Source organism: Bufo gargarizans, chromosome 2 (genome assembly GCF_014858855.1).
Source record: "Bufo gargarizans isolate SCDJY-AF-19 chromosome 2, ASM1485885v1, whole genome shotgun sequence".
Taxonomy (NCBI): domain Eukaryota; kingdom Metazoa; phylum Chordata; class Amphibia; order Anura; family Bufonidae; genus Bufo; species Bufo gargarizans.
The window spans coordinates 727139675-727270232 of NC_058081.1; the positions used below are offsets into that span (position 1 = coordinate 727139675).

The window sequence follows — 130558 nt, forward strand, 5'->3', positions numbered from 1 at the left end:
CGCCTGTCTGCGCTACAGCGTAACTTCGGCCTTCCCGCTCACCGCCTCATATGCGACGTGCCCACCAGGTGGAACTCCACCTTGCACATGCTGGACAGACTGTGCGAGCAGCAGCAGGCCATAGTGGAGTTTCAGCTGCAGCACGCACGGGTCAGTGGCACTACAGAACAGCACCACTTCACCACCAATGACTGGGCCTCCATGCGAGACCTGTGTGCCCTGTTGCGCTGTTTTGAGTACTCCACCAACATGGCCAGTGGCGATGACGCCGCTATCAGCGTTACAATACCACTTCTATGTCTCCTTGAGAAAACACTTAGGGCGATGATGGAAGAGGATGTGGCCCAGGAGGAGGACGAGGAGGAGGAAGAGGGGTCATTTCTAACACTTTCAGGCCAGTCTTTTAGAAGTGGCTCAGAAAGAGGATTTTTGCAACAGCAGAGGCCAGGTACATATTTGGCCAGTCAGGGCCCACTACTGGAGGACGAGGACGAGGATGAGGAGGAGGATGAGGAGGAGGTGGAGGAGGATGAGGATGAAGCATAGTCATAGCGGGGTGGCATCCAACACAGCTCAGGCCCATCACTGGTGCGTGGCTGGGGGAAAACAGAGGACGCAGACGATACGCCTCCCACAGAGGACAGCTTGTCCTTACCTCTGGGCAGCCTGGCACACATGAGCGACTACATGCTGCAGTGCCTGCGCAACGACAGCAGAGTTGCCCACATTTTAATGTGTGCAGACTACTCGCAGGGCCGGCCTTAGGTGCGAGCTAACCTTGTGGCGCCCCCACACTTACACTAGTGCTGAATAATGTGGTAGTGTTACCTGCAGTCCTATGTAAAACCACAGATAACATTAGTGTAGATCATGTGGAAGTGTTACCTTCGTCCTTAGTGTGCCTCCCTGTGTCTATCGCACGGACTCCATGCTGGCGCTGCCTCCTCTTCCATCTTCTTCTTCTTGCCCCGCACAGAACGTTCTGAAGCAGCTGCGTCAAGACATAGGAACACTGTGGGCATGGACACACAGACACACACAAACAGGGATGGACACACACACACAGGGACGGACACACATACATACACTAAATATGATCACGGAGCGTGATCGGAAGACGCTGGTAGACGCGCTCCTGAGAGCATTCCCGACTGACGCCGGAGGACAAGTGGAAGCACAAGGCGAAGGCAGGGTTGGAGGAAGAGGTCACCAACGCAGCTGTGTCAGCGCCAGCACCTCAGTAGGCAGGGTTAGCATGGCCGACATGTGGAAAAGCTTTGTCACCTCGCCTCAACAACCGTCCCCGACTGCTGATATGGAGCATGTTAGCAGGAGGCAACATTTGAACAACATGGTGGAACAGTACCTGTGCACACCCCTACACGTACTGACTGATGGTTCTGCCCCATTCAACTTTTGGGTCTCCAAATTGTCCACATGGCCAGAGCTTGCCCTGTATGCCTTGGAGGTGCTGGCCTGCCTTGCAGCCAGTGTACTCTCTGAACGTGTATTCAGCACGGCAGGAGGTGACATTACAGACAGACGCAGCCGCCTGTCTACAGCCAATGTGGACAAGCTCACGTTCATTAAAATGAACCAGGCATGGATCCCACAAGACTTGTCCGTACCTTGTGCAGAATAGACATTTATACCAGTGTTTCCCCATCAGTGTGCCTCCAGCTGTTGCAAAACTACAACTCCCAGCATGCCCCGCACAGCCAAAGGCTGTCCAGGCATGCTGGGAGTTGTAATTTTGCAACAGCTGGAGGCACACTGGTTGGGAAACACTGATTTATACCACCATCAAACATACATTCTTGTACTCGTCAAGTGCAATGATTCTTTGTTTTCTTTTTTTTATTTGTCACAATATTTTGGGGGCTATCTGCCCCAATAAAAAATAAACATTGTTGGCTACCTCCTCCTCCATTGCTGCCTCCACCTACATTCATCGCCTCCTCAACCTCCGACTCCATATCCACCTCCTTCTCTGAGTTTCAGGTCAATAATTTGAAATTTTTTGTTATTTTATTTTATTTTAAGTTATTTCCCCATACACATTTGTTTGCAGAGCAGTTGCCGCTCTTAAGCACATTTTACTGCCCTTTACATCCCTCTAGCCTTTTCAAGGACTATTTTATAGCCATTTTAATTCAAAAAAGGATAGTGCCCTAAATTGAAAAAATTCTTATTTTCAATTGTCAGTTGACATTTTACCATTTTTGGCGCATACAAACCCCTGCTGTGCCAGGGTGACAGGGGCCTAAATCTCTCAAAATCCTCTGTTCTATTGCTGGGTGACATGAACCCCCTTTTGCCGTGACTGAACCCCTGCTGAGCCTGGGTGACAGGGGCCTAAATTTAGTGAAAACATCTGTTACTGATCGGAAGATGCGCGACTACAAGCGCACGTTGATGGCATTCCCACCTGACAGCGGGGGCACGGTGGAAGCACAAAGCGAAGGCAGAGGAGGAGGAAGAGGTCGCCAAGGCAGCTGGGGCACCGCCAGCACCTGAGAAGGCAGGGTTAGCATGGCCCAAATGTGGAAAAGCTTTGTCAGCCTTGGAGGTGCTGACCTGCCCTGCAGCCGGTGTATAGTGTGAACGTGTGTTTAGCCGGCAGAGAGCATTATCACAGGCCGCAGCCAATGTGGACAAGCTCACGTTTATTAAAATGAACCAGGCATGGATCCCACAGGACTTGTCCGTACCTTGTGCAGAATAGACATTTATACCGGCCTCAACCATCCATTCTTGTACTCAAGCGCACGTATTCTTTGTTTTATCTTGTTATATGTCCCAATATATTATACCCCAATTTAAAAATAAAAAATAACACAAATCAGTGTTGGCTACCTATTCCTCCTTCACCGCCGCTTCTACCTACACCGCACGTCAACCTACACCGCCACATCCACCCCTCCACCGCCTCGTCAACCTCCTACTCCTAGATACAGATTGTTTTTGTTTTTTTTTCTGTATTTTATGAAGTTTTAAGGTATTTCCCTATCCACATTTGTTTGCAGAACACTTGCCATGCTCTTAAGCACATTTTAATGCCTTTGCAGCCCTCTAGCTCTTTCCAGGACTATTTTAGAGCCATTTTAGTGCCCAAAAGTTTGGGTCCCCATTGACTTTAATAGGGTTCGGGGTCAAGTTCGGGTCCCGAACCCAAACTTTTTTTTCAAGTTCGGCCGAACCTGCCGAACCCGAACATCCAGGTGTCCGCTCAACTCTAATCATCAGCCATTCCGTGCATTGGGGACCACAAATTGCAATATCCGTGCGGATTCCGCAGATGGATCCAGACCCACTCAACTTGAATGAGTTTATGATCCATCCATTCAGCAAAAAAATAGAACATGTTCTACTTTTTTTGCGGTGCGGAGGCACGAATAGAAACCTCACGGAAGCACTGAAGTGAATGGGTCCGCATCCGTGATGCAGTGAGTACACGACCGGTGCCTACATATGTAACGCCCCAGAGTGGCATTACCACCTTTTACGCCTCTCTACTATCCCCTATGGTTGACTAATGTCATCTATGCGCTTATTCTCTGATCCTGCAAAATGTGCATATTCTTTTCCATGTAAATGTTCTGTTATAATGTAATGTGCCTGGTTCACCAGCAGATGGCAGCAATTATGGCAGTGCTAGTTTGCCTAGGATGGAACCTTTCTTTCCATTCTAGCCCTCTCTAAAGAGTGAGGAGTTTAGTCAGTGAAAGTCAGTCTAGTCTATCCCCTGCAAAGGGAGGGTGTGCAGCAGGGAGCTCTGCCCTGTTGGGCGAGCCCTGCCTAAGCCAGCAGAGCACCATCCGCTCTGTTGGACCTGGAGGTTTAAGCTTCCAGCCTCAGGAGCCAGGAGTAAAGTTTCCCTGGATAAAATCAGAGTCAGACTACAGAGTTAGGTTGCAGCATACAGCAGAAGAAAGGAAAACTTCCTATTTAATCCTGCCAATACAGCAGAGCCTAAGAGAGTACAGATGTAGCAGAGCTTAATGTGTTTGCCTGACAGAAGTTCATGCCAAAACCTGCTGATAACCAAGATAAAGTTGAAAGATTGTTTCTCTGATGATGAGAATGCTCGGACTGGGAGAAAACGTCTGTATGTGGGTAAGTAACTGGCTCAATGATAGAAAACAGAGGGTGGTTATTAATGGTAAATACTCAGATTGGGTCACTGTCACTAGTGGGGTACCGCAGGGGTCAGTATTGGGCCCTATTCTCTTCAATATATTTATTAATGATCTTGTAGAAGGCTTGCATAGTAAAATATCTATTTTCGCAGATGACACTAAACTGTGTAAAGTAATTAACACTGATGAGGACAGTATACTGTATATATACTACAGAGGACAGTATACTGTATATATATAGACTACAGAGGACAGTATACTGTATATATACTACAGAGGACAGTATACTGTATATATATGTACTACAGAGGACAGTATACTGTATATACACTACAGAGGACAGTATACTGTATATATACTACAGAGGACAGTATACTGTATATACACTACAGAGGACAGTATACTGCATATATACTACAGAGGACAGTATACTGCATATATACTACAGAGGACAGTATACTGTATATACACTACAGAGGACAGTATACTGTATATATACTACATAAGACTTTATACTACTACAGAGGACAGTATACTGTATATATATATATATATATATATACTACAGAGGACAGTATACTGTATATATACTACAAAGGACAGTATACTGTATATATATATATATACTACAGAGGACAGTATACTATATATATATACTACAGAGGACAGTATACTGTATATATACACTACAGAGGACAGTATACGGCTACAGATGGATCTGGATAGATTGGAGGCTTGGGAAGATAAGTGGCAGATGAGGTTTAACACTGACAAATGTAAAGTTATGCGCATGGGAAGGAATAATGCAAGTCACCCGTACATACTAAATGGTAAAACACTCGGTAACACTGACATGGAAAAAGATCTAGGAATTTTAATAAACAGCAAACTAGGCTGCAAAAACAGTGTCAGGCAGCTGCTGCCAAGGCCAATAAGATAATGGGTTGCATCAAAAGGGGCATAGATGTCGGTGATGAGAACATAGTCCTACCACTTTACAAATCACTAGTCAGACCACACATGGAGTACTGTGTACAGTTCTGGGCTCCAGTGAACAAAGCAGACATAGCAGAGCTGGAGAGGGTCCAGAGGAGGGCAACTAAAGTAATAACTGGAATGGAGCAACTACAGTACCCAGAAAGATTATCAAAATTAGGGTTATTCACTTTAGAAAAAAGACGACTGAGGGGAGATCTAATTAATATGTATAAATCTATCAGGGGTCAGTACAGAGATCACTCCCATCATCTATTTATCCCCAGGACGGTGACTGTGACGAGGGGACATCCTCTGCGTCTGGAGGAAAGAAGGTTTGTACACAAACATAGAAGAGGATTCTTTACGGTAAGAGCAGTGAGACTATGGACTCTTTACGGTAAGAGCAGTGAGACTATGGACTCTATACTGTAAGATCAGTGAGACTATGGACTCTTTACTGTAAGAGCAGTGAGACTATGGATTCTTTACTGTAAGAGCAGTGAGACTATGGACTCTGTACTGTAAGAGCAGTGAGACTATGGACTCTTTACTGTAAGAGCAGTGAGACTATGGACTCTATACTGTAAGAGCAGTGAGACTATGGACCCTTTACTGTAAGAGCAGTGAGACTATGGACTCTTTACTGTAAGAGCAGTGAGACTATGGACTCTATACTGTAAGAGCAGTGAGACTATGGACTCTTTACTATAAGAGCAGTGAGACTATGGACTCTTTACGGTAAGAGCAGTGAGACTATGGACTCTTTACTGTAAGAGCAGTGAGACTATGGACCCTTTACTGTAAGAGCAGTGAGACTATGGACTCTTTACTGTAAGAGCAGTGAGACTATGGACCCTTTACTGTAAGAGCAGTGAGACTATGGACTCTTTACTGTAAGAGCAGTGAGACTATGGACTCTTTACTGTAAGAGCAGTGAGACTATGGACCCTTTACTGTAAGAGCAGTGAGACTATGGACTCTTTACTGTAAGAGCAGTGAGACTATGGACTCTATACTGTAAGAGCAGTGAGACTATGGACTCTTTACTATAAGAGCAGTGAGACTATGGACTCTTTACTGTAAGAGCGGTGAGACTATGGGCTCTTTACTATAAGAGCAGTGAGACTATGGACTCTTTACTGTAAGAGCAGTGAGACTATGGACTCTTTACTGTAAGAGCAGTGAGACTATGGACTCTTTACGGTAAGAGCAGTGAGACTATGGACTCTTTACGGTAAGAGCAGTGAGACTATGGACTCTATACTGTAAGAGCAGTGAGACTATGGACTCTATACTGTAAGAGCAGTGAGACTATGGACTCTATACTGTAAGAGCAGTGAGACTATGGACTCTACTGTAAGAGCAGTGAGACTATGGACTCTTTACGGTAAGAGCAGTGAGACTATGGACTCTTTACTGTAAGAGCAGTGAGACTATGGACTCTTTACGGTAAGAGCAGTGAGACTATGGACTCTTTACGGTAAGAGCAGTGAGACTATGGACTCTTTACGGTAAGAGCAGTGAGACTATGGAGCTCTCTGCCTGAGGAGGTGGTGATGGGGAGTACAATAAAGGAGTTCAGGAGGGGCCTGGATGTATTTCTGGAGTGTAATAATATTACAGGCTATAGCTACTAGAGAGGGGTCGCTGGTCCAGGGAGTTATTCTGATGCCTGATTGGAGTCGGGAAGGAATTTTTATTCCCCTAAAGTGAGGAAAATTGGCTTCTACCTCACAGGGTTTTTTTTTTGCCTTCCTCTGGACCAACTTGCAGGATGACAGGCCGAACTGGATGGACAAATGTCTTTTTTCGGCCTTATGTACTATGTTACTATGTAAAGTTTATTGAAGTAAAGCTGTTGTTCACTGTTACACCAAGTCTGGACTCCAATTTATTCCTTCATTCCACCATTCAACTACCCCCTTTCACTGCAGCAGACGGGCACACTTACGGTTTCCAGGATAACCAGGTAGGAGCACCGTGGAAAGTGTTACACCCCTAAGGGACATTAGGCCCCCTACACCACTCTGGCATTCCTACCCAGGGTACCCAATATAACATCACTAAAAAGGGGATCCGTCCCCGTTGCTGCAATGCAACTGGCATCACGACAAAAACTTTTGTACCATCTCAAAGGGACCCTAAGTAGTTACCACCCCCGCCAGCCCGCTGCATAAACTGGCGTCACAAACAGGATTCGGACGCAATAAATCTGTGTGCCTACCAACTGTCTAGCCTATTGGATTTACAGAACTGCCTTTAAAAATGACTTTAATGTGTTTATTGTGGAGCGGCAAGCACAAAACCATGCGCACCGGCATCCGAAGAGTTAATCAGCCATCTTTGACTTTGATGGTGCAGCTTCTTCATGCCCATACAGGGCGGGAAAATGCAGGAACACCCACAGTTAGAGCGGGAAAGTGTAGCCCTGCCCACCAGGAGCGATGTTACTGTGTGAAGATAGGAAGTGAAGCTCCACCCTGATAGCTCCTCCTCCTCCTTCACTAGTTCGTTGTGATGAAGGAGAAAGAAAGATGGCGCGCCGGCGACAGCCGCACTGGGGAGGCATCGTGTTGGGTGGTGAAGACCCTGAGGCAACTGAGGAGATTTATCTTTCCCAGGTCCAGCGACCCCCCACCAGAGGTAGACAGGCAGCGGTTTGGTGTCCGCCTCCCGGGCGGAATGGTGACTGAACGGAGGCAAACTAATGCATTCTGAGCGGATCCTTATCCATTCAGAATGCATTAGGGCAAAACTGATCCGTTTTGGACCGCTGAGCCCTGAACGGATCTCACAAATGGAAAGCCAGAACGTGAGTGTGAACGTAGCCTTAGAAGATTATAGGGAGGGAATATGTGATATGGAGGGACAATATAAGAAGATTATAGGCAGAGGATAGGACATATATTTGGGAATTTGGGGTATATTATGAGGTAGAATCAGGCAGAGGGAGTGAGAACTGGTCACTATCAGGTCTGTCTGTGTACCAAACCAGTGATTTTTCATTTATAGGCCTCATAATAAAATGTCTTAAAAATGGAATAGGGCAAAATGAAAGACCCAAGCCTTGTCCTCTCAGAATCAAATTGTGGGTAGTAGCACCAGCCATCCATACAGTAGTAATAGTAGTAGAAGGCCACAGTTCTCCCTGGCTTCCTAAAGGTGCACCCTTATTATTGAGGACAAGGAGGATCAGATTGTGGACTGGATCGCTCACTCCTCCTCTCAGTCAAAGCCGGATTTGGAGGTCACGTCTGAGTCTGATACTGTGCCTTGGAGCTAGGTGTTACAGCATTCCTCCCACTCCTGCTCTTTACAACCCCGGAGAAGCATTTCAGTTTCATCCTCTCTGTCGTCACCGCTCACTCCTAGTGTGGGGCCTTCTTTTTATCTAAGAAGAGGGATCAAAACCCCTCAATGCACTACATTAAATAGTCAACAGAGTCTCCATCTCCCAAAAACTTATTTCAGTAAAGGAGTAGTTGAGAGTTAAATACGCAAATCTGTTCATAGCCAAGCTTGAAAGTGACTTTCTGTCCTCCTGCCCCATCAAACCTTTTGCTTATTACCATTATATTGATGACATCATAATCATCAGGGCTGGATCTGAACAACAGCTAAAAATATTCTATGAACACTTCAATCAGTTTCATTCCACCATCAATTTAACTCTCGACTACTCGATCATCTACAATCAAGCTATCAGATACAACCGCATATGTTCAAACTCTGCAGGCAGGGATGATCATCTTGGAAACTTCAAAAAGACATTTTCGAGTCAGTGATACCATCCAACTTGCCACAGCCACCAGATTACCAAGGAGTGAGCTCCTAAAATACAAAACAAAACCAGAAAATCATCAGGTATCTCTAGTAGTCACCTACAACCCAACTCTGGAAATTCTAAGAAGGGTTGCTCGGAGACTTAATCCAATACTACAAAAAGATGACCGCTTGAAATCCATATTTCTGGGCCCCCCACTCCCGTGCTACAGACAGCCCCCTAATCTCAAAAACATCATTGTCAGAAGCTCACTGTCCTCTCCAACAACAGGAACAAACCCCTGCAAACAGCCAAATGTTAGACCTGATCAGTTAGCCATTAAAAGGTATCAACCACTGAGTTATCTCAATCTTTTTTCATCAGATATACCTATGTATAACAAAAACTTAAATGCCCTAAAATGTGCAGTGCCAAGCCCCAATTTCACCCCTGAAACTAGAATAAATGGATGTACTTATATATACAGTCATGTGAAAAAATTAGGACACCCTTTGAAAGCATGTGGTTTTTTGTAACATTTTTAATAAAAGATTATTTCATCTCCGTTTCAACAATACAGAGAGATTAAAGTAATCCAACTAAACAAAGAAAACTGAAGAAAAGTCTTTTCAAGATCTTCTGTAAATGTCATTCTACAAAAATGCCTATTCTAACTGAGGAAAAAGATAGGACACCCTCACATGTATTCCCTCTTAAATTGGCTCAGATCTCACACAGGTATATCACACCAGGTGCACATAATTAGTAGATCGTTACTCTGCATGTTGAATGAGGCTTGCCCTATTTAAACCTCAGACATTTAGTTTGGTGTGCTCCTGACTGTTGAAGTGAGAGTGAGCACCATGGTGAGAGCAAAAGAGCTGTCAGAGGACTTCAGAAAAAAGATTGTAGCAGCCTATGAGTCTGGGAAGGGATTTAAAAAGATCTCAAAAGATTTTGAAATCAGCCATTCCACTGTCCGGAAGATAGTCTACAAGTGGAGGGCTTTCAAAACAACTGCCAACATGCCCAGGACTGGTCGCCCCAGCAAGTTCCCCCCAAGAGCAGACCGCAAGATGCTAAAAGAGGTCTCCAAAAACCCTAAAGTGTCATCTCGAGAACTACAGCAGGCTCTGGCTACTGTTGATGTAGAAGTACATGCCTCTACAATCAGAAAGAGACTGTACAAGTTTAACTTGCATGGGAGGTGTGCAAGGAGGAAACCTTTGCTTTCCAAGAGAAACATCGAGGCCAGACTGACATTTGCCAGAGATAAAGTTGACAAAGACCAGGACTTCTGGAATAATGTTCTTTGGACAGATGAGTCCAAAATTGAATTATTTGGACACAACAGCAGAGGACATGTTTGGCGTAAACCAAACACAGCATTCCAAGAAAAGAACCTCATACCAACTGTGAAGCATGGAGGTGGAAGTGTCATGGTTTGGGGCTGCTTTGCTGCAGCAGGACCTGGTCAGCTCACCATCATAGAATCCACGATGAATTCTACTGTGTATCAGAAGGTGCTTGAAGAACATGTGAGACCATCAGTTAGAAAATTAAAGCTGAAGCGGAACTGGACCATGCAACATGACAATGACCCAAAACATACTAGTAAATCAACCAAAGATTGGCTGAAAAAGAAGAAATGGAGAGTCCTGGAATGGCCAAGTCAAAGTCCAGATTTGAATCCCATTGAGATGCTGTGGGGTGACTTGAAAAGGGCTGTACGTGCAAGAAACCCCTCAAACATCTCACAGCTGAAAAAGTTCTGCATTGAGGAGTGGGGTAAAATTTCCTCAGACCGATGTCGAAGACTGGTAGATGGCTACAAGAACCGTCTCACTGCAGTTATTTCAGCCAAAGGAGGTAACACTCGCTATTAGGGGCAAGGGTGTCCTATCTTTTTCCTCAGTTAGAATAGGCATTTTTGTAGAATGACATTTACAGAAGATCTTGAAAAGACTTTTCTTCAGTTTTCTTTGTTTAGTCGGATTACTTTAATCTCTCTGTATTGTTGAAACGGAGATGAAATAACCTTTTATTAAAAATGTTACAAAAAACCAGATGCTTTCAAAGGGTGTCCTAATTTTTTCACATGACTGTAAGAGAACGTGAGCACCCTAAAATCTGTAGTATTAGACGGCGATTTCACCCCAATTACACAATCAGGGATTAACGGATTGAATCATATATAAAAGAATATGAACCCCCCAAATTCTGTAGTATCAGACAGCAATTTCACCCAAATAACAGACTCAAGAATTACTGGAATTACTGATGTATCAAAGAATGCAAACAACCTAAAATCAGCGGTATTACAATACCAGAATATCAGGCTTTACACTGTTCATTTGGCCCCTGCACTCTCCGTATAGTGTGGATATTGCCCCCATATTATATCCCTATACCAGCTCTAAGCTGTCCCTGCACTCTCCCTATAGTATGGATAAAGCCTCCCTATTATATCCCTACACTATCTCTAAGCTGTCCCTGCTCTCTCCCTATAGCATGGATAAAGCCTCCCTATTATATCCCTACACTATCTCTAAGATGTCTCTGCTCTCTCCCAATAGTGTGGATGATGCCCCTATATTATATCCCTACACTATCACTAAGCTGTCCCTACTCTCTCCCTATAGTGTGGATAAAGCCTCCCTATTATATCACTACACTATATCTAAGCTGTTCCTGCTCTCTCCCTATAGTGTGGATAAAGCCTCCCTATTATATCACTACACTATCTCTAAGCTGCCCCTGCTCTCTCCCTATAGTGTGGATAAAGCCTCCCTATTATATCACTACACTATCTCTAAGCTGGCCCTGTTCTCTCCCTATAGTGTGGATAAAGCCTCCCTATTATATCCTTACACTATCTCTAAGATGTCCCTGCACTCTCCCTATAGTGTGTATAAAGCCTCCCTATTATATCCCTCCACTATTTTGAAGCTGTCCCTGCACTCTCCCTATAGTGTGGATAAAGCCTCCCTATTATATCCCTCCACCATCTCTAAGCTGTCCCTGCTCTCTCCCTATAGTGTGTATAAAGCCTCCCTATTATATCACTACACTATTAATATTCTGTCCCTGAACTGCTCAATAGTAGTGTTGATCATGAATATTCGAATATTTCGAATATAGTTATATATATTCGTAATTTCGAATATTCGATTTTTTTTTATTGATTTTTTTTCCATTCGATTTTATTTTTATTTTTTTAATCAGTACACATGATCCCTCCCTGCTTCTAGCTTGTGGGCCAATAAGAAGGCTGCAATATACTTGACTTTAGGAGTAGTATGTCTGTGAATAGACATATTGCAACACATTTTGGGGGGAAAACCCTTAAACTTGTCTCACAGACATATTGCAACACATTTTGGGGGGAAAACCCTTAAACTTGTGCGAGAATATGACTATAGAAACCACCTGCGCTTCAACCTCAGATGCCGAAAACAGGGGCTGGTACCATGCAGCATCAGTTTGGACTCCACAGTGAAGGGTCACAGAGCTGAGATGATTCTACAGAAAGCCCAGAAGCAACTACTAAATGAACGGGTACGACAGTCCCATTTCACAGTTGAAGCTTTGAAACAAACTATCAGTCACCTGGAAGAGGACCTGATTTTTCAGCTACCTGCTGAAATGTGGAGGAAAGTAGCAGATTTCACAGTACATGCACAGCTAGCTCAGTACACTAAGAGCAAGGAGAGGCAGAAGAACAAGTTCTGCATTTTGTTATCCCGAACTGCAAACAGCCATACCAGTGAGGAACTGACATGGAGGCGAAAGGAGGAAACAAGGACAGTGCAAAACAAAGAGAAATGGGTGCAGAATCTTTCAGACCGGGTTCTCACCCAGCCTGAGATGGATGTCCTTGCGAAAGGGTTGAATTTCGCAATCACACCAAGAACCATACCAATAGTTGATATTATTTCAGCCACTGAAACCTCAATCCACAGCAACAAAGTACCCCAGGGTGAGGCTGAACAACTTCGCCTTAAAGTGTCTGCAGCTCTGGCCAGTGCCAAACCTTATCCTTCAAACTTGACTAGAGAAGAAAGGAAGGCGGTTACATCCCTGAAGAAAGGCACAAACATCACCATCCTGCCTGCGGATAAAGGAAGATGCACAGTTTTACTTAATACGTCTGACTACGATGCCAAGGTGACCACACTCCTGGATGATAACAACACATATGAGGCCCTAAGACGAGACCCAACCAGCGGCTACAAGAAGAAGGTTATAGAACTACTACAACAACTAGAAAAGGACAAAATCATTGATCGGGCCATGTATCATCGCCTCTACCCTGGGGAAGCCCATCCATGTATTTATGGACTTCCTAAGATACATAAGGACGGGACCCCTCTCAGGCCAATTGTCAGCAGCATCAACTCTGTGACCTACAATGTGGCCAAATACTTAGCCAGAATCCTAGCGCCCTTGGTTGGAAACACACAACATCACATACAGAACTCTCAAGATTTCACCACCAAAATCCAGAACTTGGTATTGGGCACAGAAGAAACAATGGTCTCCTATGATGTTACATCCCTCTTCACCTCCATACCCACTACAGAGGCAATTGAAACAGTCAGGAAACAGTTGCTATTAGACAACACCTTAGGATGCAGAACAGAACTTAGCCCAGACCAAGTGTGTGCCTTACTGGACCTTTGTCTGAGTTCCACCTACTGCAAGTATAAGGACAAGTTCTACAAGCAAAAACATGGCTGTGCTATGGGATCGCCAGTCTCGCCAATTGTAGCGAACCTGTATATGGAGGAAGTAGAAAGGAAAGCCCTGACCACTTTCAAGGGAATTACACTGAGTCATTGGTTCAGATATGTGGATGACACTTGGGTTAAAATTCATAAACAAGAGTTACAGGCTTTCACCGACCACATCAACTCAGTGGATCACAACATCAATTTCACGCGGGAAGATATACAGAACAACAAACTGGCGTTTCTGGACTGTCTTATAACAGTGGAAGAGGGAAGGAATAGAGGGAGGGAATAGAGGTCTATTGAAAACCAACACACACAGACCAGTACCTGCTATTTGATTCCCACCATCCTCTAGACCACAAACTGGGAGTCATCCAGACTCTACACCACCGGGCAGAGAAAATCCCCACCAGCACAGAGGCCAAGGCGAAGGAACTCAAACACCTCAGAGGGGCACTTAAAACTTGTGGGTATCCAGTTTGGGCCTTTGTCAAAACAGAAGGAAGGAGAAGAAAGACCACCAAGACTACAAGTGAGGGCGAGAAGCATGACAGACGCAAGAATATGGTTATCCCATATGTAGCTGGGGTGTCTGAGAAACTCAAAAGGATTTTTAATAAACATCACATTCCTGTTTGCTTTAAACCCAGCAACACACTGAGGCAACAACTGGTTCACCCCAAAGACCCAACGCCTAAACACAAGATGGACAACATTGTGTACGCAGTGCAGTGCAATGAGGAATGCTCAGAACTGTATATCGGCGAAGCAAAACAACAACTACATCAGCGTATGGCCCAGCATAGAAGAGCCAAAACCTCTGGTCAAGATTCAGCCGTGTACTTACATCTAAAAGGAACAGGTCACACCTTTGAAGACAGTCAAGTACGTGTTTTGGATAAGGAGGCCGATTTGTACAAACGAGGCATGAAGGAGGCCATCTACGTAAAAATGGAGAAGCCAAGCTTGAATAGAGGTGGGGGGGTTAGACATCTATTGTCTGCCACATACGATGCTGTCTTGACACCTTTTTCTGGGAAGTCTTTATCACCTACTGACTCCAATTAGGATAATGGAATCAACACCTTTGACCCAATGCTGGGTATAATTACCAGATGTGGATTCAGTTACATATTTATTCCCAGAGAATTCTTGTACAGTCACTCAGAATTGAGAAAGCTCGTTGGAAGAACGAGTGAAACGTTTTCAAGAAATCTACAGTACGTCCAGTTGCCTTGATTTATTCTTTTCAGATATTTAGGAGTAGTAGTGTTTGCGAATTTTGCTCTATATTAGTTTTTTCGAATATTCGCTATATTGCTATATATTCTCGTTTTAGAATATTACATATATTCAAAAACACAAAGTTATAGCAATATAGCGAATATTCGAAAAAAAACGAATATAGAGAAATTTAGCTAATATAGTGCTATAATCTTCTTTGTCTAATAGTTGTAATTTTTTTCTCATCTGAAGTTCAGATTGGAAAAAAATTACAACTATAAAAAAAAAAGATTATAGCACTATATTAGCTAAATTGCTCTATATTAGTTTTTTTCGAATATTCGCTATATTGCTATATATTCTTGTTTTAGAAGATTACGAATATTCAAAAAAACTAAGTTATAGCAATATAGCGAATATTCTAAAAAAATTGAATTTTTCTTTTTCCTTTTTTTTTTTTTCATTCGATTATTTTTTTATTTATTTTTTTATTAGTACACATGATCCCTCCTTGCTTCTAGCTTGTGGGCCAATAAGAAGGCTGCAATATACCTGACTTTAGGAGTAGTAGTGTTTGCGAATTTTGCTTTATATTCGTTTTTTCGAATATTCGCTATATTGCTATATATTCTTGTTTTAGAATATTACTAGGGATGAGCGAACCCGAACTGTATAGTTCGGATTCGTACCGAATTTTGGGGTGTCTGTGACATGGACCCGAACCCGAACATTTTCGTAAAAGTCTGGGTTCGGGTTCGGTGTTCGTCGCTTTCTTGGAGCTTTTTGAAAGGCTGCAAAGCAGCCAATCAACAAGCGTCGTACTACTTGCCCCAAGAGGCCGTCACAGCCATGCCTACTATTGGCATGGCTGTGATTGGCCAGAGCACCATGTGACCCAGCCTCTATTTAAGCTGGAGTCACATAGCGTCGCACGTCACTCTGCTCTGATCAGTGTAGGGAGAGGATGCAGCTGTTGCTGTTAGGGCGAGATTAGGCACTAGACAGGGATTTACTCAGCAAAAACACTTAATAAAGTGATCGATCTACAGCTGTGAATCATTCATCTTCTGCTATTCAATTGCTCACTGTTTTTAGGCTGCCCAGAGCGCTTTTCAGTCACTTTTTTCTGGGATGATCGGCGGACATTTTGTGTCTTGTGGTGCGCCAGCACAAGCCGCCACCAAGTCCATTTAACCATCAATAGTGTGTTTTGTTTTTTTGCTATATCCTACATCAGGGGCTTGGCTGTTTGCTATTTAATTGAGGGGTGAAATACAATTGCCAAAATAGCAGTACCCTAAATCTGGTGTTTCAGCTGTGGCCAGCCAATAGTAATACGGTCTGCTGTCTGGCAAAGGATATATTTTTGTTCTGGGTTGAAATACAATTCCCAACTTAGCAATTCCCTAAATCAGTGGTTTCTGCTGTATCCGGCCAAGTTTAAATCGATCCATAAAAGGGTATATTAGATTGAAGGTGCGGATAGGGTCATTCTGAATAACTTCACACGCTACTGTGCATATCCAAGTCTAATTCTGTCCGTAAACGTATACCTGTCATCCAGCGCCTAAATACTAGGCCTAAAATTTATATTCAGCTAAATCTGTTGTTACTGCTGTGGCTGGTCAAGTTATTTGGTGTCTGTCAAAGCGCAGTTTTTGTTCTGGGTTGAAATACAATTCCCAACTTAGCAATTCCCTAAATCAGTTGTTTCTGCTGTATCAGGCCAAGTTTAAATCTATCCATAAAAGAGTATATTAGATTGAAGGTGCGGATTGTGTCATCCTCAATAACTTCACACGCTACCGTGCATTTCCAAGTCTAATTCTGTCAGTAAACCTATACCTGTCACCCAGCGCCTAAATAATAGGCCTACCCAATTTATATTCAGCTAAATCTGTCGTTACTGCTGTGCCTGTATTAGTGTAATACGGTACCTAAATAGATAGCCAGATAGTGTTAGGTGTCTGTAAAAAAAGGCCTGAATTTGAATTCAATTCATTGGGCCAAATAATATTTTTGTTGTTGTGGTGAACAATGAGGAAAACATCTAGTAAGGGACGCGGACATGGTCGTGGTGGTGTTAGTGGACCCTCTGGTGCTGGGAGAGGACGTGGCCGTTCTGCCACAGCCACACGTCCTAGCGAACCAACTACCTCAGGTCCCAGTAGCCGCCAGAATTTACAGCGATATTTGGTGGGGCCCAATGCCGTTCTAAGGATGGTAAGGCCTGAGCAGGTACAGGCATTAGTCAATTGGGTGGCCGACAGTGGATCCAGCACGTTCACATTATCTCCCATCCAGTCTTCTGCAGAAAGCGCACAGATGGCGCCTCAAAACCAACCCCATCAGTCTGTCACATCACCCCCATGCATACCAGGGAAACTGTCTCAGCCTCAAGTTATGCAGCAGTCTCTTATGCTGTTTGAAGACTCCGCTGGCAGGGTTTCCCAAGGGCATCCACCCAGCCCTTCCCCAGCGGTGGAAGACATAGAATGCACTGATGCGCAACCACTTATGTTTCCCGATGATGAGGACATGGGAATACCACCTCAGCACGTCTCTGATGATGACGAAACACAGGTGCCAACTGCTGCGTCTTTCTGCAGTGTGCAGACTGAACAGGAGGTCAGGGATCAAGACTGGGTGGAAGACGATGCAGGGGACGATGAGGTCCTAGACCCCACATGGAATGAAGGTCGTGCCACTGACTTTCACAGTTCGGAGGAAGAGGTAGTGGTGAGACCGAGCCAACAGCGTAGCAAAAGAGGGAGCAGTGGGCAAAAGCAGAACACCCGCCGCCAAGAGACTCCGCCTGCTACTGACCGCCGCCATCTGGGACCGAGCACCCCAAAGGCAGCTTCAAGGAGTTCCCTGGCATGGCACTTCTTCAAACAATGTGCTGACGACAAGACCCGAGTGGTTTGCACGCTGTGCCATCAGAGCCTGAAGCGAGGCATTAACGTTCTGAACCTTAGCACAACCTGCATGACCAGGCACCTGCATGCAAAGCATGAACTGCAGTGGAGTAAACACCTTAAAACCAAGGAAGTCACTCAGGCTCCCCTGCTACCTCTTCTGCTGCTGCCGCCTCGGCCTCTTCTGCTGCTGCCGCCTCGGCCTCTTCTGCTGCTTCCGCCTCTGGAGGAACGTTGGCATCTGCCGCCCAGCAAACAGGGGATGTACCACCAACACCACCACCTCCGTCACCAAGCATCTCAACCATGTCACACGGCAGCGTTCAGCTCTCCATCTCACAAACATTTGAGAGAAAGCGTAAATTCCCACCTAGCCACCCTCGATCCCTGGCCCTGAATGCCAGCATTTCTAAACTACTGGCCTATGAAATGCTGTCATTCAGGCTGGTGGACACCGACAGCTTCAAACAGCTCATGTCGCTTGCTGTCCCACAGTATGTTGTTCCCAGCCGCCACTACTTCTCCAAGAGAGCCGTGCCTTCCCTGCACAACCAAGTATCCGATAAAATCAAGTGTGCACTGCGCAACACCATCTGTGGCAAGGTCCACCTAACCACAGATACGTGGACCAGTAAGCACGGCCAGGGACGCTATATCTCCCTAACTGCACACTGGGTAAATGTAGTGGCAGCTGGGCCCCAGGCGAAGAGCTGTTTGGCGCACGTCCTTCCGCCGCCAAGGATCGCAGGGCAACATTCTTTGCCTCCTGTTGCCTCCTCCTCCTACTTAGCTTCCTCCTCCTCTTCTTCCACCTGCTCATCCAGTCAGCCACACACCTTCACCACCAACTTCAGCACAGCCCGGGGTAAACGTCAGCAGGCCATTCTGAAACTCATATGTTAGGGGGACAGGCCCCATACCGCACAGGAGTTGTGGCGGGGTATAGAACAACAGACCGACGAGTGGTTGCTGCCGGTGAGCCTCAAGCCTGGCCTGGTGGTGTGCGATAATGGGCGAAATATCGTTGCAGCTCTGGGACTTCGCGCTTCCGGCATTCACATCCTGCCGCTGCTCGCCTGTCTGCGCTACATCGTAACTTCGGCCTTCCAGCTCACCGCCTCATATGCGACATGCCCACCAGGTGGAACTCCACCTTGCACATGCTGGACAGACTGTACGAGCAGCAGCAGGCCATAGTGGAGTTTCAGCTGCAGCACGCACGGGTTAGTCGCACTGCGGAACAGCACCACTTCACCAGCAACGACTGGGCCTCCATGCGAGACCTGTGTGCCCTGTTGCGCTGTTTTGAGTACTCCACCAACATGGCCAGTGGCGATGACGCCGTTATCAGCGTTACAATACCACTTCTATGTCTCCTTGAGAAAACACTTAGGGCGATGATGGAAGAGGAGGTGGCCCAGGAGGAGGAGGAGGAGGAGGAAGAGGGGTCATTTTTAGCACTTTCAGGCTAGTCTCTTCGAAGTGACTCAGAGGGAGTTTTTTTGCAACAGCAGAGGCCAGGAACAAATGTGGCCAGCCAGGGCCCACTACTGGAGGATGAGGAGGATGAGGATGAGGAGGAGGGAGAGGAGGATGAGGATAAAGAGGAGGATGAGGATAAAGCATGTTCACAGCGGGGTGGCACCCAACGCACCTCAGGCCCATCACTGGGGGCTGGGGGTAAACGCAGGATGATGACGATACGCCTCCCACAGAGGACAGCTTGTCCTTACCTCTGGGCAGCCTGGCACACATGAGCGACTACATGCTGCAGTGCCTGCGCAACGACAGCAGAGTTGCCCACATTTTAACGTGTGCGGACTACTGGGTTGCCACCCTGCTGGATCCACGGTACAAAGACAATGTGCCCACCTTACTTCCTGCACTGGAGCGTGATAGGAAGATGCGCGAGTACAAGCGCACATTGGTAGACGCGCTACTGAGAGCATTCCCAAATGTCACAGGGGAACAAGTGGAAGCCCAAGGCGAAGGTAGAGGAGGAGCAAGAGGTCGCCAAGGCAGCTGTGTCTCGGCCAGCTCCTCTGAGGGCAGGGTTAGCATGGCAGAGATGTGGAAAAGTTTTGTCAACACGCCACAGCTAACTGCACCACCACCTGATACGGAACGTGTTAGCAGGAGGCAACATTTCACTAACATGGTGGAACAGTACGTGTGCACACCCCTCCACATACTGACTGATAGTTCGGCCCCATTCAACTTCTGGGTCTCCAAATTGTCCACGTGGCCAGAGCTTGCCTTTTATGCCTTGGAGGTGCTGGCCTGCCCGGCGGCCAGCGTTTTGTCTGAACGTGTATTCAGCACGGCAGGGGGCGTCATTACAGACAAACGCAGCCGCCTGTCTACAGCCAATGTGGACAAACTGACGTTCATAAAAATGAACCAGGCATGGATCCCACAGGACCTGTCCGTCCCTTGTGCAGATTAGACATTAACTGCCTCCCCTTAACCATATATTATTGTACTCCAGGGCACTTCCTCATTCAATCATATTTTTATTTTCATTTTACCATTATATTGCGGGGCAACCCAAAGTTGAATGAACCTCTCCTCTGTCTGGGTGCCGGGGCCTAAAAATATCTGACAGTGGCCTGTTCCAGTGTTGGGTAACGTGAAGCATGATTCTCTGCTATGACATGAAGACTGATTCTTTGCTGACATGAAGCCTGAATCTCTGTTATGGGACCTCTCTACTCTGCCTGGGTGCCGGGGCCTAAATTATATGACAATGAACTGTTCCAGTGTTGGGTGACGTGAAGCATTATTCTTTGCTATGACATGAAGCCTGAATCTCTGCTATGGGACCTCTCTCCTCTGTCTGGGTGCCGGGGCCTAAAAATATCTGACAGTGGCCTGTTCCAGTGTTGGGTGACATGAAGCCTGATTCTCTGCTATGACATGAAGCCTGATTCTCTGCTATGGGACCTCTCTCCTCTGTCTGGGTGCCGGGGCCTAAAAATATCTGACAATGGCCTATTCCAGTGGTGGGTGACATGAAGCCTGATTCTCTGCTATGACATGAAGCCTGATTCTCTGCTATGGGACCTCTCTCCTCTGTCTGGGTGCTGGGGCCTAAAAATATCTGACAGTGGCCTGTTCCAGTGTTGGGTGACATGACGCCTGATTCTCTGCTATGACATGAAGCCTGATTCTCTGCTATGACATGAAGCCTGATTCTCTGCTATGGGACCTCTCTCCTCTGTCTGGGTGCCGGAGCCTAAAAATATCTGACAATGGCCTGTTCTAGTGGTGGGTGACATGATGCCTGATTCTCTTCTATGACATGAAGCCTGATTCTCTGCTATGGGACCTCTCTCCTCTGTCTGGGTGCCGGGGCCTAAAAATATCTGACACTGGCCTGTTCCAGTGTTGGGTGACATGAAGCCTGATTCTCTGCTATGACATGAAGCCTGATTCTCTGCTATGGGACCTCTCTCCTCTGTCTGGGTGCCGGGGCCTAAATATCTGACAATGGACTGTTCCAGTTTTGGGTGACGTGAAGCCTGATTCTCTGCTATGACATGAAGCCTGATTCTCTGCTGACATGAAGCCTGAATCTCTGCTATGGGACCTCTCTCCTCTGTCTGGGTGCCGGGGCCTATATATCTGACAATGGACTGTTCCAGTTTTGGCTGACGTGAAGCCTGATTCTCTGCTATGACATGAAGCCTGATTTTCTGCTGACATGAAGCCTGAATCTCTGGTATGGGACCTCTCTCCTCTGTCTGGGTGCCTGGGCCTAAATATCTGACAATGGCCTGTTCCAGTGGTGGGTGACATGAAGCCTGATTCTCTGCTATGACATGAAGCCTGATTCTCTGCTATGGGACCTCTCTCCTCTGTCTGGGTGCCGGGGCCTAAAAATATCTGACGGTGGCCTGTTCCAGTGGTGGGTGACATGAAGCCTGATTCTCTGCTATGACATGAAGCCTGATTCTCTGCTATGGGACCTCTCTCCTCTGTCTGGGTGCCGGGACCTAAAAATATCTGACAATGGCCTGTTCCAGTGGTGGGTGACATGAAGCCTGATTCTCTGCTATGACATGAAGCCTGATTCTCTGCTATGGGACCTCTCTCCTCTGTCTGGGTGCCGGGGCCTAAATATCTGACAATGGACTGTTCCAGTTTTGGCTGACGTGAAGCCTGATTCTCTGCTATGACATGAAGCCTGAATCTCTGCTATGGGACCTCTCTCCTCTGTCTGGGTGATGGGGCCTAAATATCTGACAATGAACTGTTCCAGTTTTGGCTGACGTGAAGCCTGATTCTCTGCTATGACATGAAGCCTGATTCTCTGCTATGGGACCTCTCTCCTCTGTCTGGGTGCCGGGGCCTAAATATCCGACAATGGCCTGTTCCTGTGGTGGGTGACGTGAAGCCTGATTCTCTGCTATGACATGAAGCCTGATTCTCTGCTATGGGACCTCTCTCCTCTGTCTGGGCCTAAAAATATCTGACAGTGGCCTGTTCCAATGTTGGGTGACATGAAGCCTTATTCTCTGCTATGACATGAAGCCTGATTCTCTGCTATGGCATGAAGCCTGATTCTCTGCTATGACATGAAGCCTCATTCTCTGCTATGACATGAAGCCTTATTCTCTGCTATGGGACCTCTCTCGTCTGTCTGGGTGCCGGGGTCTAAATATCTGACAGTGGCCTGTTCCAGTGGTGGGTGACATGAAGCCTGATTCTCTGCTATGGGACCTCTGTCCAATTGATATTGGTTAATTTTTATTTATTTTATTTTTATTCATTTCCCTATCCACATTTGTTTGCAGGGGATTTATCTACATGTTGCTGCTTTTTGCAGCCCTCTAGCCCTTTCCGGGGCTGTTTTACAGCCTTTTTAGTGCCGAAAAGTTTGGGTCCCCATTGACTTCAATGGGGTTCGGGTTCGGGACGAAGTTCGGGTTGGGTTCGGATCCCGAACCCGAACATTTCCGGGAAGTTCGGCCGAACTTCTTGAACCCGAACATCCAGGTGTTCGCTCAACTCATATTACGAATATTCGAAAAAACAAAGTTATAGCAATATAGCGAAAATTCGAAAAAAACTAATAAAGAGCAATTTAGCTAATATAGTGCTATAATCTTTTTTTTTATAGTTGTAATTTTTTTCCAATCTGAACTTCAGATGAGAAAAAAATTACAACTATTAGACAAAGATTATAGCAATATATTAGCTAAATTGCTCTATATTCGTTTTTATCGAATATTCGCTATATTGATATATATTCTTGTTTTCGAATATTACAAATATTCGAAAAAACGAAGTTATAGCAATATAGCGAATATTCAAAAAAAATCTTTGTCTAATAGTTGTAAGTTGAAAATTTCACAATAAATATTCGAATCCGAAAATTCAAATTACGAAAATTTGCATATTACACAATCATTACTTTGCCGATTTTTCGAGAAAAAAAAATCTGGAATTTTCGAATATTCGACGAATATTCAAAAAAATTTGAATATGACCCCTGCCGCTCATCACTATTCAATAGTAATATTGTATATATAAAGTCTTTCCTAATCACTGTTCCTAGTGCCTCTAATAAATGACTATAAATGACCTACTTTGAATAATAAAGTATATTTATTAAAGCAATTACACGTCTACAGTGTATTATTGCTATATTTATATATATTTATATCAATGGACATTTAAATATATATACTTATTGTCGCACACAGTAATACATTAACACTATAACACAGCAATCCTAACTACACTAGCAAACACACAGTTCCAATTCCACCCCACAAACTAGCTATACATTACACTTAAATACTCACACATTATTAGCAGCAGCTCCCACCCACCTGGCTACACTCTGTCCCTATGGGGTAATATGGCACTGCAAGGGTTAATAGGACGATACAGGCCAGGGATACAGTTGGTGGATTGCAGGGAGATGCAGTACACCAGTGAAGGGGTTACTGCATGGGTTTATAGGGATTGGAACACAATAGCAGGGAAGGGGGTAATATTGGTGGTAATGGCGTTGGTCTAGGGGGGTAATGGGTTACTCAGCCATCTCCAGGGGCACGTGGGGCTGCTCTGCCTCTCTTCCTTCATGGCTCTGCTCGGTTCATCCTCCTTCCATGGAGCTGCTCGGTTCATCTCTTTTCTGTGTGAAGTCCTTCCCAAAAGAGCGAACCTTTATCCTGGCTTAGGCTAATATAAGCCCATACAGCCCACCCCCCCCCCCCCCTCCTCAACCTAAGGTGCAGGGATATGACATCATGTGTGTGTGACGGAATGCATGCACTCATATTGTAACAGATAGCTGCCAACTGGCCCTCTGAGGCTCAGGATCTGTACAGACAAAGATTCAAAGGAATCCCCTTACAATGTGTAAATGAGAGTTTCCCCCCATATACACCATGGCACCAGCACGCCCATGTCATAAACAATCCCTAAACAGAAGGTGGGGGAGAGCATAATAGCTAGGCCAATAGGTATACAGTCAGGTCCATAAATATTGGGACATGGACACAATTCTAACATTTTTGGCTCTTTACACCACCACAATTGATTTGAAATAAAACGAACAAGATGTGCTTTACCTGCAGACTGCCAGCTTTACCTGCAGACTGTCAGCTTTACCTGCAGACTGTCAGCTCTACCTGCAGACTGTCAGCTCTACCTGCAGACTGTCAGCTCTACCTGCAGACTGTCAGCTTTACCTGCAGACTGCCAGCTTTACCTGCAGACTGTCAGCTTTACCTGCCGACTGTCAGCTTTACCTGCAGACTGTCAGCTTTACCTGCAGACTGTCAGCTTTACCTGCCGACTGTCAGCTTTAATTTGAGGGTATTTACATCCAGATCAGGTGACCGGTGCAGGAATTACAGCAGTTACATCTGTGCCTCCCACTTGTTAAGGGACCAAAAGTAATGGGACAGAATAATAATCATAAATCAAACTTTCACTTTTTAATACTTGGTTGCAAATCCTTTGCAGTCAATTACAGCCTGAAGTCTGGAACGCATAGACATCACCAGACGCTGGTCTCATCCCTGGTGATGCTCTGCCAGGCCTCTACTGCAACTGTCTTCAGTTCCTGCTTGTTCTTGGGGCATTTTCCCTTCAGTTTTGTCTTCAGCAAGTGAAATGCTCAATCGGATTCAGGTTCGGAGATTGACTCGGCCATTGCAGAACATTCCACTTCTTTCCCTTAATAAACTCTTTGGTTGCTTTTGCAGTATGCTTTGAGTCATTGTCCATCTTCACTGTGAAGCGCCGTCCAATGAGTTCTGAAGCATTTGGCTGAATATGAGCAGATAATATTGCCTGAAACACTTCAGAATTTATCCTGCTGCTTTTGTCAAGTCACATCATCAATAAATACAAGAGAACCAGTTCCATTGGCAGCCATACATGCCACGCCATGACACTACCACCACCATGCTTCACTGATGAGGTGGTATGCTTAGGATCATGAGCAGCTCCTTTCCTTCTCCATACTCTTCTCTTCCTATCACTCTGGTACAAGTTGATCTTGGTCTCATCTGTCCATAGGATGTTGTTCCGGGACTGTGAAGGCTTTTTTAGATGTTGTTTGGCAAACTCTAATCTGGCCTTCCTGTTTTTGAGGCTCACCAATGGTTTACATCTTGTGGTGAACCCTCTGTATTCACTCTGGTGAAGTCTTCTCCTGATTGTTGACTTTGACACATATACACCTACCTCCTGGAGAGTGTTCTTGATCTGGCCAACTGTTGTGAAGGGTGTTTTCTTCACCAGGGAAAGAATTCTTCGCTCATCCACCACAGTGGTTTTCCGTGGTCTTCCGGGTCTTTTGGTGTTGCTGAGCTCACCGGTGCATTCCTTCTTTTTAAGACTGTTCCAAACCGTTGTTTTGGCCGCGCCTAATGTTTTTGCCATCTCTCTGATGGGTTTGTTGTGTTTTTCAGCCTAATGATGGCTTCACTGATAGTGACAGCTCTTTGGATCTCATCTTCAGAGTTGACAGCAACAGATTCCAAATGTAAATAGCAGACTGGAAATGACCTCTGGGCCTTTTATCTGCTCATTGTAATTGGGATAATGAGGGAATAACACACACCGGCCATGGAACAGCCGAGAAGCCAATTGTCCCATTACTTCTGGTCCCTTAACAAGTGGGAGGCACAGATGCAACTGCTGTAATTCCTGCACCGTTCACCTGAGTTGGATGTAAATACCCTCAAATTATAGCTGACAGTCTGCAGGTAAAGCTGACAGTGTGCAGGTAAAGCTGACAGTGTGCAGGTAAAGCTGACAGTCTGCAGGTAAAGCTGACAGTCTGCGGGTACAGCTGACAGTCTGCAGGTAATCCATACATTCAGGACCTGACCTGGGCAAGGTTAAATCACAACTTTATTTACAAATGCCTATGAGGGCAATAGAAACCTATCTTGGCCCAAGTGCAAACTAATACTTCACTTTTATTATATTAATCATTAAAAAGTGTCACTAATGAGTGTGATTCACATGTGATAGAACACAGACAAACAAACAGAATGACCTACTAGGGTGTTAAAAACACAGTCTACAATCCACTGTGAGATATGGTGGATATAACCGGTTGGAGGCGATGTGCTCAATCGCTCACTCCAAAAGACGTGAGAGCAACAACTTGTGCTACCACATCCTGCAAGTGTTGTTTTAACTAATTTTCAGCTGGGATTATCAATTTTATTGTCCAATATCAATAGTGGGAGACTGATACCTTCATCCCACTATATGGCTTGAGAAGCTGTTTCGCAGCCAACAGTTTTCCAACACAAAATGCAACTGCCATATGTACAACAGACTGGAGTGTGTGGCCTACTGGTGGTACCACTCAGGTGACAGTGAACCAGCCTAACCCCTGTTTATCACTACCAGGGTAATTAGTGCAAAAGCCTATGAGGTCAGCCTCTTGCCATGCCACGTCTGTAAATGCTAGTGCCTGCTCAAGCTGATCATCAGCAAGAAATTGATTTACAGGTTGTTGTCCTTTATTTGTAAGAGGGGATTTGTTACATCAACCCTCTACACAACTTAGAATGCTATTTAGCAACTAGCATTAGATACAGACGGTGGCTACACTGTTAACCACCTGAATGTGCAGCCCGCTGGTGGTGCCAGACAGGTCACAATAATGCATCCGGGACTGGCAACACTGCTATCCTCCTAAGTGTGCAGCCTGCTGGTGGTGCCAGACAGGTCACAGTAATCCATCCGGAATACTATTTCTCTCTAACAGTGGGAAACATGACTGCTAATTAAAACTTAAGTCTGCCCCCCGACATGTTTCGCCAGTATCTCTGGCTTCCTCAGGGGTAACGGGCAGCGATGAATGGCCTACGATACCGGAAGTAAAAATAGTGTTTCAATGGTTGACAAGTGCTACCGCCCTATCGGTGACAGGGGCGGAACCTGCCACCAACCAACTGCCGTGATGGAGGAGGCTGACATCATCACTCTGTGTCAGCCCTCTCTGTCACCTCCCGAATGACGTCATGGCGGTGTCTCTGCCCTCAGTGCGCATGCGCCGACACTCCGACATCGGCCCTCTGGCAGGGCAGCTCATTACGCATGGGCTGCGCACCAACTCTAAGCAAACCAGATGCCACCGAGAAAAATGAAAAACCAGGTTTATACTCACACCAAGAAGGGGAGGTGGATGACTGTCATTATGGGAAGGTGCAGTTAAATCATAGATGTCATTGCGGCTGCTAGGTATTCACATGAAGCCATGCTGATAGTTGACAGTAAAGCAACCCTATTAATCAAGAAAATATATTTTTTGAAATGCTGCTGCATTATAAAACGGGGCAGAAAAGACCACCGTATTACCAGTGCATACGCTCACAAGCATGTGTTTATGTTCATCAAATGGCATGGCAGCAGTTGTTTATGGTTGAACAGTAAATGCATCTTATCAATCATGAACCTAAAGTAATACCTTGTTTTGATAATAGAACATTCAACATGTATAGAGTGATAATACATATAATACCATGGTCATCCACATCATTATTGGAATTTCCATGTACTTATTTTGGTATAAATTCTTTGATCCGGTAACGAGGATCCAAAACCTATTCTGGCTCTGTGTCTGTGTTTGAATATAGATTCTACTGACACTCCAACCACTATATAAGTGGATGGGTGAAATGTTCGGATCACTGATCAATTCCAAGAATACCTCCCTAATTATAAAAAAGCAGTGAAGCAAACCCTTCATTAAGTCCCTTTGGGTTTAGACTGTCAAGTTTCTTCTTGTAGAAGAATAACATCCAGGTCGCCTTTTCTTGCCCCTAAAGTTTTTTTGCAAATGCCCCAGAATTTCAATACCCTATGGTCTCCCCCATGATGACTTCTAACATGTCTGGAGATGGATGTATCTGCAAGGGTATTAATGCTGCTAATGTGTTGGCAAATCCTTCTCCTAAATTCTTGGGATGTCTTCCCAACATAGATCTTGAGACAAGGACATTGAATGGCATAAACTATACCTTTGGTCTTGCAGTTGATGTATTGCCTAATCTGATATTCTCTTTTGTCAACAGGGTTTACAAAAGACCGACATTTCCTCACAAGAGGACAGTAAACACAGTTTCCACACGGGTAAGTACCCACTACATTTGATTTCAACCAAGTTGTTTTCGGTGGTATTGGACGAAAAAAACTATGGACTAATACATCCTTTAGATTTCTGCCTCGGCGATAGGTCACGCTGGGATTAGATGTAATGACTGTCCTCAAATCATTATCGGCCCACAGAACATGCTAATGCTTCCTAAGGATCCCAAAAACCTTATTATTTTGAGCATCAAAAGTGCCAATACATCTAACCATGAGCATCTTAGAGTCCTTAGGTGGATTGGTCAGAAGTTCCGTCCTACTGATCCTACTTGCCCTAGCATAGGCCTGATGTAGAACCTTTTTAGGATAGCCCCTAGCTCGGAATCGATCATATATACGATTTTGCTTTCTTTTTCAAAACTTGCTTCGTCCGAGCAATTTCTGCGGGCCCTGATATACTGCCCGATAGGTATTCCTTTCCTAAGGGGTCTGGGATGGAAACTATTCCATTCCAGTAGGCTGTTCGTCGCTGTAGGTTTACGGTAAACTTCTGACCGGATGTGGCCGTCAGGGTCCAAGGACAATTTAAGATCCAGGAAAGTGATAGTGCTGTCATTTATCTCTGATGTGAATGCCATTCCAATGGCGTTAGTGTTTAGTGCTGTAACAAAACGGTGAAAATTATCTGTAGTGCCTTCCCAAAGGATTAGCACATCATCGATGTACCTACCCCAAAATAAAATGTGCTGGGTGAATAAAAAAAAATCGGACGTGAAAACTATAGTATCCTCCCACCACCCCAAAAATAAATTGGCATAATTAGGTGCACATTTACTTCCCATTGCGGTCCCAACAGATTGTAAATAATATTGGCCGTCAAAAAGGAAATAATTGTGTGTGAGTAAGTAACGGAGGAGAGTTAAAAGAAACTCATTATGTGCGTGAAACTGAATGCTTTTTGTTGAAAGAAACGTGGAAACCACCTTAATCCCTAAATTGTGCCTGATATTTGTATATAGGGCCTCAACGTCGAAGCTGGCTAGTTTCGTTGTCTGAGTGACCTGGATGTCCTGGAGCCTGATGACCACATCCTTAGTGTCCTTAATGAATGATGGTAGACTGGGCACAAAAGGTGCTATAAATTCATCAATATATTGACTGATATTTTCGGTCAGACTGTTGTTACCAGACACTATTGGCCTGCCTGGTACCGGTCGTCTCTGTTTGTGCACCTTAGGGATCGCATAGATGGTAGCGATCGTCGGATGCATCTTGAGGAGATATTTATATTCCTCTTTCGATATTAGTTTGTCAGCTTTGGCTGTAGTCAGAATTGCTTTCAATTCTGCTAAAAACCTATCTGTCGGGTTACAGTCCAGCTTCTGATATGTATCACTTTGTTTAACCAGATCCTTAACCATTTTTTTGTAGTCCTGTTTGTCCATAAGGACAACATTTCCCCCTTATCCAAAGATTTTATTACCAGATCTTCATTCTGGCTAAGTTCCTCTAAGGCCCGTTGTTCCTCAACCCCAAGATTAAGTTGTACAGATGGTATTTTAGTACTCAAGGTTTTTAGATCCCTTGTTACTAGTTGTACAAAAGTATCAATGTTGCCATACTGAGAAAAAGGGGGGGTGTACTTGGATTTTAATCCTGAGAGTGGTGCCTCAACTATATCTTGGGCATTTTCATCAAAGGTATCTAGTGATTCCAGGATGGCCAAAGCCTGTCTTTCATTGGCCTGTGTCCGCTGGAATTCTCTAGACTGTTGATTAAACGTTTTATGGAGGGCAAGCTTCCTGGCAAACAGGTTAATGTCTTTAACCAAGTTGAAACATTGAAAAGAGGGAGTTGGTGTGAAAGACAATCCTTTATTGAGTATTTTGATGTGCTCTGGTCCCAGAGTAAAGCTAGAAAGATTGATCACCCTAAGTGAGTCATTTACGTCCTGGCGTTGTATGCCCACTTCTCCCTGTCCCTCAGGGCTGGGCCTTGGCCTAAAAAAAAAGGCAGGTTTGTGGTTGGTGTTGTAGATGACATATACGTTGAAGGGGCACAAAATACCCCAGATGATAAAAAGGGTAAAAAATGTGCTTGTTGTTGAGAGCTGACTGCAGGGGCCGGAGTGGATATTGCCATAGTTGCATTTGACACTGGGACGAATCCCTGTGTTCCTTGCCATGTTTGACCAGATGGTATCACCCCACCTGTTTGGGGGATAGGCGCCCTACTCTGGTGTGGTTGTCCACGACCTCTGTATTTGCGCCTAGGCGCCGCAGGTGGCCTTAATGGGCGACCTTCTGATTCTGACCAGTCAGACTCCGAAAAATCAGACTGAGACGCACTTTGTCTATTGGTGTTAAACCTCTTCGGTTGGGTGTTACCAGTATTGGGTCTGTATATTTGACCAGTGTCAAAATCCCTTTTGTCCCTAATATATTTATTATGTTTTCTTTCTTTAATTTCAATTTGAAAGGACTCAATGTGCTTCTGTAACCTCAACTCTTGTGCAGTAAAATCAGGATTAGACCTAAGGTGTTGTATCTGGTAGATTTCTTGCTCTAGTTGTCTAGCAGTACTCGTCAATGACAGTCTTTCAAAGTCCAGCAGGTATTGCTGCATACGCAGTGAGTTCTCTGTTAATAATTGCTGCCAACCCTTGATGAAGTTGGCATCGTCTTGGTGTGAATGGGGCACATTATTGATTCTCATCCCCCTAAACACCAAACCTTGCTGTTGGTATGTGTCTAAGCTTGCTACTTCCCATTGGGCTCTCACGTACTGCTTATATGTCTTTTGTATTTCTTTAAATGCTGCTTGTAAATCAGTAGTGTTGATAGGGAGGCAGCCTGTGGAGAACACCTGTGCTGCCTCTATACTATTAAAGTCTGCTGGAGGTGCATTCGTGAGAAACCCCGCCATGTATCCGCAGACACTAACACAATGCTGGGGAGGTAGTGGAATATTTATTACATAAAGTGGGTCCCCACAAACGAAGGCTGCTGAGCCTATTACAAACTAATCCATAAATTCAGGACCTGACCTGGGCAAGGTTAATCACAACTGTATTTACAAATGCCTATGAGGGCAATAGAAACCTATCTTGGCCCAAGTGCAAACTAATACTTCACTTTTATTATATTAATCATTAAAAAGTGTCACTAATGAGTGTGATTCACTTGTGATAGAACACAGACAAACAAACAGAATGACCTACTAGGGTGTTAAAAACTCCGACATCGGCCCAGATAGGGCCAAGATAGGTTTCTATTGCCCTCATAGGCATTTGTAAATAAAGTCTGAAGGTAAAGCACATCTTGTTAGTTTCATTTCAAATCCATTGTGGTGGTGTATAGAGCCAAACATGTTAGAATCTCATCCATGTCCCAATATTTATGGACCTGACTGTGTGTGTATATATATATATATATACAAACTGGATTCCCAAAAAGTTGGGACACTAAACAAATTGTGAATAAAAACTGAATGCAATGATGTGGAGATGGCAAATGTCAATATTTTATCTGTAATAGAACGTAGATGACGGATCAAACGTTTAATCCGAGTAAATGTATCATTTTAAAGGAAAAATACGTTGATTCAAATTTTCATGGTGTCAACAAATCCCCAAAAAGTTGGGACAAGTAGCAATAAGAGGCTGGAAAAAGTAAATTTGAGCATAACGAAGAGCTGGAAGACCAATTAACACTAATTAGGTCAATTGGCAACATGTTTGGGTATAAAAAGAGCTTCTCAGAGTGGCAGTGTCTCTCAGAAGCCAAGATGGGTAGAGGATCACCAATTCCCACAATGTTGCGCAGAAAGATAGTAGAGCAATATCAGAAAGGTGTTACCCAGCGAAACATTGCAAAGACTTTGCATCTATCATCATCAACTGTGCAGAACATCATCCGAAGATTCAGAGAATCTGGAACAATCTCTGTGCGTAAGGGTCAAGGCTGTAAAACCATACTGGATGCCCGTGATCTCCGGGCCCTTAAACGACACTGCACCACAAACAGGAATGCTACTGTAAAGGAAATCACAGAATGGGCTCAGGAATACTTCCAGAAACCATTGTCAGTGAACACAATCCACCGTGCCATCCGCCGCTGCCAGCTGAAACTCTACAGTGCAAAGAAGAAGCCATTTCTAAGCGAGATCCACAAGCTCAGGCGTTTTCACTGGGCCAGGGATCATTTAAAATGGAGTGTGGCAAAATGGAAGACTGTTCTGTGGTCAGACGAGTCACAAATCACGATTCAAAGTTCTTTTTGGAAATCTGGGACGCCATGTCATCCGGACCAAAGAGGACAAGGACAACCCAAGTTGTTATCAACGCTCAGTTCAGAAGCCTGCATCTCTGATGGTATGAGGTTGCATGAGTGCGCATGGGTGGCTTGTGGCATGGGCAGCTTGCATGTCTGGAAAGGCACCATCAATGCAGAAAAATATATTCAGGTTCTAGAACAACATCTGCTCCCATCCAGACGTCATCTCTTTCAGGGAAGACCCTGCATTTTTCAACAAGATAATGCCAGACCACATTCTGCATCAATCACAACATCATGGCTGCGTAGGAGAAGGATCCGGGGACTGAAATGGCCGGTCTGCATTCCAGATCTTTCACCTATAGAGAACATTTGGCGCATCATAAAGAGGAAGGTGCAACAAAGAAGGCCCAAGACGATGGAACAGTTAGAGGCCTGTATTAGACAAGAATGGGAGAGCATTCCTATTTCTAAACTTGAGAAACTGGTCTCCTCGGTCCCCAGACGTCTGTTGAGTGTTGTAAGAAGAAGGGGAGATGCCACACAGCGGTGAAAATGGCCTTGTCCCAACTTTTTTGGGATTTTTGACACCATGAAATTCTGATTCAACATATCTTTCCCTTAAAATGGTACATTTTCTCAGTTTAAACTTTTGTTCCGTGATTCATGTTCTATTCTGATTAAAATATTAGAAGTTGGCACCTCCACATCATTGCATTCATGATTTGTATAGTGTCCCAACTTTTTTGGAATCCGGTTTGTATATATATACAGGGAGTGCAGAATTATTAGGCAATGAGTATTTTGACCACATCCTCCTCTTTCTGCATGTTGTCTTACTCCAAGCTGTATAGGCTCGAAAGCCTACTACCAATTAAGCATATTAGGTGATGTGCATCTCTGTAATGAGAAGGGGTGTGGTCTAATGACATCAACACCCTATATCAGGTGTGCATAATTATTAGGCAACTTCCTTTTCTTTGGCAAAATGGGTCAAAAGAAGGACTTGACAGGCTCAGAAAAGTCAAAAATAGTGAGATATCTTGCAGAGGGATGCAGCACTCTTAAAATTGCAAAGCTTCTGAAGCGTGACCATCGAACAATCAAGCGTTTCATTCAAAATAGTCAACAGGGTCGCAAGAAGAGTGTGGAAAAACCAAGGCGCAAAATAACTGCCCATGAACTGAGAAAAGTCAAGCGTGCAGCTGCCAAGATGCCACTTGCCACCAGTTTGGCCACATTTCAGAGCTGCAACATCACTGGAGTGCCCAAAAGCACAAGGTGTGCAATACTCAGAGACATGGCCAAGGTAAGAAAGGCTGAAAGACGACCACCACTGAACAAGACACACAAGCTGAAACGTCAAGACTGGGCCAAGAAATATCTCAAGACTGATTTTTCTAAGGTTTTATGGACTGATGAAATGAGAGTGAGTCTTGATGGGCCAGATGGCTATATTGGTAAAGGGCAGAGAGCTCCAGTCCGACTCAGACGCCAGCAAGGTGGAGGTGGAGTACTGGTTTGGGCTGGTATCATCAAAGATGAGCTTGTGGGGCCTTTTCGGGTTGAGGATGGAGTCAAGCTCAACTCCCAGTCCTACTGCCAGTTTCTGGAAGACACCTTCTTCAAGCAGTGGTACAGGAAGAAGTCTGCATCCTTCAAGAAAAACATGATTTTCATGCAGGACAATGCTCCATCACACGCGTCCAAGTACTCCACAGCGTGGCTGGCAAGAAAGGGTATAAAAGAAGAAAATCTGATGACATGGCCTCCTTGTTCACCTGATCTGAACCCCATTGAGAACCTGTGGTCCATCATCAAATGTGAGATTTACAAGGAGGGAAAACAGTCCACCTCTCTGAACAGTGTCTGGGAGGCTGTGGTTGCTGCTGCACGCAATGTTGATGGTGAACAGATCAAAACACTGACAGAATCCATGGATGGCGGCTTTTGAGTGTCCTTGCAAAGAAAGGTGGCTATATTGGTCACTGATTTGTTTTTGTTTTGTTTTTGAATGTCAGAAATGTATATTTGTGAATGTTGAGATGTTATATTGGTTTCACTGGTAAAAATAAATAATTGAAATGGGTATATATTTGTTTTTCGTTAAGTTGCCTAATAATTATGCACAGTAATTGTCACCTGCACACACAGATATCCCCCTAAAATAGCTAAAACTAAAAACAAACTAAAAACTACTTCCAAAAATATTCAGCTTTGATATTAATGAGTTTTTTGGGTTCATTGAGAACATGGTTGTTGTTCAATAATAAAATTAATCCTCAAAAATACAACTTGCCTAATAATTCTGCACTCCCTGTATATATATATATATATATACCCCCAATATATACACTTCCCTCTACATGATCTATCCTGAGGATAGGTCATCAGCATCCAAATCCTGGAAAACCCCTTTAATAACGCGAATATAATGCACTGAAATTTTTTTTCTCAGCAACAGAATGCTATTAGGGTGCTGTGCTGGCAATAAGCCTACATAGAAACATGCGGTTTTGAAAGAAAAAAAAACACAACAAAAACGAAGCTGTTCAAATAAAAAAAAAAAAACATTTCCAGGTGGTTGGTTTTTCAATGCAGCACTGCTAGACTGAGGTGCAGCCTCTCACTCCCTCAAAGCTTTCCCTGCTTAAAGTTCCTAAAATCTACCTAAGAATTATCTATTTATGTTCTTTCTCTAGACTGTTCCTGTAACACTAGAATAGTTACTTGTGCCCCTGTAGACTCAAAAATCATTTTTTGGCAGTCAGTGTTACACCCATCCGCCATCATTAGCAGCACAACACAGCATGGAGTTTGCTCTTTCTGCTTTCCCACTGATGAGGCTATATGTCAGCCTGTAAGCCAATCAGGGCAAGCCCTTCCCTGCACTTCTTGATCCTCCCTTATAGTTTTTAGAATTATTTTATCAATTTTACAAAGATTTTAACAAATAACAGTTTGCGTATTATGGAGGTTTGGAGCTCTGTGTCAGCAAAATAAAGCTGGTTGACATGGACTGGGGAAAAGGGGCCTGGAAGCAGAGAACCTGCTGCTCTGTTCTATCTATGGCTGGAGACTGGTGGGTGAGGCTTAGCTGAAGTAGGAAGGCTTAACATTATTTTGTGGGTACTGCACACAGGATATATGAGAGAGGCTTCTCTTACTGCCACACTCTCATTGTTTCACTTTTGCTTATCAAGAAGCAGAAGGTTTTGATAATCAGGAGACGCATTTGAAATACACAAAGCACAAAAGGTCGGCACGTTACACCAACAGGTAAGTACATGCACTTATTTAAGACGTGTCTGTCACTGAGCAACAAAAAATAGTATTATCACCCTGTACGGGGGAGATGAGGTAGTGATGGGGGTACTGCAGCTGTGAGGAGTGGCTATGATTGTATTATGTACTGTGTCAGTGATCAGAATGCTGTGGCCATAAACAGGATACTGTGACAGTGACCAGAGCACTGAGGTGTTGATCAGGATACTGTTACAGAGATCAGGGCACTGAGAAAGTGATCAGGATACTGTGGCAGTAATAAGGGCACTGTGGCCATAGACAGGGTACTGTGACAGTGATCAGGGTACTGTTACAGACATCAGGGCACTGATAAAGTGATCAGGGCATTGTGGCAGTGATCAGAATACTGTGGCAGTGATCAGAATACTGTGGCAGTGATATCAGGGTACTCTGGCAGTAATAAAGGCAATGTTAGAGTGGTCAGGAAATTTTGGCAGTGATCAACTGTTGCAGTGATCAGGGTAATGTGGCAGTGTTTATGGTACTGTGGAAGTGATCAAAATACAGTGGCAGTGATCAGAGCACTGTGGCAGCGATTAGGATATTTTAGCAGTGATGAGGCAGCAATTAGGGTATTGTGGCAATGATCAGTGTACTGTGGCAGTGAGGCAGTGATCAGGATACTGTTTCAGTGATCAGGAGACTGTGGCAGCGATTAGGGTACTGTGGCACTGATCAGGGTACTATGGCAGTGATCAAGGGACTGTGGAAGTGATCAGGATATTGTGGCAGTGATTAGGGTACTGTGGCAGTGAGGCAGTGATCAGGGTACTGTGGCAGTGAGGCAGTGATCAGGGGACTGTGGCAGTGATCAGGGGACTGTGGCAGTGATCAGGGGAATGTGGCAGTGATCAGCGATGACGGATTGGCAATGTAACCCACAATAAGAATTCCCGGTGGGCCGATGGCCTTTGCTGCACAGGGGGCACCCTCTATGTAAAACACATGGCAAGCCACTGGCGACGCTGTGCTGTCATCACCATACACAGTAGTAATAGTACAGCAGGGCTAGCGACCTGCAATGGGTATCACATACTGTAACACACATCGCAGGCAGGCGTGGGATCCAGTCGGTTCTATCTGCGTCTGTGGAGTAAGATGTTACAATTACAGCAGTGCTGCCGACATCATACTGCATTTTGTAAACCACTCCGGCAAAGCTGCTGCAATGTCCTACTGACGGGATCCTGAACGTCCCCAGAGCAGCGGCACAGCCTTTACTGACAGCTCCAGCTCTGCTGTCAGCTAACTTCTGCTGCTGCCAAAAGTTCTTGCCCTCAGTGAGGATGAGGAGGATGAGCCGTCTCCTCGCTCCTCTATGGCTGCTCTAGCGCCTCGCTCCGCCAGTACTGCCTCCTCTTTTTAATTGACTCAATCTGCCCCCCACACATACTCCGTTCAAACTGTGATGATGTCTGAGAGGCTGGAGTGCCCCGCAGAGGACTGGGCAGAAGCCAGCAGGAGAAAGACACTGAGGCAAACAGAGAGAAGGAGCATACCTCCCAACTTGTAAAAAGCACAAAGAGGCACAATATGTGCGGAGAACGTACCAGGCCACGCCCCCAACTGCGCTCAAAACATATACACACCCAATCCCACCCAGTCCCTTTAATGTCCCACATAGTAATTATTCCCCGTGTATGTCACCACACAGTAGCAATGCCTACGTTGTGTCCCCTCACAGTAGTTATGTCCACATTGTGCCCCTCACAGTAGTTATGTCCACATTGTGCCCCTCACAGTAGTTATGTCCACATTGTGCCCCTCACAGAACTTATGCCCTCATGTGCACCCCTCACAGTAGTAATGTCCCCATTGTGCCCCCTCACAGTAGTAATGCCCCCATTGTGCCCCCTCACAGTAGTTATGCCCACATTTGCACCCTTAACAGTAGTTATGCTCAGATATGTGCCCCCTCACAGTAGTTATGCCCACATTTAGGCCCCTAAAAGTAGTAATGCCCACATGTGCACACCTCACAGTAGTAATGCCCCCATTGTGCCCCTTCACAGTAGGTCTGCCCACATTTGCACCCTTAAAGGGCTTAGGTCACCCCACTAAACGCATTTTTTTTCCAGTCTACTTATAATCCCTATCCTGCCATATTGCCATACATTATGTAATTACTTATTTTCGTTCAGTAGATTTAGCCAAAAACGTACTTTTATGATATGCTAATTACCTGTCTACCAGCAAGTAGGGCGTCTAGTTGCTGGTAGCAGCTGCAGAAAACCGACCCCTCCTTGTGTAGATTGACAGGGCCAGCCGCGATCTCCTCCTCTGGCCAGCCCTGTCAGCATTTCAAAAATAGCCCGCCTGTGTTGATTCGGCGCAGGCGCTCTGAGATAAGGGGGCTTGCCTCCTCAGCACTCCTTCAGTGCGCCTGCCCCAATGATGTCACCGAAAGAGAAGAAAAATGGTGAGAAAAATATCTTGGTCAAATGCCAACTTTGTATAAAAAAATGGGAAAAGTTGTCTTTTGACCAAGATATTTCTCTCACCCAGCATGGGTATATGTAAAATGACACCCCAAAACACATTCCCCGCTTCTCCTGAGTACGGCGATACCAGATGTGTGACACTTTTTTGCAGCCAAGGTGGGCAAAGGGGCACACATTCCAAAGTGCACCTTTCGGATTTCACCGGTCATTTTTTACACATTTTGATTGCAAAGTACTTCTCACACATTTGGGCCCCTAAATTGCCAGGGCAGTATAACTACGCCACAAGTGACCCCATTTTGGAAAGAAGACACCCCAAGGTATTCCGTGAGGGGCATGGCGAGTTCCTAGAATTTTTTTTTTTTTGTCGCAAGTTAGTGGAATATGAGACTTTGTAAGAAAAAAATAAATAAAAAAAATCATCATTTTCCACTAACTTGTGACAAAAAATAAAAAGTTCTATGAACTCAATATGCCCATCAGCGAATACCTTAGGGTGTCTACTTTCCGAAATGGGGTCATTTGTGGGGTTTTTCTACTGTTTGGGCATTGTAGAACCCCAGGAAACATGACAGGTGCTCAGAAAGTCAGAGCTGCTTCAAAAAGCGGAAATTCACATTTTTGTACCATAGTTTGTAAACGCTATAACTTTTGCCCAAACATTTTTTTTTATCAAAGACATGTAGAACTTTGAATTTGCCGAAAAATTTATATATGGATGTGTTTTTTTTTTGCAAAATTTTACAGCTGAAAGTGAAAAATGACATTTTTTTGCAAAAAAATCGTTACATTTTGATTAATAACAAAAAAAGTAAAAATGTCAGCAGCAATGAAATACCACCCAATGAAAGCTCTATTAGTGAGAAGAAAAGGAGGTAAAATTCATTTAGGTGGTAAGTTGCATGACCGAGCGATAAACGGTGAAAGTAGTGTAGTGCAGAAGTGTAAAAAGTGCTCTGGTCATGAAGGGTGTTTCAGCTAGCGGGGCTGAAGTGGTTAAACTCCTCCACTGTATTTGCAGCTACCACTTCTGCAGGAAGGCTATTCCCTGCATCCACTACTCTCTCAGTAAAGTAATACTTCCTGATATTACTGTTAAACCTTTGCCCCTCTAATGTAACACTATGTCCTCTTGTAGCAGTTTTTCTTCTTGTAAATCTTCTCTCCTCTTTTACCTTGTTGATTCCCTTTATGTATTTAGCAGTTTCTATCATCTCCCCTCTGTCTCGTCTTTCTTCCAAGCTCTACATGTTAAGGTCCTTTAATCTTTCCTGGTAAGTTTTATCCTGCAATCCATGTACCAGTTTAGTAGCTCTTCTCTGAACTCTCTCCAAAGTATCAGTATCCTTCTGGAGATATGGTCTCCAGTACTGAGCACAATACTCCACATGAGGTCTCACTAGTGCTCTGTAGAGCGGCATGAGCGCCCCCTCTGTCTACTGGTCAGTGGCGTTGCTAGGGCTGGTGTCACCCGGTGGGTAGAAAATGGTGTCACCCCCCCGCCCCCCCCCCCCCCGAAGCAGTAATATTTTAGTCATATAACCAAAAATATGTTATATAATGTGGTACATAATGTGGGCAAAATATACCTAATTACATAACATTCCCAAAACATAAACTTATTTTTATGTGAAAAATTGAATTTTTTTCACATAAAAATAAGTTTATTTATTGTGAATGGTATGTAATTAGGTATATTTTGCCCACATTATGTACTGTGGGACTCTATTTATTACATATAAATATAGGGGACACGTACTGTGCAGTAAAAATATTGCTAATGCCAAAGTCAGGAGGTAGGCAGGCTGGCAGCTCCAACACCGCACGCCTCTTCGTGGAGCTCTGAACAGCCCTCCGATGCGGCGCTTGCAGTAGTGTCACTGTTCGGGCCTGCGCCTGTGCACTGGATACTCCGATGCTTCTGCCAGTAATCGGGAAACCAGTGTGCAGGCGCGGACATCCAGATCCTCGGCACAGACGCGGGATTTGGCCACTGGAGGAGGACGAAAAGCTGAAGACACTGGGTTGGCCGTCTGTGAGAGTGAGTCACTGATGTCACGTGGACGTGACCAGGGCAGGAGCAAGGATTTTTTGGCAACACAAGCGAAGCAACACCCTCCCCCCGCAGCTCACCTGGTCCTGGTTCTGTCTGCTGCAGCTGGCTTCCCCTCTGTGTGGTCCTGGTATCTTTTCGCCCTATAAGACGCACATAGGTTTTAGAGGAGTATAATAAGAAACAATATTTTCCATTATACCTCAGGTCAGACCACCAATCAGATCCCCAATATTAATCATACCTCAGATCAGCCCCCCATGTCAGCCATCATGCCCTCATGTCAGCCGTCAGCACCCCATCCATCATGCCCATGACAGCCGCCAGCCCCCATCCATCATGCCCTCCATGTCAGCCAGCAGCCCCCATCCATCATGCCCCCCATGTCAGCCGTCAGCCCCCCATCCATTATGCTCCCTAATGGGGGACAATGTTGGAGTCTGCACCATCAGGGGGGGTGACATGATGAGGGACAATGTTGGAGTCTGTGCCAAAGGAGGGGTGACATAATGTCACCTCCCCTTCCCCATGGCACAGACTCCAACATTGTCCCGGGTCCCTTCATCATGTCATCCACTCCTCCCATGGGTGGCACAGACATTTCTTCTCTTCCCCTCCAGGCTACATGGCACAGACATGTTTGTACATTTTGTCCCCCCTCTCTGTTACAATGACAATACAGTACCTGATATGTCACTGGGGTCTGGCTGGAGTGGGGTCAGTTGGGTCCTGGCTCCAGTCTCAGCTGGCTCTGCCTTAAGGTGTCTTCTCCAGACTAGAGTCCAGCAGGGTCAGCCAACAAGTCGTGCCTCAGTCACTCAGTCTTCTCTGTGTTCTTCTGCTGCCAGCCTGGAGAGGCAGCTTTTACAGGCCACAGTAGACAGAGCAGCTCCGCCTCTTCACCTCCCTCCATCCAGAGTCCCCCAGACAACTGCGCAGGCGCTGCCGTCCGCCAAGGCCCCACTAACAGAGTCAGTCATGCCTCCTTTGGCCTGAGCGCCGCACGCACACGCTCGGAGGGCCGCGCACACACCACACGGCACACATGTAGGCTGGACAGCCACCGCCCGCCAGACAAGACAGTAGCAGCCGCACCAGCCAGACCTACCTAGGTTATTAATTAAATTATGTAACACATTGAAATCGCACTGCAGTAAGTAAGTCCGGGGGGCCCCCCATTGTAGCAGCAGCCGCCAGCCAGACCTACCTAGGTGATTAATAAAATTATGTAACACATTGAAATTGCACTGCAGTAAGTCAGTCCGGTGGGGGCGGGTGACACCCCATCAGACTGGTGTCATCCGGTGCGGCCTGCACCCCACTTGCAACGCCACTGCTACTGGTAATTCCTCTCACTATACACCCCAGCATTCTGCTAGCATCTCCTGCTGCTCTGTGACATGGTCTGCCTACCTTTAAGTCTTCTGAAATAATGATCCCTAAATCCCTTTCCTCAGATACTGAGGTTAGGACTGTATCACTGATTTTATATTCTGCTCTTGGGTTTTTACTCCCCAGGTGCATTATCTTGCACTTATCAACATTACATTTTAGTTGCCAGATTTTTGACCATTCCTCTAGTTTTCCTTAGTCCTTTTCCATTTGGTGCATCCCTCCAGGAACATCAACCCTGTTACAAATCTTTGTGTCATCAGCAAAAAGACCCACCTTACCATCGAGGCCTTCTGCAATGTCGCTGATAAAGATATTAAACAATGTGGGTCCCAGAACAGATCCCTGAGGTACCCCACTGGTAACAAGACCTTGGTCTGAATATACTCCATTGACTACAACCCTCAGTTCCCTGTCCCTCAGCCACTGCCTAATCCATTCAACAATATGGGAGTCCAAGCCCAAAGACTGCACTTTATTGATAAGTCTTCTATGTGGGACAGTATCAAAAGCCTTACCAAAGTCCAGATAAGCGATGTCTACTGCACCTCCGCCATCTATTATTTTAGTCACCCAATCAAAAAAATCTATAAGATTAGTTTGACATGATCTCCCTGAAGTAAACCCATGCTGTTTTTTATCTTTCAATCCATGGGATTTTAGATGTTCCACAATCCTCTCCTTAAGTATGGTTTCCATTAATTTCCCCACTATTGGTGTCAGGCTTACTGGCCTATAGTTGCCCGATTCCTCCCTACTACCTTTCTTGTGAATGGGCACAACATTTGCTAATTTCCAATCTTCTGGGACGACTCCTGTTGCCAGTGATTGGTTAAATAAATCTGTTAATGGTTTTGCTAGTTCACCGCTGAGCTCTTTTAATAGCTTTGGGTGTATCCCATGGGGAATGCATAAAGCTATTAAAACAGGTGTGTCAGGAGGGGTGAGAGGGCCTCTTTAATGGGGGTTTGTTGCAATAGCAGTGCCCAGTCAGGGACAAAGCTGTGTTAGTGTGCTTTCACACTGTGCTTTGCAATGCCGTTTGCTATATGCACTCGAAAAGCTCCCTGTGTATATGTCAAATATATCCTGACATTCACCCAATGAGGGCCAAACGCGTCCACATCTGAACTCTGTTAGGGTGGTATATCGTTATACTTTTTCTTTTTGCAGTTTGAAATAACACAGTTTACTGCACAATTCCACACACAGACATCCAGTAAAAACAGCCTACCACACGGAATCGTGAAACCTATGCAGCTGCAGATATGTACGTCGGAGGTATACCTCTGGTAACTCTACCTCCGAAGTACAGTCCAAAATGCAGTGTAAATGCAGGGGTAGAGAAATGCCTTTCATGAATGGAGATAAGCGAATCGAAGCTGACGAAGTAGAATTCAATCCGAATTTCAGGAAAAATTTGAATGAGAATTTCCTTGCGCTTTATGGTAACGAATCGCATTTTTCCTAAAATGACTGCTGCACATGTGAGGACACGGAGAAAGGAAGCCTGGGAAGGCGGGATCACCCAGACTGACATGCATGCAGCCAATCAGCAGCCAGCCCTGTGATGTCACAACCCTATAAATACGGCGGCCATCTTAGATTCAGACATTTTTCAGCATTCTGAGTGTAGGGACAGACCTGAGAAGGCGCTAGGGACAACAATTGGAAAAACCTCATTGTGAAAAGAAAAACTGAAAAAACGATTTATAAGTGCAGGGAAAGGATAGGGAGGAATCACTTCACACCATCATAGTGCAGGGAGAGACGTGAGAAGGCGCTAGGGACAGTGCTAGAAAAGTGATTTACAAGTGCAGGGAAAGATTATTTGAGGATCCGAATAGCCATTATACAGCTCTGTCATTCCAGCAATTTGTTCTTGTTATTGGGGTGCAAGTGTTATGTAGAAAAGCCTTTAGTGGCTTACTTTAGTACAAAAAGAAAAATATATGCGTACTTCACTGTTGCAGGTATATGTGGTGAAAGCGTTTAGTGGCCTCTTTCAGTGGGGATTGCCGTTAGCAGCGGATCACATGTGGAGGTTGTGCTCCCCCGGTTAGAAATACACTACAGTATTTGGGGCTCTGAGCATTTCCTCCCATTTAGGCCACTTTTATTCAGTGATTTGTCTTTATATTTATGGAATGTGCCATTTTTTTTATCGTTGGTAACATTCTGGTGCACCTGTTAGCCTGTTTTCACTAGCCTCTGTCCTCCCATTGTATTTGTGATCTCACTTTGGAGGTTTGTGGAATCTTGGCTGTGAGTCGGACCTTAGCACCTATCAGACAATGTTCACACACTATAGGTAGGTTTAGCGGTAGATCCCGCGTTAACTGAGACAATGTTGGCTCCACTGCCCTGCGTCAACATATGCAGAGTCACCATAAAGTGGCCTGGGAGAACTGTGGCTCCAATGTGGAGGTCCTGCTCCTCCTCCTACTCCTTGTCAGTCATTTCGGCAGCAATCGATTACCAAAGTGATTGCCAAGAGACAGCAGTATGTGTGCACTCATCCAACAGCGCAGAAGCTGAATGTGCTCCTGGCCAAGTTGCTGGTGCTGCAGTCTCTCCCTTTCACCTCCAGACTCGGTCATTGTGCACCTAGGAGGCCTCCTCATACTACTGCCACCTCCAGACTCGGTCATTGTGTCACTCGGTGGCCTCCTCATACTGCTGCCAACTCCAGACTCTGTCATTGAGCCAAGTGGTGGCATACTTCTGATGCTGCCAACTCCAGACTCGGTCATTGTGTCACTCGGTGGCATCCTTATACTGCTGCTAACTCCAGACTCGGTCATTGTGCCAATCGGAGACTTCCTTATACTGCCACCACCTCCAGACTCGGTCATTTTACCACTCGATGGCCTTCTCCAGATGCTGCTGCTGCTGCCTCCAACTCCGGACTCTGTCATTGTGTCACTAGGTGGCCTCCTCATACTGCCTCCACCTCCAGACTCTGTCATTGTGTCACTCGGTGGCTTCATCATACTGCTGCCAACTCCAAACTGTGATTGTGCCACTCATTGGCCATCTCCTGATGCTGCTGCCACCAACTCCCACACTCTGTTATTGTGCCACTTGGTGGCCTCATCATGCTGCCGACAACTCCAGACTCGGTCATTGTGCTACTTGGATGGCCTCCTCATGCTGCTGCCTCCTCAAGACTCGGTCATTGTGCACCTCAGAGGCCTCCTCATACTGCTGCCACCTCCAGACTCGGTCATTGTACTACTCATTAAACGCCTCATACTGCTGCCACCTCAAAACTCAGTCATTGTGCACCTCGGAGGCCTCCTCATACTACTGCCACCTCAAGAATCGGTCATTGTGCCACTCGGTGGCCTCCTCATACTGTTGCAAACTCCAGACTCTGTCATTGTGCCATTTGGTGGCCCCCTTATACTGCTGCCACCTCCAGACTCTGTCATTGTGCCACTCGGTGGCCTCCTCATACTGCTTGGTGGCTTTCTCCTGATGCTGCCAACTCCAGACTCGGTCATTGTGACACTCGGTGGCCTTCTTCTGATGCTGCCAACTCCAGACTTGGTCATGCTGCCTCTCATTGGCTTTCTCCTGATGCTGCCAACTCCAGACTCTGTCATTGTGCAACTCGGTGGCCTCCTCATTCTGCCGCCACCTCCAGACTCTGTCACTGTGCCACTCGTTGGCCTTCTTCTGATAGAAACATAGAAACATCGAATGTGTCGGCATATAAGAACCATTTGGCCCATCTAGTCTGCCCAATACACTGAATACTATGAATAGCCCCTGGCCCTATCTTATATGAAGGATGGCCTTATGCCTATCCCATGCATGCTTAAACTCCTTCACTGTATTTGCACCCACCTCCAGACTCGGTCATTGTGCCACTTGGTGGCCTTCTCCTGGTGCTGCCACCTCCAGACTCGGTCATTGTGCACCTCAGAGGCCTCCTCATACTGCTGCCACCTCAAGACTCGGTCATTGTGCACCTCGGAGGCCTCCTCATACTACTGCCACCTCAAGAATCGGTCATTGTGCCACTCGGTGGCCTCCTCATACTGTTGCAAACTCCAGACTCTGTCATTGTGCCATTTGGTGGCCCCCTAATACTGCTGCCACCTCCAGACTCGGTCATTGTGTCACTCGGTGGCATCCTTATACTGCTGCCAACTCCAGACTCGGTCATTGTGCCACTAGGTGGCCTCCTCATACTGCCTCCACCTCCAGACTCTGTCATTGTGCCACTCGGTGGCTTCATCATACTGCTGCCAACTCCAAACTGTGATTGTGCCACTCATTGGCCATCTCCTGATGCTGCTGCCACCAACTCCCACACTCTGTTATTGTGCCACTTGGTGGCCTCATCATGCTGCCGACAACTCCAGACTCGGTCATTGTGCTACTCGGTGGACTCCTCATGCTGCTGCCACCTCAAGACTCGGTCATTGTGCACCTCAGAGGCCTCCTCATACTGCTGCCACCTCCAGACTCGGTCATTGTACTACTCATTAAACGCCTCATACTGCTGCCACCTCAAGACTCGGTCATTGTGCACCTCGGAGGCCTCCTCATACTACTGCCACCTCAAGAATCGGTCATTGTGCCACTCGGGGGCCTCCTCATACTGTTGCAAACTCCAGACTCTGTCATTGTGCCATTTGGTGGCCCCCTTATACTGCTGCCACCTCCAGACTCGGTCATTGTGTCACTCGGTGGCATCCTTATACTGCTGCCAACTCCAGACTCGGTCATTGTGCCACTAGGTGGCCTCCTCATACTGCCTCCACCTCCAGACTCTGTCATTGTGCCACTCGGTGGCTTCATCATACTGCTGCCAACTCCAAACTGTGATTGTGCCGCTCATTGGCCATCTCCCGATGCTGCTGCCACCAACTACAGACTCTGTTATTGTGCAACTCGGTGGCCTCATAATACTTCCGCCGACTCCAGACTCGTTCATTGTGCCAATCGGTGGCTTCCTCATACTGCCGCCACCTCCTGACTCGGTCATTGTGCCACTCGGTGGCCTCCTCATACTGCTGCCAACTCCAGACTATGTCATTGTGCCACTTAGTGGCCTTCTTCTGAAGCTGCCAACTCCAGACTCGGTCATTGTGTCACTCGGTGGCATCCTTATACAGCTGCCAACTCCAGACTCTGTCATTGTGCCAATCGGTGGCTTCCTCATACTGCCGCCACCTCCAGACTCGGTCATTTTGCCACTCGATGGCCTTCTCCTGATGTTTATGCTGCTGCTACTGCCGCCAACTCCAGACTCAGTCATTGTGCCACTAGGTGGCCTCCTCATACTGCCTCCACCTCTAGACTCTGTCATTGTGCCACTCTCGGTGGCCTCATCATACTGCAGCCAACTCCAGACTCGGTCATTGTGCCAATCGGTGGCTTCCTCATACTGACGCCACCTTCAGACTCGGTCATTGTGTCACTCGGTGGCCTTCTCCTGATGCTGTCAACTCCAGACTTTGTCATTGTGCCACTCGGTGGCCTCCACATACTGCTGCCATCTCCAGATTTGGTCATTGTGCCACTCAGTGTCCTCCTCATACTGCTGCCAACTCCAGACTCTGTCATTGTACCACTCGGTGGCCTCTGCATACTGCTGCCAACTACAGACTTGGTCATTGTGCTACTCGTTTGCCTTCTCCTTATGATGCTGCTGCCAACTCCAGACTCTGTCATTGTGCCACTCGGTAGCCTCAACATACTTCTGCCACCTCCAGACTCTGTCATTGTGCCACTCGGTGGCCTCCTCATACTGCTTGGTGGCCTTCTCCTGATGCTGCCAACTCCAGACTCGGTCATTGTGACACTCGGTGGCCTTCTTCTGATGCTGCCAACTCCAGACTTGGTCATGCTGCCTCTCATTGGCTTTCTCCTGATGCTGCCAACTCCAGACTCTGTCATTGTGCAACTCGGTGGCCTCCTCATTCTGCCGCCACCTCCAGACTCTGTCGCTGTGCCACTCGTTGGCCTTCTTCTGATAGAAACATAGAAACATCGAATGTGTCGGCATATAAGAACCATTTGGCCCATCTAGTCTGCCTAATACACTGAATACTATGAATAGCCCCTGGCCCTATCTTATATGAAGGATGGCCTTATGCCTATCCCATGCATGCTTAAACTCCTTCACTGTATTTGCACCCACCTCCAGACTCGGTCATTGTGCCACTTGGTGGCCTTCTCCTGGTGCTGCCAACTCCAGACTCGGTCATTGTGCCTTTCGGTGGCCTCCCCATACTGGTGCCAACTCCTGACTCTGTCATTGTCCCACTCGGTGGCCTCCTCATACTGCTGCCATCTCCAGACTCGGTCATTGTGCCACTCGTTGGCCTCCTCATACTGCTGCCATCTCCAGACTCGGTCATTGTGCCACTCGTTGGCCTCCTCATACTGCTGCCAACTCCAGACTCTTGCCAAAGATGGCGTGGCCGGTCTCCCTTGGCCGATCACATGACAGCTACAGCCTGATAAGCGAGCTGGAGATTTTCTTGTGTGCTGACGCGCCCCCTTGTTTCCTCCTCCAATGGAGTTCATGTGATCTCTCCTTCCACTGCGCAATGGTTTGGACATGCGCCATGGATTACGGCGCGCGGTCCAGGTGTGATGATGGGACCGGTCATATGACCGTTTCACGTGACTCTGAGGGATCTCGCGAGAGTGGGGGCGTGACATCGTGGCCCCCTGGGAGACATTGTTTAATGTTGTTTGCGCAGCTGTGTCATGTGAAAATGCATTGGGAGGCACCAGCGACCATCTTGGTATATTAAGGAGAGAATACCCAGTACACAGGTGTGGAGCATTGAGGGTCCCATGATCAAAATATATTTTAGTGGGTGGGGGGTATATATATGACCATCATCCTCTCTCCTCGCCTGGTCAGTATTTGCTTGCTTCATGACTATCATTATCTATTGCCCGTTGTTTATGGTTGCATCTATGTTAGCACACTTGTGATGCACTTGGAGTTTCCTGTGTATACTTTATGTCTAATTTATATGCATTTACATTGCAGTAGGTAGGATTAAGTATTATGGCATTTGGTCAAGGTCTTAGATTTGCTCACCCTTTATACCTTTATATGTGATTATTACACAATAATTGTGTTAACTGTTGGTGTGCAATCTTTTCATTGACTGCGCAAAACGAACCATAGGAGTTATTATTTTGGAGGGTTGGTGGTTTTACACTTGTCGCAGTACATTCCTGCACTGCTACCACTATATGCATTTTTTTTCTGTATTATGTATTTACAGTCAGGTCCATAAATATTGGGACATCGTCACAATTCTAACATTTTTGGCTCTATACACCACCACAATGGATTTGAAATGAAACAAATAAGATGCTCTTTACCTGCAGACTGTCAGCTTTATTTGAGGGTATTTACATCCAAATCCGTAAAATCCAATTTTGGTAATAAAGTCTGCCCTGATCATGAAGAGCACACACTCATCCAATTTTCTGGAGCCCAAGTCCAATCGTACTTGGTCATCACTTCTAACTATGTAGTGATAAATAAAATGATTTTAGTGAATTAAGGTAAAGTTCTGTTCTCACCAATTCTTTCTTACTTTTCTTCAGGCCAATAAGTGAAAATAGATTTTTGTTTAGACATTACCGAAGAGGAAGTGCAAGAAATGAACTCTGCTTTAGAAGATGGGGACCTCTGTAAAGCAACCAAGAAACTCAGTGAGTCCCTTAAGAAAATTCAAAATCCCTCGATCGAAATCATTACCAAAGAGGAAGTGCAAGAAATGAACTCTGCTTTAGAAGATGTTAACCTTTGCAAAGCAACCAAGAAACTCAGTGAGTCCCTTAAGGAAATTGAAAATCCCCCGATCGAAATCATAGCCGAAGAGGAAGTGCAAGAAATTAGGTCTGCTTTACAAGATGGGGACCTCTGTAAAGCAACTGAGAAACTCAGTGAGTCACTTAAGGAAATTGAAAGTGCCCCGTTAAACATTGCCATCACTGGAGAGTCGGGAACAGGAAAGTCCACTTTTGTCAATGCTTTCCGTGGGATGGATGATGAAGAAGAAGACTCTGCCAAAACTGGTGTGGTGGAGACAACCAAGGAGCCCATGTCATACCCTCACCAGCAGTATCCTAACGTGACTGTTTGGGATCTTCCAGGAATAGGAACTCCGAATTTTGTAGCCGACAATTATCTTCAGTCTGTTAAGTTCAGTCGATACGACTTTTTCATCATCATGTCATCAGACCGCTTCAAGCAAAATGACATACTCCTGGCGAAGGCGATTCAGGAAATGGACAAGAAATTCTACTTTGTGAGATCCAAAGTCGATTCCGACTTACTGGCCTCCCAGAAACGAAGGAAGAAGACATACAATGAGCAGAAAATACTTAAAGAAATTCGGGGTCACTGCATTCAAAGTCTCAAAGACGGAGGAATCATCGAGCCTCAGGTTTTTCTCCTCTCATGCCTGGATCTGGACAAGTACGACTTCATAGAAATGCAGGACACTCTAGGAAAGGAGCTTCCAGAACATAAGAGACACATATTCCTGATCTCTCTACCTAACATTTCTCTGCCCGTTCTTCAAAAGAAGCAGGAGGCTCTGAAGAAGGACATCTGGAAGTTGGCTACTCTTTCGTGTGCAGTGGCTACAGTCCCGATCCCAGGCCTGTCTGTAGCCTGTGACATAGGAATCTTGGTGAATGCCATGATAGACTACCGGAAAGCTTTTGGCTTGGATGAGCCCTCTCTAAAAAAAATGGCTAACAAGTTTGGTAAAGACGTCAGCGAGTTGAAATCAGTGATCAAGTCCCCCTTAGTCATAAAAGAGATAAACAAAGAGCTGGTCATCAGTTTGCTAGCCAAAGGGGCAGCAGGGGGTCTTATTGTAGTTGAGTTTGTTCTTAGCACTATCCCATTGATAGGTAGCATCGCAGCAGGGGGCATCTCGTATGGTACCACTTACTGGATGCTCTCTGGCTTCCTTAAAGAAATTGCTGACGACGCAGTGCGTGTCCTTACCAAGGCTTTAGAGTCACCTGTTTAAAAGGGTTGTCCGGGATTGGGGACATTTGTCTATTAGTAATCTAATAACATAAACATTACAAACATGCATGTGGTACCTTTAGAACATATTGCTGAAGCCCTGTTTTCCTCCTTTCAATTCATGGCCGGAAGTATTTTCTTATCTTGAGTGACGTCCCGGGTCCCTGGCAGGTGAGCCAAGCCTCCTCTTCCTCTGCTCGGGGAGCCCGGTGACGTCACTGGCAGTCTAGATAATTATGCAGAGAGGTTGGAGGGGCGGTTACTTGTCTGCCCGGCATCGCGCTAAGCCCCGCCCCCAGTCAGTGACGTCATCGGGCCTTCAGCATTACAATGAATGGAGGAGGATCACTATGCTTGTGAGCATAGAAAACTCCTCCCATCAGAATTCCTAGCTGATGGGGCAGAAGGCTTTAGAAAGGAGGAATTCCTGTCCCCACAGGAGGACACGGCCGCGCTGATTGCACATATTGTATTTAGACAATGGCATGTTTATTGTGTGAAGGAAAAAACAATAATAAAACAATGGCTCAGTTCAAAGAAAAAGTAAGAATAGTGCAATCAGTCTGCTGTTTTTTTGTTGATTTGAAATAAACGGATAATCCTATTTATGTGATGAGGCTGCTTTTGTCTAGTTTAAAATATTTTTTTCGCCCTGTACTTGTGTTTTGGGATGAATCTTTTTTGCACATTCTCCTTTTGGAGTTGCAGTGAGAGCATTTCACTCTCCTGTGGTTATACATCGGTCTCAACTGATCGCCAGGTCAGTATATAAGGTTTACCATGAAATATGTATATATATATATAGACATAGATGGGAGCGTGCCCCTTACAGTGTGACTGTGTCCGGTAAGTTTATGGATGCATGTGGGAGCGGGCCCCTTACAGTGTTACGGTGTCCGGTATGTTTAAGGATACATGTGGGAGCGTGCCCCTTATAGTGTGATGCCGTCAGGTATGTTTATGGATGCATGTAGGAGCGTGCCCCTTACAGTGTGACGGTGTCCGGTATGTTTATGGCTGCATGTGGGAGCGTGCCCCTTACAGTGTGACGGTGTCCGGTATGTTTATGGCTGCATGTGGGAGCGTGCCCCTTATAGTGTGATGCCGTCAGGTATGTTTATGGCTGCATGTGGGAGCGTTCCCCTTATAGTGTGACGGTGTCCAGTATGTTTATGGATGCATGTGGGAATGTGCCCCTTACAGTGTGACTCTGTCCGGTATGTTTATGGATACATGTGGGAGCGTGCCCCTTACAGTGTGATGGTATCAGGTATGTTTAAGGATACATGTGGGAGCGTGCCCCTTATAGTGTAATGTCGTCAGGTATGTTTATGGATGCATGTGGGAGCGTTCCCCCTTACAGTGTGACGGTGTCAGGTATGTTTATGGATGCATGTGGGAGCATGCCCCTTACAGTGTGACTGTGTCTGGTATGTTTATGGATGCATGTAGGAGGGTGCCCCTTATAGTGTGATGCCGTCAGGTATGTTTACAGATGAATGTGGGAGCGTGCCCCTTACAGAGTGACTGTGTCCGGTATGTTTATGGATGCATGTGGGAGCGTGCCCCTTACAGTGTGATGATGTCAGGTATGTTTATGGATACATGTGGGAACACTGAGCACATGACAGATGCCAGAGAAAGAGCAAGGAGGAGTTTATGGGCGTACATATGGGGGAGGAATATAAGGCAGGAGGATGAATATGTATGAGGGGGCGGATCGAAGGAGGAGTGGAGGCTGTGCAGGATGTATGAATATGTATGAGGGGGCGGATTGAAGGCGGAGTGGAGGCTGTGCAGGATGCATGAATATGTATGAGGGGGGCGCGTGCAGGGACACGATGTTAGACAGGAGAAGCACTGGGACACACAGTGCAGGGCGGCAGGAAGTGAAGGAACAGATATGTAAACAAGCTGTTCAGGGCTGTAGGGGCCATGCTCCAGTGTGAAAGACGCCTCAAACCACCTTGGGAACATAGACTTCGCTACTAAAGGTGAGTAAGATGTTTTAAAAAAAATACGTTTGATCCCGGACAACCCCTTTAAGGGCCTATTCATAAAATGCCACCGGCAGCCACATGGTGTCTGATTCCTGTTGTTTTCAGTTGGAGGGAGCGCTAAAGATCACTGAGCAGTGGTTTAACCCCTTAAGCCACCATGACATACCTGTACATCATGGACTGCACTGCATTAAGCCTCTATGACGTCCAGGTTTGTCGTGGCATTAAACTGTCGCCATGTCTACAGACATGATGGCAGTGCTGAGATCCCAGACTAGCCAATCGGAGCATAGTAATGCCGGCTGAATGGTTCTTATCCCCACAGTTCATGACTGTGGGGATCAGAATCTTGTTACATGTATATATGATCCCCCCCCCCCCTCTGCAGCTCCCCATGTGCCCGATCCCCCAGTATATTCCAGCGCTCCCCAAATCATATTCAGGATGACCGGACCACGGCAGAGTGTCAGTTGTAACATACAGTTGACATTTTGCTGCTACGGCCAAAATCGGTGCAGGCACAGATGTCGGCCGTTTAACCCCTTCCATGCTGCGGCCCATAGAGACCCCTGTATGGAAGGGGTTAACAGAGGGATGGAGCTGCTCTGCTGTGGTTACCATGTCAACCAAACGCCTTCACAGCCGTCACGGCTTCCTATAGTAACTTTAAGCCTGACAGGTCCTGCCTGTTTGGTATCGCTGCGTCCGTGACAACCTGATCTATAAAAAGATCATGTTATTTTTCCTGCATGGTTAATGGCATAAAAAAAATCTATGATGGAATTAAAATTTTGCCTACCTCACCTCAGTTATAAAAAAGTAATATGTACCCCAAAATAATACCAATCAAAGTCACCTCATCCAGCAAAAAATAAGCCCCTATATATGACAACTGCCCCAAAAATGCTTTTATTGTTAAACCGAAATAAAATAAATAAATAGACATATTCGGTTTCACCGTGTCTGTATCAACCTGCTCTATAAAAATATAATGTGTGTAACGGATCTCCTGGCACCCCGACTGGGTGCCTCCGTCGATAGATGCTCCTAGCGCTTCCCGAGGACTCCAAGCTCTCCACTTGACACCGTAAGCGCTGCAGACCCCACGAACCGCCGAAGCTTGGTTGAGGTCTCACCGTCTCCTACCCACCCTGGACCTACGACAAGGCTCCAGGCTCCAGTGTGTGAACCTCTCCTAAATCCAGAGAGCAGGAACAGCTCTTACAAGAGCTAATAGTATAGCAATGGGGAGTATAACAAATCTTCAGCGTATAGCAATCCCCAGTGTCGATCAGTTACCCAAACACCAGCCTCAACATGATGAAGGGTAAAACAGGAACTCTTTATTTGAACACACAAGCATTGTTTTATACAAATTTTCCAACAAGGTTACCACCCACAGGGTTTTGTAAAAACAGTCAATAATCACATACAATACACTCAGACACTCCCAAACAAAATCCTCCCCTCTGTCTGTGATACAATTACCCCACACAATGGGTTGATGCAATCATCACAGGCAGGAGAATACACACTGTCTGAGACGTAATTAACTAACCCACTGACATTGTCTGAGACGCAATTAACTAACACACTGGCATTGTCTGAGACGCAATTAACTAACACACTGGCATGGTTTGAGACGCAATCAACAAAATGCAATTACCAAACGTAATGGGCTAACTTAATCACTCACAGACAGAGAACACACATTTTTCCCAAAACACAGAGAGACAATGGAACAGCCCTCACTACTCAATGTATACAATGTCCCACCCTTTACAATACACATAGACATTTAACCTCCCAAAATGGCACGAATTAGACCAGGGGTTCAAGTTAGTACAAGTCCTTTGTGAACAAAGGAAGCCTGGCTGATGAGAGGGCCCATAAACCTGGGGCAAGAGGCTGGTAGCCAGGCCCCTCCAAAACCCAGTGGCGAGGTTGGTTTCGCCACAATGTGATCTACCACCTAAAGTAAAAACTGTGACAAAAAAGTAATTTTTTGTCTCCCTACATAACAAAAAGTATATTACCAAACGATCAAAAAGTTCAATATAGACCAAAGGTATTAGGTATCACCACGTCCGTATCAACCTGCTCTATAAAAATATCACATGCTCTAACCTGTCAGGTAAACATTATTTTTAAAAAAAATGAAAAAGAAAAACTGTGTCAGAACAGCCATTGTTTGGTTACCTTGCCTTTTATTATTATTATTATGATTATTATTATTATTATTAAAGCGCCATTCATTCCATTGCGCTGTACATATGATAAGCGGTGCACATACATAATACAGACAATTGCACTAATCATAAACAAGACAAGTTACAGACTGGTACAGAAGGAGAGAGGGCCCTGCCCGTGAGGGCTTACAATCTACATGGTATGGGAGAAGGACACAGTAGGTGCGGGTGAAGCTGTTCATGGCGGTATAGAGGCAGCAGGGTCACTGTTTGTAGGCTTGTCTGAAGAGGTGGGTTTTCAGGTTTCTTTTGAAGGATTCCACTGTAGGTGAGAGTCTGATATGTTGGGGTAGTGAGTTCCTGAGTATGGGGGATGCACGGGAGAAATCTTGGAGGCGATTGTGGGAAGAGGAGATAAGAGGAGAGAAGGAGGTCTTGTGAGGATCGGAGAGTGCGTGTGGGGGTGTATCGGGAAAGTAGCTCAGTAGGGAGGGGACAGGTTATTGACGGCCTTGTATGTATTTGTTAGTACTTTGAAGAGAATTCGTTGGGCAATGGGGAGCCAGTGAAGGGATTAGCAAAGGGGAGAGGCAGAGGAGTAACGGTGAGAGGTGGATTAGTCGGGCAGCAGAGTTGAGGATAGATTGGAGGGGTGCAAGAGTGCTAGATGGGAGGCCACAGAGGAGAATGTTGCAGTAGTCTAGGCGGGAGATGAGGAGGGCATGTACAAGCATTTTTGCAGATTCAAAGTTAAAGGGGTTATCCGAGTTATTTTTTTGTTCCTAACTAAGCAAATGTAACAGCTTTCCAATTCACTCACTTTATCGCCAGTCGCTGGTTTCTCAGATTTCACTGAGGGTCACATGACCTGTGATGTCAGCTTCTCTCCCTGCTCTGATAAAGGTTGATTACAAGCCTGTAAACAAGACGTCACTGTGCTAGCCACGCCCCCCTTCACTGTCGTCTACTGTACTCTCTGCTAGGATTCTTAACCCCTTCAGCTGCACAGCTCTGCAGGCAGTGAGGAGACAATGCTGGGCACTGGAGCTGACATACTAAAGAGTGCATTACACAAGAAGGTAGGGGGAAGATCCTGTGTGTAATAGCAGTGTCATTATACAGCTGGGACTTGTAGTTCTACACATACAACATGCTGCAGAGTCTCCCAGCAGGCAGACATGTCACTCAGGGCAGCTCTTGTAGCCACTCCCTTAGCAGAGCGGGGGAGGGGCGGAGATTGTTTTTTTTCCATGTAAACAAAGGGCCAGAAAAGAACCAGGGAAATGAGGAAAAATATATTTTTTTTTTGCATAAAACTTGCTTATCTCAGTTATATATCAGATTTTCAGTGCTATATTATTTTTTTTTCATAACTCAGACAACCCCTTTAAGGAAAGCACAGATGCGGGAGATGTTTTTGAGTTGGAGGCGGCAGGTGGTGGAAAGGGCTTGGATGTGGGGTTGGAAGGAGAGGGCAGAATCCAAGGTCACTCCAAGGCTACAGACTTTGTTGACTGGGGAGAGTGTGCAGCCATTGATCATGATAGATAGGTGTGTTAGGGTGAATGAACAAGATGGGGGAAAGATTATGAATTCTGTCTTATACATGTTAAGTTTTAGAAAGCGAGAGGCGAAGAAGGATGATATGGAAGATAGACATTGTGGGATTCTGGATAGTAAGGTGGTGATGTCTGGACCAGAGAGGTAGATTTTTGTGTCGTCAGCATAAGAGTGATACTGAAAGCCATGGGACTCTCTGAGCTGTCCCAGGCCGAAGGTGTGGATAGAGAAGAGTAGGGGTCCTAGGACAGAGCCTTGCAGGACACCAACAGAGAGGGAATGAGACGAGGAGGTGGTGCGGGAGTGGGAGACGCTAAACATCCGGTCTGTGAGGTATGATGTGATCCAGGAGAGGGCCAGGTCAGTGATGCCAAGAGATGAGAGAGTTTGCAACAGAAGAGAGTGGTCAATAGTGTCGAAGGCAGAGGAAAGGTCAAGGAGAAGGAGGACAGAGTATTGTTTCTTGGTTTTGGCTGTCAGTAGGTCATTGGTGACATTGGTAAGGGCAGTCTCGGTCGAGTGGTGGGGTCGGAAGCCAGATTGTAGGCGGTCAAATAGGGAGCAGGAGGAGAAGTGGGAGGACAGTTCTGAATGGACATGTTGTTCAAGTAGCTTTGAGGCATACGGAAGAAGTGATATGGGGCGATAACTGGACAAAACAGATGGGTCAGGTGAAGGCATTTTGAGAATGGGTGAAATGGTAGCATGTTTAAAAGCAGAAGGGAAGACACCAGAGGTTAGTGATAGGTTGAAGAGATGAGTTAGGGCTGGGATAAACACTGTGGTGAGGTTAGGGATGAGGTGGGATGGGATTGGGTCAAGTGCACAGGTGGTCAGATGAGATTTGGAGAGTACAATGAAGAGTTTTTCTTCTGTAATGGTGGAGAAGCAGGTTTTGGGAGAAGAGGACTAAGCAGTTGTGTAGAGGGTCTGTGGGGAGTGTGTAGTAAAGCTTTCTCTGATGTTGACTATCTTTTGTTTGAAATATTTGGCAAAGTCCTCAGCTGAGAAGAGAGGAGAGGGTGGGGGTGCTGGAGGACGGAAAAGGGAGTTAAAAGTGCTAAAAAGTTGTTTAGGGCTGTTGGACAGGGAAGATATGAGAGATGAGAAGTAGGCCTGCTTTGCATCAGCGAGTGAGGATTTGAATTTGAGAAGGGATTGCCTGCATGCGGTGAAATGATCTTTAGAATGGGATTTCTTCCATCGCCGCTCAGCAGCCCTGGAAGCTTGTCTAAGTGTTTTGGTCAGGTTGGTGTGCCAGGGTTGTCTGCTGATTTTTCGGGTTTTGTTGTGTGTGAGGGGGGCAACAGTGCCCAGAGCTGTACTTATTGTGGTGTTATATAGGGTGGTACCTCACAAAAAGCATAATATCGAGCAATAAAAAAATCATATGTACCCTAAAATAGTACCAATAAAACAGTCACCTTATCTGGTAGTTTCCAAAATGGGGTCACTTTTTGATAGTTTCTACTGTAGTGGTGCATCAGGGGGGGCTTCAAATGGAACATGGTACCTAAGAACCAGTCCAGCAAAACCTGCCTTCCAAAAACCATATGTCACTCCTTCCCTCCTGAGCCCTACTGTGTACCCATACAGCAGTTTATGACCACATATGGGGTGCTTCTGTAAACTGCAGAATCAGGGTAATAAATATAGAGTTTTCTTTGGCTGTTAACCCTTGATGTGTTGCTGTATAAAATGGATTAAGATGGAGAATCTGCCAAAAAAATGCAATTTTGAAATTTCATCTCCATTTCCTTTAATTCTTGTGGAATACATAAAGGGTTGTCAAAGTTTGTAAATTCAGTTTTGAATACCTCGAGGGGTGTAGTTTCTAAAATGGGGTCATTTATGGGTGGTTTCTACTATATAAGTCCCACAAAATGACTAAGGTAAATGGTCTTTAACCCCTTAAGGACTCAGCCCTATTTCACCTTAAGGACTTGGCCATTTTTTGCAAATCTGACCAGTGCTGATAACTTTAAAGCACTTTGACTTATCCAGGCCATTCTGAGATTCTTTTTTCGTCACATATTGTACTTCATGACACTGGTAAAATGAAGTCAATTTTTTTTATTTTTTTGCATAATAAAATACCTAATTTACCAAAAATTTTGAAAAATTTGCAAATTTCAAAGTTTCAGTTTCTCTACTTCTGTAATACATAGTAATACCACCAAAAATTGTACTGACTTAAGATTCCCCATATGTCTACTTCATGTTTAAATTATTTTGGGAATGATATTTTATTTTTTGGGGATGTTACAAGGCTTAGAAGTTTAGAAGCAAATCTTGAAATTTTTCTGAAATTTACAAAAACCCAATTTTTAGGGACCACTACAGCTCCGCCCAAAAATGACCCCATTCTATAAACTACACCCCTCAAGGTATTCAAAACTGATTTTACAAACTTTGTTAACCCTTTAGGTGTTGCACAAGAGTTATTGGCAAATGGGGAAGAAATTTGAGAATTTCATTTTTTTGCCTAATTATCCATTTTAACCCATTTTTTCCGCAGTTTACAGAAACACCCCATATGTGGCCGTAAACTACTGTACGGCCACACAGCGGGGAGTAGAGTGAAAGGTGCGTCGTATGGTTTTTGGAAGCCAGATTTTGATGGACTGTTTTTTTGACAACATGTCCCATTTGAAGCCCGCTGATGCACCCCTAGAGTAGAAACTCCATAAAAGTGACCCCATCTAAGAAACTACACCTCTCAAGGTATTCAAAACTGATTTTACAAACTTCGTTAACCCTTTAGGTGTTGCACAAGAGTTATTGGCAAATGGGGAAGAAATTTAGAATTTCACTTTTAATAATTTTCCATTTTAACCAATTTTTTTCGCTAACAAAGCAAGGGTTAACAGCCAAACAAGACTGTATCTTTATTCCCCTGACTCTGCAGTTTACAGAAACACCACCATGTCCCATTTGAAGCCCCCCTGATGCACCCCTAGAGTAGAAACTCCATAAAAGTGACCACATCTAAGAAACTACACCCCTCAAGGTATTCAAAACTGATTTTACAAACTTTGTTAACCGTTTAGGTGTTGCACAAGATTTAATGGAAAATAGAGATACAATTTCAAAATTTCACTTTTTTGGCAGATTTTCCATTTTTATATTTTTTTTCCAGTTACAAAGCAAGGGTTAACAGCCAAACAAAACTCATTATTTATGGCCCTGATTCTGTAGTTTACAGAAACACCCCATATGTGGTCGTAAACTGCTGTACGGGCACACGGCAGGGCGCAGAAGGAAAGGAATGCCATACGGTTTTTGGAAGGCAGATTTTGCTGGACTTTTTGACATAATGTCCCATTTGAAGCCCCCCTGTTGCACCCCTAGAGTAGAAACTCCAAAAAAGTGACCCCATTTTAGAAAGTACGCAATAGGGTGGCAGTATTGTTGGTACTAGTTTAGGGTACATATGATTTTTGGTTGCTCTATATTACACTTTTTGTGCGGCAAGGTAACAAGAAATAGCTTTTTTGGCACGTTTTTTTTTTGTTATTTAAAACATTCATCTGACAGGTTAGATCATGTGGTAATTTTATAAAGCAGGTTGTCACGGACGCAGCGATACCTAATATGTATACAATTTTTTTATTTCTGTAAGTTTTATACAATAACTTCATTTTTAAAACCCCAAAAATGTTTTAGTGTCTAAGAGCCATAGTTTTTTCAGTTTTTAGGCGATTATCTTGAGTAGGGTCTAATTTTTTGCGGGATGAGATGACGGTTTGATTGGCACTATTTTGGGGTGCATATGACTTTTTGATCGCTTGCTATTACACTTTTTGTGACACTTATTTTTTTACGGTGGTCACCTGAGGGGTTAGGTCATGTGATATTTTTATAGAGCCAGTCGATACGGACGCGGCGATACTTAATATGTATACTTAATTTTTATTTATGTAAGTTTTACACAATGATTTCATTTTTGAAACAAAAAAAATCATGTTTTAGTGTTTCCATAGTCTAAGAGCCATAGTTTTTTCAGTTTTTGGGTGATTATCTTGAGTAGGGTCTCATTTTTTGCGGGATGAGATGACGGTTTGATTGGTACTATTTTGGCGTACATGCGATTTTTTGGGATCACTTTTATTACCTTTTTTGGGAAGTAAGGTTGGCAAAATTTCAATTTTCTCATAGTTTTTATATTTTTATGGCATTCACCGTGCGGGGAAAGTAACATGACTGTTTTATATATCAGGTCGTTACGGATGCGGCGATACCTAATATGTGTAGTGTATTTTATTTTTAAAATTTTTATTCAGTGATAAATATTTTTTTTTTATCAACAAATGTAACAACATTTCTATATCAATCTGGATAGCACTCAAATGTCCTGAGATCTGTCGCTGCAGTTCCTGTATAGTTTTTTCAACACATAACTTAGGGCAAGAGGATATATATACAACCCCTTGGGTACGAAATGTGATCAAGTATCTGATTTCATACTTTCTTTTATCATAAGGGTTAGTGAAGCTCTTTATTCTGGGCATAAACCTACAAAACGAGCAATCACCACATGGCGATAAACCCATAAGGGTTTCATAGATTTGGAAATTGTATCCTTTTCTTGAAGGAAACTATGTACTAGCTGGTCTTTTAAATTAGGTCCTCTCCTATAGATTAAGCTTGGGTGTTGGTCTAGAACACTTTGTAGGTCACTACCTGCTCTCAGCCTGACCAGGATGTTCTCTATCTCAGAGGAATAACCGTCAATGCACTTGATCTTATTGGTGTTCTTTTCAGGATTTGCACCTAGAAGGTGCTTACGTTCCATCCTTTTAGCCCTACTATAAGCTCTTTTGAGAGTATGAGAGGGATATCCCCTACCTTTAAGTCTACAATACAATCTTCGTATTCTCTCAGAAAGGACTTGGTGGAGCAATTCCTCTGGGCCCTTAAGTATTGGCCTATGGGTATCCTATGGCTATGGGTGTCTTGAGAGGAGGAGGGTGCCAGCTAGTCCAGTGCAAATAATTGTTTGTTGCTGTAGATTTACGATAGATGTGATTTTTAGGTCCATCAAATATTTCTCTTTGTCTTAATTTTCGTGCGTATATTTTATTCCAATTTCATTATCATTGAACAAATTGAACAAAGTGTGTTTATTCCCCTCCCAAAATAATAAAATATCATCTATATACCTACCCCAGTAAAGTATATGAGTGGTATAGGTAGAAAGCTCTTCTGTGAATACTAGATAAGTTTTTTCACCATCCTAGAAAAATATTTGCATAGGTCGGGGCACATGCCGTCCCCAGAGCGGTGCCTTTTCTCTGGTGACAATAGACACTCTGAAAGAAAAAAGTAATTGTACTCCAAAATAAATTCCAAAAGTAACAGAAATAATCCACTGCACTGGTGAAAATTGATGCTGTTTGTGCTCAGAAATTGATGGCCTAATAGATGCTGTATACAGGGGTGCACCTAGCCTTTCTGCTGCCTGAGGCGAAAACTGAAAGGGCGCCCCTACTCCCCAATGCCAATTTCTTAACCTAACCCCTTCCCTTCAGCCCATGGCCATTCGGCTATGGCCCCTACCTGGTGCTGCCTGAGGCGCTCGCCTCAATGGGCCTCATTGGTGGTGTACCCCTGGCTGTATATTACTATACTGTGATTTTTACGTCAAGGCTAGCCAACATTGTATTTGGTGGTAGGACCATATCCCTTATCTTCAAGAGCAGATCTTTAGTGTCCCTGATGTACGATGGTAATGCAGATACAAAAGGTCTTAGTATAGTGTAAGCATACAAATCCTACAATACCAACTTTGTATGCCCTGCTTAAAATTCACAATAAAAGAACACCTATTCCGGGAAGACCGCTGTGTTTGGGAATATTTTCCTAACACAAGGTATAGTGTCTATGTTGACATTGTACTAAGACCTTTTGTATCTGCATTACTGTTGTAAATCAAGGACACCCACAAACTTAAATGTATTATACTGTTCCTCAACTCCAGTCCTCGGGACCCACCTGCCGGTCATGATTTGAGAACATCCCACAGAATGAATACCTGTGGTAAGTTTTGATGCATTGATATTAATTATATCACCTGATCTACTAAGAAAATCCTAAACACATGACTGGTAGGTGGGCCCTGAGGACTAGAGTTGAGAAACACTGTGACAGACCAACACAATGTAGATAGCATATGTGAAGAGAATAGAAAATGATACATGGTTTTCAATATTTTTAATAAATAAAAATCTGGAAATGTGTGGAATGCATTTATATTCAGCCCCCCGTACTCTGATCCCCTAAATAAAATCCAGTGTAACCAACTGCAGAAGTCACCTAATAATTAGTAAACAAAGTCCACCTGGGTGTAATGTACTCTCAGTATAACTATAGTTGTTCTGTGAAGGCCTCAGAGGTTTGTTAGGAGAACATTAGTGATCAAACAGTATTATGAAAACCAAGGAACACACCAGACAGGTCAGGGATAAAGTTGTGGAGAAGTGTTAAGCAGGTCGTGGTGAGTGGGCTTATGCTTTTTGATCAAAATGTATACTAATGCCTCATGTAAGCATGCAACATAGAGCCTGTATACTATTTATGACACTGAGAAGCGATGGTAATTATTCTGAAAAGTAGTTATTAGATCAAAGCATAGCATGAGGAGGTGTGAACCAGGTTCATTTTTTTCGCTAAATCACATTGAGAATCTGGGGCAAGACTTGAAAATTGCTGTTCATAGATGCTCTCCATCCAATCTGACCGAGTGTAAGCTCTTCTGCAAAGCTGGTAGAGACATACCCCAAAAGACTGCAGCTGTAATTGCTGCAAAAAGTGGTCCTACAAAGTACTGACTCAGGGGGGCTGAAAACAAATGCACACTGCACTGTCCGGATTTTTATTTATTAAATATTTTGAAACCGATATATAATTTTCTTTTGACTTTGCACATACAGTACTACTTTGTGTAATCACACACATCACATCAACATTTCAGTTTGTGGGTGTAACGTGAATTTTTTTTGAAATGTTAAAAGGGGTATGCATACTTTTTCAAGGCACTGTATTTATTACATCTCTGTCAGAAGATTTTAGACTATACTTATACTCCCATATAAGTAAAAGACATCAAATAGTAATTTTTGAAGACCCTATTGTCATTTGAGATGGACATTTACTATAATTGCATGTATGTAAAAATGGATAGATCTGAATAAGAGTTCTGACTAACCACTGACAGAACTATTCCTGCCATCCATATTATATCTCTGGTGACCACCAAGTAATAAACTGAGAGGGATTGCATTTTTTAAATCAAAATCACATTATTCAGGTCACATTCCTTTCTTATTTCTTGTTGCATTGAATAAAATGTACATTTTATGTTAATAGGTCAAAAACAAGGTGTGTATAACCTTTGGCTGTTGGTTCTTTTTTCTGATATTATTATACCTTGGACCAAATATTGGGTCTATATATCTTGTGTAAACTCAGAAGTCACCCTCATATCATCCTGCTGGAACTCAGAGGAGGAGTGAGCCATCCTATCCACAATCTCATCCTCCTTCTCCTCAACGATAATGTTGCGCCTTTCCAAAGCCTGGAGGGACATCTGCAGCCTACTACTACTATTACTACTACTATTTATTAGTACTATTACTATTACTACTTCTGGCCCGATAGTTAATGCTGCTACCACCCACATTCTGGCTCTGGGTCTTTCGTTTGCAACCCTTCCGTTGCCCAGAAATTTTGGGGCCTAAATATACACAAAGTATGGAACTGTTTGCAAATCTATCTTTCGGAACTTAAAGAAATGAGGCATAATACGATGTCCTTCCCTTTCCACAAACGCACTGAAGACACTACTACCAACAGTTGACTTTACAAATAATGCTGTATTGGCGCCACTAACAGATTTGGGCCTAATGTCTTTTGGGCGTTAAAATATGCAGATTCAGAAAAAAATGCCTCTAGTGTAAAACATAATTTGACAACCTACTGTGCCATTATTTCCCTGCACCAACACTTGAAATGCCTGGAGATGAAAAAACACAGATTTTGGCCTAGTTTTTTACGTTATCACTCAGAGATGTAAACGGTCCACTACCCTGCATATTGTAAGACACGTGTATGCTGTTTTCCCAAACTTCAACCAAAAACAATTAAATTTGAATCTTGTGGAGATGCACCAACACAGATTTATGCCTAGTATGTCACGTTATCATTTACATATATTATCGTATGCAACCCTGTGTATTGTAAGACACACATATACTATTTTCCTAAACGTAGACAAAAAAATTACCCACATGGAGATGCCCCCTGACAGTTTGGTCCAGTATTTCAGGTGTTTTCACTGAGATTTCAAATGCTACATCTATCGTCTGGATAGTAATATACATGTTGTTTAGCACACCCCAATAGCATACCGAAACCACTGTCTACGGATGGATTTCTGGCTTGACTATTTTCCCTTGTTATGTCACAAGTCTTTTCAAAAAGTCAGACTTCAACTCATAGGGAGCCATTTCCACAAGGTGGCACTAGTCAAATGAGTGGTCGGCCGGCAGATATTTTATGAGTACAGCCAGCATAAGGCGTCCATACACACGAGACAATGATAGTGGTCCGCTGATATTATCTAACCTAGCCTATCACATTGTTGTCTGGGAAAACTCTGCCGTCCGCCATTGCGAACAATCATTTCTGCTAAATTTTCAGCCGATTTATCTCATGTGTATGACCGGCTTATGAGCTTTTCCTGCTCTGTCTGACCTTACTCGGTTACTAATTTAAATGTAATACTATGCTTCCCCTTCAAATGTATAGCCAGACTATCTTTAGAGAATTGGTTGTTTTCATGAGAAAACCCCTTTAATATCAACTGAGAAGGAAATTACAAAACAACATTCTCCAGATAGAGAACAATGGAGACTAATTTCATCTCTCTGCCAGATTCCTCTTCTCAGTTCGGAAGGTCACCAGAGCCTCTTTTCTTCTAACATCCTGTTCCTCCTTCTTTCCGCAGAACTTCAGATTGCAGAAGGATAAGAATATGGATTCCAAACATTTTGTTTCAGAAAATGAATTGCAGGAGATGAAGAACTTTTTTGAAAATCGAGATTTTGCAGAAGCCGTGGAAGGTGTGAAAAGATGTCTCAATGACATTGATCAAGTCCCGTTAAACATTGCTGTAACTGGGGAATCAGGATCGGGAAAATCAACTTTTATTAACGTTATGCGTGGTGTGAGCGATGAGGAAGAAGGTTCTGTCACATCCTCTTGGCCCAAGCCATAAAGTCCATGGGGAAGAAGTTCTAATTTCTGAGATCTAAAAAAGACTCATTCTAAAAAGGGGATAAGCGAGCACTCACACTATGGCGTCAAATAGAATTCATTTATTTATAGATATATTTATAAAAGCAATCGTGGATGTCGATGTAAGATGTGGAAATGTATTAAAATAATAGCAGCGTAGATAGTAACAATAGCAGCGTTAAATAATAGCAGCAATCTAGTGTCACGCAGTTTTTTTGCTTATAGGCTCTTTTGTTCAGGTCACTTGCTTCATTATATTGTTGTACTTTATAAATTCTCCCAGGAATGTACTGCACCTTTTGCATTTGTCTGTCATCTCTTTTTGTATGTTTTAAATCATGTACTTAATAAAATAATATTTTTACAGCTTAGCAGCTCTCAGGGTCCGTTTATAGGTTTTCTAGTGTCACAATAGTAGCAGCGATGGGAGGTCACATTAATACTCCTGGTATGGTTGTAGCCAAATGGAGATTAAATAGATTGTAAGATATAACAAATATAACCAAAAAAATGAAACAAGTGATAAAAGAGTAAAAAAATGGTGGAAAATGGTAAAAAAAATGGAATAAAAATAGAAATAAAAGAAAAAAAAAATCCCCAAAAATGGGTATACAGTTTTCATGGTAATAAATGTCAGCAATAATCCTGGTCACACGTGATTGATATAAAGAAATCTCAAGAAATATAGTAGGTGACTTGCAAATATTTAGTGTCCAGAGCGTTGGTTATTCGTGTCGAGGTATATGGTCTCAAAGATGGTGGTTGCGTCTTAATGCTCCAAATCGCTATGTTTGACTTGCGATATTAGTATTTTTTATGAAAAGTTAATCATGTAATTCACTTGAATTCTGAACCAGTAGGTATAGTATGTCTTACCTCCTTCTGTATATTTCAGAATGGGCTGCTATCGAGTTGACCCGGGGGCGAGTGGTGCGGGAGACGCTGTGGCGTCTTGCTTCGCGTGTCTCCAGCTAGCAACACCCCAGTCTCGCGATGGTTCAGGTGAGACTTTCGCTTTCTCTTTGCTGACGATATAATGTATAGAATTATCTTACTCTATATCTATTTCCTATATCTTCTCTTAAAACAAACAAATGCAATCTATTTGTATATGTAGAATATTATTCCGTACTGAGGGGATAATGGCATTTTGGGATGTGTAGGGAGCAGATGCTACATAGATGGTATGTTCTTCTCATCTACCTCGACACACGATGAGAAGAACATACCATCTATGTAGCATCTGCTCCCTACACATCCCAAAATGCCATTATCCCCTCAGTACGGAATAATATTCTACATATACAAATAGATTGCATTTGTTTGTTTTAAAAGAAGATATAGGAAAAATACATAACTATGGGTAAAGTAGAGATATAACCTCCTGGCACACTGGAAGTAATCAATTGGAGTCGGGTTCCCACCCCATATGATAATAATAGAAAAACTCCAGTTGTATTTTGAATCAAATGGTAGCGCATTCCCAGAGAGACGTGTGGATACACGCCATCACCTACTCTGCGCAGGATCAATTGACACAGCCTCCAACAGCGGTATTGGTTTGATAAAGGCCATTTAGGCCGAAACGTCACTTTGAAGCCGCATGTCAGAATAAACAGAATACCATTTGATTCAAAATACAACTGGAGTTTTTCTATTATTAACTATGGGTAAATGCATGTTTGACAGTGTAAATATACCGCCTGTATAAAAACACTCCGCGCCGGCACGTCTCATGGTTTTCCATATCCCAAAGCTTCCAAAAATGGTCCCTTATTGGGTGCAGATGGTATTTAAATACATATGGTGTAATGGGAAAAATAATTGTGGCTTGTTAGGACCAAGCGTCCAAGAAGTAGTCCTCAGCGGGGTCAGATCCCTGCCCCTCTTTAGGCTACTTTCACACTTGCGGTAGCAGAGCCCGGCTGTTCTGGCGGAGAGAACAGCCTGCCGGATCCGTGCTAACGGTAGCCCACCGTGCCGCCGGAAGTCTGCTCCGACCCCATTCACTATAATGGTGGCGGGCCGAGCTGGCTGCAGTACGACAGACATGCCGAGAGGGGGGGGGGGTTGTGCCTGATATCTTGAGAGAGACATAAAAAAAAAGATTTTAGTTTTCTGGGTTTAGTGTTCTTTTCCAAAATTCCAGCAGGATAATGGGATTCTGGGAGGTGACCGGTCAGCAGATGGCGAAAGAGATAAATGTTTCCATTTCCTTGAAATGGAAAAAAAGAGGGAAACCAAAAGGTTTTATTGTTTCACTTTCACTTATCAAGAACTGGAGCAGAAGGTTTTGATAATCAGGAGACGCATTTGAAATACACAAAGCACAAAAGGTCGGCACGTTACACCAACAGGTAAGTACAAACCGGATTCCAAAAAAGTTGGGACACTATACAAATCGTGAATAAATACTGAATGCAATGATGTGGAGGCGCCAACTTCTAATATTTTATTCAGAATAGAACATAAATCACGGAACAAAAGTTTAAACTGAGAAAATGTACAATTTTAAGGGAAAAATATGTTGAATCAGAATTTCATGGTGTCAACAAATCCCCAAAAAGTTGGGACACGGCCATTTTCACCACTGTGTGGCATCTCCCCTTCTTCTTACAACACTCAACAGACGTCTGGGGACCGAGGAGACCAGTTTCTCAGGTTTAGAAATAGGAATGCTCTCCCATTCTTGTCTAATACCGGCCTCTAACTGTTCCATCGTCTTGGGCCTTCTTTGTTGCACCTTCCTCTTTATGATGCGCCAAATGTTCTCTATAGGTGACAGATCTGGACTGCAGACCGGCCATTTCAGTGCCCGGATCCTTCTCCTACGCAGCCATGATGTTGTGATTGATGCAGAATGTGGTCTGGCATTATCTTGTTGAAAAATGCAGGGTCTTCCCTGAAAGAGATGACGTCTGGATGGAGCAGATGTTGTTCTAGAACCTGAATATATTTTTCTGCATTGATGGTGCCTTTCCAGACATGCAAGCTGCCCATGCCACACGCACTCATGCCACCCCATACCATCAGAGATGCAGGCTTCTGAACTGAGCGTTGATAACAACTTGGGTTGTCCTTGTCCTCTTTGGTCCGGATGACATGGCGTCCCAGATTTCCAAACAGAACTTTGAATCGTGACTCGTCTGACCACAGAACAGTCTTCCATTTTGCCACACTCCATTGTAAATGATCCCTGACCCAGTGAAAACGCCTGAGCTTGTGGATCTTGCTTAGAAATGGCTTCTTCTTTGCACTGTAGAGTTTCAGCTGGCAGCGGCGGATGGCACGGTGGATTGTGTTCACGGACAATGGTTTCTGGAAGTATTCCTGAGCCCATTCTGGGATTTCCTTTACAGTAGCATTCCTGTTTGTGGTGCAGTGTCGTTTAAGGGCCCGGAGATCACGGGCATCCAGTATGGTTTTACCGCCTTGACCCTTACGCATAGAGATTGTTCCAGATTCTCTGAATCTTCGGATGATGTTCTGCACAGTTGATGATGATAGATGCAAAGTCTTTGCAATCTTTCGCTGGGTAACACCTTTCTGATATTGCTCCACTATCTTTCTGCGCAACATTGTGGGAATTGGTGACCCTCTACCCATCTTGGCTTCTGAGAGACACGGCCGCTCTGAGAAGCTCTTTTTATACCCAATCATGTTGCCAATTGACCTAATTAGTGTTAATTGGTCTTCCAGCTCTTCGTTATGCTCAAATTTACTTTTTCCAGCCTCTTATTGCTACTTGGGGATTTGTTGACACCGTGAAACTTTTGAATCAACGTATTTTTCCTTTAAAATGATACATTTACTCGGATTAAACGTTTGATCCGTCATCTACGTTCTATTACAAATAAAATATTGACATTTGCCATCTCCACATCATTGCATTCAGTTTTTATTCACAATTTGTTTGGTGTCCCAACTTTTTTGGAATCCGGTTTGTACATGCACTTATTTAAGACGTGTCTGTCACTGAGCAACAAACAATAGTATTATCACCCTGTACGGGGAGATGAGGTAGTGATGGGGGTACTGCAGCTGTGAGGAGTGGCTATGATTGTATTATGTACTCTGGCAGTGATCAGGGTAAGGCTACTTTCACACCTGCGTTCGGGGCTCCGCTTGTGAGCTCCGTTTGAAGGGGCTCACAAGTGGCCCCGAACGCATCCGTGCAGCCCTAATGCATTCTGAGTGGACGCGGATCCGCTCAGAATGCATCAGTCTGGCACCGTTTGTCCTCCGCTCCGCTCAGCAGGCGGACACCTGAACGCTGCTTGCAGCGTTCGGGTGTCCGCCTGGCCGTGCGGAGGCAAGCGGATCCGTCCAGACTTACAATGTAAGTCAATGGGGACGGATCCGTTTGAAGATGACACACTATGGCTCAATCTTCAAACGGATCCGTCCCCCATTGACTTTCAATGTAAAGTCTGGACGGATCCGTTCAGGCTAATTTCACACTTAGAAATTTTTGTAAGTTATAATGCAGACGGATCCGTTCTGAACGGCAGTGTGAAAGTAGCCTAATGTGACAGTGTTTAGGGTACTGTGGCAGTGATCAGGATATTTTGGCAGTGATCAGGGGACTGTGGCAGTGATCAGGGGAATGTGGCAGTGATCAGGGGACTGTGGCAGTGATCAGGGGACTGTGGCAGTGATCAGGGGACTGTGGCAGTAATCAGGGGACTGTGGCAGTGATCAGGGGACTGTGGCAGTAATCAGGGGACTGTGGCAGTAATCAGGGGACTGTGGCAGTAATCAGGGGACTGTGGCAGTGATCAGGGGACTGTGGCAGGGATCAGGGGAATGTGGCAGTGATCAGGGGACTGTGGCAGTGATCAGGGGACTGTGGCAGTAATCAGGGGACTGTGGCAGTGATCAGGGGACTGTGGCAGTGATCAGGGGACTGTGGCAGTGATCAGGGGACTGTGGCAGTAATCAGGGGACTGTGGCAGTGATCAGGGGACTGTGGCAGGGATCAGGGGACTGTGGCAGTGATCAGGGGACTGTGGCAGTGATCAGGGGACTGTGGCAGGGATCAGGGTATTGTGGCAGTGATCAGAAATGAGGGATTGGCAATGTAACCCACAATAAGAATTCCCGGTGGGCCGATTGCCTTTGCTGCACAGGGGGCACCCTCTATGTAAAACACATGGCAAGCCACTGGCGACGCTGTGCTGTCATCACCATACACAGTAGTAATAGTACAGCAGGGCTAGCGACCTGCAATGGGTATCACATACTGTAACACACATCGCAGGCAGGGGTGGGATCCAGTCGGTTCTATCTGCGCCTGTGGAGTAAGATGTTACAATTACAGCAGTGCTGCCGACATCATACTGCATTTTGTAAACCACTCCCGCAATGCTGCTGCAATGTCCTACTGACGGGATCCTGAACGTCCCCAGAGCAGCGGCACAGCCTTTACTGACAGCTCCAGCTCTGCTGTCAGCTAACTTCTGCTGCTGCCAAAAGCTCTTGCCCTCAGTGAGGATGAGGAGGATGAGCCGCCTCCTCGCTCCTCTATGGCTGTTCTAGTGCCTCGCTCCGCCAGTACTGCCTCCTCTCTTTAATTGACTCAAGCTCCCCCCCACCCATACTCCGTTCAAATTGTGATGATGTCCGAGAGGCTGGAGTGCCCCGCAGAGGACTGGGCAGCGGCCAGCAGGAGAAAGACACTGAGGCAAACAGAGAGAAGGAGCATACCTCCCAACTTGTGAAAAGCACGAAGAGGCACAATATGTGCGGAGAACGTACCAGGCCACGCCCCCAACTGCGCCCAAAACATATACACACCCAATCCCACCCAGTCCCCCTAATGTCCCACATAGTAATTATTCCCCCTTTATGTCACCACACAGTAGTAATGCCCACATTTTGCCCCTCACAGTAGCAATGCCCACATTGTGCCCCTCACAGTAGTAATACCCCCATTGTGCCCCCTCACAGTAGTAATGCCCCCATTGTGCCCCCTCACAGTAGTAATACCCCCATTGTGCCCCCTCACAGTAGTAATGCCCCCATTGTGCCCCCTCACAGTAGTAATGCCCCCATTGTGCCCCCTCACAGTAGTAATGCCCCCATTGTGCCCCCTCACAGTAGTAATGCCCCCATTGTGCCCCCTCACAGTAGTAATACCCCCATTGTGCCCCCTCACAGTAGTTATGCTCACATTTGCACCCTTAATAGTAGTAATGTTCAGATATGTGCCCCGGCTTTCAAACAAGACCAGGCCCGTATCTCTAGCTGCTACCAATCCAGAGACATAAGCAGCTAAAGCAGCGCTGACCCTTCTTAAGGGCTTTTTTTTTATCCACCTCTTTTGCGGATTAGATGCATATCCATTCACTTCAATGGTGCTGCAAAAGATTCACACAGTACACCACGTGCTGTCCACATCCATATGTCCGTTTCGTGGCATCCACAAGAATATAGAACATGTCCTATTCTTGTCTGTCTTACAGATTCCACAACATGCGGAGCGCACACGGCCTGTAACCATGTTTTGTGGATCCTCAATTTCCAGACCACAAAACAGGCTTCGGTCGTGTGCATGAGCCCTAGGTCTGGGCACTTGGGAGCTGTTTTTCAGCAGAAAAAAAGCATTTTTTTGGACACGGGATAAAGATACAAAGTGCACATGGATATGTTTGCAATCCACTGTGGGGCAATGCTGTTAGTTACCCAGGTAAAAATGGGGGGATAGATTCCCTTTAAAGTGACTCTAAGAAGGAGCGCCAATTTAAATCCGAATAATAAAAAAAAGAAAAACTATTTCTACCTGAATAATTTGTCACAAATTGAAGCTGTTCCAAATGTCCTGGAAATTGGTCTATAACGCCCCCTAGTCTCCGAGGAGTCAGATATTGTAGGAAAACATGTTCTCTTTTTGTATATTTTTTTTTAATTTTTGCTTTTTATCTCACTCCTCCCCCTCCCTAAGCTTCTGAACACAATGACAGCAATAGTAAATGACGAGTGACACTGACATACATCGCTATGGGTAAATGCATGTTTGACAGTGTAAATATACCGCCTGTATATAAACACTCCGCGCCGGCACGTCTCATGGTTTTCCATATCCCAAAGCTTCCAAAAATGGTCCCTTATTGGGTGCAGATGGAATTTAAATACATAGGGTGTAATGGGAAAAATAATTGTGGCTTGTTAGGACCAAGCGTCCAAGAAGTAGTCCTCAGCGGGGTCAGATCCCTGCCCCTCTTTAGGCTACTTTCACACTTGCGGTAGAAGAGCCCGGCTGTTCTGGCGGGGGAACAGCCTGCCGGATCCGTGCTAACGGTAGCCCACCGTGCCGCCGGAAGTCTGCTCCGACCCCACTCACTATAATGGTGGCGGGCCGAGCTGGCTGCAGTACGACAGACATGCCGAGAGGTGGGGGGGGGGGGGGGGGGGGGGTTGTGCCTGATATCTTGAGAGACATAAAAAAAAAGATTTTAGTTTTCTGGGTTTAGTGTTCTTTTCCATAATTCCAGCAGGATAATGGGATTCTGGGAGGTGACCGGTCAGCAGATGGCGAAAGAGATAAATGTTTCCATTTCCTTGAATTGGAAAAAAAAGAATAAAAGCAAAAGGTTTTATTGTTTCACTTTCACTTATCAAGAACTGGAGCAGAAGGTTTTGATAATCAGGAGACGCATTTGAAATACACAAAGCACAAAAGGTCGGCACGTTACACCAACAGGTAAGTACATGCACTTATTTAAGACGTGTCTGTCACTGAGCAACAAAAAATAGTATTATCACCCTGTACGGGGGAGATGAGGTAGTGATGGGGGTACTGCAGCTGTGAGGAGTGGCTATGATTGTATTATGTACTGTGTCAGTAATCAGGGTACTGTTGCCATAAACAGGGTACTTTGACAGTGACCAGAGCACTGAGAAAGTGTTCAGGGCATTGTGGCAGTGATCAGAATACTGTGGCAGTGATACCAGGGTACTCTGGCAGTGATCAGGGTAATGTGGAAGTGAGCAAGACACTGTGGCAGTGATCAAGGTACTGTGGAAGTTATCAGGATACTGTGGCAGTGATTAGAATACTGTGGCAGTGATACCAGGGTACTCTGGCAGTGATCAAGGTACTGTGGAAGTTATCAGTATACTGTGGCAGTGATTAGAATACTGTGGCAGTGATGCCAGGGTACTCTGGCAGTGATCAAGGTACTGTGGAAGTTATCAGGATACTGTGGCAGTGATTAGAATACTGTGGCAGTGATGCCAGGGTACTCTGGCAGTGATCAAGGTACTGTGGAAGTTATCAGGATACTGTGGCAGTGATACCAGGGTACTGTGGCAGTGATCAAGGTACTGTGGAAGTTATCAGGATACTGTGGCAGTGATCAGGATACTGTGGCAGTGATCAGGATACTGTGACAGTGATCAGGATACTGTGGCAGTGATCAGGATACTGTGGCAGTGATCAGGATACTGTGGCAGTGATCAGGAGACTGTTGCAGTGATCAGGGCATTGTGACAGTGTTTAGGGTACTGTGGAAGTGAGCAAGACACTGTGGAAGTGATCATAATACAGTAGCAGTGATCAGAGCACTGTGGCAGCGATTAGGATATTTTGGCAGTGATCAGGGGACTGTGGCGGTGATCAGAATACTGTGGCAGTGATCAGGGTACTGTTACAGAGATCAGGGCACTGAGAAAGTGATCAGGATACTGTGGCAGTGATCAGGGTACTGTTACAGAGATCAGGGCACTGAGAAAGTGATCAGGATACTGTGGCAGTGATCAGGGCAGTGATACTGTTTCAGTGATCGGGGTAATGTGGCAGTGTTTAGGGTACTGTGGAAGTGATCAGAATAAAGTGGCAGTGATCAGAGCACTGTGGCAGTGATTAGGGTATTGTGGCATTGTTCAGGGTACTATCACAGTGATCAAGGGACTGTGGCAGTGATCAGGGTACTGTGGCAGTGATCAGGGGACTGTGGCAGTGATCAGCAATGACGGATTGGCAATGTAACCCAGAATAAGAATTCCCGGTGGGCCGATGGCCTTTGCTGCACAGGGGGCACCCTCTATGTAAAACACATGACAAGCCACTGGCGACGCTGTGCTGTCATCACCATACACAGTAGTAATAGTACAGCAGGGCTAGCGACCTGCAATGTGTATCACATACTGTAACACACATCGCAGGCAGGCGTGGGATCCAGTCGGTTCTATCTGCGTCTGTGGAGTAAGATGTTACAATTACAGCAGTGCTGCCGACATCATACTGCATTTTGTAAACCACTCCCGCAATGCTGCTGCAATTTCCTACTGACGGGATCCTGAACGTCCCCAGAGCGCAGCGGCACAGCCTTTACTGACAGCTCCAGCTCTGCTGTCAGCTAACTTCTGCTGCTGCCAAAAGCTCTTGCCCTCAGTGAGGATGAGGAGGATGAGCCGTCTCCTCGCTCCTCTATGGCTGTTCTAGCGCCTCGCTCCGCCAGTACTGCCTCCTCTCTTTAATTGACTCAAACTCCCCCCCACCCATACTCCGTTCAAATTGTGATGATGTCCGAGAGTCTGGAGTGCCCCGCAGAGGACTGGGCAGCAGCCAGCAGGAGAAAGACACTGAGGCAAACAGAGAGAAGGAGCATACCTCCCAACTTTTGAAAAGCACAAATATGTGCGGAGAACGTACCAGGCCACGCCCCCAACTGCGCCCAAAACATAACTATACACACCCAATCCCACCCAGTCCCCTTACTGTCCCACATAGTAATGATTCCCCCTTTATGTCACCACACAGTAGCAATGCCCACATTGTTTCCACTCCCAGTAATTATGTCCACATTGTGCCACCACACAGTAGTTATGTCCATATTTTATGATATTTTATTTACATTACATGATATTTTATTATACCAATAAACCATATATATCTGTCATTGCTGTCCAGTATACTCAGATATTTGAGTGCCCCTCCACTTTTGACTATTTACTTTTGGAGTTGGGTGATTCCTGAGGAGTGTTAAGGTGAGCCTGTGGCAAACATCGCCACATCGCCTTTCTTGTCTGTACCTCTTCCCCTCCCCCCTTTTCCTGTCTCATTGCTTCCCCAGCAGGGTGTTGTCTCAGGGACACTGGGAGACCAGTTTAAACTAGCTGCAGTGTCCCCCCTCAATCTCCCATCAGCCCTCGCTTTTGTCTGACCCCACCTTTCCTTGTACCATAGTAATCTATGTATTGTATGTAAATGAGGCTGTTGGAGGTTTGAAACCAGGTGCGCATGCCTAGTAAAGTCAGTTGACTTCCAAACTGTGTGTCGTCCAGTTACTGGGGAAATTGTCTCTTGGATATTGACCTGCTTCTTCAGCTACAAGGGGATTTAAGTGAAGATATTGAGGGTATACCTTGAAGCTCCGCAACAATTGGTGGCAGCGGTGGGATACTGTCATGCTCCACTCTGACGATGTGCGGAGGTCGGCCAGGATAGCAGCACGAGTTTAGTGTTGGTTTTGGTGCCGTGCTGGATCCGCCTCTCATCAGGTGCACTGGGTGGAGTCATTAGTTTAAATGGCCTCCAGCCAAGTGTTCTGAGCGGATTATACTAATCATAGTGGTCTGGGAAGCTTGGAGGGAAGGTTGGCTGTCTGTTCCTGCTCTGGAAGATAAGTGTCATTTCTAGTTTGGTTGTTTGTGTCATCTATCGCATCCAGGTTCTGTGCGAGCAGGCTGCTCCTATTTCCCCACTTCACCATCTCAGGGAATTCAGGGTTTTGTCAGCCCAGGCTGGAGGACACATCTCACCTACCTTCAAGGTCTGCATGTGGGCTGAGCAGTGCAGGGAAAGAGTTCAGGGATTAGCTAGGAGGTCACCCTTCCCCTGTCTCTCGTCCAGAGCCTGGTTGGTGCGTTATCTGTTATACTGATGTAATGACCGACGTCACGCACAGGGAGGAAAAAGGGAAAGCCCTGCCCAAGGGAGAGGGAAAGGTGGTGACCCCTAACTCACCTTGCGGCTGGCACCTGACTGCCCTGACGTCCCTAGACGGGTTCCTCACCCGTGCGGCGATCACGTGCCTAAACCCTGGCTTTCCCTAAAATGAGCGCTAGATATTGGAAATATATAGTGGCTCACCCCTCCTGCTAATATAGATTGGTGCTCTCACTAAGTTGTGGTTCACCCAAACCACATATGAAATATAGGTAAATTAAAAATAGAGGTATAGTGGGCACTCAAATATCCGGATCTATGTATTGGGTACAACAAATTTATTAAGATAGACAAACTTATCAATCTACTACATATAATAAAATAAAATATAACTTGCAGAATGTTCCCAAGTGTATGACAGTACAGGTTTAAAAGTCATAAGATATTCCTAAAAATATATAAATAATAATATTATAACAATATAATACTCCTAGAGGTTATTAATATATATTCACATTCATAAAAGTCCCTTTAAGATCTTCCGCACTAGTTTGTGGAGGAGGTAATCCTCCGTCTGACAGTGGAGCTCAGGAGTCTGTGTGCTGGGATCTGTGAGGGGCTGGAGAGCGGAGACCCGTGTGTCTGGGGAACAGGCGCCTAAAGCCTGTATTTGGACTTTCTGAGGCAGAACTGCCATTGAGGGGGGTCACGTGACAAACCATCTACACGTGGGACGCTTAACAGAGACCAAGAGGAAACCTCGCGGACATTTCAAGATTACCGCTAAATGGAAGCGCACTATATGGACAGCTTATAAGAAGAGGGGTGAGTGATCTAACCAGTAGTGGGACGCCACGAAAGTTAGAGAAACCAACGAACATCAAGCAGTGAGTTAAATCAAACTAATATACTGCATAGTACTAACCCCTGAATAATCACCACTATAATCTTCCATAGAAGCGAGACCTACAGATTTGAATTCATATGCGGATAGAACATTGCCAAAACTCAGTATATATTATATATCAATCGCACAAACTAGTGCGGAAGATCTTAAAGGGACTTTTATGAATGTGAATATATATTAATAACCTCTAGGAGTATTATATTGTTATAATATTATTATTTATATATTTTTAGGAATATCTTATGACTTTTAAACCTGTACTGTCATACACTTGGGAACATTCTGCAAGTTATATTTTATTTTATTATATGTAGTAGATTGATAAGTTTGTCTATCTTAATAAATTTGTTGTACCCAATACATAGATCCGGATATTTGAGTGCCCACTATACCTCTATTTTTAATTTCCCTAAAATGAGCCCTAGATAGTGAACGGGCCGGTGGGATCGCTAGTCCGCACCACTGTCACTAAGAGGGAAACACCAGGGAGAGGACAGACAAAACAGACAAACACATACACCCAGGTGGGCGACCACAATAGACCAACAAAGGTCCAACAGGGATCCGGAGGGTAGCGTTCTGGACCAACTACCAGAGAACGCAGCAACACAGCTCCAGAGGGTCAGAATAGCTGTCCAGGCAGGAAGCTCTATATCTGGCAACCAGAGAAGTGTGAGAGAGGAATATAAGGAGGTTTGGGAGTGCTGGACAAGGAACAGCTGAGGAGAAGGAGCTACGGATCCCTGAGTGAGCCAAAAGGGTTTGCAAAGCAAACCCAGAAAGCTACCATAAGGAAAACAGCCCTATCTTAAATAGAGCGTGCAGCCAACCGCTGCGACTTCCTGACCCCGGGTATAACGGAGTCAGGCGTGGTTCTCGACACCCTCGTGACAACTGAGTTCACGTCCGCCCTGACATTATAATCCGCCATACTGTGACTGCCATTGCTCAGCGCTTTTGTGATGGCGTCAATTGATGCACTGGTTGACTACATGCAGGGTTTATCCCTAGAGGTTGCGGATGTGCATAGTTCGGTCACACAGTGCCAGAGGGGAGCCTAAAGTCGCTCTTCCCGAGAAATTTACAGGGGGTACGGATGATTTTTTCCACTTCAAAGAGTCATGTGTTCGGATAATTGTCTTGGCACATCTATCTCTGGTGTGTCCATTACGGCTTTGCCTCAGTATCTCTTGGATTTTTCGGATGTCTTTTCGGAGGGTGGGGCTCAGGAATTGCCCCCTCATCGAGACTATGATTGTCCAGTGAATCTCATTCCGGGGGCTAAGTTGCCTAAGTCTTGGCTTTACAACCTCTCTCAACCCGAGAGAGAGGTCATGCGAAAGTATGTCGCCGAGAGTTTGGCAAAGGGTCATATTAGACCATCTAAGTCTCCAGTGGCAGTAGGTTTGTTCTTCGTGAAGAAAAAAGATGGATCACTGAGACCGTGTTTGGATTTCCGGGAGTTGAACCATATTACAGTCCGGGATCCATATCCCCTGCCTTTGATCTCTGATCTTTTTGATCAGATTGTTGGAGCCAAGGTGTTCTCCAAGTTGGATTTGAGAGGAGCATACAATCTGATCAGGATCAAGGAGGGGGATGAGTGGAAAACGGCCTTCAATACGCACGAGGGTCATTTTGAGAACCTGGTAATGCCTTTTGGGTTGACGAACGCGCCAGCAGTATTTCAGCAATTCGTCAATTACATTTTTCATCACTTGGTGGGGAAGTTCGTAGTAGTTTACCTAGATGACATTTTAATTTATTCTCCTGATCTGAAGACCCACCAGGATCATGTGAGACAGGTTTTGACGATCCTTCGGGGGAATAAGTTATATGCCAAATTGGAGAAATGTTTGTTTGCGGTGCAAGAGCTTCCGAAAAATAAAATTACTTCAGACGGCACCTGGGGAGTCTTGACATCAAATAAAGGGATTTAGCCCTATCACAATTCTACATAGGACTTTACTCAGTCTTTTAACACTACACCGCTGCTAAGCCGAGGAGTCACGTGAGACGTCACGGTAGAGACTCCATACCACGTGGGACGCCGCGTAGGGTAAGAACGGCAGGAAGATCGAGTGTAAGATCCAGCAGGTGACGACATGTGGTAAGAAATATCTTTCACGATTATTACTACCTAGCTATTTGATCGAGCTAGCGGGACAGATCCTGGATATTGTGTGGAGCTATCACGGCCTTGAGCACGGAGTCCTGCCATCCGACGTAGGAGAAGCCTCGTATTGGGCTAGAGATGAGGACTTAGATCGTTTACAAGTAGATTCACACTGCGATATTTTCACGATTCTTTTATGATCATCTACATTGTGACTTTTTGGCGATCATTTGCATTGTGATTTATTCATTAGTGTTTGCATTGCGATCCGTTTCCGATTATTTACGAGTAGAGTTGCATTGGGATCCTATTGATTCATTTAAGGTCCAGACTCATTTAATATACAGTTTTATTGTATGTATGGTTTTATTATTGTGTTGTAATTTGATGTATTGGCATATTATATTAAATACCGTATTTGATATTTGAATACAGTACCTGCTGCCATTTTCCTAAATTTGGAGTGCCCCTCATTATCTATTGCTATTTTTTTGTGTTCAGACAGTCTGGGTGGACCGAGAGGTGTGCACCCTGATCAATTCGGTCGATAGGTGGAGCCGCTGCTTTCGATTTTTGATTTCTTGATGATGTAGGCGGACAGGAGCAGTCCCCTGTGTAACTTTGACGTTAGCCAGTGGCAGCTCATGCGTGACACCTGCCGTTTGCTCAGGCCATTTGAGGAGGCCACTTTGTCAGCAGGAGCAGGAGGAGGTAGAGGGCGATGAGCAAGACCAGGCAGATGACCCCAACACACTGTTGCTGTATGCAGTGGAGATGGAGGCAGGGAGTTCCTTTGAGTCCCTTGCGCAAATGGCCAGATGCATGCTGAGTTGCTAGCGTAGTGACAGCCGTATTATCACCATTTGGCATAGGGATGACTACTGGCTCTCCACCATGTTAGACCCTTGCTACTGCTCCAAAATGGGGGCCTTTTTTCCACCCGCTGAAAGGGAATAAAAACTGAACTACTATCAAGACATCCTATGTAGCCACTTGGCCACTGCCTATGTGCGCCATCACCCATCCTCACGAAGGTTTGACCGGGGGGGGGGGGCTGCCCTCACGTTCCACTGACATGGCTGCTGGAGGGGGTGGGGGCACAGGAGTAGCACCAGCTCCATCAGCAGCAATTTAAGTCTGGAGTCTCTAATGAGCAGTTTTCTTCCTCCGCCTAGTGAAGAAACCACCCACCAGCAGCAGCAAGAAAAGGAGCAGAACCTGAACCTGCAGGTGGTGGCATACTTGGACTGATCCTCTGGATTACTGGGCAGTCAAACTTGATTTGTGGCTGCAACTGGCCGAGTTGCCCTCGAAAAGCTTTCTTGCCCTGCCAGTAGTGTGGCATCAGAGCAGGTGTTTAATGCAGCTGGGGGCATAGTTACCCCTAGGAGAACTCGCCTTTCCACCCAAAATGTGAGAGACTGACCTTTGTGAAGATGAGTCAGGCGTGTATCAGCCAGGATTTCCACACACCAGTGCCTAATGCTTCAGACTAGATCATTCTGGGTGTAACACCCAAACTTTGTGGGAAAAAAAAATGTTTCTTCTGGCCACCAGCTTCAGACACTATTCTGATGCTGCCACCTGCCTGATGCCAAACACCTGCTGCCTTTCTGCCATGTTCTCCTACTGCCACCCACCATCTTGTGCTTTCATTGCCCCTATGACTGGGCCACTGTGTTGACTCCTCATGCATTTGCCACCTTTCCCATACTGAATCTGGGCCACTATGTTGACTCCTCATGTGGTTGCCACCTTACCACTCTGTGACTGGGCCACTGTGTTGACTCCTCATGCGTTTGCCACCTCACAACTCTGTGACTGACCACTATGTTGATGCCTCATGTGTTTTCCACCCTCACTACTCTGTGACTGGGCCACTATGTTGACTCCTCATGCAGTTGCCATCTCACCACTCTGTGACTGGGCCACTATGTTGACTCTTCATGTGTTTGCCACCTCACCACTCTGTGACTGGTGATATGGCAAGATTCTTATCCAACCAACCCAATAGCCAAAATTACCTTCTGGAAGCTAACAAGGTTTTTTCCACTGAAAATCTCCCTATTAATACCCAAGATATCACAGAGGCCTTTAGAGAAATGAATAGAACATATAAAAAATACATAAGATCCATCTGGGAAATCACCATTTTGGAAATATATCTGCAACAAAAAATTGTATACAGGGGCATGAGAGTAAATATTACTCCCAATTCACACCAGGAAGACACTGAGTTCATTAGAGGCTGGGAATCATTACTAACTGACAACTCACTTCGTATGCAAGCATACATCCTAGAATACGAGAAAAAAATGTTAACTAAGGTGTCAGCCCAACTTGAAAAAGAGACACAAGAAATTCAGAAACTGAGGTCCCAGCCCGAATTCAGCGTTTTAAAAGCCAAGTTACAAAAGAACGTTGAAAATTTACAAACAGAGGTGAAAGAGAGGAAGCACCGTAAATATATTAGAGATAAGAGAGATTTTGAAACAGGTCAGGTATAGAGTTGAGCGAACACCTGGATGTTCGGGTTCGAGAAGTTCGGCCGAACATCCCGGAAATGTTCGGGTTCGGGATCCGAACCCGATCCGAACTTCGTCCCGAACCCGAACCCCATTGAAGTCAATGGGGACCCGAACTTTTCGGCACTAAAACGGCTGTAAAACAGCCCAGGAAAGGGCTAGAGGGCTGCAAAAGGCAGCAACATGTAGGTAAATCCCCTGCAAACAAATGTGGATAGGGAAATGAATTAAAATAAAAATTAAATAAATAAAAATTAACCAAAATCAATTGGAGAGAGGTTCCATAGCAGAGAATCTGGCTTCCCGTCACCCACCACTGGAACAGTCCATTCTCAGATATTTAGGCCCCGGCACCCAGGCAGAGGAGAGAGGTCCCGTAACAGACAATCTGGCTTCATGTCAGCAGAGAATCAGTCTTCATGTCATAGCAGAGAATCAGGCTTCACGTCACCCACCACTGTAAGAGTCCATTTTCATAAATTTAGGCCCAGCACCCAGGCAGAGGAGAGAGGTCCCGTAACAGACAATCTGGCTTCATGTCAGCAGAGAATCAGTCTTCATATCATAGCAGAGAATCAGGCTTCACGTCAGCCACCAATGCAACAGTCCATTGTCAGATATTTAGGCCCAGCACCCAGGCAGAGGAGAGAGGTCCCGTAACAGAGGATCTGGCTTCATGTCAGCAGAGAATCAGTCTTCATGTCATAGCAGAGAATCAGGCTTCACGTCACCCACCACTGTAAGAGTCCATTTTCATAAATTTAGGCCCAGCACCCAGGCAGAGGAGAGAGGTCCCGTAACAGAGGATCTGGCTTCATGTCAGCAGAGAATCAGTCTGCATGTCATAGCAGAGAATCAGGCTTCACGTCAGCCACCACTGCAACAGTCCATTGTCATAAATTTAGGCCCAGCACCCAGACAGAGGAGAGAGGTCCCGTAACAGACAATCTGGCTTCATGTCAGCAGAGAATTAGTCTGCATGTCATAGCAGAGAATCAGGCTTCACGTCAGCCACCACTGCAACAGTCCATTGTCATAAATTCAGGCCCAGCACCCAGGCAGAGGAGAGAGGTCCCGTAACAGACAATCTGGCTTCATGTCAGCAGAGAATCAGTCTGCATGTCATAGCAGAGAATGAGGCTTCACGTCACCCACCACTGCAACAGTCCATTTTCATAAATTTAGGCCCAGCACCCAGGCAGAGGAGAGAGGTCTCGTAACAGAGGATCTGGCTTCATGTCACCAGAGAATCAGTCTGCATGTCATAGCAGAGAATCAGGCTTCACGTCACCCACCACTGCAACAGTCCATTTTCATAAATTTAGGCCCAGCACCCAGGCAGAGGAGAGAGGTCCCGTAACAGAGGATCTGGCTTCATGTCACCAGAGAATCAGTCTGCATGTCATAGCAGAGAATCAGGCTTCACGTCAGCCACCACTGCAACAATCCATTGGCATATATTTAGGCCTAGCACACAGGCAGAGGAGAGAGGTCCCGTAACAGACAATCTGGCTTCATGTCAGCAGAGAATCAGTCTGCATGTCATAGCAGAGAATGAGGCTTCACGTCACCCACCACTGCAACAGTCCATTTTCATAAATTTAGGCCCAGCACCCAGGCAGAGGAGAGAGGTCCCGTAACAGAGGATCTAGCTTCATGTCACCAGAGAATCAGTCTGCATGTCATAGCAGAGAATCAGGCTTCACGTCACCCACCACTGCAACAGTCCATTTTCATAAATTTAGGCCCAGCACCCAGGCAGAGGAGAGAGGTCCCGTAACAGAGGATCTGGCTTCATGTCACCAGAGAATCAGTCTGCATGTCATAGCAGAGAATCAGGCTTCACGTCAGCCACCACTGCAACAATCCATTGGCATATATTTAGGCCTAGCACACAGGCAGAGGAGAGAGGTCCCGTAACAGACAATCTGGCTTCATGTCAGCAGAGAATCAGTCTGCATGTCATAGCAGAGAATGAGGCTTCACGTCACCCACCACTGCAACAGTCCATTTTCATAAATTTAGGCCCAGCACCCAGGCAGAGGAGAGAGGTCCCGTAACAGAGGATCTGGCTTCATGTCACCAGAGAATCAGTCTGCATGTCATAGCAGAGAATCAGGCTTCACGTCAGCCACCACTGCAACAATCCATTGGCATATATTTAGGCCTAGCACACAGGCAGAGGAGAGAGGTCCCGTAACAGACAATCTGGCTTCATGTCAGCAGAGAATCAGTCTGCATGTCATAGCAGAGAATGAGGCTTCACGTCACCCACCACTGCAACAGTCCATTTTCATAAATTTAGGCCCAGCACCCAGGCAGAGGAGAGAGGTCCCGTAACAGACAATCTGGCTTCATGTCAGCAGAGAATTAGTCTGCATGTCATAGCAGAGAATCAGGCTTCACGTCAGCCACCACTGCAACAGTCCATTGGCATATATTTAGGCCCTGGCACCCAGACAGAGGAGAGGTTCATTCAACTTTGGGTAGCCTTGCAATATAATGGTAAAATGAAAATAAAAATAGGATTGAATGAGGAAGTGCCCTGGAGTCCAATAATATATGGTTATGGGGAGGTAGTTAATGTCTAATCTGGACAAGGGACGGACAGGTCCTGTGGGATCCATGCCTGGTTCATTTTTATGAACGTCTGCTTGTCCACATTGGCTGTAGACAGGCGGCTGCGTTTGTCTGTAATGACGCCCCCTGCCGTGCTGAATACACGTTCAGACAAAACGCTGGCTGCCGGGCAGGCCAGCACCTCCAAGGCATAAAAGGCTAGCTCTGGCCACGTGGACAATTTAGAGACCCAGAAGTTGAATGGGGCCGAACCATCAGTCAGTACGTGGAGGGGTGTGCACACGTACTGTTCCACCATGTTAGTGAAATGTTGCCTCCTGCTAACACGTTGCGTATCAGGTGGTGGTGCAGTTAGCTGTGGCGTGTTGACAAAAGTTTTCCACATCTCTGCCATGCTAACCCTGCCCTCAGAGGAGCTGGCCGTGACACAGCTGCCTTGGCGACCTCTTGCTCCTCCTCTGCCTTGGCCTTGGGCTTCCACTTGTTCCCCTGTGACATTTGGGAATGCTCTCAGTAGCGCGTCTACCAACGTGCGCTTGTACTCGCGCATCTTCCTATCACGCTCCAGTGCAGGAAGTAAGGTGGGCACATTGTCTTTGTAGCGTGGATCCAGCAGGGTGGCAACCCAGTAGTCCGCACAGGTTAAAATGTGGGCAACTCTGCTGTCGTTGCGCAGGCACTGCAGCATGTAGTCGCTCATGTGTGCCAGGCTGCCCAGGGGTAAGGACAAGCTGTCCTCTGTGGGAGGCGTATCGTCATCGTCCTGCCTTTCCCCCCAGCCACGCACCAGTGATGGACCCGAGCTGCGTTGGGTGCCACCCCGCTGTGACCATGCTTCATCCTCATCCTCCTCCACCTCCTCCTCATCCTCGTCCTCCTCGTCCTCCAGTAGTGGGCCCTGGCTGGCCACATTTGTACCTGGCCTCTGCTGTTGCCAAAAACCTCCCTCTGAGTCACTTCGAAGAGACTGGCCTGAAAGTGCTAAAAATGACCCCTCTTCCTCCTCCTCCTCCTCCTCCTGGGCCACCTCCTCTTCCATCATCGCCCTAAGTGTTTTCTCAAGGAGACATAGAAGTGGTATTGTAACGCTGATAACGGTGTCATCGCCACTGGCCATGTTGGTGGAGTACTCAAAACAGCGCAACAGGGCACACAGGTCTCGCATGGAGGCCCAGTCATTGGTGGTGAAGTGGTGCTGTTCTGTAGTGCGACTGACCCGTGCGTGCTGCAGCTGAAACTCCACTATGGCCTGCTGCTGCTCGCACAGTCTGTCCAGCATGTGCAAGGTGGAGTTCCACCTGGTGGGCACGTCGCATATGAGGCGGTGAGCGGGAAGGCCGAAGTTACGCTGTAGCGCAGACAGGCGAGCAGCAGCAGGATGTGAACGCCGGAAGCGCGAACAGACGGCCCGCACTTTATGCAGCAGCTCTGACATGTCGGGGTAGTTGTGAATGAACTTCTGCACCACCAAATTCAGCACATGCGCCAAGCAAGGGATGTGCGTCAAATTGGCTAGTCCCAGAGCTGCAACGAGATTTCGCCCATTATCACACACCACCAGGCCGGGCTTGAGGCTCACCGGCAGCAACCACTCGTCGGTCTGTTGTTCAATACCCCGCCACAACTCCTGTGCGGTGTGGGGCCTGTCCCCCAAACATATGAGTTTCAGAATGGCCTGCTGACGTTTACCCCGGGCTGTGCTGAAGTTGGTGGTGAAGGTGTGTGGCTGACTGGATGAGCAGGTGGAAGAAGAGGAGGAGGAAGCCGAGAAGGAGGAGGTGGCAACAGGAGGCAAAGAATGTTGCCCTGCGATCCTTGGCGGCGGAAGGACGTGCGCCAAACAGCTCTCCGCCTGGGGCCCAGCTGCCACTACATTTACCCAGTGTGCAGTTAGGGAGATATAGCGTCCCTGGCCGTGCTTACTGGTCCACGTATCTGTGGTTAGGTGGACCTTGCTACAGATGGCGTTGCGCAGTGCACACTTGATTTTATCGGATACTTGGTTGTGCAGGGAAGGCACGGCTCTCTTGGAGAAGTAGTGCCGGCTGGGAACAACATACTGTGGGACAGCAAGCGACATGAGCTGTTTGAAGCTGTCTGTGTCCACCAGCCTAAATGACAGCATTTCATAGGCCAGTAGTTTAGAAATGCTGGCATTCAGGGCCAGGGATCGAGGGTGGCTAGGTGGGAATTTACGCTTTCTATCAAATGTTTGTGAGATGGAGAGCTGAACGCTGGCGTGTGACATGGTTGAGACGCTTGGTGACGGAGGTGGTGGTGGTGGTGTTGGTGGTACATCCCCTGTTTGCTGGGCGGCAGGTGCCAACGTTCCTCCAGAGGCGGAGGAAGAGGCCGAGGCGGCAGCAGCAGAATAGGCCGAGGCGGCAGCAGCAGAAGAGGTAGCAGGGGGAGCCTGAGTGACTTCCTTGGTTTTAAGGTGTTTACTCCACTGCAGTTCATGCTTTGCATGCAGGTGCCTGGTCATGCAGGTTGTGCTCAGGTTCAGAACGTTAATGCCTCGCTTCAGGCTCTGATGGCACAGCGTGCAAACCACTCGGGTCTTGTCGTCAGCACATTGTTTGAAGAAGTGCCATGCCAGGGAACTCCTTGAAGCTGCCTTTGGGGTGCTCGGTCCCAGATGGTGGCGGTCAGTAGCAGGCGGAGTCTCTTGGCGGCGGGTGTTCTGCTTTTGCCCACTGCTCCCTCTTTTGCTACGCTGTTGGCTCGGTCTCACCACTGCCTCTTCCTCCGAACTGTGAAAGTCAGTGGCACGACCTTCATTCCATGTGGGGTCTAGGACCTCATCGTCCCCTGCATCGTCTTCCACCCAGTCTTGATCCCTGACCTCCTGTTCAGTCTGCACACTGCAGAAAGACGCAGCAGTTGGCACCTGTGTTTCGTCATCATCAGAGACGTGCTGAGGTGGTATTCCCATGTCCTCATCATCAGGAAACATAAGTGGTTGTGCGTCAGTGCATTCTATGTCTTTCACCGCTGGGGAAGGGCTAGGTGGATGCCCTTGGGAAACCCTGCCAGCGGAGTCTTCAAACAGCATAAGAGACTGCTGCATAACTTGAGGCTGAGACAGTTTCCCTGGTATGCATGGGGGTGATGTGACAGACTGATGGGGTTGGTTTTTAGGCGCCATCTGTGCGCTTTCTGCAGAAGACTGGGTGGGAGATAATGTGAACGTGCTGGATCCACTGTCGGCCACCCAATTGACTAATGCCTGTACCTGCTCAGGCCTTACCATCCTTAGAACGGCATTGGGCCCCACCATATATCGCTGTAAATTCTGGCGGCTACTGGGACCTGAGGTAGTTGGTACACTAGGACGTGTGGATGTGGCAGAACGGCCACGTCCTCTCCCAGCACCAGAGGGTCCACTAACACCACCACGACCATGTCCACGTCCGCGTCCCTTACTAGATGTTTTTCTCATTGTTATGGTTCACCACAACAACAAATATATTATTTGGCCCAATGTATTGTATTCAAATTCAGCGGGATATAAATTTGAGGCCTAGTATTTAGGCGCTGGGTGACCGGTATGGATTTAGTGACAGAATTAGACTTGGAAATGCACAGAAGCGTGTGTGTGAAGTTATTCTGAATGACCCTATGTGCACCTTGAATATTATATACCCTTTTTGGGATAGATTTCAAATAGCTCTGATATAGCAGGAACCACTAAATTATGAAATTGCTAAATTGGGAATTGTACTTCAACCCAGAACAAAAAATGTGCTTTGACGGACACTAAATAACTTTCCCAGCTACAACAGGACAGCGGTAACGAGAGATTTAGCGGGATATAAATTTGAGGCCTAGTATTTAGGCGCTGGGTGACCGGTATGGATTTAGTGACAGAATTAGACTTGGAAATGCACAGTAGCGGGTGTGTGAAGTTATTCTGAATGACCCTATGTGCACCTTGAATATTATATACCCTTTTAGGGATAGATTTCAAATAGCTCTGATATAGCAGAAACCACTAAATTATGAAATTGCTAAATTGGGAATTGTACTTCAACCCAGAACAAAAAATGTGCTTTGACGGACACTAAATAACTTTCCCAGCCACAACAGGACAGCGGTAACGAGAGATTTAGCGGGATATAAATTTGAGGCCTAGTATTTAGGCGCTGGGTGACCGGTATGGATTTACTAACAGAATTAGACTTGGAAATGCACAGTAGCGTGTGTGTGAAGTTATTCTGAATGACCCTATGTGCACCTTGAATATTATATACCCTTTTTGGGATAGATTTCAAATAGCTCTGATATAGCAGGAACCACTAAATTATGAAATTGCTAAATTGGGAATTGTACTTCAACCCAGAACAAAAAATGTGCTTTGACGGACACTAAATAACTTTCCCAGCTACAACAGGACAGCGGTAACGAGAGATTTAGCGGGATATAAATTTGAGGCCTAGTATTTAGGCGCTGGGTGACCGGTATGGATTTAGTGACAGAATTAGACTTGGAAATGCACAGTAGCGGGTGTGTGAAGTTATTCTGAATGACCCTATGTGCACCTTGAATATTATATACCCTTTTAGGGATAGATTTCAAATAGCTCTGATATAGCAGAAACCACTAAATTATGAAATTGCTAAATTGGGAATTGTACTTCAACCCAGAACAAAAAATGTGCTTTGACGGACACTAAATAACTTTCCCAGCTACAACAGGACAGCGGTAACGAGAGATTTAGCGGGATATAAATTTGAGGCCTAGTATTTAGGCGCTGGGTGACCGGTATGGATTTAGTGACAGAATTAGACTGGGATATGGCCAAAAAATAACCACACTATTGCTGGTTAAATGCACTTGGTGACAGGCGCAGCTTGCCCCTGATTTAGTATATGGCCAAAAAATGAACAGACTATTGCTGGTTAAATGCACTTGGTGTGACAGCTTCACCCTGATGTAGGCTTTAGCCAAAAAACAACCACACCATTGAGGGTTAAATGCACTTGGTGACAGGCGCAGCTTGCCCCTGATTTAGTATATGGCCAAAAAATGAACAGACTATTGCTGGTTAAATGCACTTGGTGTGACAGCTTCACCCTGATGTAGGCTTTAGCCAAAAAACAACCACACCATTGAGGGTTAAATGCACTTGGTCGCAGCTTGGATGCACTTGGTCGCAGCACCGCACAAGACACAAAATGGCCGCCGATCACCCCATAAAAAAGTGACTGACAAACGGTCTGGGCAGCCTAAAAACAGTGAGTGAGCATTTGAATTTCAGCAGCTCAATGATCCACAGCTGCAGATCGATCGATTAATCAAGTGAAGTCCTTTGGAGGAGTTAATCAGCCTAATCTCGCCCTACTGTCGCATCCGCAACCTCTCCCTACGCTAATCAGAGCAGAGTGACGGGCGGCGCTATGTGACTCCAGCTTAAATAGAGGCTGGGTCACATGGTGCTCTGGCCAATCACAGCCATGCCAATAGTAGGCATGGCTGTGACGGCCTCTTGGGGCAAGTAGTATGACGCTTGTTGATTGGCTGCTTTGCAGCCTTTCAAAAAGCGCCAAGAAAGCGTCACAAAAGCGCCAAGAAAGCGACGAACACCGAACCCGAACCCGGACTTTTACGAAAATGTCCGGGTTCGGGTCCGTGTCACGGACACCCCAAAATTCGGTACGAACCCGAACTATACAGTTCGAGTTCGCTCATCCCTAGTCAGGTTTATAATAAACCCAATAATCAATCATCGTCTAGTGGGAGGACAGAGTATAAACAATATACTGACATTTTGGAATCTGAAGCATCAGAGTCTGAAGGGAGTATCCCAAAAGCAAATAAGAGAGGAAAAGCCAGATATGGGGGGGGGGGGGTACCAACAAAGGAGAAATCCCCAATTTAGGAATACTAACCAAGAATGGCAAAAGAATCAATATCGGGTCCAAAATGTTCAAGGGCCAAATATAAACCCACAAACATCATTGCCCTGTTTGCAGCCTGCTACTACATCTGCAACTCCATTACTCACACAAACCAATGTGCCCCAAATGATGACATGACATCCGACACCCAGGTTCCTTTTTTAATGCCGGGTATACAATTAAGGGAGCGAGACAAATGAGGGTACAGTCAGAAAATGTAAAGACCAAAACAGCAATGCAGATTGTAAATAGGTCCTCTGTAATATTAAAACCAGAGCATGAATCCCTAATACAGAAGGGATTATCATATGCTCCAACTCCAAGATTAGATTGTTTCTCATGGGTGAAAGATATCAACCTGTTTGCCCGGAAACTTGTACTACACAAGGATTTTAAAGATAAGGAAGATCATGGAAATGAGGTAGGAAGTAGAGAGAAACAAGCATTGGAGATGCTAGAAGAGCTGTACAGGGAAGGAGCGGGCGAAATAATAAGACCTACTGCCCCCTTCAGTAACATGCGTCCCAAGTCAAAATATACTCCACCTATTGCAAGACTCGCAAATATTCAAACGTTTGTGAATCTAGTGACAGACTATCTGGAAAAGATAAAAAAGAAAAAGAATGAAATTGGGGAGAATCTATTCCCAGAAGAGAGGAGGGCTATTGGTGAAATTACAGAGAGACAAGATCTTATAATAAAACCCTCAGACAAGGGGGTCAATGTAGTTCTGATGAATACAGAGGAGTACATTGGGATGGTGATGAGACTATTGGATGATAAGACTACCTACAACAAATTGGAGAGTAATCCAACAGAAAGATACAATAAAGACCTAAAAAAGATACTGATGGAAGCTAGAGGAAAATAACTAATTACTAAAGAAGAATATAAAGTCACATCCGACAATAGCGACATTTTACGCTTTGCCAAAAATCCACAAGAAACGAGAACCCATACCCGGAAGACCTATAGTTTCAGGTAATAATAACATATGTGAAGGTATCAGTACATATGTAGACGCCATTATAAAACCATTCGTGCAGACTCTTCCTTCATACCTTAAGGATACTAGTGATACAGTTCTTAAGTTACAGGAAATACATGTAAATGACAACACCCTGATAGCGAGCCTAGACGTCGAGGCCTTATACACCAGTATACATCACGAATTAGTCATAAAAGCGGTAGAATCCTATCTATACACTAAAGGTACACAATTTCACGAGCGCAATAATTTTTTTTGTTTTCAATGGGCAATATTATTTACAGATTACCGGCACCACGATGGGGACGGTTTGTGCACCAAGTTTTGCTAATATATTTTTGGGGTGGTGGGAAGATAAATATGTATTCACGGAACAAAACTCACAGTACATTGATCACATAATGTATTGGGGCAGGTATATAGACGACATTTTCATTTTTTGGAATGGCACCATATCACAATTTTAACAATTCACAAAGGACCTCAATGAGAATGACGTAGGCCTAGCATTCACAGCAGAGATCCATGAAAAAGTCTCAATTTTCTTTATTTAAAGATAAATATTCTTTATAATAAAGATAAAAGAGAACTGTAAGGAGGGAGTTCTTTCCCCCACTTTTGCAATTGAAAGAGCACACAGGGTTCCAGTGAAAAAGAGGGTCCCAGGGGATTATCCCAGACATATGGTGGTGAAATGTGTATTATCTAGGGACCGGGACACAATATTGTCGGACGCCAGAGTTTCTGATAAATACCAGATTCATGGGGTAAAAATAAGACTATTTCCAGATTACTCTGCAGACACTAATATACGTAGGAAAGAGTTTATTAGTGTAAAGAAGAGATTAAGGGAGGTGGGTTTGAAATACAGTTTACTCTTTCCGGCAAAGTTAAGGGTGGAGAATAAAGGAAAGGTCGAATTTTTTCAGACACCTATTGATGCAAATGAATGGTTGGATACAATCGGCAGTTGAGGGGGCTGGGGGTGTGAGGGGGGGGTCGGGGAGCCATAATGCTGAGTTATGGAGCTGCCCTATCTGCTGACCAGCAGAGGGGGAGCTACTCAGGAAGGGGGTGGGGGGGTATCTCGGAGAGGGGAGAGAGAGGGTTCTTTTTTTCTTTTTTTTTTTCTTTTGTTTTTGTTGTTGTTGTTCTCTTCCCCCTCTGCTAGATGGTTAGGTTTGTCTCGTTGAACGTGAGAGGTTTGCGGGAGAGGATTAAGAGATATGCTGTCTTTGAGTGGATTAGGAGGTTTTTGCCGGCCATCGTATGCCTCCAAGAGACACACTTAGTTAAAGATTCCCTCATATGGATAGAGAAGGGATGGAGTGTGGAAGAGTATCATTCGGTATATACTACCTATTCTAGAGGGGTTTCAATTTTGGTACATAAAAAGATTAAATTTGAGTGTGTTAAATATGAGGCGGACGACTATGGCAGGTACCTCTTTCTACACTGTAAAGTGGAGGGGGTTGGGATGGTGATTGCAAACGTATATATTCCTCCGCCATACAATTCAGATGTGTTGTACGAGTTGCATAGATTTATGTTGAATAAACAGGAATGTATAATGATTGCGACAGGGGACTATAATGCTGTAATGGATCCACTCAGAGACAGGGTGTCTGGCGGAGGGGGAAGAGTGCAAAATGTAGATTTTTGTAAAACGGTTCTGGAGTTTAATTGGATTGATGTCTGGCGATATTTAAATCCAGAGGAAATAATGTACTCCTGTTATTCCAAAACACACCAGACGTGGTCAAGAATAGACATGGTTCTAGGAAATAAAAAATTAATGACCCAAAATAAGATAATGATAAAGTACTTCCCGATGGTTTTGTCCGATCATAGTGCTCTTATAACGGATTTGGATTTGAACAAGAGGCAAAATCTACCTCTGTTCAAGTTCAACCCTCACTGGTTAATGTATATTTTAGATAAAGAGAGTATAGGATTGGATTTAAAAAAAAATTTTTTAGAAAATATCGGCTCTGCTAAAAGATCTATAGTATGGGATACGGCCAAGGCATACCTTAGAGGGTGTCTGTTTAAAAAGGTGAATTGTTTTAGGAAAACTATTAAAGAAAAGGGTAAATTATTGGAAAAGAATTTAGATGAGGCTAGAGTTAGATGTATAAGAAATCCAACCGGAAATAATAAGAAGAAATGGGAGCAAGAACAAGAAAACTTAAAAACATACTATATGGACAAAACAAGGAAGGAATTGTTATTTCAGGGGTTTCAGTTGGCATCGGAGGGAGAAAAGGTTGGAAAAATTCTTGCAGGAATAGTGAAAAACCAGAAAGGGAAAGCATGGATAGGGGCTGTTAAGGATAATAAAGGTGAAATAGTAAGTTCACCTGAGGGAATAAAAAAGGTCTTCGTTGATTATTTTGAGGAATTGTATAAGTCTAGGGTACAATATAACAAAAAAGACCTGGATAATTACTTAGATCAGATTCCTATTCCCGAGATATCTAAAATACAAAAAGAATTCCTGGATAAAGAAATTTCTAATTTAGAGATAGAGGAGGTTCTGGGTCAGGTGAAACCACTAAAATCACCAGGGTGCGATGGACTTCCTTTTGAAATATATAGAACTTATTCACAGGTGTTAATACCGGAATTAAGTGCGACATTGTGTGAGGCCCAAAAAACGGGTGAGTTACCAGAGTCAATGAGTGAAGCAATAATAACTTTGATCCCAAAAAAAGATAAAGACCAATTAGACCCCGGCTCATATAGGCCAATATCTCTGTTGAATACGGATGTAAAGATATTAGCAAAGGTTCTGGCTAGTAGGCTCTCTAAGGTGATTAAAGGTATAATCCATGAAGATCAGACAGGATTTATACCGGGGAGGACAATATATTCAAATATTAGAAGGCTGTACCTCAATATTGAAGCTAATAAAACAGAAGTTGGCGAAAAAGCTATACTCTCACTCGATGCACAAAAGGCTTTAGATTGCATCGAGTGGGAGTATTTATGGGCAGTGTTAAAAAGGGTTGGTGTGGGGGAGGGATTTATAAGATGGATTCAACTTATATATTCCAAGCCTAGGTCCAGGGTGATGGTGGACGGGAGCTTGTCCCTGCCTTTTGCCCTTCATAGGGGCACCAGGCAGGGATGCCCTCTCTCTCCACTATTATTCGCCATTGCAATTGAACCTTTGGCATGCTTGATAAGAAATAATAAGGAGTATATCGGTTTTCAGTATAAGGATGGAAAGGAAAAATTAATAATGTATGCCGATGATATTTTATTATTTTTGCACAATACGGGAGATTAATTTAATAGAGCTATAGATATAATAGATAAGTTTGGATTTTATTCGGGATTAAATATAAACTGGGAGAAATCCCATATGATGTTATTAGGTAAGGGGCCACCACAGAATTTTGCAAAGGTGCACGTACTTGAACAACACGAGAGTTTTATATATTTAGGCATACAGATCTCTACAAATATTCAAGATTATGAGAAATTAAATGTACTTCCTTTAATAAAAGAACTTAGAACTAAAATACATATCTGGAAAAAATTGCCATTATCAATTCAGGGTCGGGTGAATTTAATAAAAATGATTTTCCTCCCCAAAATTCTATATGTTTTGCAAAACTCCCCAATGTGGTTGCCCAGAAATCTTTTTGGGTTACTAGATACTTTAATGGGGGATTTTATTTGGAAAGGTAAGACTCCTAGGTTAAAGAGACAGGTCCTTCAACTCCCAGTAAGAGATGGCGGTTTAGCAGTTCCAAATTGGATTTTTTATTATTTGATAACACAATATACTCAGATAAGCGGAACTTTAAAAGGAACGGTGGGGAGGGATGAGTTAATGAAGATGGGGTGGATAGGGGAAATAAATTATTTAGAGGTTTTGGAGTCAGGAACACTAGGGAAAGATAATACAGAAAATAAGTTAATGAATTTAATGGGAAACACATGGGTGGAACTAAAAAAAATTATGGATATTAAGGGCTTTTTGAATTACACACCTATTTGGAAAAATATAAACCTAAAGGAAGTGCAAAAGATTAAATCTTATATAGATTGGGAAAAAAGGGGGTCAAATATTTAGTGCAATTATTTGAGGAAGATATATTGAAGGACTTCGCCACCTTGGTAACAGAGTTCGGGATCCCTCAAAAGGATAATTTTAAATATCTCCAGTTAAAAAACGCGGTTAAGATACCAGCTAATTCAAATAAATATAGAAAAGAACAATCAAATAGAATACATAAATTTACTAATGGAGAGGAAAAAAAGGGACTGACAAAAAAAAAGTATGGAATTTTGATGGAGGCAAAAAAAGAAAGGATCATAATATCAGCTAGAGGAAATTGGGAAAAGGATCTTTTATCTTTTTCGGAAGAAAAGTGGGTTGATGCCCTTAGAAGTTATGTCGGGGTCTCAGAAAGGGCTTCACATAAAATTTCGCAATTTTTTATTCTTCATAGGTTACATCGATCTCCCTGGTTGTTAAAGAAAATGGGGGTTAGAGCCTCGGATAAGTGCCCAAAATGTAGGGCTGAGAGGGCGGATCTTATACACTGTTTTTGGAGATGCCCAAAATTGATTAGATACAGACGTGGACAAAATTGTTGGTACCCTTTGGTCAATGAAAGAAAAAGTCACAATGGTCACAGAAATAACTTTAATCTGACAAAAGTAATAATAAATTAAAATTCTATAAATGTTAACCAATGAAAGTCAGACATTGTTTTTCAACCATGCTTCAACAGAATTATGTAAAAAAATAAACTCATGAAACAGGCATGGACAAAAATGATGGTACCCCTAGAAAACACAGAACATAATGTGACCAAAGGGACATGTTAATTCAAGGTGTGTCCACTAATTAGCATCACAGGTGTCTACAACCTTGTAATCAGCCATTGGGCCTATATATATGGCTCCAGGTAATCACTGTGTTGTTTGGTGATATGGTGTGTACCACACTCGACATGGACCAGAGGAAGCAAAGGAAAGAGCTGTCTCAAGAGATCAGAAAGAAAATTATAGACAAGCATGTTAAAGGTAAAGGCTATAAGACCATCTCCAAGCAACTAGATGTTCCTGTGAGTACAGTTGCACATATTATTCATAAGTTTAAGATCCATGGGACTGTAGCCAACCTCCCTGGACGTGGCCGCAGGAGGAAAATTGTTGACAAATCTAAGAGACGGATAATCCGAATGGTAACAAAAGAGCCTAGAAAGACTTCTAAAGAGATTCAAGGTGAACTTCATGCTCAAGGAACATCAGTGTCAGATCGCACCATCCGTCGTTGTTTGAGCCAAAGTGGACTACATGGGAGACGACCAAGGAGGACACCATTGTTGAAAACGAATCATAAAAAAGCAAGACTGGAATATGCCAAACTACATGTTGACAAGCCACAAAGCTTCTGGGAGAATGTCCTGTGGACAGATGAGACAAAAATCGAAGTTTTTGCCAAGGCACATCAGCTGTATGTTCACAGACGAAAAAATGAAGCATATCAAGAAAAGAACACTGTCCCTACTGTGAAACATGGAGGAGGCTCTGTTATGTTCTGGGGCTGCTTTGCTGCGTCTGGCACAGGGTGTCTTGAATCTGTGCAGGGTACAATGAAATCTCAAGACTATCAAGGAATTCTAGAGAGAAATGTACTAGCCAGTGTCAGAAAGCTTGGTCTCAGTCGCAGGTCATGGGTCTTGCAACAGGACAATGACCCAAAACACACTGCTAAAAACACCCAAGAATGGCTAAGAGGAAAAAATTGGACTATTCTAAAGTGGCCTTCTATGAGCCCTGACCTCAATCCTATTGAGCATCTTTGGAAGGAGCTGAAACATGCAGTCTGGAAAAGGCACCCTTCAAACCGGACACAACTGGAGCAGTTTGCTCATGAGGAGTGGGCCAAAATACCTGCTGAGAGGTGCAGATGTCTCATTGACAGTTACAGGAAGCGTTTGATTGCAGTGATTGCCTCAAAAGGTTGCGCAACAAAATATTAAGTTAGGGGTACCATCATTTTTGTCCATGCCTGTTTCATGAGTTTATTTTTTTACATAATTCTGTTGAAGCATGGTTGAAAAACAATGTCTGACTTTCATTGGTTAACATTTATAGAATTTTAATTTATTATTACTTTTGTCAGATTAAAGTTATTTCTGTGACCATTGTGACTTTTTCTTTCATTGACCAAAGGGTACCAACAATTTTGTCCACGTCTGTATTGGAAGGAGATTGTAGAGACTACAGCATTATTTTTGGGTATCCAAGTTCCGGAGGATCCGGTGGTCTGTATACTGGGGGCTACCGCACATATTAGGTTAAATAGAGAGTTACAGTCGGTTTTGAATAAGGTATTGTTTCAGGCTAGACTGTTGATACTTCGAAAATGTATAAATAAAGATCCCCCCACAGTAGGACAGTGGCAGGAAGCTGTACACGATTTGATTAGATTGGAACAGGGCATGGAGAGATCGAGGGATAGACAGGAAAAATTTGATAAAATCTGGAAAAAATGGTTGAACCAGGGCCAAGTTGTCTGATATATATATTTTTTTTTTCCTCCCCCTCTCTCTCTCTCTCTCTCTCTCTCTTCAGTGGGGTGGGTGGTATTTGGGTAAAAATGATATAGGTAAATGTTTAAACAAATGTAAAATATTTTGTAATATGGACCCTTTGGACGGTCCATAGTTGTATTTGTATCTGCTTTTTGTATATTGGAAAAGATAAATAAACAAATTATAAAGAAAGATAAATATTGAAAGTAATGGAGAAGTCACCACTGAAATATATAGGAAGTCAACGGCAACTAACAGCCTCTTCCACTTGGAGAGCTGTCACCCAAAACCCCTCAAAAAGGCATACCCATAGCTCAATATCTGAGAGCAAAGAGAAACAGCACAAATGAACTAGCCTTTGAAGAGGAATGTAAAATACTGTACCAAAGGATCTTGGCTAGGGAGTATCCTAAAAGGCACTATACAGAGCCTATAATAGAGTAAAAAAGATGGAGAGAGACAGCCTATTCAGGAGGAAGGAACCAAAAAATGAAAAAATAATACGATGCATAGGTACCTTTGATTCCCAACATCAAAGAGTATATGGGATTCTCAAAAGATATTGGCACATTCTGAGATCGGATAAGGACCTGAAGGAAGTACTACCCAGTAGCCCACCAGTAACCTATAGGAGGGGAAAAAAATGTAAAAGATATTATGGTACACAGTCACTTTCAAAAAAAGATATGCACTAAAAACTGGTTATCCACACAGGGGTTGTACCCATGTGGAGGATGTGCATTCTGCAAATACATGGTGCCAAAAAAAAGAGTTTGTAAATCCCCATGATGATAAAAAATATATCATCAAAGAATACATCAATTGTAGAACTACTGGTGTAGTCTATGCCATACAATGTAGGTGTCCTAAAATCTAAGTAGGTAAAACGATACAGGAATTGAGAAGGAGGGTCTCCAAACATCTCCGCACTCTTAACACCAATGATGATACATCCCTAGTAAGAAACATCAACAAATATCATAAAGGTAGCCCCTCAGGCCTAGAAATCTGGGGAATACAGAAGGTAAAGTTAGGACCGAGACAGGGAGATGTAGATAGCAAACTGCAACAGGAGGAGGCCAATATACCGGTTAAAATCACTGTCACCAATTGGAATAAATGAAGGGTTCACCTTCTTCCCATTTTTGCAGTACAATAGAACAGGGGAAAAGAAAAAAGAAAAGGAAAGAGAAAAAATTAGACTACATAATACAAATACATTATAGTACAATAAACAACAATAGAAAATAGACATGAATAGAGTAGAAGTAGGCAAGATCATCCAAAAATATATAACTTTAAGTAAGAACCATGAGAAAAAATAAAATACTTATCATGATGAGTGATGTGAGCATCCATCCTGTATTGTGAGATATCTTCCCTAGAGGGGACGGGCAGAATAAGCAAGTCCCATTTCACTAATCAGAGATCTGTAGATGAAAAATAGAAAAATATGATAAATTGAAAATGATGGAAGATAAACTAGAACCAGGACATAGAGAAAATAGAATATCATCTAAGAAAATTAATAGGGTCATCTATTGAAACTATACAAACTGATATAAGATATGGAAATCTCCTAATATGGAGTAAATAATAAATCCCCATATAGTAGTCCGCACACGTTAAAATGTGGGCAACTCTGCTGTCGTTGCGCAGGCACTGCAGCATGTAGTCGCTCATGTGTGCCAGGCTGCCCAGGGGTAAGGACAAGCTGTCCTCTGTGGGAGGCCTATCGTCATCGTCCTGCCTTTCCCCCCAGCCACGCACCAGTGATGGGCCCGAGCTGCGTTGGGTGCCACCCCGCTGTGAACATGCTTCATCCTCATCCTCCTCCACCTCCTCCTCATCCTCGTCCTCCTCATCCTCCAGTAGTGGGCCCTGGCTGGCCACATTTGTACCTGGCCTCTGCTGTTGCAAAAAACCTCCCTCAGAGTCACTTCGAAGAGACTGGCCTGAAAGTGCTAAAAATGAACCCTCTTCCTCCTCCTCCTGGGCCACCTCCTCTTCCATCATCGCCCTAAGTGTTTTCTCAAGGAGACATAGAAGTGGTATTGTAACGCTGATAACGGCGTCATCGCCACTGGCCATGTTGGTGGAGTACTCGAAACAGCGCAACAGGGCACACAGGTCTCGCATGGAGGCCCAGTCATTGGTGGTAAAGTGGTGCTGTTCCGTAGTGCGACAGACCCGTGCGTGCTGCAGCTGAAACTCCACTATGGCCTGCTGCTGCTCGCACAGTCTGTCCAGCATGTGCAAGGTGGAGTTCCACCTGGTGGGCACGTCGCAAATGAGGCGGTGAGCGGGAAGGCCGAAGTTACGCTGTAGCGCAGACAGGCGAGCAGCGGCAGGATGTGAACGCCTGAAGCGCGAACAGACGGCCCGCACTTTATGCAGCAGCTCTGACATGTCGGGGTAGTTGTGAATGAACTTCTGCACCACCAAATTCAGCACATGCGCCAAGCAAGGGATGTGCGTCAAATTGGCTAGTCCCAGAGCTGCAACGAGATTTCGCCCATTATCGCACACCACCAGGCCGGGCTTGAGGCTCACCGGCAGCAACCACTCGTCGGTCTGTTGTTCTATACCACGCCACAACTCCTGTGCGGTGTGGGGCCTGTCCCCCAAACATATGAGTTTCATAATGGCCTGCTGACGTTTACCCCGGGCTGTGCTGAAGTTGGTGGTGAAGGTGTGTGGCTGACTGGATGAGCAGGTGGAAGAAGAGGAGGAGGAAGCCGAGTAGGAGGAGGAGGCAACAGGAGGCAAAGAATGTTGCCCTGCGATCCTTGGCGGCAGAAGGACGTGCGCCAAACAGCTCTTCGCCTGGGGCCCAGCCGCCACTACATTTACCCAGTGTGCAGTTAGGGAGATATAGCGTCCCTGGCCGTGCTTACTGGTCCACGTATCTGTGGTTAGGTGGACCTTGCCACAGATGGCGTTGCACAGTGCACACTTGATTTTATCGGATACTTGGTTGTGCAGGGAAGGCACGGCTCTCTTGGAGAAGTAGTGGCGGCTGGGAACAACATACTGTGGGACAGCAAGCGACATGAGCTGTTTGAAGCTGTCTGTGTCCACCAGCCTGAATGACAGCATTTCATAGGCCAGTAGTTTAGAAATGCTGGCATTCAGGGCCAGGGATCGAGGGTGGCTAGGTGGGAATTTACGCTTTCTCTCAAATGTTTGTGAGATGGAGAGCTGAACGCTGCCGTGTGACATGGTTGAGACGCTTGGTGACGGATGTGGTGGTGTTGGTGGTACATCCTCTGTTTGCTGGGCGGCAGGTGCCAACGTTCCTCCAGAGGCAGAGGAAGAGGCCGAGGTGGCGGCAGCAGCAGAAGTGGTAGCAGGGGGAGCCTGAGTGAGTTCCTTGTTTTTAAGGTGTTTACTCCACTGCAGTTAATGCTTTGCATGCAGGTGCCTGGTCATGCAGGTTGTGCTAAGGTTCAGAACGTTAATGCCTCGCTTCAGGCTCTGATGGCACAGCGTGCAAACCACTTGGGTCTTGTCGTCAGCACATTGTTTGAAGAAGTGCCATGCCAGGGAACTCCTTGAAGCTGCCTTTGGGGTGCTCGGTCCCAGATGGCGGCGGTCAGTAGCAGGCGGAGACTCTTGGCGGCGGGTGTTCTGCTTTTGCCCACTGCTCCCTCTTTTGCTACGCTGTTGGCTCGGTCTCACCACTGCCTCTTCCTCCGAACTGTGAAAGTCAGTGGCACGACCTTCATTCCATGTGGGGTCTAGGACCTCATCGTCCCCTGCATCGTCTTCCACCCAGTCTTCCTCCCTGACCTCCTGTTCAGTCTGCACACTGCAGAAAGACGCAGCAGTTGGCACCTGTGTTTCGTCATCATCAGAGACGTGCTGAGGTGGTATTCCCATGTCCTCATCAGGAAACATAAGTGGTTGTGCGTCAGTGCATTCTATCTCTTCCACCCCTGGGGAAGGGCTGGGTGGATGCCCTTAGGAAACCCTGCCAGCAGAGTCTTCAAACAGCATAAGAGACTGCTGCATAACTTGAGGCTGAGACAGTTTCCCTGATATGCATGGGGGTGATGTGACAGACTGATGGGCTTGGTTTTCATGCGCCATCTGTGCGCTTTCTGCAGAAGACTGGGTGGGAGATAATGTGAACGTGCTGGATCCACTGTCGGCCATCCAATTGACTAATGCCTATACCTGCTCAGGCCTTACCATCCTTAGAACGGCATTGGGCCCCACCATATATCGCTGTAAATTATGGCGGCTACTGGGACCTGAGGTAGTTGGTGCACTAGGACGTGTGGATGTGGCAGAACGGCCACGTCCTCTCCCAGCACCAGAGGGTCCACTAACACCACCACGACCATGTCTGCGTCCCTTACTAGATGTTTTCCTCATTGTTACCGTTCACCACAATAAGAAAAATATTATTTGGCCCAATGTATTGAATTCAAATTCAGGCCTTTTTTTACAGGCACCTAACACTATCTGGCTATCTATTTAGGTACTGTATTACACTAATACAGGCACAGCAGTAATGACAGATTTAGCTGAATATAAATTGTAGGCCTAGTATTTAGGCGCTGGGTGACAGGTATACGTTTACGGACAGAATTAGACTTGGATATGCACAGTAGTGTGTGAAGTTATTGAGGATGACACTATCCGCACCTTCAATCTAATATACCCTTTTATGGATCGATTTAAACTTGGCCTGATACAGCAGAAACCACTGATTTAGGGAATTGCTAACTTGGGAATTGTATTTCAACCCAGAACAAAAATATATCCTTTGCCAGACAGCAGACAGTCTTACAATTGGCTAGCCACAGCTGAAACACCAGATTTAGGGTACTGCTATTTTGGCAATTGTATTTCACCCCTCAATAAAATAGCAAGCACAGCCAAGCCCCTGATGTAGGATATAGCCAAAAAATAACCACACTATTGATGGTTAAATGGACTTGGTGGCAGCTTGTGCTGGCGCACCGCAAGACACAAAATGGCCGCCGATCACCCAAGAAAAAAGTGACATAAAAACGCTCTGGGCAGCCTAAAAACAGTGAGCAATTAAATAGCAGCAGTTCAATGATCCACAGCTGTAGATCGATCACTGAATTAAGTGTTTTTGCTGAGTTAATCACTGCCTAATCTCGCCCTAACAGCAGCTGCAACCTCTCCCTACACTGATCAGAGCAGAGTGTCGGGCGGCGCTACGTCACTCCAGCTTAAATAGAGGCTGGGTCACATGCTGCACTGGCCAATCACAGCCATGCCAATAGTAGGCATGGCTGTGATGGCCTCTTGGGGCAAGTAGTATGACACTTGTTGATTGGCTGCTTTGCAGCCTTTCAAAAAGCGCCAAGAAAGCGCCGATCACCGAACCCAGACTTTTACGAAAATGTTCGGGTTCGGGTCACGGACACCCCAAAATTCGGTACGAACCCGAACTATACAGTTCGGGTTCGCTCATCCCTACTGAAAATATTTCATATTCTAGGTTCTTCAAAGTAGCCACCTTTTGCTTTGATTACTGCTTTGCACACTCTTGGCATTCTCTTGATGAGCTTCAAGAGGTAGTCACCTGAAATGGTTTTCACTTCACAGGTGTGCCCTGTCAGGTTTAATAAGTGGGATTTCTGGCCTTATAAATGGGGTTGGGACCATCAGTTGCGTTGAGGAGAAGTCAGGTGGATACACAGCTGATAGTCCTACTGAATAGACTGTTAGAATTTGTATTATGGCAAGAAAAAAAGCAGCTAAGTAAAGAAAAACGAGTGGCTATCATTACTTTAAGAAATGAAGATCAGTCAGTCCGAAAAATTGGGAAAATTTTGAAAGTAAGGGCTATTTGACCATGAAGGAGAGTGATGGGGTGCTGCGCCAGATGACCTGGCCTCCACAGTCACCGGACCTGAACCCAATCGAGATGGTTTGGGGTGAGCTGGACCGCTGAGTGAAGGCAAAAGGGCCAACAAGTGCTAAGCATCTCTGGGAACTCCTTCAAGAATGTTGGAAGACCATTTCAGGGGACTACCTCTTGAAGCTCATCAAGAGAATGCCAAGAGTGTGCAAAGCAGTAATCAAAGCAAAAGGTGGCTACTTTGAAGAACCTAGAATATGACATATTTTCAGTTGTTTTACACTTTTTTGTTATGTATATAATTCCACATGTGTTTATTCATAGTTTTGATGCCTTCATAGTCATGAAAATAAAGAAAACTCTTTGAATGAGAAGGTGTGTCCAAACTTTTGGTCTGTACTGTATGCAGCAGGCATCGCGAGGGTACAGATGATAATAAATGAACGTCTAAAGTCCACACACATGCGCGAGTATACCAAAGACATCGCGAGAACGGGATCAGGAGGTACAAGGAAGTATAGCTGAGTCCGGCCGCATGCGCGAAGCTTCAAAGTCACGTCGCACTATGAGGAGTCATCTAACTTTGACGACTACTGACCAATTAGGAAAGAGAAGGCGTGGCAAAAGGAAAAAGGAAAGATGACGAATCGGGATGTTACTGGTGCCCATTAACGTGTGACCTAATACGAGTCCTTAAGAGATGGTCTACGCCCCCAACACTCACACCTGCCTTATCCCCTGAAGACGCTGGTTACCCAGCGAAACATGTCGGGATGCAGGGTGCCTGAGTGTAAAGTTTTAGACAGTGTTAGTGGGTGAGCTCAAATATACGAGCGGATGTATAGTTATACAGGCGGTAGCAGATACAGCCACAATACCGGCTAGTAATATCAGTTGATAAGAATTAATAGGGTCAGAAAGACAAGACGAAGTAAGAGGAAGAGACACATATCACAAAAGACATCACTGGTAATGGATCTCAGCGCAATAATTATTTAAGTTCAACCACCCTGACTAAAACCCAAAATAATCTGTTAGAGAAAGGTCTGAAGTTTGCCCCCACCAATAAGATGGATAAATTCTCTACATATATAGGAGTACAAAAACTAATAAGGAATATCTGCCTCAAAAAATATTTTATCAAAAATCCAATTGTGAGGAATGAGAAAGTGATAGTTGAAAAAAACGTAAAAAAAGACAAAAAACCTAACAAAAACCTCCTAAAAAATAAATCAAATATGTTCCCAAGGAGTGAAATCAGTAAAGAAATAGGAGCCTTTCAGAAGTGTGTAGAGGAAGATATCTGCAAACTAAAGGCTAGACCAAGAGCCACAAACAATCTTACCAGAGGAGAGTTTGAGGCATTGAAACAACTACAAAAAAGCCATTCCATCACTATACGCCCCGCGGATAAGGGAGGTGCGGTAGTGGTGATGGACACAATTAATTATAATAGGGAATGTCTCCGACAACTCTCAGATGGGGAGACCTATCAAAAATTGGGGGGAGACCCCCTTGAGAGATTCGAGTTGGAGCTCAGGAGATACAGTATGGACGGATTGGATAATGGTATAATATCACAGCAGGAACTGGATTTCATTTTTGGCACACAGAGGAGGCTACCATGCTTCTACTGCCTGCCCAAGGTGCATAAAAATCCGAATGATCCCCCAGGACGTCCTATCGTCTCAGGGATTGGATCTATCACATCCAACCTGTCCAATATATATAGACGTACAGTTACAGCCAATAGTCAAGAAAACCAATTCCTATATTAAAGATACTATCCAAATCATACAGATTCTGGAAAACTTAGATGTCCAGTCTGGATGAATTATGGGTACACTTTATGTTCAGTCACTTTATACTGTGATTGAACATCAGCAAGGAATTGATGCTGTAAAAATGCAATTAATAAGAGATGGCTCGTATGGAGCAATAAAAAAAGAATTTATAACGAAAGGAATAGAGTATATCCTGAGCCACAACTACTTCTTTTTTGAGGGGGAATTCTTCCTGCAGAAGCGGGGTACCGCCATGGGGACCAGATTTGCCCCCAGCTATACTAATTTGTTCTTGGCTGAGTGGGAGTACAACCTCATCAAGCCAAGGCTGGGGACGGATCTGGCCCTGTGGCGCCGTTATATAGATGATGTGATCTTCATCTGGAAAAAGAGTAAAGAAGAACTGGAAAAATTCCTAGAAACAATTAATATTAATAATTAAAATCTGGTCTTTACCTCAAACATACAGGAGAGCAACGAATTCTTGGATTTATTAGTCACACAATCTGGTAATAAATATATATGTGAGACATTTTGTAAATCCACAGCTAGAAATAGTTATATTGATTTTTCTAGCTGTCACCTGCCAAAATGGCTGACAAATGTTCCCTCTGGTCAGTTCCGTAGGATTAAGCGGAACTGCACAGAGGGACATACTTTTGAGATGGAAGCCATTGAGATGAAAAGACAATTTATTGAGAAGGAATATCCTGAAAACTTAGTGGAGGAGTCACTCAACCAAATTAGGAAATTAGATAGAAGAGAGTTATTTAATAAGGAGGACAATAAAGATAAAAATGAGATGGATAATGAGAAAGATAAAACACAAAATAAAGAAGAAGCCATGAGAGTTGTTCTTTCATTTAATGAGAATTATAGGAAGATTCAGAAAATTATTAAAACCCATTGGCATCATGTGTTGAATGACAAAATTGTGGGACACTTACTCCCGACTGTTCCGAAGATTACCTTCACTAGGGCACCCAATCTAGGTATCAAGGTGGCCCCTACCGTAAAACCGTTGAAACGGAATAAGTTGAGTTTTTCAGGAACTTGGCTGAGTTTGAAGGGCTTTTATAAATGTGGAAGGTGTATGGGTTGTAGAATGAATAAAAAACCCCGCCTGACGACTAATGTCCCCTCGACTCAGAACAATTTTAATTGGGAGATAGAAGATTGTCTTACATGTGACTCCAGTGGAGTTATCTACCTTCTCCAGTGCCCCTGTAACAGACAATATATAGGACGTACCAAGAGGCCATTCAAAAAAAGAGTGGCCGAACATATTGCCAACATCAGGAAGGGTTATGATAAACATTCCCTATCTAAACATTATAAAGAGATGCATAATCAGGATCCATCAAGTCTGGTGTTTACGGCACTGGAGAAGGTGGAGAAACACTGGAGAGGCGGTGATTTTATCAGACAAATATCTAGGATAGAATCCAGACGCATTTATGAATTTGGATCGCTACAAACGAAAGGCCTTAATTCGGAGTTGGAAATTTTTGGATTTATGTAGGTTGGGTGTCTCGTGGCCGACGACACGTCGCATGCTAGGCCGTTTATCGGTGCTGCGACGTGTCCTTGGCTCCGAGATTCCTATGAAACTTTCAAGATTCCTCACATTTATTATTTATTGTTTTATATTCTTATATTGATATTTTAATCTTGAAAATTTGTTTAATAATATTTTATTATAAAAAGTCATTTTATAAGTGTTAGCAATCAGATATCAAGTTTATATTTCACACAATGATATATCACACCAATTGGGACATCTGGGCCAAAAAACGCATGTGTCCCCCAAAAAAACGCATAAAAAACGCATGGAAACTGCAAGAGAAAAAATAAAATAAAAAAATCAAGGCTGTATAGAATTATCCCCTGATTATGTGGGAGGATTCCCTGGCCAACTGGGAGTAGCATGAACAACAGGTGTCCGAGATTTGGGAAACAATTAAAGGAATGGATAAAAATGGAGGCAGAGCAGGCAGACACTTGACCACTGAGGAAGGGAGAGTGAATCTACCCGTAACGCGTAGGGTGAAACAAGTGATGTACCTGCATTGAAAAGCCTCCGATAATACTGTATGGCCATACAGAAGAAAATTTCTACAGTAAAGGATTAACTATTCTTATCGTCGAAAGTTGCACCAAAGGAAATTGTGGAACAGAGTGGCAACTCCCGCGATCTTTGGAACTCCCGCGACATTGAAACCAGCTTTCTGTATGGAGCGACTGAATAAGCCGGCAAATATTTAAAGCTCCATTGAAGCAATAGGGAGACAACAGACGCTAGACGGTAAGCCAAATATCGATTTAAAGTTTTCTTCGATTCAAAGCTCATATCGACCTTAAAAGGATATGCTATAAGAGACTTTTCACATTATCAGGATTCCTGTGGACACTTTATGAACATATTGCGCTCCCAGTGAATACACCTACAACATTTTCAGTGACCTTCAGTTTCTCAAATTGGGATAGAGCGCTAGAAGATAATACCCCCTCTTTCCCAAATAACAGCATATACTTGAAGTTTTTTGGTGTGATATATATTATTGAATTTATCGACACTATTGAGTGGTATCGAATATTCTATCGAATATTTCAACATTGAATTTTCTACCATTCAATTTATCGAATATTTCTATTGAATATATTTTTATTGAATATAGTATCGATCATATCTACCACAATACAGGTCCTTCTAAAAAAAATTTGCATATTGTGATAAAGTTCATTATTTTCTGTAATGTACTGATAAACATTAGCCTTTCATATATTTTAGATTCATTACACACAACTGAAGTAGTTCAAGCCTTTTATTGTTTTAATATTGATGATTTTGGCTACAGCTCATGAAAACCCAAATTTCCTATCTCAAAAAATTTGCATATTTCATCCGACCAATAAAAGAAAAGTGTTTTTAATACAAAAAAAGTCAACCTTCAAAATAATTATGTTCAGTTATGCACTCAATACTTGGTCGGAAATCCTTTTGCAGAAATGACTGCTTCAATGCGGCGTGGCATGGAGGCAATCAGCCTGTGGCACTGCTGAGGTGTTATGGAGGCCCAGGAGGCTTCAATGCGGCGTGGCATGGAGGCAATCAGCCTGTGGCACTGCTGAGGTGTTATGGAGGCCCAGGAGGCTTCAATGCGGCGTGGCATGGAGGCAATCAGCCTGTGGCACTGCTGAGGTGTTATGGAGGCCCAGGATGCTTCGATAGCGGCCTTAAGCTCATCCAGAGTGTTGGGTCTTGCGTCTCTCAACTTTCTCTTCCCAATATCCCACAGATTCTCTATGGGGTTCAGGTCAGGAGAGTTGGCAGGCCAATTGACCACAGTAATACCAAGGTCAGTAAACCATTTACCAGTGGTTTTGGCACTGTGAGCAGGTGCCAGGTCGTGCTGAAAAATGAAATCTTCATCTCCATAAAGCTTTTCAGCAGATGGAAGCATGAAGTGCTCCAAAATCTCCTGATAGCTAGCTGCATTGACCCTGCCCTTGATAAAACACAGTGGACCAACACCAGCAGCTGACATGGCACCCCAGACCATCACTGACTGTGGGTATTTGACACTGGACTTCAGGCATATTGGCATTTCCCTCTTCCCAGTCTTCCTCCAGACTCTGGCACCTTGATTTCCGAATGACATGCAAAATTTGCTTTCATCCGAAAAAAGTACTTTGGACCACTGAGCAACAGCCCAGTGCTGCTTCTCTGTAGCCCAGGTCAGGCGCTTCTGCCGCTGTTTCTGGTTCAAAAGTGGCTTGACCTGGGGAATGCGGCACCTGTAGCCCATTTCCTGCACACGCCTGTACATGGTGGCTCTGGATGTTTCTACTCCAGACTCAGTCCACTGCTTCCGCAGGTCCCCCAAGGTCTGGAATCGGTCCTTCTCCACAATCTTCCTCAGGGTCCGGTCACCTCTTCTCGTTGTGCAGCGTTTTCTGCCACACTTTTTCCTTCCCACAGACTTCCCACTGAGGTGCCTTGATACAGCACTCTGGGAACAGCCTATTCCTTCAGAAATTTCTTTCTGTGTCTTACCCTCTTGCTTGAGGGGTCAATGATGGCCTTCTGGACAGCAGTCAGGTCGGCAGTCTTACCCATGATTGCGGTTTTGAGTAATGAACCAGGCTGGGAGTTTTTAAAAGCCTCAGGAATCTTTTGCAGGTGTTTAGAGTTAATTAGTTGATTCAGATGATTAGGTTAATAGCTCGTTTAGAGAACCTTTTCATGATATGCTAATTTTTTGAGATAGGAATTTTGGGTTTTCATGAGCTGTACGCCAAAATCATCAATATTAAAACAATAAAAGGCTTGAACTACTTCAGTTGGTGTGTAATGAATCTAAAATATATGAAAGTCTAATGTTTATCAGCACATTACAGAAAATAATGAACTTTATCACAATATGCTAATTTTTTTTAGAAGGGCCTGTATATGTTACTGTAATGTTGTATATTATTGCTACATTGTTCTTATAAATTTTATTACTTGTATTTTATGGGGATTTAATAAATATTTTCTGCATATGTCAATCTGGTTGCCAAGTGTATGAGTGCTCGCTCATTTTCCTATTACTACAAAGAATTAATAGGTGTATAGCAGCAGCAGTGGTGGTGATGACAGCGATTGTCAATATAGTAAAGACTATACCACCGACCCCATAGATGAAGGTAGTGAACCTCCTAATAGGGGTATACAAATAGCTATACAGGCGACAGTAGTAGAAATACCGAAATAATAGGCCAGAAATAACTGACAAAAAACAGTAAATAATATAAACAATAAGATAGAGCTAGCCCGCACCACTGATAATTATAAGTTGTCTATAGTGTTAATGTATATATAGAGATAAGGAATGACCATGTGTATTAAATTAAACAATAAAAGTGAAGTTTTAACTAAAAAACAGTACATGATCCAAAGACGTATTTAGGTCCATAGTAACCATCAGTTAGTTTTCTGACCACTATGTTGACTCCTCATGTGTTTGTCACCTTTCCCATACTGTATTTTGGCCACTATTTTGACTCTTCATGCGGTTGCCACCTCACCACTCTGTGACTGACCACTATGTTGACTCCTCATGCGTTTGCCACCCTCACCACTCAGTGAATGGGCCACTATGTTGACTACTCATGCGGTTGCCACCTCACCACTCTGTGACTGACCACTATGTTGACTCCTCATGCGTTTGCCACCCTCACCACTTAGTGAATGGGCCACTATGTTGACTCCTCATGCGGTTGCCACCTCACCACTCTGTGACTGACCACTATGTTGACTCCTCATGTGTTTGTCACCTTTCTCATACTGTATCTTGGCCACTATTTTGACTCTTCATGCAGTTGCCACCTCACCACTCTGTGACTGACCACTATGTTGACTCCTCATGCGTTTGCCACCCACAACACTCAGTAAATGGGCCACTATGTTGACTCCTCATGCGGTTGCCACCTTACCACTCTGTGGATGGGCCACTGTGTTGACTCTTCACATATTTGCCACCCTTCCCATACTGTATCTGGGCCACTGTGTTGACTCTTCATGTAGTTGCCACCCTCACCACTCAGTGAATGGGCCACTATGTTCACTCCTCATGTGGTTGCCACCTCACCACTCTGTGGCTGGGCCACTGTGTTGACTCTTTATGCGTTTGCCACCTCACCACTCTGTGACTGACCACAAAGTTGACTCCTCATGTGTTTGTCACCTTTCCCATACTGTATCTTGGCCAATATTTTGACTCTTTATGCGTTTGCCACCTCACCACTCTGTGACTAACCACTATGTTGACTCCTCATGCGTTTGCCACCTCATAACTTTGTGACTGACCACTATGTTGACTCCTCATGCGTTTGCCACCCTCACTCTGTAACTGGGCCACTATGTTGACTCCTCATGCAGTTGCCACCTCACCACTCTGTGACTGACCACTATGTTGACTCTTCATATATTTGCCACCCTTCCCATACTGTATCTGGGCCACTGTGTTGACTCCTCATGCATTTGCCACCTCACCACTCTGTGACTGGGCCATGTTGACTCCTCAAGCGGTTGCCATCTCACCACTCTGTGACTGGGCCACTGTGTTGACTCCTCATGCATTTGCCACCTCACCACTCCGTGACTGGGCCATGTTGACTCCTCAAGCGGTTGCCATCTCACCACTTTGTGACTGGGCCACTGTGTTGACTCCTCATGCGTTTGCCACCTCACCACTCCGTGACTGGGCCATGTTGACTCCTCAAGCGGTTGCCATCTCACCACTCTGTGACTGGGCCACTGTGTTGACTGCTCATGCATTTGCCACCTCACCACTCTGTGACTGGGCAACTGTGTTGACTCCTCATGCGTTTGGCACCTCACAACTCTGTGACTGACCACTATGTTGACTCCTCATGCATTTGCCACCCTTACCACGCTGTGACTGACCACTGTGTTGACTTATCATGCATTTGCCACCTCACTACTCTGTGACTAGGCCACTATATTGACTCCTTAAAGCGGTTGCCATCTCACCACTCTGACTGGGCCACTGTGTTGACTCCTCATGCGTTTGCCACCTCACAACTCTGTGACTGACCACTATGTTGATTCCTCATGCGTTTTCCACCCTCACCACTCTGTGACTGGGCCACTATGTTGACTCCTCATGCAGTTGCCATCTCACAACTCTGTGACTGACCACTATGTTGACTCTTCATATATTTTCCACGCTTCCCATACTGTATCTGGGCCACTGGGTTGACTCCTCATGCATTTTCCACCTCACCACTCTGTGACTGGGCCACTATGTTGACTCCTCAAGCGGTTGCCACCTCACCACTCTGTGACTAGGCCACTGTGTTGACTCCTCATACGTTTGCCACCTCACAACTCTGTGACTGACCACTATGTTGACTCCTCATGCGTTTGCCACCTCACAACTTTGTGACTGACCACTATGTTAACTCCTCATGCAATTGCCACCCTCACCACTCAGTGAATGGGCCACTATGTTGACTCCTCATGCGGTTGCCACCTCACCACTCTGTGGCTGGGCCACTGTGTTGACTCCTCATGCATTTCCCACCCTCACCACTCTGTGACTGGGCCATTATGTTGACTCCTCATGCATTTGCCACCTCACCACTCTGTGACTGGGCCACTATGTTGACTCCTCATGCGTTTGCCACCCATACCACTCAGTGAATGGGCCACTATGTTGACTGCTCATGCAGTTGCCACCTCACCACCCTGTGACTGACCACTGTGTTGACTCTTCGTATATTTGTCACCCTTCCCATATTGTATCTGGGCCACTGTGTTGACTCTTCATGTGGTTGCCACCTCACCACTCTGTGACTGACCACTGTGTTGACTCCTCATGCATTTGCCACCTCATCACTCTGTGACTAGGCCACTATGTTAACTCCTCAAGCGGTTGCCACCTCACCACTCTGTGACTAGGCCAAAGTGTTGACTCCTCATGCGTTTGCCACCTCACAACTCTGTGACTGACCACTATGTTGACTCCTCATGCGTTTTCCACCCTGACCACTCTGTGACTGGGCCACTGTGTTGACTTCTCATGCAGTTGCCACCTCACCACTCTGTAACTAGGCCACTGTGTTGACTCCTCATGCGGTTGCCACCCTCACAACTCTGTGACTGACCACTATGTTGAGTCCTCATGTGTTTGCCACCCTGACCACTCTGTGACTGGGCCACTGTGTTGACTCCTCATGTGGTTGCCACCTCACCACTCTGTAACTAGGCCACTGTGTTGACTCCTCATGCGGTTGCCGCCCTTACCACTCTGTGACTGGGCCACTGTGTTGACTCCTCATGCAATTGCCACTTCACCACTCTGTGACTGACCACTATGTTGACTCTTCATATATTTGCCACCCTTCCCATACTGTATCTGGTCCACTGTGTTGACACTTCATGTGGTTGCCACCTCACCACTCTGTGACTGACCACTATGTTGACTCCTCATGCGTTTGCCTCTCTCACTACTCTGTGACTGACCACTATGTTGACTCCTCATGCGTTTGCCTCTCTCACTACTCTGTGACTGACCACTGTGTTGATTCCTCATGCAGTTGCCATCTCAGAACTCTGAGACGGGGCCACTATTTTGACTCTTCATGCGTTTTCCACCTCAACACTCTGTGACTGACCACTATGTTGACTCCTCATGTTTGCCACCCTTTCCATACTGTATCTGGGCCACTGTGTTGACTCTTTATGCGGTTGCCACCTCCCCACTCTGTAACTGGGCCACTGTGGTGACTCCTCATGCGGTTGCCACTCTTACCACTCTGTGACTGGGCCACTGTGTTGACTTCTCATGAGGTTGCCACCTCACTACTCTGTAACTGACCACTATGTTGAGTCCTCATGCGTTTGCCACCCTCACCACTCTGTGACTGACCACTGTGTTGACTCCTCATGCATTTGCCACCCTCACAACTCTGTGACTGACCACTATGTTGAGTCCTCATGCGTTTGCCACCCTCATCACTCTGTGACTGGGCCACTGTGTTGACTCCTCATGCGGTTGCCCCCCCAATATTGTAACTAGGCCATTGTCTTGACTCCTCATGCGGTTGCCACCCATCCTCTCTATGATGGGACCACTATTGTCCCTGTTTGGCCTTGTTCACATCACTATTTATCTTACCCTTTTTCTGATCTGTCAGAAGGACGGAAACATGAGAAACCCCATGGAGCCTGTCTTTGGAACATCTGGAAGGCCTGCATCACATGGTCCCTATTTTGTGTCAGGATTGGCTCATGATTTGAAAGCAGGAGTGTAAGACATGCAAACTTTCCAATCACGTGTCATGTCTGTTTTGGATCCACTCCTGTTTTTTTTAGGCCTTGGCAATACTGATGGATTACTGACCAAATGCTGACCATGTGAGGGCGGGTGCTCAAAGGACAGGATCCATTTTTTTGGGGTTGTTCTTATGACGGATGAGAAGAAGGGCAAAATAAACAGTGACGTCAACACAAACTTACTGCTGACACCCTCTCCACACTGTGAGGGGGCACTACTTGTCTCAGCGTGTAACAGAACAGATTCTGTAGAAATCTATGTGGAATCAGCTGACGATGGTGTAAAAGGAGTGCGCACTTTCACTCTATAGTAGGATCTTGGGTGTCTGCACAGTTCTTTATACCCGACACTAACATAAATCTGTAAGGCTGAGTTCACAATTGAGTTATTTGGTCAATTTTGGCCCCATAACTGACCAAATAAGTGAAGTGTGCAGTGATTCTAAGAGCGATGCCTGTCATCTGCATGTGATACTGACTCACAGTATTGTTTCACTACCACAGCAGACTCTCCCTATGCGTGTTTCTTCAATGCACAGTGTTCTACACCAATATACAGTGTGGTAAGGTGAACAGAAAAGTGTATGGTAAAGTCCTGGAAAGGGTGTATATCCCACCCAGCTTCCTCAACTGGGTGAGGTAAATAAAATCCAGAAGGTTAAAATGGTCTCAGCAATGTGTAGGTTGCTGAGACAGTTTTGTTAAGTTTATGGGCTGGATTTTATTGGACTGGGAGAAGGTAGGCTTGGTAGAGGGACCTCCCCAGTCCACCCAATTCCGGGAAAGGTTTTCCCCTAGCCTGAGGGATCCTCAGCTGAAGCCAGCTGGGATCGTCAAGGGGAAATAATGCACAGTCCAGGCTGTCAATCTGGGGAGAGTGATGCCTGGAGAAATTCTGGGGAGCTGGCTGCCCTGCTGGCTAGAGAAGCTGAGTTCTCTGTGTGACCTGTGTTCACTAGGTGAGTTAGAAACTTCACTGTATTAGCCAGAGCCCAGACGGCAAGGTGTTTATTTTGGTTTGGCTTATGTTTTGTGGTGCTAAACCTTCACGTTACCCAGTGAATTATAACTAGGGTTGCCGGTATTGCCGGAGTGTTATAAATAAAGCAACATTTGGACTTTAACCCTGTGGTCTGCAAGAGAATCTGTCATCACCGCCCAACCTGAGAGTGTAACCCCGTACAACAGGTTCTCTGCAGCCGGAAAATAGCAGTTTTTTAACGTGCTTCGCCATGAATACATTCAGATTGAATCTTTATAGAAAATTCGGCGAATCATCCAAATTGAATTTTTTTAAAGTTTGCTCATCTCTTCTAATAATATTGTTATATTGTCCTTAGCATAAAAGAAGGGAGAGGGTAGGGAGCAGATAAAGGGTTGTGGGTGACTGGATGACCAAGGATACCCCTTCATGACCTCCAAAATTGCTGACAATGGCTGTTGAATACTGTGTAACATTAATAAGAACATAAAAAGGACCATTACTGAGTAAGAAACTGTTGAAGATATATCATGATATTCCCACCAGGTAGAATGACTCCAAGTGTTTTGATGGCAAAGATCTTCCATTTTTATTTTATGGTCATTCGGCACAAAGTAAAAACAAATTATATTTGTTCTTCACCCAATCCACCTCACTGTCGATGTGTTGTTTTTATCTAATGAGCCTGGCAGGATGACATTAGCCGACCACAGTACCATTTCTGGCGGAAGTCCACCCACTGGTCCCCCTACAGATGCTGAGGTTAAAGAGGACCTGTCACCACTCCTGCCTATTTTAATAGCTTCATCCATTCTCCATGTGATAACAATTCTGGAGCATCTATTCTTATGGCTCTATGTTGTGCTATTCCGTTATTATTTCAACTAGAAGTTATGAATAAATTGCAAGCAGCCTGCAGTAAGGGGACAGAGGTGTTGTATCCAGTTGGGGGTTTACCTGCACAGACTCACTCTATCCAATCAGTGCTGCCATTTTTGGACTGTGCAGGAACACCCCCAACTTGTTACCACCCCTTTGTACCCTTACTGCAGACTGCTAGCAATTCATTCATTACTTCTAGCAGGAACAATAAAGGAATGGCACAACATAGAGTCATAAAAATAGATGCTCCAGAATTGTTATTACATGGGGAATGCATAAAGCTATTAAAACAGGTATGTCAGGAGGGGTGAGAGGGCCTCTTTAATGGGGCCTTGGTTGCAATAGCAGTGCCCAGTCAGGGACAAAGCTGTGTTAGTGTGCTTTCACACTGTGCTGTGCAATGCCGTTTGCTATATGCACTCGAAAAGCTCCCTGTGTATATGTCAAATATATCCTGACATTCACCCAATGAGGGCCAAACGGGTCCACATCTGAACTCTGTTAGGGTGGTATATCATAGAAAAACTCCAGTTGTTTTGTGAGTCAAATGATATTCTGTTTATTTTGACGTGCGGCTTCAATTAACATAATAAACAGTCAAAATAAACTGAATATCATTTGACTCACAAAACAACTGGAGTTTTTCTATTTTTACTGAACGGAGTGGGAACCCGACTCCAATTGATTACTTCCAGAGTGCCAGGAGGTTATACCTCTACTTAAGGTGGTATATCGTTATACTTTTTCTTTTTGCAGTTTGAAATAACACAGTTTACTGCACAATTCCACACACAGACACCCAGTAAAAACAGCCTACCACACGGAATCGTGAAACCTATGCAGCTGCAGATATATACGTCGGAGGTATACTTCTGGTAACATTACCTCCAAAGTACACTCCAAAATGCAGTGTGAATGCAGGGGTAGAGAAATGCCTTTCATGAATACTAGAGATCTCTGAGGTCCAGTGGTCAGGTCATCACTATTCAGACATTCTCATCAATATCTTTTTCTAAACATCATTCAACCAAAATGTTATTATTCTCCAAACAAAATTTTGGTAATAAAGATATCAATAAATAAGTGGTTGGCTCACACCTAGTGGCTATGATGGGTGCTACTAGCTCACAAATGGGTGCCCTACCCCAATAAAAAAGTGGAATACAATTAGAACAAGATGAGTGAGCACTCATAGCATTAGGACCATAGGGATACATTTATTGATAATTACAGGAATAACCTGTGTAATAAAAACCTTCTAAAAATGCATGTATGGAACAAATAAAATACAATGGTACCAAGGCTTAAAATGAATAAAATTCAATTGCAGATACTAATGGTGGGGTGATGACTCTGTACCCACAATATGCAGCGTTTGCAAATGTCTCTTTGGTTAACCAATTGGTTATGCTGAAAGTCACTGTTAAATATCGCAAACCGCAAAACAAACCGAATGTCCTGTAAATATATATATGGATATCACCACGCGGGTGCAGATGGATGATGTGTAACAGGACAAGAAAAGTCCATCCGGAGTTTACTTGTATTTGTTCAGCTATTTAACATTGCCGCCAAGGCAAGTGAAGTAATATTTCCAGGTTCCTACCTGTCTCCTGCTGTGCCGTTCCCCTGAGACGTGTAGTTCGTTTGTACGAGGAGCGAGCGGTGCCGGCAGCACTCAGCGTCTCGCATCGCCCGCCTCAAGTGAATGACGTCACGTTATCGCGGGATTATGCAAACAGGAGTGATACCTTGTCGGCGGCGTCTCTAACTGTGAGCTGTATCGATGATTTTAGTTGAAAATCTTTATCGCATGGCCATGCAGTACTTCAGTAGATATCCGGTTGGTTAGGTGGGCGCTTATCCTTCCTTTACCAGACGCGTTTCGGGGCGTCTACACCCCTTCCTCAGTGGTAACCATTTTCAACTAAAATCATCGATACAGCTCACAGTTACAGACGCCGCCGACAAGGTATCACTCCTGTTTGCATAATCCCGCGATAACGTGACGTCATTCACTCGAGGCGGGCGACGCGAGACGCTGAGTGCTGCCGGCACCGCTCGCTCCTCGTACAAACGAACTACACGTCTCAGGGGAACGGCACAGCAGGAGACAGGTAGGAACCTGGAAATATTACTTCACTTGCCTTGGCGGCAATGTTAAATAGCTGAACAAATACAAGTAAACTCCGGATGGACTTTTCTTGTCCTGTTACACATCATCCATCTGCACCCGCGTGGTGATATCCATATATATATTTACAGGACATTCGGTTTGTTTTGCGGTTTGCGATATTTAACAGTGACTTTCAGCATAACCAATTGGTTAACCAAAGAGACATTTGCAAACGCTGCATACCATTACTGCATATTGTGGGTACAGAGTCATCACCCCACCATTAGTATCTGCAATTGAATTTTATTCATTTTAAGCCTTGGTACCATTGTATTTTATTTGTTCCATACATGCATTTTTAGAAGGTTTTTATTACACAGGTTATTCCTGTAATTATCATTAAATGTATCCCTATGGTCCTAATGCTGTGAGTGCTCACTCAGCTTTTTCTAAAATTTGGGTAATAAAGTCTGCCTGATCATGAAGAGCTCACACTCATCCAATATTCTGGAGCACAAGTCCAATCGTACCTGGTCATCGCTTCTAACTATGTAGTGATAACAAAAATGATTTTAGTGAATTAAGGTAAAGTTCTGTTCTCACCAATTCTTTCTTACTTTTCTTCAGGCCAATAAGTGAAAATGGATTCTTCTTCTTTCGACATCATTACCACAGAGGAAGTGCAAGAAATTAGGTCTGCTTTAGAAGATGGGGACCTCTGTAAAGCAACCGAGAAACTCAGTGAGTCCCTTAAGGAAATTGAAAATGCCCCATTAAACATTGCCATCACTGGAGAGTCGGGAACAGGAAAGTCCACTTTTGTCAACGCTATCCGTGGGATGGATGATGAAGAAGAAGGCTCTGCCAGAACTGGTGTGGTGGAGACAACCAAGAAGCCCATGTCATACCCTCACCCGCAGTATCCTAACGTGAATGTTTGGGATCTTCCAGGAATAGGAACTCCAGATTTTGTAGCCGACAATTATCTTCAGTCTGTTGATTTCAGTCGATACGACTTTTTCATCATCATGTCATCAGAACGCTTCAAGCAAAATGACATACTCCTGGCGAAGGCGATTCAGAAAATGGACAAAAAATTCTATTTTGTGAGATCCAAAGTCGATTCTGACTTACTGGCCTCCGAGAAACGAAGGAAGAAGACCTACAATGAGCAGAACATACTTAAGGAAATTCGAGATCACTGCATTCAAAGTCTCAAAGACGGAGGAATCATCGAGCCTCAGGTTTTTCTCCTCTCATGCCTGGATCTGGACAAGTACGACTTCCAAGAAATGCAGGACACTCTAGAAATGGAGCTTCCGAAACATAAAAGACACATATTCCTGATCTCTCTACCTACCATTTCTCTGCCCATTCTTCAAAAGAAGCGTGAGGCTCTGAGGAAGGACATCTGGAAGTTGGCTACTCTTTCGTGTGCAGTGGCTACAGTCCCGATCCCAGGCCTGTCTGTAGCCTGTGACATAGGAATCTTGGTGAAAGCCATGAATAACTACCGGAAAGCTTTTGGCTTGGATGAGCGCTCTCTAAAAAAGTTGGCCAACAAGTTTGGTAAAGACGTCAGCGAGTTGATATCAGTGATCAAGTCCCCCTTAGTTATACAAGAGATAAACAAAGAGCTGGTCGCCAGTTTGCTAGCCAGAGGGGCAGCAGGGGGTCTTATGGTAGTTGAGTATTTTGCTAGCACTATCCCAGTGATAGGTACCATGGCAGCAGGGGGCATCTCGTTTGGTACCACTTACTGGATGCTCTCTGGCTTCCTTAAAGAAATTGCTGAAGATGCGGTGCGTGTCCTTACCAAGGCTTTAGAGTCACCTGTTTAAGGGCCTGTTCATAAAATGCCACCGCCAGCCACTATGGTGTCTGATTCCTATTCTTTTCAATGGGAGGGAGCTCTAAAGAGCAGTGGATTAACCCCTTAAGCCACCATGACATACCTGTACATCATGGACTGCACTGCATTAAGCCTCCATGACGTACAGGTTCATTGTGGCATTAAGCTGTCGCCATGTCTACAGACATGATGGCAGTGCTGAGATCCCAGACTAGCCAATCAGAGCATAGTAATGCCGGCTGAATGGTTCTAATCCCCACAGTTCATGACTGTGGGGATCAGAACCTTGTTACATGTATATATGATCCCCCCCCCCCTGCAGCTCCCCATGTGCCCGATCCCCCACTATATTCCAGCGCTCCCCATATCATATTCAGGATGGCCGGGCCACGGCAGAGTGTCAGTTGTAACATACAGTTGACACTTTGCTGTTACGGCCGACATCGGTGCAGGCACAGATGTCGGCCGTTTAACCCCTTTAATGCCGCGGCCCTTAGAGACCCCTGTATGGAAGGGGTTTAACAGAGGGAGGAACTCCCTCTCCATTGGGTCGCTGCGCTTCTGTGGTTACATGTCAACCGGACGCCTTCACAGCCATCGCGACTTCCCATGGTAACTTTGAGCCTGACAGGTACTGCCTGTTTGGTATCGCTGCGTCCGTGACAACCTGATCTATAAAAAGATCGTGTCCCTTTTCCCGCATGGTTAATGGCATTAAAAAAAATCTATGATGGAATTGCAATTTTACCCACCTCACTTACCAAAAAATTGTATAAAAAGTGATAAAAAAAGTCATATGTACCCCAAAATAGTACCAATCAGAGGCACCTCATCCAGCAAATAATGAGCCCCTATATAAGACAATTGCCCCCAAAATGCTTTTATTGTTTTAAACCTAAATAAAATAAAAAAAATAGACATATTAGGTATCACAATGTATGTATCAACCTGCTCTATAAAAATATAATGTGATCCACCCCCTAAAGTGAAAACTGTGCTAAAACGGCAATTTTTGTCTCCCTACATTACAAAAAGTATATTACCGAACAATCAAAAACTCCAATATAGACCAAAATAGTACCAATCAAACCGTCACCTCATCCCACAAAAATTGAGGCCCTACATGAGACAATCATGGAGTTTTTTTTAAAGTGCTTTTAGTGTTTAAAACCAAAATAAATAAAAGAAATAGACATATTAGGTATCACCACGTCCGTATCAACCTGCTCTATAAAAGTATCACATGCTCGAACCTGTCAGGTGAACATTGTAGAAAAAAACTGAAAATAAAAACTGTGCCAGACCAGCCATTGTTTGGTTACGGTACCTTGCCTCACAAAATGCATAATATCGAGTAATAAAAAAATCATATATACCCCAAAAAAGTACCAATAAAACTGTCACCTTGCTTATAGTTTCCAAAATGAGGTCACTTTTTGGTAGTTTCTACTGTAGGGGTGCGTCAGGGGGGCTCTAAATGGGACATGGTGTCTAAGAACCAGTCCAGCAAAATCTGCCCTCCAAAAACCATATGTCCATTCTTCCCTCCTGAGCCCTGCTGTGTATCTACACAGCAGTTTATGACCACATATGGGGTGTTTATGTAAACCTCAGTATCGGGGTAATAAATATTGATATTTTTTTGGGCTGTTAACCCTTGCTGTGTTGCTGTATAAAATGGATTAAGATGGAAAATCTGCCAAAAAGTGAAATTTTTAAATTTCATCTCCATTTCCTTTAATTCTTGTGGAATACCTAAAGGGTTGTCAAAGTTTGTAAATTCAGTTTTGAATACCTTGAGGGGTGTCGTTTCTAAAATGAGGTCATTTATGGGTGGTTTCTACTATGTAAGGCCTAGTTCACACGAACGTATGGCTTTTATAGTTTTTTGCGGTCCGTTTTTCACGGATCCGTTGTTCCGTTTTTGAGTTCCGTTGTGTTTCCGTTTCCGTTCCGTTGTTCCGTTCCGTTTTTCCGTATGCCATGTACAGTTTACAGTAATTACATAGGAAAAATTGGGCTGGCCATAACATTTTCAATAGATGGTTCAGAAAAAACGGAACGGAAACGGAAGACATACGGATGCATTTCCGTATGTGTTCCGTTTTTTTTGCGGATCCATTGACTTGAATGGAGCCACGACCCGTGATTTACGGCCAAATATAGGACAAGCTCTATCTTTCAACGGAACGGAAAAACTGAAAAACGGAAACGGAAGGCATACGGAACACATTCCGTTTTTTTTGCGGAACCATTGAAATGAATGGTTCCGTATACGGACCGTATACGGAACACAAAAAAACGGCCCGTACACCCGCAAAAAAAACGTTTGTGTGAACTAGGCCTAAGTCCCACAAAATGACTTCATAGGTAAATGGTCTTTAAAGTAGTGGGTTTTGGAAATTTTCTTAAAATGAGCTTCTAAGATTCTAAGCTTTCTAATATCCTAAAAATATAATTATATATCCTAAATATATAGAATATATCTGTGTAATTGTATCAACATATTCAGCAGACCCAGCACATGGATCTGAATCCTTTTGTTATAGATGTAGTATAGCCACTGAACTATTCAATAAAATCTATCGTTATACCGCCACCTGTTTCTCGTTCTTTGCCTCATCTCTCTGTCCACCTCGCTGAGGTGGACACACATGCTCAGTTCCGTCCTCCAGCTGCCACCAGCCATATCATGTATTAGAAACTGACCGTCACAGGACATGCAGCCAAGCAAGGACACCGCTCCTGGTCTGCCAGCTGGAAATACATCTAGCAGAGCAATTGGAGCAATGAATGAGGAGATCTCTGGACCCATGTGAGGTCCAGGGCTGCTTCTAGCTTTGTCATGTCCTATATGAAGGCTGGTTTTCGTTTTATGCATTAACTTTAGGATAAACCCTTTAAAATAATTGTGAACATAGTCCAAGATTGGGAGGGGAGGGGAGGGGGGTCTGTCAGCAAGGTGATGACTGTTTCAGAGTAACAACTACGGTCAACAAAGCGCATTTCTGTATATACTATATATCTGTACACACTGCATCTATTATACCTCGTACCTCACATATCAGTACACTGCTGTATATACTATATATCTGTACACACTGCATCTATTATACCTCGTCCTCACATATCAGTACAGTGCTGTATATACTATATATCTGTACACACTGCATCTATTATACCTCGTACCTCACATATCAGTACAGTGCTGTATATACTATATATCTGTACACACTGCATCTATTATACCTCCTACCTCACATATCAGTACACTGCTGTATATACTATATATCTGTACACACTGCATCTATTATACCTCATACCTCACATATCAGTACAGTGCTGTATATACTATATATCTGTACACACTGCATCTATTATACCTCGTACCTCACATATCAGTACACTGCTGTATATACTATATATCTGTACACACTGCATCTATTATACCTCGCACCTCACATATCAGTACAGTGCTGTATATACTATATATCTGTACACACTGCATCTATTATACCTCGTACCTCACATATCAGTACTCTGCTGTATACACTATATATCTGTACACACTGCATCTATTATACCTCGTACCTCACATATCAGTACACTGCTGTATATACTATATATCTGTACACACTGCATCTATTATACCTCGTACCTCACATATCAGTACACTGCTGTATATACTATATATCTGTACACACTGCATATATTATACCTCGCACCTCACATATCAGTACACTGCTGTATATACTATATATCTGTACACACTGCATCTATTATACCTCATACCTCACATATCAGTACACTGCTGTATATACTATATATCTGTACACACTGCATCTATTATACCTCGTACCTCACATATCAGTACACTGCTGTATATACTATATATCTGTGCACACTGCATTTATTATACCTCATACCTCATATATCCGTACACTGCTGTATATACTATATATCTGTGCACACTGCATCTATTATACCTCATACCTCACATATCAGTACACTGCTGTATATACTATATATCTGTACACACTGCATCTATTATACCTCGTACCTCACATATCAGTACACTGCTGTATATACTATATATCTGTACACACTGCATCTATTATACCTCCTACCTCACATATCAGTATACTGCTGTATATACTATATATCTGTACACACTGCATCTATTATACCTCCTACCTCACATATCAGTATACTGCTGTATATACTATATATCTGTACACACTGCATCTATTATACCTCATACCTCACATATCAGTACACTGCTGTATATACTATATACCTGTACACACTGCATCTATTATACCTCGTACCTCACATATCAGTACACTGCTGTATATACTATATATCTGTACACACTGCATATATTATACCTCGTACCTCACATATCAGTACACTGCTGTATATACTATATATCTGTACACACTGCGTCTATTATACCTCGTACCTCACATATAGTACACTGCTGTATATACTATATATCTGTACACACTGCATCTATTATACCTCGTACCTCACATATCAGTACACTGCTGTATATACTATATATCTGTACACACTGCATCTATTATACCTCGCACCTCACATATCAGTACACTGCTGTATATACTATATATCTGTACACACTGCATCTATTATACCTCATACCTCACATATCAGTACACTACTGTATATACTATATATCTGTGCACACTGCATCTATTATACCTCGTACCTCACATATCAGTACACTGCTGTATATACTATATATCTGTACACACTGCATCTATTATACCTCGTACCTCACATATCAGTACACTGCTGTATATACTATATATCTGTACACACTGCATCTATTATACCTCGTACCTCACATATCAGTACACTGCTGTATATACTATATATCTGTACACACTGCATCTATTATACCTCCTACCTCACATATCAGTACACTGCTGTATATACTATATATCTGTACACACTGCATCTATTATACCTCGTACCTCACATATCAGTACACTGCTGTATATACTATATATCTGTACACACTGCATCTATTATACCTCTACCTCACATATCAGTACACTGCTGTATATACTATATATCTGTACACACTGCATCTATTATACCTCAGTACCTCACATATCAGTACACTGCTGTATATACTATATATCTGTACACACTGCATCTATTATACCTCATACCTCACATATCAGTACACTGCTGTATATACTATATATCTGTACACACTGCATCTATTATACCTCGTACCTCACATATCAGTACACTGCTGTATATACTATATATCTGTACACACTGCATCTATTATACCTCATACCTCACATATCAGTACACTGCTGTATATACTATATATCTGTACACACTGCATCTATTATACCTCCTACCTCACATATCAGTATACTGCTGTATATACTATATATCTGTACACACTGCATCTATTATACCTCATACCTCACATATCAGTATACTGCTGTATATACTATATATCTGTACACACTGCATCTATTATACCTCATACCTCACATATCAGTATACTGCTGTATATACTATATATCTGTACACACTGCATCTATTATACCTCCTACCTCACATATCAGTATACTGCTGTATATACTATATATCTGTACACACTGCATCTATTATACCTCATACCTCACATATCAGTATACTGCTGTATATACTATATATCTGTACACACTGCATCTATTATACCTCATACCTCACATATCAGTATACTGCTGTATATACTATATATCTGTACACACTGCATCTATTATACCTCATACCTCACATATCAGTACACTGCTGTATATACTATATATCTGTACACACTGCATCTATTATACCTCAGTACCTCACATATCAGGACACTGCTGTATATACTATATATCTGTACACACTGCATCTATTATACCTCGTACCTCACATATCAGTAAACTGCTGTATATACTATATATCTGTACACACTGCATCTATTATACCTCATACCTCACATATCAGTACACTGCTGTATATACTATATATCTGTACACACTGCATCTATTATACCTCGTACTCACATATCAGTACACTGCTGTATATACTATATATCTGTACACACTGCATCTATTATACCTCGTACCTCACATATCAGTACACTGCTGTATATACTATATATCTGTACACACTGCATCTATTATACCTCGTACCTCACATATCAGTACACTGCTGTATATACTATATATCTGTACACACTGCATCTATTATACCTCGTACCTCACATATCAGTACACTGCTGTATATACTATATATCTGTACACACTGCATCTATTATACCTCGTACCTCACATATCAGTACACTGCTGTATATACTATATATCTGTACACACTGCATCTATTATACCTCGTACCTCACATATCAGTACACTGCTGTATATACTATATATCTGTACACACTGCATCTATTATACCTCGTACCTCACATATCAGTACACTGCTGTATATACTATATATCTGTACACACTGCATCTATTATACCTCGTACCTCACATATCAGTACACTGCTGTATATACTATATATCTGTACACACTGCATCTATTATACCTCGTACCTCACATATCAGTACACTGCTGTATATACTATATATCTGTACACACTGCATCTATTATACCTCGTACCTCACATATCAGTACACTGCTGTATATACTATATATCTGTACACACTGCATCTATTATACCTCGTACCTCACATATCAGTACACTGCTGTATATACTATATATCTGTACACACTGCATCTATTATACCTCGTACCTCACATATCAGTACACTGCTGTATATACTATATATCTGTACACACTGCATCTATTATACCTCGTACCTCACATATCAGTACACTGCTGTATATACTATATATCTGTACACACTGCATCTATTATACCTCGTACCTCACATATCAGTACACTGCTGTATATACTATATATCTGTACACACTGCATCTATTATACCTCATACCTCACATATCAGTACACTGCTGTATATACTATATATCTGTACACACTGCATCTATTATACCTCGTACCTCACATATCAGTACACTGCTGTATATACTATATATCTGTACACACTGCATCTATTATACCTCAGTACCTCACATATCAGTACACTGCTGTATATACTATATATCTGTACACACTGCATCTATTATACCTCATACCTCACATATCAGTACACTGCTGTATATACTATATATCTGTACACACTGCATCTATTATACCCTCACCTCACATATCAGTACACTGCTGTATATACTATATATCTGTACACACTGCATCTATTATACCTCGTACCTCACATATCAGTACACTGCTGTATATACTATATATCTGTACACACTGCATCTATTATACCTCGTACCTCACATATCAGTAAACTGCTGTATATACTATATATCTGTACACACTGCATCTATTATACCTCGTACCTCACATATCAGTACACTGCTGTATATACTATATATCTGTACACACTGCATCTATTATACCTCATACCTCACATATCAGTACACTGCTGTATATACTATATATCTGTACACACTGCATATATTATACCTCGCTACCTCACATATCAGATACACTGCTGTATATACTATATATCTGTACACACTGCATCTATTATACCTCATACCTCACATATCAGTAGCACTGCTGTATATACTATATATCTGTACACACTGCATCTATTATACCTCGTACCTCACATATCAGTACACTGCTGTATATACTATATATCTGTACACACTGCATCTATTATACCTCGTACCTCACATATCAGTACACTGCTGTATATACTATATATCTGTACACACTGCATCTATTATACCTCGTACCTCACATATCAGTACACTGCTGTATATACTATATATCTGTACACACTGCATCTATTATACCTCGTACCTCACATATCAGTACACTGCTGTATATACTATATATCTGTACACACTGCATATATTATACCTCGTACCTCACATATCAGTAGCACTGCTGTATATACTATATATCTGTACACACTGCATCTATTATACCTCGTACCTCACATATCAGTAGACTGCTGTATATACTATATATCTGTACACACTGCATCTATTATACCTCGTACCTCACATATCAGTAGACTGCTGTATATACTATATATCTGTACACACTGCATCTATTATACCTCGTACCTCACATATCAGTACACTGCTGTATATACTATATATCTGTACACACTGCATCTATTATACCTCGTACCTCACATATCAGTACACTGCTGTATATACTATATATCTGTACCACTGCATCTATTATCCCTCGATACCTCACATATCAGTACACTGCTGTATATACTATATATCTGTACATCACTGCATCTATTATACCTCGTACCTCATCATATCAGTACACTGCTGTATATACTATATATCTGTACACACTGCATCTATTAGACCTCTACCTCACATATCAGTACACTGCTGTATATACTATATATCTGTACACACTGCATATATTATACCTCTACCTCACATATCAGTACACTGCTGTATATACTATATATCTGTACTCACTGCATCTATTATACCTCTACCTATCAGATCATACACTGCTGTATATACTATATATCTGTACACACTGCATCTATTATACCTCGTACCTCACATTCAGTAGCACTGCTGTATATACTCTATATCTGTACACACTGCATCTATTATACCTCCTACCTCACATATCAGTACACTGCTGTATATACTATATATCTGTACTCACTGCATCTATGATACCTCCTACCTATCATATCAGTAACTGCTGTATATACTATATATCTGTACACTGCATCTATTATACCTCATACCTAACATATCAGTACACTGCTGTATATACTATATCTGTACACACTGCGAGTCTATTATACCTCATACCATCAACATATCAGTACACTGCTGATATACTATATATCTGTACTCACTGCATCTATTATACCTCCTACTATCAGATCAGTACACTGCTGTATATACTATATATCTGTACACCCTAGCATATATTATACCTCGTACCTCACATATCGTAGACTGCTGATAATAACGATATATCTGTACACTGCATCTAGTATACCTCCTACCTCACATATCAGTACACTGCTGTATATACTATATATCTGATACTCACTGACATCTATTCTACCTCCTACCTATCAGATCAGTACACCGCTGTATATACTAGATATCTGTACACCACTGCATCTATTATACCTTCCTCCCCTACATATCAGTACACTGCTGTATATACTATATTATCTGTACACACTGCAATCTATTATCCTCATACCTCACATATCAGTACACTGCTGTATATACTATATATCTGTACACACTGCATCTATTATACCTCTACCTCACATCAGTACACTGCTGTATATACTATATATCTGTACACACACTGCATCTATTATACCTCGTACCTCACATATCAGTAACTGCTGTATATACTATATCTGTACACTGCATCTATTATACCTCGTACCTCACATATCAGTACACACTGCTGTATATACTATATACTGTACACTGCATCTATTATACCTCCTACTCACATCAGTACACTGCTGTATATACTATATATCTGTAACACTGCATCTATTTACCTCGTACCTCACATATCAGTACACTGCTGTATATTATACTCGTACCTCACATATCAGTACTGCATCTATATATCTGTATACTGCATCTATTATACCTCCTACCTATCAATCAGTACACTGCTGTATATACTATATATCTGTAACACTGCATCTATTATACCTCGTACCTCACATATCAGTACACTGCTGTTATATACTATATATCTGTAACCTGCATCTATTATACCTCACCTCATAT

At 44.3% G+C, this 130558-nt stretch overlaps 2 protein-coding genes across 5 annotated transcripts; both read left to right on the plus strand.

The window, feature by feature from the left end:
- Window positions 1-35761: 35761 nt before the first annotated feature.
- On the plus strand, window positions 35762-51035 carry LOC122929156 (interferon-inducible GTPase 5-like). Its single transcript, XM_044282663.1, has 2 exons — window positions 35762-35883; window positions 49390-51035. The coding sequence occupies exon 2, from the start codon at window positions 49446-49448 to the stop codon at window positions 50829-50831; it is 1386 nt and encodes a 461-aa protein (XP_044138598.1). The 5' UTR covers window positions 35762-35883; window positions 49390-49445; the 3' UTR covers window positions 50832-51035.
- A 15759-nt stretch (window positions 51036-66794) lies between these two features.
- Window positions 66795-121482, plus strand: LOC122929157 (interferon-inducible GTPase 5-like). Of its 4 annotated transcripts, none has more exons than XM_044282666.1 (2): window positions 66795-66878; window positions 119425-121482. In XM_044282666.1, exon 2 carries the CDS (start codon window positions 119439-119441, stop codon window positions 120636-120638), a length of 1200 nt encoding a protein of 399 aa, XP_044138601.1. In that variant the 5' UTR covers window positions 66795-66878; window positions 119425-119438; the 3' UTR covers window positions 120639-121482. The 4 variants fall into 4 exon arrangements, with proteins under 4 accessions (XP_044138601.1, XP_044138599.1, XP_044138602.1 ...); XM_044282664.1 differs by lacking the exon at window positions 66795-66878 and adding an exon at window positions 73435-73578; XM_044282667.1 differs by lacking the exon at window positions 66795-66878 and adding an exon at window positions 115686-115776.
- The last annotated feature ends 9076 nt before the right edge of the window (window positions 121483-130558 follow it).

Excerpts from the sequence above, each read along its gene's own strand:
- LOC122929157 (XM_044282666.1), top strand. The coding sequence starts at position 119,439 with ATGGATTCTTCTTCTTTCGACATCATTACCACAGAGGAAGTGCAAGAA.
- LOC122929156 (XM_044282663.1), top strand. The coding sequence starts at position 49,446 with ATGAACTCTGCTTTAGAAGATGGGGACCTCTGTAAAGCAACCAAGAAA.